This window comes from Thermobia domestica, chromosome 8 (genome assembly GCF_964235325.1).
Source record: "Thermobia domestica chromosome 8, izTheDome1.hap1.1, whole genome shotgun sequence".
Lineage (NCBI taxonomy): Eukaryota > Metazoa > Arthropoda > Insecta > Zygentoma > Lepismatidae > Thermobia > Thermobia domestica.
In genome coordinates this window covers 151,884,789-152,028,967 of record NC_137461.1, presented here as the reverse complement: position 1 = coordinate 152,028,967, position 144,179 = coordinate 151,884,789, and the positions used below count along the sequence as shown (strand labels likewise).

The following is a 144,179-nucleotide window of genomic DNA, read 5'->3' as shown; positions in this document are numbered from 1 at the left end:
GTTAACCCCATATTTATACATCAATTGTATGGAATCTGATATTTCTGACGTTGACTCCTAACCAAAAATCTTGAATAAATACCAAAATATTGTAGAACTGACATTAGTCCTTAATGCGTTTAAGTACACTAACGATTGCCGTTAACACTATGTTTCTACCTCTATTTGTATAGAATTTGATATTTCTGAAGTTGGCCCCTCCAACAAAAATCTTGAATAAATCTCAAAATATGGTAGCACTAACGTTAGTCCTTAGTGCGTTTAAGTGCACTAACGATGCACTAACGATGCGCTAAGTTTTGTGAAAATCTGTCTGCATAAAGATGGGTGGGGGGCTAACTTCATATGAAGTTGGTCCCCCACCAAAATCTTCAATATCTCGTAAACGCTGATAGCACTAACGTTAGATCTAAATGCACTAACGTGTACTAACGATGCATTAACGATGTGCAACGTTTGGTGTAATTTGGGAGAGGTGGCAGGCCAACTTCAGGCACGTAATTTTTTTTATTTTTATTTTATTTTATTTTATTTTATTTTATTTATTTATTTATTTTTTATTTATTTATTTTTTTTTTGCGGTACATTCCGGTAAAAACGTACCACAAACGATTGACATAGTCTTATCTCGAAATTCCAAGGTGGGGGGTTCTGGAAACGGCAGCCCCCTAGTTAAAACTGTCATACTTTTGTACTGGTTGTGATACATTCCGACACAAATGTTGTTAAACGATTTGCATAGGTCTCGTTTCGAAATTCCGAGGGGGTATACCCAGCATCTCCACCATGACAACAAATATTGGAGATATTGTGCTTGACCTGCGAGAGGTTATAAATTAATTATTATTAAAACATTTAAATTTTAATTAGATATTTATTATTTTTATTTTATAGAGATAGGTGTATTATGTTTGTGATGTTTAATTAAGTGAAATTGCTTGATTATATTTGTTAATTTGTTGGCGATTTAATTAGCTGAGAATAATTAGAGATGTATTATAATATATTTTTTCTGTTTATTGGATTTGAATTTTTGGACTTAGAGTTTGTAGTTGATGACAATTATAGTGGATGGGTTTTTACTGGAACTTGGTGTTGGTCTCCTAATCCTTGGCAACTCCTCAGACAATGGATTAACCGCACTGCTCAGAAATTGATTTATAGGATTGATTTTTGGCGACTGCCCCTTTTACAACTGATCCTCCGCAACTGACCCCTATTTAGTTTGACATAACTTTTTTATGTTAATTTTTTTATGATGATTTTTTTTTTTTTTACTAAATTTTGTAGTTGATACATTTTTGTGCTGAAACCGTAGTTTCTGCATTTTCTCTCAGTGACCAAATTTTTAGACAGTTTACGTTTGCGATTTTTACAATTTTATTTAATTTTTAGAATGTGTTGATGTGAATATTTATTATACAATGGTTTACATTTTTATTTTGCTTTAGTGTTTGTTTATACTGACACGTGCAGACTCGTGTTTGTTACTTTATTAAAACAATAATTATAAGCACTATGTAACATTATGTGATAATATGTTTGTTTGCAAGATTACTAATTTTTGACTGCAAGCCAATTTATAAGTACTATTTTAATTTTTATTTTTTAGCCAAATTAACAAAATAAATGAATTTTAATATTGAATTTTTATTTTTGAATTTGGCGTACCGTGACAAAACGAAAATTTTTGCAGTACATTCCGGCACAAACGTAGCACAAACGATTGGTATAGATTTTTTTTCGAAACTCCAAGGTGGGGGGGCTGGCGAAATGCACCTTTTAGAAAGATTAAGCCAATTAGAGGAAAGTAATTGCTTTTTCTGATAATTTGGCTGTAATAATCTCAGCAAACTCTAGAATAGAATTGGAAAGAAAATCAACACGAATTATAAACGAATTACTTGATTGCTGTGGAAAGTCTAAGCTAAAAATCTCTGAGAGGAAAACGAAATACATGATTTTTGAAAGTAAATTATTAAGAGAACCAACAATTAAAATAAGCAACAGTAAGATCGAGAGCTTATCAGTATTTAAATATTTAGGGATTATGATAGACGATAAACTGAATTTTGGAGAGCATATTAATTATGATACTCAAAAGGGTTACAAAGTAATTAATAAACTCATTTCATTGGCTCAAACAAATTATAGGCTACCGAGAAAATTAAGACTTATCAAGAGGTAACCCTAAGCGCCTCGATGAACTATGCTTCCAGCACATGGGAACATCGGTTATTAGAAAATAACTTCTTAAAAGCAAAAATAAATCGCCCACAAAGAAACCTTTTAATTCGGCTCGGTGGCGCTTTCAGCACGAACAGCGCACTGTGTATTTTGATGTGTTTCAAACCAATGTATTTAACAGTAATCCAGAGAGTGGTAAATTCTTTTGTCTCATTTAAATAAAAAAGGAAATTTAAGTAAGACAAAAGATTTTTTATGGACCAAAGCAGCGAAACTAGATGAAATAGAAAGACAAATCCAACAAAAATTGATACAGGAGTGGCAAGTAGACAATACATCAAGGAGATTATTCACATTTATTCCAGACGTTGAGACGCAACTCAAATGGAACTAATTCAATCCCAACAAAGAACTAGTTCACTTCCTAACAGGACATGGTCCCTACCCAGCCCATTTTTATAGAATCAATAAGAAAGAACATGATAGCTGTGAATGTGGAGAACAAGGGATACCTGAACACAGTGTTCTCTGGTACCCGTTGCTGCAGGAGAACTTGCGAATTCATGACCAAATTAGACAGAAAGATACTAAAGCTATCTTGGAAGGTGAAGAGGATTATGGAAACCTAACAGATGTAACAGAGGAATACTCAGAACTATGCAGAAAAGTATTTCATAGAGAAAACACAAACTAAATGGACATAAAATTTGGAAAATAGAATCAATGAGGATTCCTCCCTCCTGGACCGAAGGAAACTTCTGGAAGCGCTGGATCTCCGCGTCCCAGGAAGGAGGTTGAGTGACGGTATGTGAGTGCCTAGAGCATTTTCGGTCTTTTGACTGGCAAGGAACTCCGGATGCTCTGGGAGCGTGTGTGTGATGCGATGGTGATGGAATGAGTGTCAAATCTGGAGCCATGGGGAAAAATATGCACAAAAAATAATATCTCAAATTGTGACACGAAGACTCGGAAATAGAGCATCTCGAAACCGCTTCGCAATTCTGTTACGATAGCGTTCGATTTTCGGTCCGTGTGTACGCGGCGGTGGGACACAACTGACCAGGGCCCGCACTAAGTGCTCCCCGCTTCCGAGTGGGTCCTGGGCCTCATGCCGATACTCGCTGTCCGTTTCTGATGTGCAGGATGAACCGAGATCAATGAATAATACAGCTACATTAACAATTACAGCCATAATCATAATTAAAAATATCAGTGAACCAACTTTAACGATATGACACTCAAGTGCATTATAGAAAAGTGTAGTGTTTAGTGAACGTGATGTGTATATAGTGACTATTAACCGCACAGGGGAATCTGTGACACAGGAGAGGAACACACATACAGATGAAAATCACTTACGTGAGAAACCAAGACCAGGTAAGAGAATAGGCAGTAAGGAGACACCGAAACTATCAGGTAGTAGCTAGAAGTAATCAAATTTTGTTAAATAATATGATAATAAAATTAGGTAGGAATGAGATAGTAATTAAATTTTCTTAGTTAATATGTATGATTGATTAGGAAAACTTAGATAGCTCAAGTCTTTTTGTTTTTGTTTCCGTTTTCCTTTTTTGATTTGTTTTGTGGTTTGTGGTCTCGTCCTTCCCACCCTTTCCGTTGTTCCCTTTCTTCCTTCCAATTGTCGCAAATAAAGGATGATGAAAAAGGCTAAACAAAAATAAAATGCCATGATGATAGCCCGTTTCGGTTAAAGTCTTCAGATGCCGAAACTGAAGTGGCGAATCTGAGCATAAGTTGATTTACCTACTACAGTTTAGAATAAATCATAATTCACATCTTGACTAATACATTGAACTACCCATTTATCTGTTTATAAGAGAAACTGACATTCTACTTGGCGTTTTTGCGACAGAACGACTGAACCATTAGAAATATATTTTTTTAAATCGACACTTGTTTCAACAAGTGGCTATATAATTTCATTTTGACAGAATACTTATCTTAAAGGGAAAAAGAGAGAAATGGATTATAAATTGCGAAAAATACCAAAAATAGCGTGTATCAGGAGTACCTAAAGTTATAGCGATTGATTAATTAATCTGGGTGCTTAATTACAACGTGAGCGACAATTTGTTTTTGGTACGGAAGGTCAATACTAGGGATGGCCACATTTTCCTGAAAATCGGAAAATATTTTTTCCGGAAAACTGAAAACGGAAATTTTCTGTAAAAACGGAAAACTTTCTGGAAAAGCGGAAGGCGGAAAATTTTCCGGAAAAACGGAAAATTTTTCTGGAAAATTAAAATGTTCACTTGGAATAGTGACATTGGTCGTCTTACATTAAGAAAAATAACGAAAAATGCTACGCGAAAACAAGTAAATGAGACAATGCTCTTCACCATCTAGTGCTATAGATAGGCAACTCAAACTTAACAACGGATAGGAGAGGAAATGTCAAACAAATCAGCGACGAAACATTACTTCTTGCTACATCTATTTGTACACTTGCTTAATCATGTACTGTTTTTGTTTACGTGAGGGCTTGCGGATCATTCGTTTGCACCAGGAAATCCCGATCATGCGTGTGTTTCGGGAAATCACCAATTGTGCGTGTGCCTGAGGGCAGACACTTGGCAGTAAAGAGAGCTGGCAGTGTGTTATTAGTGCAACTGGTATGTTTATGTTCCAATCATTTCTTCATTGCTTATCATGATCACAGATCACCGATCCTGGAGGGCCAGGGGTAGCCCCCTCAAAGTTCATGTGGACCCCGCATTGTATTTATATATATACACTATTTTGCATAATTTGAATTCGATTTGTCTTAAAACCCTCATATATGCCTTCTGCATCTGAATGGATTCCCAAAGTTACAGAGAAATCGGCGCCCTAGATTCTATAGAATTCACACGCAATAGTCTTGTATCATTTCATGAGCGGGAGTACACAACGGATTCCAACTGAGCTCAGACGTTAGAACATCGGATTAACATTCAGAAGACCGATGTTCGATTCGAGTACCCTACTGCCCCGACTGCTTTTTTTTCTGTAAGCTTATTACTCAGTTACACCCGACCTGTGCCATAGACTTTTTAAACAATTAAGATATATTCAATTCTACTGATGTAATTCAATTTTACACTCTACCCTAGTATTACCTTCTTGCAACTATAAGCGTCACGAATTCCAAATACCGGTACTACTGACTATACATACCATAGTATGTAGAAGTACTTGAAACTAGCGCCAGAGTGATCTATTCCACATAATTCTCTTCATAACCTTTTCCTCCAATTTCTCTTAAACTGAAGGATGATTCCACCTAGTCATCGATACATCAATTCACTTCTCAATGCTGACTTATTATCTATGTTTTTGTATGCATTAGAAAGTTTTACTTATTATTCTACATTCATGTTTTGTTACTAAATTGTCAACTCCTAATGCAATCAAAGTGTTTATTTTTTTAATTTCAGAAATGTAGATGATAATCTAGGTGCTTCTGCCTCTATATCTCAGATTATCGCTTCACCTGGTGCAAGCTCAAATGCATCCGAAGTAACAGAAAGATTCCAGGAAAAATGTTTTACAAAGAAGGGAACATAGTAGTACGTAAGAAACAGAAAAGAATTCTGTCTTATCGCAGAGGCCCTAAACCTTATTCTCCCGCAAGAGCAGAGGTGCTTGAGTAAAATAAGTAATATGGTACCAAAGGATCTTCTTCCTTTGCCTTTAGTTGAAGCAGTTCGGTTTTTTGAATTTATGAATGAAATAGGACCAAGTTATCAGTCACCAAACAGGCAAACTGTTACTCTCCGTATTGAGGCCTTGTTTTCTAAGGAAAAGTGTGGCTGCAGAATCGATAATTTGACAACAGATAGCTGGACTTCTCGTGCTACGGAAAGTTATATTACAATCACAGCCCACTATATGCTTCCATCTAAGTTCAATAAGTTCAGTCCAAATATTGAAATAGAAGTAAGGCACACAAGGGTAAACCTAACTCAGCACTTAGCACATGTTGCAGAGTAGTGGAACATTTCAGATAAAATGCATGCAATTGTCTATGACAACGCTAGTAATATCACAAATGCGGTACGAGAACTTTCGTATGTTAGCATATGTTGGTTTGTTCAGTCTCTACAACTCTCTATAAATAAGGGTCTTGCAATAGAAAAAATCGAGATAATGTTAAGTGTTGCTAGTCGGATTGTTTCCCACTTTAAACATAGTACGTTGGCAACGTCAGAACTGGAAAAACAGTAAAGGTTATTAGGATTGGCGGTACATTCCCTTATACAGCAAGTTAAAACGCGGTGGAACAACATACATGGAATGCTTGAGAGATTGATAGAACAAAGAAGAGCTCTTAACAACGAATTATCAGATAGAAATGTAACAAAAGCGTCAGATTGCAAGAAGTTTAACCCTTTAAGAATTTCCACTTTCTGAAGTAAATTTTAGTATAGTAGAGCTACTGCTTTCTTACTATTTATCGTAGGATCATAGTTCATACCTCTTTTTTTTTTTTACCATAGACTATACTTACCAACGGTACCACGTATCCGTATCATAAACCTTAACCGGAAAAATCGGGGAAAAACGGAATTTTTCTGAAAAAATCACCCCTTCGTAACACTTGTGCCCCTCGGGCCTGGCCCCGGTTTCACGTAGGGATCTAAAAAAAAATTGATAAATACCCAAAGGAACACACAAATGTTATGCAAAGTTTCAATCTGATATCTTGAAAACTAAAAGCGAGAAAAAGTTTTGAAATTTGCCTTAAGAAAAAAAGTCACGCCCCTTCGCCTCACTTGGCGCCGCAAAGTTGACCATCCGGTTCCAAAACGCATCTGCGGTGTTCTTTGGTCCATCCTTGACTTGAAAATTAAAAAAATCCAGCTTAAATACTTGTTATAGAACCTAAATAAGCGCTCAAAGACGATACTACGCCATGGTATATAAATATACCAGAACTCTTAAAAAAGGTTAAACTTCCTACAGACTACGGATGACCACATTTTCAGGGAAAACGGAATATAATTCTTCCGGAAACTGGAAAATTTTCCGGAAAATGGAAGACGAAAATTTTCCGGAAAATCGAAAGCGGGAAAAGTTTCCGGAAAACGGAAAATGTGATGGCCATTTCCGAAAACCGGAAATGGCCATCCCTAGTCAATATTTCACATATTACTCTCATAAAAAAATCCTCAAAATAGGAAAAAAATCAACAATCTTCTAACCAGGGCCGTGCTGGGATACTAATGTGGGCGGTGGACAGGTGTACTAAAAGGGCGCCCATACAAACGGGAATATATATATATATATATATATATATATATATATATAGATAGATAGATAGATAGATAGATAGATAAATAGATAGATAGATAGATAGATAGATAGAGAGAGAGAGAGAGACTTTGAAAGAAAGTATGGATGCCATTTTATATCAAAATCACCACCAAATTTGTTTTAGTATTATCGTAAATAGCTAACCTCGAATCGAAATCCTCTCTACTACAGAAAAACTTTTTAGTTCCTACAATAACATTTCTGTCAAATAAAAAGAAGCTAAATGTATCAACAACTTAATATAGCACGCCTATTGATGCAGGAGGCTCATTGCCGCGTTTACAAAACCTCTCCATTGATTTCTCTCCTTAGAAAACTGAACCCAGTTTCTACTTTATATTTCAATCTCTGCGAGAACCATTTTAATATTGCCCTCCCATCTGCGCCTCGGTCTTCCTAACGGTCATTTTCCTATTTGGATTTCCAGTTACAACTTCGAAAGCGTTTCTAATTTCTTCCATTCTGACTACATAATCCGACCATTTGAGCCTCCTAGACTTGATGACCCTAACAATGGTTGGTAAACGGTATAAAATTATACAGTTTCTCCTTATGAAGTTTCCGCCTTTCCCCATTCCCGATCCTTTTGGAGTTCGAATATTGGTTTAAGAATCTTGTTTTCAAATACTTTCAGTCTGCGTTTTTCCCTCAGAATCAGTGACTATGTTTCGCAACCATACAACACAACAGGCACGATTATCGTTTTATATTTTGAGCTACAAATTCCTCAACAGAATTAGCGACAACAAAAGATTTTTAACTGAATAATAGCACAAAATCCCTCCTTTCAGTTGACATCAAATTTTTTAGTGGTTATGGTTTTGGTCTGTTAATAATGATCCTAGATATTTGAAAGTATTCACTTTGTCGAAAGAAAATATTATTTGGTATTTTAACGCATCCATAAAATGCAGTATTACGATTCCGACAAACTTCCATTTATTTAGTTTTCTCTTCATTTACTTTTAAGCCTATATCCCTGCAAGTGTTATAGAAGTGACTGCATTCCTTTCTATTATTCTATCATTACCTATTAAATTTACATCATCAGCATACACCATAACCTGGTAAATACAATTCAGCTCTAGGATCTGATTGCTGTCTTTGATTTTCCTTATAGTGTTCTCCAGAACAAACTTAAATAATAATGACGACAACGCATCTCCTTGTTTCAAGTCATTCTCAATCTGAAAACTCGTGAACAAGAATTTCTCTACTCGAACCTTACTTTGGAATTCATTTAAACATATCTTAATTAATCTACCTTTTTCGGTATTACAAATTCTGTAAGCATGTTGTACAATATTTTCCTCCCACCAGAGTCTAAAGTCAATAACAGATGTCCAGGATGTTGTATTCTCTCATTTCTTTTCAAGTATTAGTTGAATGGTAAATATCTGGTCGATAGTTGATCGATTTTACCTAAATCCGTTCTGATAATCTCCAATAATTTCATCTGCGTATGGAGTCAATCTTGCTAATACATTGTTCAAGAGGATTTATTGGATGTTGGCAGAAGAGAAATACCTCGATAATTGTTAAATCTGTTTTGTTGCTTTTCTTCTGAACTGGAACAATGTTTGATTCTCTTCATTCTTGTGGTAATTCCTCCTTGTTCCAGATAAGGAGAATGAGTTTGTGTATCTTGCTCTACAATTTTTCTCCTCCAGCTAAAATTAAGTCAACTAGAATTTCTTCTACACCCGGAGATGTGTGTTTAATTTTTTAAATAGCGATTTCTATTTCTGTCTGGTTAGGTTCTGGAATATACGGTTATGCTGCATGCATTTCACTTTCTCCACGCGCGTTTGTTTTTGGCTATGTGTTAAGCAAATCGTCAAAGAAATCTTTCCATCTATTTAAGATGCTATCTGTATCAGTGAGAGCTGTTCCTTTAGGTTTCTTTAATATATAAGCACGAAGTTGATAGCCTTTCTTAAGTTCGTTGATACATTTATACATGTCCTGAATGTTTTTGTTTTCACTATTATCTTCAAGTTAATTAATTTTAACTTTCAAAAGTCGCGTTTCTTTGTTATAAAAGTTTTAGCAGTTTTCTGCCAGATGACAATGAAATTTTATGTAGTTATTCCGTTCGGATTTTCTAGCCAACGCAGTTTCTTCTGTTTTCTCTTCTCTGCTACTTTAGTACATTCCTGGTTGAACCATGGTTTGTTCCTACTTGTTTCTGTGTGCTCCAATATTTCTTTTGCTGAAATTTGAAAGTTATCTATAATTTCAACCAAGTATATTGAACACTAGTGCGCTCCGAACCTTCTAAAACCGAGAATCTATTCTTATCTATTTTTTATTTATTTATTTATGTAGAAAACAACACAACAGGCTTAATGCCTAATTATAGGGTCGTATAATACATACATAGACATATATACGTTTACCCGTACAATTAATCAATTCACTTCGAGTGTCAGGTACTCGGTAATAATCCTGTTTGTAAATACATATTCTGACATACTGAATATATCTAATACATCAGTTTTATCACTTAATTCATTGTAGGAGTCACACATTCTCTACAGTGGAGATTTACTTAGAATATTTGTTCGTGCCCTTTCACAGAAAAATATACCAGTATTCCCTGATCTTTTTCTGCATGTTGGAACGCCCACAAGTAAACCTTACGTTTGGGTGAATCGAGTTGCTGACTGAGACCCATATGAAAAAGTAGTACTAAATGTGGTCAGTATTTCAGAGAAATTTTAGGTGCGAAGCTCCAGGGGTTTAGGAGATACAGCTACCAGAACATCACATGGAAGTACAGAATAGTCTTCATACAGTTGGAGGTAAAAGCTCTGTAAGACCTCTTATAACGACAAAAGTGAATAACAAATATATGGGTACATGTTAGGACTAGAGAGAAGTCATATAGTAAGGGTATACCTGACGGCGGCCGTCTTGAAATCCGCCATTTTGAATAAGGTTAAGTTTGCAAAATAGGAATAGGGTCATGTGATACATGATTTAAAGCGCAAATTTAATCAGAAGAACAATGGTGACGTTAATTTTGAATTGCGCGCAGTTGGTAAAAAGTTACAGGGAAATTAAATATTGTAGCAGCATATGTATTAATCCTTTACCCCACCTTGTAAATTTTGTGTTAATGATAACAACTAAATAAAAAGCAGGTGGATAAATATTAGGTCTATCGTAAGAGTTGCCTTGATGGCGGCCATGTTCAAATCCGACATTTTGAATCAGACAAAAGTTTTAAACAAAACACATAACATTGACATCTTATTAATAGCAAATTTTACCATAAATCCAACGGTATAACCGTTTTTGCTTTATCATTAACCAGCATTTGTTATCGCATAAACAAGTTGCTAATTTAAGGAAAAATGACCAAAGTGGAATTGAGTCATAATTGAACTTGGGTCTTTCTTCCAGAAAAGTCCTCAATTAGTACAATCAATATGTAGTTCAGAAAAGAGGGCATGACTTGCACAAATGCTCTGCTCACAGTGAGCACACCTGAAAAGGCAATCGATTTGAACATGGTCGCCATCAAGGCAAATCTTACCATACACCTAATACTTATCCACCTGCTTTTTATTTAATTATTATCATAAACGCAAAATTTACAAGGTGGGGTAAAGGATTAATACATATGCTGTTACAATATTTCATTTCCCTGTAACTTTTTACCAATTGCGCGTAAATCAAAATTAACGTCACCATTGTTCTTCTGAAAAATTTGCGCCTTAAATCATGTATCACATGACCCTATTCCTATTTTGCAAACTTAACCGTAATTCAAAATGGCGGATTTCAAAATGGCCGCCATCAGGTATACCATTACTATATGACTTCTCTCTAGTCCTAATATGTACCCATATATTTGTTATTCACTTTTGTCGTTACAAGAGGTCTTACAGAGCTTTTACCTCCAACTGTATGAAGACTATTCTGTACTTCCATGTGATGTTCTGGTAGCTGTATCTCCTAAACCCCTGGAGCTTCGCACCTACAACTTCACTGAAATACCGACCACATTTAGTACTACTTTCTCATATGTGTCTCAGTCAGCAACTCGATTCACCCAAACGTAAGGTTTACGTGTCAGATATATTTTCGTGAGTAGCTATGGACAGTCAATTTTATTATTTAATACTTTATATAAAAATAGTAAATCAAACATCTTTCGTCGATTCGTCAACGTTAGGAAATTCAAACTCCTTACTAAGTCCACGTAGGAAATCTGTGTGGGATAGAAAGCTGTTTTCTTGTACGTAAGTATTTTTAGAAATTTAAATTGTTTGTTTTCTATTGCTTGTAAGTATTTATTTACATTCGGTGTCCAAATAACGCACGCATATTCTAATCGGAATTTTACGTACAAATTATAAAGTTTAATGAATGTTGACTCGTTTCTAAACTCTTTACTCATTCTATAGATAAAACCCAGGTTTCTGAATGCAGCGTTAGAGATTCCATCGATGTGATGAGAGAAGGTCAATTTTGAATCAAAAATTACTCTTAAATCTTTAACTGAATTTGGTTTACAAAGAGATATGCCATTAATTATATACGGATAATTGATGGGAGTTTCTTTCCTTGAGAACGATAAAGACTTGCATTTAGAGATATTCAATGAAAGTTTTTGTCACACCATTGCCCAACACCCTGTAAATCCTGCTCGAGTTGTGTACAGAGATCTATTGTGCTTATTTTAGAATATAATTTGAGATCATCGGCAAACAACAGAAAGTGAGAGTTTTTAACATAGATTGAAATATCATTAATTACAAGAAGAAATAATAGCGGACCTAAATGGGATCCTTGAGGAACACCTGATAATGTGGTAAATTTCCTGGTAATATATTCCTTGTAAGAGACAGCTTGCTCTCGATTGCACAAATAGGAAGCGAAGTACTCTATTGCTCGTTTAGAAAAATTGAAAGATACCAATTTCTGTAGTAGCACGTCATGGTCAACTCTGTCGAAAGCCTTACTGAAATCCGTATAAATGACGTCCACTTGACCGCCTTTGTCTAGTTCTCTTGCTATGTAATCCGTTACTATTGCTAGATTGGTTGTTGTGGATTTATTCCTTAAAAATCCGTGTTAATGTTCAGATATGACAGGCTTTACATGGTTTAAAATTCTGTTGTTTAATATGGTTTCAAGAACTTTGCCAAAGGGAGATAGGATGGCTACGGGTCTGAAGTTTTCTATCTCATTCCTGTTTCCAGATTTAGGAATAGGACAAATGAGACCTTCTTTCCATTTATTCGGAAATATATTGGTTTTAATGGACATATTAAAGATAATATGGAGTGGATGCTTGAATATATCTAAACAGCCCTTCACCACATGTATCCGACACTTCAATCTGGCTCCCCTCTCACCTGACTCTCCTCTATTAAAAAAAATTAAACCGTTCCGTTTTCAAATATTGAATATTTCCTTTCAACGATAGTCTCTCTCTCTTACTATCACAATCAATTCCTCTGAACGACCGAACATCAGTTGTGCTAGACTGTTCTTTTCTGTCTACTAAAACATGATCAGTTTGAATATGTGTTTTTCCATCTGATGAAGTCCAAGTATAATTATGAATGTCGCGATGTTGGAATTTTTTAATCTTCACGATAAGGTTTCTGGATATTGCACAGTTTACGAGTCTAACGCCGTTGTCACAACCTTCCTTATGCAAACATTTATTCCCTATAATCGGTTTGAAAATACCCTCTGGTCCTACCTTCGCATTGAAACCGCCTAACACAATTTTCATATGGTATTGCAGGAGATGATCAAATACCCGTTCTATTCTTTCGTAAAAACTGTATTTTTTATAATCGCCATCCTTATTTTCTGTTGGAGCATGTGCATTTAAAACAATAATATTACACCACCGACCCTTAAGAGAAGTAAAAGTAAATCTATCATTAGCAAATTCAACCTATGTAATTGCTGATATTACGTATCGTTTGTGAACGGAAAGCCCTGTTTCTAGTTGGTAATTTTTAATTTGTTCCCCGTAAAAGAACGTAAAATTTCCCAACTTGACTCCTCCATTCCCTTCTCATCTAACTACCTGATATCCCACTAGGTCCAACCTCTATTTCTAAACTCATTTTTTTTTCAAATTTTAACGCGCCTGCCCTATAGAGACTTCTTATATTTCATGTTCCAAATCTCATGTCGATTTTACTTTGCGGAGTTCGTGCCAAGTTGTAAGTTTTGATCCGAGGATTCTGCGAACTTATCTGAACAATCCTTTTTTTTTTTTTTTTTACAGGATGAGGTTGTTAGCCTCACACCAAATTCTCAAGCTGGATTTATCACCCCTTGTCTGTCCGCAACTGCTTACTCAGTATATTCGCAGCTAACCTCTGTATCCCAGAGGCCTTCTTCTCGATCCCAACCTGAGGACGCGCCGTGCCGTGGTGACAGGAAGATCGCATTTTACGGAAATTAATATAGCTATATCTTGAAATACAATAGGTACTGATTATCCGAACACTGCTTTAAAACACACAGGAACAATCAATATGCTCGGATATATGGATGCATATTAAGACTATAGAAGCCGTATGCCGTAAAAATCATAAATTAGAGACTAGTGTCAGTGTAGTATTACATAAATGCATCGTACGTTTGACTATCCGAACTATTCTTGATGTATCACATTGTTTCGTTTTATAGCTATATAAATTTATAATATAACTTTGTAAGTGATTATACTCTTTACCTGTTCTCTGCCAATAGCATCTCTATGAATTTATAATTTAAAACTGAAATACAGAAGAATAAAATTTTTTAAAAAATGTGATATTTCGCAGAGCATCTTATGTAAAGGGCGTCTTGTATTCTTCACAGGTTCTGTACTACCAGTCAGTATTTGAATTTATTAAACAAAGCTGGTATACAGGATAACTAAAACCACTTATCTATAATGTGATGTTCGTAGGGCGCCTTATGTAAAGGGCGCACTGTACCTTTCACGGATTCTTCGCCAACAGTAACTGTGTGTATTTATTGTACAGGACTGTGCTGTACAGAAGATTAAATAAAATAGTTCATCTTTGATGTGGTCTCGGAAGGGCGCCTAATGTGAAGATCGCACTGCACCTTTCACGGGTTCTTTACCAATAAAACTGTAAGAATTTATCACTAAATCTTGTACCATTATTTATACTGTGATATTTCGGAGGGCGCACCGGGACACGTCCCGGTGTCCCGGTGGGCCAGCACGGGCCTGCTTCTAACTAAGACTTCTAAAAGGCTTGATCGTATATAACCAAACAGAAAATAGAATGAAAAGCCTATATAAATGTATAACATACGTTAGAAGGCTAAAAGAATAATATTAACAAAAATACATAACAAAGAAAGCCCTCATTGCTGGTCTTCGTGGCTAGCACACGACCCTTTGCTGCATAGAGTCCTGATTTTTTTCCTAATAGAAGAGACTTGAAAAATTTGAACGCATTACAATGGTTCGGATTCCATCTTAAAATGTATATACAGTACAAGTCTCATGTATCCTCGAAGCTGAAAGGGATACTTAATTTCAATTGAACCCAAAATAATAAGGCAAGTAACAATAATATTAATCATGATTATAATTATAACGTGAACAGGTGAATTTCACGTTATTTCCTACGGTCGATAGAGTTCGTTCCAGTTCGGGACGCTATTTTCTATTAAGTGCTTAGTGGTTACAGTCCGTTGTTCGGACGTTAATACTTAGGGTATCCGTGGTTAACATAAAGTATCAACCAGATTAAACAAACATTATACCTTGTACTACAAATACTTACCACTGATGGTCCACTCAAAGTAAATCTATACGTACTGCATATAGAGTTCAGGATTCGAACCACCAAGCTATTGGATGATTAATATCTTCAAATACGTGATTTCCAAAGAAACAATTTACAAGAGCACCAGTATATAAAAAAGAAATGTTTACTTATTATTTCAACACACATATATAGGCCTCACTCAAAATTTTACAAATTTTACTCAAAATGTATTTGTTCAACAGATATTGCGCTTTGATTTAATCAAATATCTAAACGTACAAGGAATTGAAATATATTTATTATATACAAGCTTCAAACACATATATATTGCTACACAATAAAATATTTACGCAGGGGTGTAGCCAAGGGAGGCCCATCGGGGCCGGGCTCCCCAAATAGTTTCCTGGCCCCACCAAATGACCAGCTTTTAAAACATCATAGTAAAGTTATCTCGCTTCATTCATTTAAAAGTAACAAAGTTTATTGGCAATTAATAATTTATGGTAAAATAGTAAGGAGAAATATTGTTTTTTTCCATACCGATCGAAAATAGTATAGTATCTCTTCCTTATACCGATCTAAAAATAGGATACTTTTTTGTGGCAGCAGATTACACAGTTTACTGCGATTTATATTTGACAGTTTGAAGACAAACGTTTTAACAAGGTACTACAAATACTACAAATACAGCCATAAAACAAAGGTATTAAACTGATTTATAAGTACAGTATATTTTTATATGCTTTAACAAGTGTTTTAAAATACATAGAGGATGTAAAATTTGGTGAGAAACAATGCTTTTACTCAATTTGGATTTCATTCGCTCTCTGTTTTATTTCTACTCAGTGTAATAAAATAATTATGTATTTTTAGTCACGAATAATAAATATTTTTGTCAGGAAACCGTAAAGAAATTAAGTGAAATTTCAAAGAAAATCAATCTTGTGTAGATAGGTTCTGTATACAAGGTCTTAAATTTAAATATAAAGATAACCAAGAAAAGTTTTGTTGCTTTTTCACCCACCACCTTCGAACACTAATATGTCACCTAACCTGGAAGATCAAAAATAGTCCCCATCAGCATCGACGATCTTCTGAAAACGTTCTGGAAGGCCATGGAATCCATCGCGGTAGAACTTGGTGGGCCGTGAAACGAAGAAAGTATCAGGTGCATTTTGGACTTTTACTAGGGATTTGAACTGGCGTCCTCTAAGGTGATTGTTCAAAGAATGGAACAGGTGATAAAGGGACGGTGCAATACCCGGGGAATATAGTGGTTGCAATATTGTTTCCCATCCAAGGCGGAAAATGGTGTCCTGAGTCATCTTCGCCACGTGGGATTTAGCGTTGTCCCGTAAACGAGGACCCATTTGCAATTCAGAAGTGATGGCTCCAGAGTTTTGAGTTTTTGTTGAGCACAGCTCAACTGCTAACACTACACAGCTGCATTGATACTGTGATCAGCTGGTAGCAGTTCCCGATGCACGATGCACCAAACACAGAGAAGGACCTCATTCTGGTACAGTGCTGGTTTCGGCTGTTTTGAAATCGGTTCATGGGATGCTATCCAATGATGACGGCGCCGTGGAGCTTCGTATAGGACCCACTTTTTATCACATGTCAACGCCCTGTCCAGAAATGGCTCCGAAACAGTAAATAAACACAGGCGACTGCCGCGTTTCCTTCTGGGCCGGAGTCAAAATATGTGAGATCCATTAACCCAACTTGTTGTGCTTCACAAGTTGATGGATGTGCTGCCGAATGGTTTCTCCACACACAGAATTGTAATCCCAGTTCCTCTTTGTACATGTGTTGGTCTTCTGGTACGTGGTGTTTTCGGGTGCTTCGTCATCGTCCTTAAACTTGTTAAACCATCGCTACAATGTCCGCGTTGTCACGACACCCTCACAAAAGGCCTGGCATATCTTCTGTCCCGCTACAGCGGCGTTTGACCTCCATTTGATCTCGTTCAGCATACATGCTCTTATGACGCTCTGTGGATGTCCCATGTTCCCTCTGTCTTTACGCAAGTTCACGGTGTTTCTGAATTGCCACAACCAGGTAGTATGTTGGATATACCCACACCAACAACTGACGTTCGCCTTACCCCCACTCGCATTCAACTCACGGTGTGAGGTCCAATTGAACACAGACCTCCACGAAAAGGGACAGAACTTTCTTGGTTACCTTTATAGTTATGCACAAAAGTATAGCGTTTGGTTCCGGACAGTAGTTCTTGATTACGCATAATAAAAACTATCTTGAATATAATTTATGGATAATAATAATAATAATAATAAGAAGAAGAAGAAGAAGAAGAAGGAGAAGAAGAAGCTAAGATAATGTTTTTAGTTTTCCAGAAGAAAACCAAAATTTTCCTTTCTTTCAGGCCGCAAAAACACTAGCGGCAACAGTTTTTTTTTTTTTTTTTTTTTGGCTTTGTACATTGTAGCTGGCCTCCAAAACGACAGGCCCCCCCTACACAAACCTGCTGGCTACACCCCTGTATTTACGTATCCATATTTCAATACAAAATAACGTTTACGAATATTGCAATTGTTATACCTTTAGTAGCCCATATTTCTGAATCATTACGATAAAAAATATTAATAGCAATAATGATACTTTATCAAAGTGCCGGCTATCTTTTCACTGACACGTATAGCACGACCACACAGATTATTCTATTTCGTATTCACTCATAACGCTTCACTGTTTCACACACGCAAATAAGCTATTGGGAAATGGGGGGATATTTGCCTCGTAGATGGATACTTGGATGCAGCATCTTTCAATTAATTATGATACGATGAAAGTTTTTTCTTTCCGTTTTTGATATTCTTATGACGGCGTGGTTCAATGTCCGTAAGCTGATGTTGCCGATATTAACTTTTTTTTATTATTCTAACATAATTATTCCATGGCTATGACTGCGATTTAGTCTTATAATATTTTTACGAAACACCTCATTAAATAAAACAGTAGATGGTCACTATTTATCAGTGTTTGTATCGATGCCTGCAGTACCACTATGAAGAGCGTCCATTACGCCATATTTTTGAGTAGTGCATTCAGCTTCCTCCCGCGGGCTAGTTACTGTCGCTTTTGGTATTCCTACGTCAGTGCATAATGCTGATTCACATTAAATTGTAAGAGAAAATTATCAACACCACACTATACAAGCATAATCCAGTTTCATTACAGTTTTCCGTTTATTTAATAAATTTTCATCACATAAAACCTTTCATTCAATTCAGATGACAATTGCCTCTTGGGAACTATATTTTATTCTTACTCACATCACCATATTATCTTCGTTTAGGGGTGCAAAACATCAACGCCTACCTCATTCTATCTGCTGGCTACTACGTAAAAGATTGCTTTTATGCTACCGAGAAGAGTGCTACTAAGGAAAATTTTGCGATGCAACTGAGGAGCCTCTTTCCAGACGAGATATGAATTTTGAGAATATAGAGCATGATAATGTGGGAGGAGAGCTATCCAGTTACATGATAATGATGAAATAACAAATAAGAACTAGGACGAAAAGCCTCAGAGAATTTACTTATTATTGTATGGTCTAGTTCTGTAATTTCTTGTGTCCTTAAAACCTGTCTCAGACGGGACTGAAGTGAGGCTGCGATTCACGATCTGAACCTGACGACCTTACATAACGATGGTGTGAGAAGTAACCTGCCCTTAGTCCAGGTTGAAATTTTCTGCTGTCCTTATTTGGATCCTGACTTGGATGAAATAGAAGCAGTTTCTATTTTCTTCTGGACTTGCATACAACTACCAATCAGAAAAGAGTAGCGTCTGACGACGTTCAACTTTATGTCTCGCTATAAGTTCAAAACAATGCTGCCTGGACAAGAGAAGCATTAATATTATCATTAATAGTCATACGAAAAATATGAATTTTTGTATAACATGAAACACGATTTATATTACTTTTTTAAAAAAATGCAGGAATAAAGACCTTAGAGAAGGTATGCAGTGAAGGTATCTGCCCGAACACTACAGGTGTGAACAAATTTAATTACATCCTTCAAAAGAATAAAAATAGGTGATTTAAGTATATTGCGCAATTTGTATACCAAAAAAATGTAACATGTTAAAAACAGCGTACAGATATACTTTTGGGGCACCACTCGAAATAATTGTACAAAAATTAGTTTTCTTTCACTAATTGCTTTTTTATTGTTTTCTAAATCCTTTATGCTGGGCGACATGAAAATATCCACATGGCATAGTTAAACTTCAAGGGGGTATGATAAGCAATTGTTGAAAAATTACAATTCTTTAATATTTGCGTATGAATACAGCGTTCGGATGCATGAATAAAAACTACAGCCCAAAAACACAAAACAACCTGCGCTAGGTTGCCACTAAAAAGCACGAATGATATCTAATCGAGTCACAGCAGGGCAAAGCTGTATGGTCCGAGCGTGAGCGAGGGGATGCGTCTGAAGGGAACAGGCACGTCAGCGAATGTGGGATACGTAGGAGCGAGAATAGTGAAAACGAGTGGGTTTTGTCAATGATACGAGTTTCAATAGCATTTGTCATGGTTTCATACTAGTAGCGTTCCACTTGTAAACAAAATACAACTTTTGTAAACTGTGCAAAAATTCACCACCGGTGGAAAATAGTTTCTATACAGACATCTACCATATCAACTCACTTATTTTATCCGTCGTAAAGCACTTGTTAATTTTACACTAGTAATCCTACACTTGTAAACATAAAATTCAGATGTGATGCGCCAAAAGTAAACTAGCGCATAAAACAGAAATCATGAGAGTTAATTGTTATCAGTGTTATATGACTTTCGTGAAATGTTAGGGAACAGTTGTACAATACAAAAATTCCGGGTGTAGCGCGGTATAATTTTACTTTATGGGTTATGTGGGCATATTTTGTGGGTAGTGAGCTGAGCGGATGCACTCAGTACCTATACAAGAAAATTGCTCTTTCTTTATTGCTCTTCTGAAATATTCACGCGCCTCACTTACATATTTGGACAAGTCATTTGATTTTCAGTTCTACAATCTGGTGGATCCAAGGATCTACAGACCATTTTTCAGCTGACACAATCTCCCCCATGTTCATATCTCGCTGCTGAATTTTCGGAGTTACTAATTTTAATAGCGGATGGAATTCTGAATAATCCATTCTGTAGATTTTTTTTTTTTTTTTTTTTTTTTTTTTTTTGTAGGAACGAGGATCTTCTGTAAGTAGTTCATTATTCACCATTGAAAATACGGTGCTTTTCTGTGTATTATTGCAGCGAAAAATTCACTCCCTGGTCCAGCAGCTCCTCATTACTCTTTTTCTCTCTTTCGATTTTTGGGGGGAAGGGGAGCCGAATTTTATGTCAGCAACAAAGTAGATATATTGTGTAATAGAAAAAGAATAATATTTACTATTACGACAGTTGATTGCCCTGTGCGTAAGACGTTTTTCGTCTGTTTAATACAGCGACCACAAGAGCCTCTGCTGGTAAAACCTACCTAGTTTTAAGGATCGTCTGAGACCCCTACAATTCTAAGGATAAAAGAAATTGCATGGAAGTTTTAGTTCAGCAACACTGTGTAGTCTCGATTGAGACCTTAATTCAGATCTGTGTGAGACACGCTTAAAGATCGTCATGAAACCCCAACATCACCTCAGGATAAAAGAAATTGCATGGAATTTTGAGTTAAGCAACACTGTCAAGTTGTAACCTGGGTTGAGGCCGTAGTTCAGGTCCGTGTGAGACAGGCTTAAGCCTCTGAAATACAGTAATATGCACTAACGTTTTTCACAGTTAAATTTTTAAGCAAATATCACTCTCTAGGAATCTTTTCTCTTTAATTATTATTTCTTTTTTAATTTGATGATTTCTCATTGCAATGTTAATTTTATGGTCCACTCTCATTTGGTTGTGATCTAATCCAGTATTTCTACAATTAAGTTGTTGTGAAGTAGCCATATTAATATGAGTGAATTCTTGCACAATTTATAATTTAAATATATGCATTTAAGATACTTCTTCTAAATTAAATAAATTCGGATTATTTTAGGAGAATTTATTTCTCAATATTTGGTTCAAAACAGTATAATTAGTATTATCATTAGTATTTAGTAGTAGTGTATTATTAGTAATAGGGCCATTCCACGCGAAAGTGAGCCTGAACCCAAATTTTCGAAAACTGTCAATACCAATGCATTTTTACATATATATGAACTAAATAGAACGAAATTTACTTTTCCATAAAGAAAAACTTATTTATACTTAGAATTCACGTAAAATTTTAAATCTAAGTTGTGAATTTGTAACATGTCAACTGCGAGGAAATTTTTTTATTCTTGTTATCGGCAACATTTTACGGTAATTTGTGCATGTTTGGCTGAAGTAACTTCGAGCTATTCAAGATGCTTCTTTTTGTTACAAGCTGCAGTTGAAAAAGTGTTTACAGAATAAAAATTGTTTATAATATCATTAAAGATATAAACGTCAACTTGAGTGTCCTGCCCGTGACAGAAAACTACTAAAAGTTATTATACTGAATTACTAAATTTGAGAATGTGGTTCGTACTTAGTAGAAGTAGCAATTTGCATGTGTACTTCACATTTACCAAATTTTGGACTAATGCTAATAATATATTTCGATTTACTTCAATTTGAAAACTTGTCCTGCCCGTGACAGTGGGCATGTCATTGGTGAGAAAGTTTGTGTACATTGGTTATTCATGATAGAAAATGATTGCATGTGTACTAAAATAAAGTTCTCTAAGCATGAACATTACTTATTTAAATAGAGGATTATCTATTGTTGTCAGTATGATGTTTTAACTTAAAATAAAGTGTCATATAAATATTATCATTAGCGTCACCTTTTCGTTCGTTTCAAGGGAGAAGTGGATGGGATTGGAGTACGTACGAAAACGCCAGTATGGAACTTTATGAAACAAAAGAAAGTAATTTTAGAATGTGCTGCTGATTTCGTAGCAGCTTTAAGCTCTTCGTTTCAAAATATATGTTTTACTACTATCATCAGCAGAAACTTAAAGAAAAGACGCTTTGAATAAAAGGCGGGAAAATGATTTTATCAATTGAATGTCTCCAATCAAAACACTTTTTTTCCCTGCAATTTGACAGCGAAAATTGAGTAGTTCGTCGAACTTTTAAATCAGAGCTTCATCCGTGTAAAATCTTTTAATTCCTAACAGACTTTTATTCAGATTCTGAAAATGATGATTCCGAAAGCCATGAAGCTATCCTGAGCGACGACTTAGGTTTACATGTTAACAAGGCTTGTGTTAGGCCAGTTGTTGAAGATATAACATAAGGAACATTTTTGTTGATGGAATTTTTCTCTAGTGGACAGAAAAAGAAAGCATAGACATGCAACTATCGCACATAGCCCAGTGGAAGAGGGCGAAGAAGTCAAGGAAATTCGTATGAAGACCGTAAGCAATTGCAGTAAAATTTTCAAGACTGTTGAAGATGTGTCTTACATGCATTTCAATCAAATAATACCTGTGATACCAGCAGTGCCGTGGCGTTGGGGGAAGGGGTGAGCGGGGTGACGGCCCTGGCGTCAAAATATGGGGGCGCAAAATTCAGGAGGAAAAAATAAAAGATATATAAAAATGGAAGGAATAAGTATTAAATAGTGCTCAAAATCAAGGAAAAGCAGGGTTTATTTTTGAACATTTTCTTACGCATGGCGCCAAGCATGTGACGCTTTGCGGCTGGTCTGTCGACCTCACTCAAATTTACGGGGGATCCGTCGTATACTCTCGCCTCGGGCGCTTGTTTTCCACGGCACGGTCACTGGATAGCAGCACCTATTTTATATACTGTTAGACAGTATTTTGTACGAAGTTCCCTACAAGGTGGGTGTAAATGGGCAAATAAAACCATTTCCTAAAGTGTAGGTGGTTAGAAATAAATGTATATATATATTTTTATTTTATGTGAAAAAAGCGAGCCCCAAGTAAAGTAAATAGGATTATTTGTGTACAATGATATAACAGAACAACAGAAATTGACTTATTTTCGATTTTATTTCAGTTTTCAAATCATTCTTATTGAGATTTTGTGTGTTGATTCACACGGTGTCCTGCCCGTGACAACGATGTGTCCCGCCCGTGACACAGTAAAGTTGAGTTTTTTATTAATATAAATATTTGGCAAATTTCTCTAATTTGTATAATAAGTTTGGTAAAATATTTCATCATTTATACATTTCCGTTTAAATAAAAACATTTTGAGCTAAGGATTCACAGAGTTTTGTAACATTCACTTGGTGTGTCGAAAGTCACTTTTCTTTTTTGTCCCCGCCCGTGACAGACGTTTAGGAATTAATATTTTCTACTCTAAACAGAAAAAAATACTGAAAACATCAGCTACATATACTTCTAAGTCTGTACTGCTCATATATCATACAATTAGCAGAATTTATGTTGTATTTTTAGAAATATACAACTTTAAAGCATCAAAAATGTAGTGTAAATGTCCTGCCCGTGACGATGGAATGGCCCAATAGTAGTATAATTTACTTGCAATATAATTAGTATTTAGTAGTAGTGTATCATTAGAAATAGTAGTATAATTTACTTACAATATAATTAGTATAATTAGTAGTATAATCAGTAGTAGTGTATCATTAGTAATAATAGTATAATTTACTTGCAATATAATTAGTATAATTAGTATTTAGTAGTAGTGTATCATTAATAATAGTAGTATAATTATTTACACAATAAAAGCACTTACTACTACACACTACGTTTTCCTGTGGTGCAATTTGTAACATTAACACATTAAACTGACTAATGAATTGCGAAGTTACTGCTAAGAATACTTTCGTTCGTCATTTTATAGTCGAGTAAACCTTAATTTAACACCTATTATTGTATAATAAGAAATCTTGTCTTAGTTTCTGTAGTTTGTCCTTAGATAAACTAGAGTTTTTGCAACTACTTTTTCAAGTATCTGACGTAATAGTAATTTTAGTTTATGATATTTTTTGTAATACATATTTAATATATATTAAACTTTCATATTGTTACGATACTATACGTCGGAGGTCCCTGGTTCGATTCCAACGACAGACTTTTGGATTTACGTCATCTACTTCGCTGGATTATTTTTAATTTTTTTTCTTTCCTCGGAAAGTTCAATTATATAGTCTCAAGCTTTCTAGAGGCATATTTGTATACCTTTGTGTTTTATTAAAAGATAAGTGCAATAGCAGATTCCTTTAACCTCATATAAAGTCAATATCCTTGTTTGTTTTCTTACCTTTCTGCAACTGATCAACTTTCTACCTGTGTCTGGCTACGTTTCCATTTCTTGGCAGTGTCACTGGTCTGCGTTTGAGGACATTGCTCACATTCAACTTATTTGTAAATATTTCGAGTGCCCAGTTAGCTCTTCTCTAGCTGACTCATTGGGTTGCCTCAACTAAAAGTTATTGTCTGGTAAGTACGTCAACGATTATTAAGTGTGTATTTTGTATTTTCTACTTTTCGCTGAGGTTTAGCTTTGCACTTGAAATTCCTCAGAAAGTACAATTCAGGATCAGGAGGTGAAGTCCCCAGCGTGTGAGGTCTTCGACTCTCAAACGTTTTGACTCATGTGACGTCACGAACACGGTGTTAGGAGAAGGTGAGTTATGGAGTGACCATATTGGTATTGAGGAAATCAGGAGGTGTGGTTTGAGGCCTCAGTCCGGGAAACAAAACTGGATGGTGAGTGTTTCTCGGGGTACTTCGTTTGGAGTTGTAAGAACAGCAACGAGCCAGCGAGAGGGAGAGGAGAAGAATGGAGTTACTATCTTTGAAGAAGGTACAGTTTATTTCGTCGAAACAATAAGTGACTACGCCAGACTAATTACTCTTATACTTAATTTTTCTTTCCTTACTCTTATACTTAATTTTTCTTTCCTTATCTGCTGCACTTTTAAAAGCAAATTTGAGTATGAGTTATGATTTCTAAATACCATGAGCTACATTTCCCACATGCTTTAGATGTAGAATTATTTTTCAGATGAGATTTACTTTTATATTCCAGCGTACGTTGCTGGTGGTGGAGAAGATACCCCAAAATCTAGTCATCTATCGGTCTCATAGTGACCAAAGGGATAGATGTAATGAGGCTAAACGTAACTGCTATTTAGTCATGTTTCAAAATTTTAGGTTGTGTGGTGTATACGGTGTACTGAAATTTGAGCTAGCTATAAATGTAGCATTTGGTACAAGTTTGTCCCAATTTGACTTTTAGAAACAAGATTACTTGTTCTGTTAAAAGCGACAGGATCAGTTTTATGTAGTTAGTATGCTAATGGAGAGGACCAGCTATTAATTTCTGTATTTGCAGTAATCTGGGTATTTTTACCCATAAGATTCTGAATAACATTTTCATACTGATTTGAAAGTAAAATTTGTAGAGTATCGTAAACTAATGTGACTTATTTGACTAAGGCTTTTGTTGGTTTATCTCTGTCTTGCTGTGTAATATGAATTGGAACTAAGTAAATGTATAGACTTTGTGTTTTCAAACGTTCAAGTTTGATTATTATAATTTGTGTTTTAGTTAAAATCTCTACTACATGTACACTTTTAAGACTACTATTGGCGTCTTAGTTGAAGTTCCTTGGGAAAGTTTTTTTATATACATGAATTCCAATGTTTAATGTAGTCTTCAAAAATGAAGTGATCATAGTTAAGTAAATCAGCCAAGCAAAAACTCTTAGCAAGTATGAGTTGACGTACGTACAACACGTATGATAGTATTTAAAATAGAAAATATCACATATATATGCTACATTCATATATGATACGAAGGCTACACCAGCAAAGTGTATAACTCATTAAAATTGTTTTTACTACAACTAATGTTACAATGAAAAATCTCGAGCAGGTTGCGCATAAAGCATTTTTATTGATACAGTAAGCTGCAGTAATGTCGGACTTAGGATAGAGTGAAGAAAAGTATTTAAATAAATTTCATACTTTAAAATTTCTTTTAAAAAATATATTTCACATATTTATTATGAGAAACATTTTTTCGAAATACATTTTAATGCGTTTCTTTATTTCTGCAACCTGAAATCAATTATTGCATGTGTTATATCCAAGACCAATTTTCTTCGATTTTATTGAAAACTAATAAAAACTCTGTTATTCGTACGTAATGAATAAGATAACGAAAAATATGAAAAGTACATATGATTTTCTCTGGTTTTAAGTGTATTTGATAATCAAAATTTGATTATTAGGATTACGTAAACTCCTTAACTTTTTATAACGTTAAATTAAGTAAAATTATTTCTTCCCACATCAAACACAATTCCGAACTTCTATAAATTGCTTGGTACAATCCCTATGAAGGTAAAATCGCGAACTATTATAATATAGGAAGTGTCCCTTACCATTTTTATAAGCAGGATGTTCAGAAACACTGAAGCATGTTCACTTGCTTTTAATTAGAAGTCCATATCACGTGCACAATTCTCATAACTTCAGGGGCTCATGAGATAATTTACTGTATTAACAAACAATTTGATCTCTTAAACAGAATAGTACAACAGATTCAAAAATGGCTGCGAGTTAATACATAGGGTCTAGGACTGTGAACCTGGCAAGTTTCAATGCGCAAATTATGCGGAAATAGTGTCAATGATAAAACGAAAATATTGATTTGTCCATAATAAAGATTATTGAGATATTAATATTTTCAAAGATTCTACACATTTAACTTTAACGGAGACTTAGAGTGTACAAAATTAAATTTGACCGTGCGACCGGAAAGAGTTCATACCAAAAGTAAGAACTCCGAATCGAAGTTCCACATCAAATGCTGGAACCGGTCGTTAGTATACTGGAATGATTCATCAACGCAATGAAAGCATCCAGTCTTGCGAAAATCTCAAAAACACTACACGTACGGATTAAAACAAATTTTTTCCCTAATGTTATACTTCCATTGAAAGACACCTAGTTTGCCATCACAGAGGATATTATGTGCAATATAACAGTAGAACTGAGTCATTTTAAGAAAGATATTTCAGACATGCTTTTGGCTGTCGAATGATTGTAGAGTTGCTGTATAAAAACCCAAGTTGAGACGAATAAGATTTGATCCTCCATCTAAGATCGAATACTTTGTACAAATACCTCTCACTTAAATGTTTACTGAAATAATATTTCCATATCTTGCGCCCTTCTATTTCAGGAAACGAAGCTTGACTTTCGAAAATGCCTTCTATTCCTCATTTCCTGCCTTACTCGCTGAGCTATCATCAGTTTATATAGTTTCCGTAGACTTCTTATATCTTTTCGTCGTAGTAAGATTTATTTGATTTCTAAATATCCATAGTTATTCATCTCTGGAACAATAAAATTTAACAAACTATTAGAAGATTGCAGTAATGTAATAATACATTTTGGTGGTATGTGATCAGCAACTGTAAAAAGTAAAGCTATAGTCACTCAAAAAGAAACTAGTGCAAATTTTTGTGCTACTCATATTTAATTATCAACCACCAGCTTTTCTTCATAAAGTTGTCAATACTCGTAATTTTACAAAATATATTTGTTTAAATACGTTAAATAAATTTCTAACACGTTGATAGGACAAACATACAATAAACACAAAAAGGATTTAAAATAAACTTAACTAAATATTTAGAGAAAATAAACCTACTTCAAAAAAGAAAACAAATAATAAATGCTCTAAAAAGGAGTAGAAAATAATAATAGTAATAAACCGCTTAAAAGCTGGAAATAATTTATTACTATTATTTAAGAAATTGAAGTAGTGCGAAGTCGAACAAATTATACCCTAATATAAAGATATTACTATGATAATTTTATGAGTTATTAACCCTACAGTGCATGATTTTTTGTATTTAAGTGAAACAATATACAGACATATGATAAGACACTTCTAATTAATATCCGGATAGAAAAATATACTAAAATAATTTTTCGTGCTAAAATATAAAAATACTTTGTATCACTTATGGTACATTATGCATCAGCAGTTCATGTTCCTCTCTCGTGCAAAATCAAATTATACCCAAAACAATTAGGAAACTTACTTCATGAACTTTGAATTTTTGCAACTTCGAAACTATTCTTTGTCCTTCAGAGTAGAGGACCCATAAACTCTTCTATTCTCACCTTCGCTAAGCACGTGCACGACTTCTTTCTCTCTGTACTGAAGCAACATTTTCCTGACATCTACCGGATATATGGTGAACTATGTGGTCAGGAGAAATATCAGATATGATACAATGCGTATTTGTGATACAGCTCACGATCTGAACACTAATACTACTAGCCATAATTTATTTTGTATCAAGTATGATACAATATGCATTGTAGGGTTAATATGTTTACCTTTGCATGACTTCAAACATTGTTTACATAACGTTTCGTTTATAGAACTTCAAAAAACATTTTTGTTAATAGGCGACAATCTATACACGCCATATTTGCAAGGCTTGAACATCGTTTACATAAAATAGGTCGTTTGTGCTGCTTACCAAGAGCGTGGACTTCTCAGAAGAGTTCGCACCGTTAATTATATACACATTCATCCTTATCGGCTCCAGACGGTTCAGAAGTTGGAACCACAAGATTTCGCTGCACCCAAATAATTTTGTCGATGCTTTCTTGACAGATAGCTGAAGATCCACAGTTAGCACGCTTCTTCTTATTTAGTGATGAAACTCTCTTCACATGACCAGGATACTTCGACTCAAGAAACAGACACATATGGGCAACTGAAAATCCTCACGCTGTGCATTCCAGAAGTTCCCAATATCGTTCCTTTGGTTAAAGTTTGGGTTGAAATTGTAAAAGTCCAGCTCATAGGTCCATATATTTACCTCCACGTGTTAAATGGACATTATTATCTGACATTCCTGAACGAAGTGCTCGCTGAACTCCTGGATGATGTACCTTGGTAATACGTACACAAATGCGGTTCTAGAATAATGGTGCAGATACACACTTCATAGTAGAAGTTCGTGAATACTGTATCTTCATAGTGAGAAATATATCGGTCGCAGTGATCCAGTAGCTTGGCCTGGGCGCTCGCCAGACTTGTCGCATCTGGACTTTTCTTTGCGGTTCCATGAAGGAGTTTGTTCATTAGACTTTGGAAATTCTTGTAGACGGTGGAGACTTTGGAAATTCTTGTAGAAAGAAGTGTGGTAGCTGGAGGACAAATACGGGCATCCTTAGCGAATTTTTCAGTATCTGCAGAGAAGATAACAAGGTGTTCTAATGTCGGTGGAAACCATTTCTAGCAAATACTTTAATGTGTCAACAGAGATTTTGTTATAGTACAAAATGATTATACTTCATGTTCAACGTTGTGGTTTTCTCTACTATTTTGGCCTCAGGATAGTTAGAAATAGATGTCATTGTTACTTTTTCTACAGTTTTGGCCTCAGAACAATTAAAAAAGATGTGTTTCATCCTATGTTGCATCACCTGGACATGATGAATGGGCGTCCTACTAAGAATGCCACAATTACTAACTAACGTGGACGTGAGCGAATACATAAAGTGAACTAGAAGCTATTAAATGCAAAAAGATGGACAGCGAGATGCTTATTAATGAAATGTTTGCAAGAAAGCGATGATGCAATAAAAACACAAGCTGCATAGGAGCAGAGTTGTCTCTGAGCAGACGTGGAAAGCATTTTCAAAATACAGTATACAGCGTATTGCACCTAGATTGGGAAAACCGAATGTATCGCAAAAATGTCAGTTTCATTATCATGTGGTCAGAAAGGTAATGGCATCCATTTATTTTGTGTTTTATTCTACGTTTTTTATACCTAGGGTAAATATACCTCAAAAAATTACAGTTTAATGCTGAGAATTGGAAACTGTGCAGCTTTGATGTACGTACTGTCTGTTCGTCTAGCTCTCAACATTCAGTTCCAATTTTCTCTCGCCGCTTCACTTCGCGTTCTGTGTCCCTACCCTCAATTTCTGCACAACGTACAGCTCACGTTCTTCATATTAGTTTGCCTCAATTTCTATACATGTCAATAATGTATATACTAACGATTTTTATTGTAATATTTCTTTAGCTCCCGAACGAGTGCATATTTTGATCTTCAATACATGTATTTCGTCCTTGATGTTCAAACGGTTATGTTTCGAGCCTGGCGATAGGGTACAAAGCTGTGATGTCCTTGTTTCTGATGGTTAACCACATACAATCATTCTCTTCCCGTATTTTTCACAAGTACCAAAGAACACTAAACATGCAATAACCTGATAGTGTTATGTTTTTTACAGTATAGTGTTCACGTTTTACAACACTGTCACCTTCGTGTCACTGACCTTCCATGTATTCGTTGCATTAATTGTATACACAGCACCTTGCTCCAATATATTATTACTAATATGACCCGGTTTTGAATTGTATTTTCCATGTTCGAAAGCCAATAGTGCGTTGCGACGAGTAACTCTGTATCTCGAAAACAACGCTACAATCACGCAAATAGTATTGAGAAAACTCAGTTAGTTTGGTCCAATGAATCTACCCACTAGTATCTATTCAAATTAAATAGAATCTTGAACCTGTCATCTTTGAGAAGTAACAGTTCACAGGAAGTCACATTTTTAAAATAGTATGACGGAAGAAATAGAGAAAGATCTTACATTTATAATAGATTACTTTCGTTCACTTACTAATGTTTCTAGCCCTTCATTAACTGTATTAGCAAGACAATGAACTACAGATTTTGTAAATACTAATTCGTATTACAAGTTGAAGATAGAAATTGGGTCAATAGATATATTGAGAAATACCTGTATTGACAACTAGTAAATAATAAATATCTTCACCTAAATTATTCTTAATTTTCAAAGTGCTACTAATATATTTTCGTAAATTTCTTGTTTTGTCTTTGCTGAACGCACTTTCCAAAAGACTTATTCTAGTCTATTATGTAACATAGCTAGGCGAAGTTGGAAAGCTAAAAGAACAAGGAAAGAATAGTTAGTTTCTTCCTCTGCGTGATCTTGTAGTTAGGATTGTCGGTGAAATTCGCTTACCTCTAAATATAGATTCGTATTCTATCAAAGATTCAACCCAAGAAGAATTATCAAATTTTGGTTTGGTCCCACCATACTCTTCAGGAAGAATTTCACGAGGAATATGAGCATGAAGGGAATCAAAGCTGTGCCCATGGAAGTGAATCTAGATAAACATAATAAATGGAAATACATAAGCTTCTAAGTTTATGCATAACAATAGAAATTTTAAATATATGTATAATTGCAACATACACTACGCCATTGCGTTCTAAAGAAATAAGAAATGAAGTGTTGACTTCAATACGAATACAGTGAGGGTGACCAAAATAAATGATGCAGTTATCTGCACTATTAGTAGAGGCAATATACGATTTGACCCGGAAATAATTGCAACACAAATGTTTTTTTCGTCTATCACTTCCAAATAGCGTTGCTAATAATATATTCAAAATCCATGATCATTCATTTTAATGATTAGATAGCTACACTGTTTTAATTGTTATCCATTATATATACACATACATGAAAACAATAGAGACATGAAGTATTCATGCCAGAAACGTGATCTATTACTAATATAAATTAGTGAAAATTGCCTGGAAGAAACTTGTGATAATGTGGAAAACGGTGTAAACTTTGTAAAGACGAGGACAATTTTTTCAGTGAAGAGGTTGCTACACTGTTTTAATTTTTGCCTTTCAAATAGACATGTAGCGTTAACCATAACAAGGACTGAAGAAATATCGTAATTTTGAACAATTTTTCACATCTTCTTTCATTTCAATGATGGATTATCGCAATCTGTAGCGACATCTGAACGAAATCTCAGAAGTCATATTTCAACGAAATTTCGGAGGACTTTCCCCAAGGAGGTGAGTAGAAGATTTTTAATATGTAGCTAAATACACCTTGTTACACATCCTCGTTCAAAAATTATTTGTGTTGCAATTATTTACTGGTCAATCCGTATACTGCGTCTACTTAGCTTCTAGCAGGAACCTGAGGAAAAAGTCATATTATCGAAAATCGCACACCCAGTGCCACATAAATTCGACTAGCTCCGTTACTTTGTAAGATAAACGAAAATAAGTACCCTCGTTGGAAAGCTAAGATCATGAGCTTTTACGTTTATTTCAAGAAATTTCTGCATATGTCTGTTAGTTTCTGAGTTATCTGCCAATAAAACATTATTGCCAATTGAAAAGAAAACTATATTTTTAATAATCGTCGCCATTTTTCAATATGGCGGTGGTACATAGAGGCATGCAAACTTGCATCCCTTAAGGTATGCTATTATCTTGAAAATGGCGCAGGAACGAAGTTTTCAGCTTAAATCTGTGAGTAGATATTGTCATTTAAGTGTGAGTCGATGTCTCGGTGTGGTCGCCATATTGAATCCAAGATGGCGGACTTTCCCCAAGCATTACGAAAGCGGATTTTGAATATATTATTAGCAACGCTATTTGGAAGTGATAGACGAAAAAAACATTTGTGTTGCAATTATTTCCGGGTTAGGCCATTTTTTCTCATTTGTTTCTTCTACTATATCACTAAGAATATAGTTGAGTGTTTATACCCGAAATGGAGCTTTGACTACTATTGACATATATTCTTGCTCACCATTATGCACTCATACACTAAGAACATGACATAGTGTCATTTGAAAATAAATGGGTATATAGCAAGTTGTTAACACTCTATCAGTTACAACATTGATGATAATATCTTTGGATAACTTTTATGGTATGTAGAATAGGCCTATTACTAAATTTTTTTTTTTTTTTTTTTTAGATATTGCTTAAATACATTTGAAGTTATTTGAATATATCCATTGTCTAGGTTCACATTTTTCCATTGTCTGAGTTGACGTTTCTCAAATCTTGCTATAACTTCATTATAATTTATGCCCGTTGGCACCTACTACTTTGGAATATGTTACATCTTCGGAGGGATTATTTAAATCTGTTTTCTGATTATTAAAACTCATTTTACAGTTAGGCAGCATTGCTGGTACAAAGGTGTGAAAAAAACTGAAATAATTATATCTAATTAAAATAGTCTGAATAGTGAGAAAATGAAACTTACTTACAGAAGTCTGCAGATTTTAAATACGTCGCATGTTTCTTGACACCAGTTTCATGCTTTGAGATACTCATAAGATAGAGTATTTAACTGTTTTCAGTTATCACAGCTCATTCACACATACGTAAAAGTATCTCTGGCAGACTGACAGACTAAGAGAATCTGTCGTCCCAATCTTATGTGGCCCAGACATTAAATCTCGTATGGTACTGTCAGCCACGATGTTCATGGGCTCACAATCCTCTTCCGCGACACATTGCTGAAGGTAATACAAACTGTACGAACGACACTTGGGGGAAAATCAAAATGGGAGACACTAGACCAGACCTACATTTATTTCACGCGAATGGTAACATTTGGTCAATTACTACCGTGACATCTCTGGAAGGAAACATACTGAATTTTACTGCAGGCGCAAACAGAATTGTGATTGTCGCCGTACATGGTTATGAGGAGAAGTTGCAGACACGTTCGGTGAAGAGAAAAAGTTAATGCTGTCTTATTTTTAGGAATCCATTATGACCGAAATCTATCGGAAACACACCCCTAATTTGTACGGAGCTAACAAAAACTAGGTGTGGTGAACAAAGCAACCACTCATACCCAGTGGCGTCGCCTTGTGCAGTTCGCACGAGCACGTGAACCACCAAGTATTTTGGGCTGTTTGTTGCTCCTTAAGATATTTAATCATATTTAGAATATTATTATATTGTCGTTTCGTTTCTATTCTTCGCTTGCTTCCCTTGCATACATTCCATCATCACACCACGTTCACAATAGAGCAGCGAGCGTGATAGGCTGCTCTATTTGTAGTACCGAAGGGAAATGCGGACAGGAACAAACAAAATTACGGCTTTCCGAGGTCGTACCAAGGGGAATCGGAGATTTTGAAACCCTTCCACAGAGATTTTTAAGTTAATGCAAATACAATTAAATTTTAATTTCTTTTGAAGACTTTTTTAAATACGTATAATCTCTGATTTTTCTTTGGGTTACGGTTTTTTCTACCTAAATAAACTAAATGTTTGTAAGAAAAGTGAATAGCTTATCAAAACATGTTGTACTTGGTAATATTGCTACAATGGTAAAATCTTACCTTCTGTATTGTGGAAACCTGAAGGAAATTTTGGAATTGATTTGTATCAATATACATCTTTAAGACATGCAAAATAGAAAAAGGCGAGTATTAAGATTGTAGTAACGTACGTTCAGCTGTAACTCGAAAGGTTTTCTCTTTGGAGGGGGGATCAGTAATGAAGTATCTTGAGATAACAATGCAAAAGTACATGGACAAAGCGTTCCTAATTTAAGCTTTCTCTGCAAGTATCATAATAATTTGATACATTACATGTTTCGTGTATACTGTTAACAGTTCACTAAAGAGCATACATGACAATTCAAATATACGAGTTGAGTTGATTTTGGGTTTAACGTCCCAAATTACTGATTAACGTGGAATTCGAACCACATGAGCTACCGTCGAGAATCGAATCCGGGTCTCCCACGCCAAAGGCATGAACGCTAACCGCTTAGCCACGAAGGAGCTCTTAAAATATACGAGACAGCAGACGTTTGCAGTTTTGATACTAATGGAGATTACATTTAGTATATTGTGAAATTGACGGTAAGTCTGTAGAAAGAAAATGGCATACAACAAAACTCGTGAAAATCATAGCAAATAATCCGAAGTTGGCTTCAGAAACTGAAAGTTGTGTTACCATATTAAAGAATATGGAAGCATTTAAAGTAGTACCGTTGCTCAAAATAACAGAGAAAAAATGAAAAATCTAAACTTCAGAAGAGTTATTGACAAGTTGATTGCCCAGAAGAACATGAGAAGTACTTTCATATACGAATGAAATGGAACATTTGTTTATAAATTGATACTTGTCATTATGTGTAAATATATATATGGTTACTTTCATTGATTAGTTTTTCTTATTTAGAATACTGAAAGAATTCTAGAATAGAATTTTCTAACGAGTATGAACTACCGAAAAATTATGTCACGAGACACCAATGCTCATACCATCCGGTTTTATCATGACTGTAGCAAGAAACAACAATCCGGGTTATTCTCTTTCATGACAATTCCGGCAAAAGTATAGACTCCAATTTCATGGATTTATGCGCATTTGGACTTCTAAATCATTGTCTACAATATCCTCGCTCCACTATGAATAGTAGATTTCAGGGCGGAATGAGATGAAATTCTTCTGCATGTGCTCCAACGTAGATTTGTTGAAGTGGAAATTGCGATGTTGGCCGATAATCTACATAACTATTAAGCTCAATGTCATGGAGAAAGCTAAATTAATAATATTTGTTCTAAATACTGTATGCAAAACTGTGTAGCCTGTTCGACATCTTAACCATGTGTGTAGCCAGTGAATATAACAGTACTGTGATTTCGGTTGCGAAAGTTATGAAATCCATAGGTAAATCAAACAGGGTTAAAATCTAGTGTGGAGTTCTCAAGCGCATGTTTTAACTTATCAAGGAATAGCTGTCTAACCTTATCATACCATGTTTTTTAAGTGACAAATGAAAAGTATGACATGCATATCCTCCACGATTTTTCTGTGTTCATTTTTCAGAGTAAGACTTATAAACGCAAAAACAAAAATATCGTTAAGTAGTTAGATTTTAAAAATAGGAATAACTGATCTGGAGTCCTCCGAGGATCCCTCAAGGTATTTCGTTCTTTCTCAATATGCTGATAATTAAAATGTATTCGCTAGATGACACCACGTTCTATTTGTCCTATGTGATTTTGGACAACAAAATATATTTTATATACACACCTAAATAATTCAAAGATTTTTCTGTTAATTTATTAACAAGCAAGACTGGTAATTTGCATAAAATGTGTTGGTTATGGCATAAGTTTTACTGCGCGTTCTTACAAACTTGCAGGCTCTCGGAAGGACAACCAGTCTAAATTTGATATATCATTTTATTACTCCCTTCTCGAACTGCACAACCCTTACCGATTCGGTGTGAGAGGTGTCAAACATATAACGACCATACTACAGCTAATTGTAAGAGAGCTTCGAAATGTGGTTATTGCTCTGGTCCCCATGCTACTAATCAGTGTACAAATTTGAAAATGCCACCTGTTTGTTCTGCCTATCCTGAGAGTCACCCGACATACGGCTTTAAATGTAAATCACGCCCAGCACCTGACACCACAAAACTAAGTCTAGTTGTTCCAGTTCGGCTTCATACAACACAGCAAACTCAAATGCCTCCTACACAAACGCAACAAACTGTAACTGTAGCTCAGCTACTCTCCTTCATAACCATCGCTCTTCAAAACATACATCCATTTGGTAGGCCACATGTTCTTCAACAAATCCAATATGCTGCCCGAAATGTTTTTCATATTAACCTCAATGCTACATACTCCGGGCAATCTGTCTATTTCCACGCTGCCCCCCTCGAAACAGCAGTCTAAGCATAAAGTGGTTATGGAACTTGTGTTTATATTTCTTAATATCCGATCGCTACTAACACACAAGCTTTTGTTCGAGCATCTTCTTCTTGAAGAAAAAGCTAACGCATTTCTATTGAATGAAACATATCTTACGTCCAAGCAAAGCTGTAAAATACCACAGTATCAACTTCTATGTCACGACAACACTGCTCCAACACATCGCGCAAATGGCGGCGTAGCTATTCGCTATCCTGTTACTCTAGCCATCCGACAACATTTCCTCACATTTCGACTCCCGGAATACCTTATAGTCACGACCTATTTTCGCCAACTGTATGTCACTCTTGCAACCATCTATATACGTCCAGGTCACCATATCCCACTTAACTTCTTTCATTATATATCCAATAACTTTCGTAACTATATCATTATTGCAGATATTAACGTTCATAGTCGGTCAGATCGAGAGAAACACCAGTTCATTAACTTCATTGAAACAAACACGACAGGCATCATACATCAACTTCCAGCGCACACACGGCCCATCTCACAAACCACCCCAGACATTGTGATTACCTCCGCCTCCCTTTATAATCGCTGTAATGTTACAGTTTTGGGGAATCTGGGTAGCGATCATTTACCAATTAAGTTAACAATCACATGTTTAAAATCTTCTCAAAATCTATCCAGTCATACTGCTCGACGTATCCTGCGATTCGATAAAGCAAACTGGGAAGCTTATAGAACTGATATAGCTACTGCGTTGGCGGAAACTCCTAGTCCCGAAACCGAGGAAGCACTTTATACTACACTAGATACTATCAACACAGCACTTCAAAATGCCGGGAATAAACACATCCCTACTACCAAGCTTACTTATCTATGCCGTCCTCCGTTACCTCCGCAATACTTACCTCTCATACGACGTTCCAGAGCCCTTTACAACGAATATATCCATACCAGAAACGAAGAAGCTCTTCGTCATCATCGTCAACTTTAACGCACCGTCTCCAATTACCTTAAAGCTTATAAATTACGCAACTGGATAAAAGCCTGTAATTCCTTAGCCGAAACAGCTCATCTAACACAATACTGGAAGCGCTTCCATCAGCTCACAGGACAATCCACTCGTACTTCATATCCGTTAATAGATAAAGATTCCCCACTACAAGGTGACAAGGATAACGCCGACGCTTTTGCAACATATCTCCGGGGAATCTTTACTCCGTTACCACCTGTATACTCTCGGCGTCTTCATCCGGTTGAGAAAGTTAATTTCGACACCTTTCGTCTTCAACCTAACATCTATCACACTCTCTCGCACAAGACTGCTCTTACTCAACCAATTACAGTACCAGATATAACTCGAACTGTCCACAACAAGAAAAGTACTGCACCTGGTTTCGATGGGATTATGTATTGCAAAATTCTTGAAAGAATCCTTGTTCGACGCCTTCATTCTTATCTAACAGAACGTCATATAATCCCTCTGCATCAGGCTGGTTTCCGCCCCGGTTTTAGTATCAATGATCAGTTGCTTCGTCTGTCTAATATTATTACCAATCAGTTTAATACACAATTTAGATCTTGTCTAGTGCTCTTCGAACTGGAAAAGGCATTCGATAAGGTATGGCATGCAGCTCTCATATATAAACTTATCCGTCTGACACTTCCCATATCATATATCAGGTTTATCTATAATTTTCTTCAAAACCGTATTGTTTATGTTGCTCTTAATGACACTCTCTCGCACACGATATTTATTCTCTCTGGAGTACCACAAGGGTCTGCCTTATCACCTTTGCTGTATCTTCTATATGTAGCAGATATGCCACCATTGCCGCCAAACACACATATTTTTCAGTATGCAGACGACACTGCATTTCTTATATTAGGCCGGACTATTCACCGTATAAGTACTGAAATTAATGCAGCAATTCAAACTTTTCTCACCTGGTGTACGAAGTGGTGTCTGAAACTCAACCCAGATTAAACACAAGCAATAGTCTTTCTCCCGCCAAAACGCAGATCACGGATACATCGAAATCCTTCACTTCTGAATATCCAAGTAGATAACATGCGGGTTCATCCAGCTAAACATGTAACGTATCTGGGAATTATTTTTGACCACCACCTCACTTGGCGCCCTCACCTTCAGAATGTAATACAGAAAGCATATAACAGGATTAAAATCCTCAAACGCCTCACGGGTACTACTTGGGGACCACGAGCAAATACCGTTCTTAATACCTACAAAGTATTCTTACGACTAGCCCTGACCTACGGATTCACTGCATGGATAGCCGCACTTCAGCGTCATTATTAAAAACTGAAAATACTAGAACGACATGCCATACGAATAGGCTACAGAATAAAACTTCCTAGTCCTACTCAAGATGTTTACAACATTATGCCTTTTCCACATCTTCTGTTCCATCTTGAAGCTTTACGGACGAAGTATATTACTAACCGATTCGAGTCCCGGCATCCCTTACTCCTCACCACAATGCAAGCAAACATCCCGTGCAATCCACCTCGCAAATTACTGGATACACCTTTGTCGCTACTCTTTGCACTTTACCGCTATACCCTACCTCCTGATCATCCGGATTTAGACGCAGTTGCAGCTTTTTCATCATCCGTCGTTCCTCATTATATAGCCCCTTCATCCTCTGCAGAATAATCACCTCATGTCTTACCAGGGCACCGTTTGTCTTTATCACGTCCAAAGTTGGACAGAACATAACATTCATCTGTTACACTATCACGTCTGTGTTGTGTTGAGACAGTGCACTTCATGTTCCTCTTTTCATTTACTTCTAATTTTCTTTTTTTACCATGATCAAATAAAATAGAACCTGAATAAAATGATGATTAACTCCCCGTGTAACCAAATTGCACTTAGACCATCTATTGTACTTGTATTAGCAACACCAATACGTATTGTAACCTATGCCAAAGAGAGGGCGTAACCCTCTAATGGCTGGGAGTAGGAACTTATTTTATAAGGATAAAACAATTGGATGAATAAAGATTTCAATGTTATCCTATTCCCGTACCCGAAAAAAAATTATTACTCCAATGTCTCTTTGCCCAACAGAAATTCCTTTTTATCGCCATAATAATGTTAAATCTCTTTCCCAAATAGAGGGTGTAGCCCTCGCAATGGGTGCTAACTATACCATAGCTAGCTAACTTAAAAAAATATTACTCCAACAACACAATTTCAGACGTAGTAATAACTTCGTCTTCTCTATCTCTTCTTCTCAACATTACTGTACTGGACTCAATCGGCAGCGATCATGTTTCTATTAAACTGGAACTGCATTGTACAGTGAAGCCAACAAATCCCTTACCAGTTAGGAAAATCTATCTCTATCATAAGGCTAATTGGGATCTATACCGATCTACTATCGATGACGCAATTAGTGCACTCACGGTACCTACCTCGCAACATAGCCTTGATCACGTCATCACGGACCTTGCTGCTGCAGTTCAAGATGCAGCGGATCCTTCAATTCCTTCTACTCATTTTCACCCGCATAAACCTATCTTGCCGCCAAGGTATATTGCATTAATTTCTGCTTCACGTCAAGTTTATCGCGAATGCCGAACAAGCGGCAAGTGGGAGGCACTTCGCTTACGTCGTCAATATCTCCGTATAACACACAGAGAAAAATCCATTCTCTGGACAGCGGTATATTGTAGAAATATACGGTATCCTCTTGCTTACTATAGAAATCATTACGGAGCATACGTTATCCCTATGCTTCATAGGCACTGCTCTTGTATGTTACATCATGCCGTTGCAGGACGTCTGACATCTAACAGTTTTCCGTATATTACATGCATATACTTATGTTAATGCGTCCATTTGTATGTGAGATCCTGACCGCCTACATTGTTTCATGCCGAAAGTACGTATAGATGGAACACTTATACAGAAAGTATTATAAAACATGCGTTTTCAGTTATACGTCTGCTGTACGTTAAGTCCAGAAACTACAGTAATTACACATGTGACCTATCTTTCTAAGTACGCCACCTACAATTTTTTTTCTCAGTGCACATAACTACATAATAGCTTACAAGAAAAGACAGTGTATTCAAACGTTTAAGACTCTTACCACAGAAACTCATCCCAGGAAATATTGGCGTAAATTCCATCAACTCACTGGCCAAACGTCTCGCACATCCTATTCTCTTATTCACAACAATCAAGCTCTGAATACTGATATAGAGAAGGCGAATATTTTTGCTGCGTTTTCCCCAGATATCTTCACTCCGTTTCCTGGAGGGCACACACCGCAACGCCTTCAACCTTCAATCAACCGTCATGCTGATCCAACCTCCGCTCATTTACAACAATCTGACCACCGTGTTCTGGAACCTAATAATCTCATTACTCAGGCTATAGACCCAGATGACATCAGAGCTACTTTAGCAACTAAACGCAGTACGGCACCTGGATTCGACTCCATTACATATGCTCTCATCAAATATGCACCTTCTTTCATCTCTGATTCTCATTTATATTTATACGTCCATTCGTAGTGGCTTCTTTCCGCTCGATTGGAAGTACTCCAAAGTTCTTTTATTTCCTAAACCAAATAAACCATCATCTGATGTCCAGTCTTATCGCCCAATCCATTTAACAAGTTGTCTCTGTGAACATATACAGGTTCGAGGGCTTCACGGACACCTCCTAATGCACGATCTTCTGCCGATCCATCAAGCTGGTTTCTAACCGCATTTCAGTACACTAGATCAATTGTTACGATTTACCATTGTCATTTATGACCAATACAACAAGGGTTTCCTTTTCTGCTTAGTTACATTTGATTTGGAAAAGTCATTCGATAAAGTCTGGCATCCTGGCTTGCTTTACAAATTACATAATTATCTGCTGCCCTATCTTGTATACGCTTAATCAATACCTTCTTAAGCGGACGGATCGCATATATTTCTATTAACAACGCTCTATCTCACCCCATTTTCTTACACTCTGGCACACCTCAAGGTTCTTCTTTGTTTCCATTGCTGTAACTTACTTTACATTGCCGATCTCCGACTCACTTCTCATGTCCAAGTCTATTAATTCGCTGACAACACAGCACTTCTAGCAACAGCTCGCATTATCCAGCGTATCAACAGACTAGTGCAGCCAGCTATCGATACATTTGTTTGTTGGTGTCACGTGTGGAGACTCAGTATTAACTCTGTGAAATCACAATCTATCTATTTCTACTACCTCGTAGACGATTCAGAGTATTTCGCAATCCGAATTATTAAACATCCACGTGGATCACACACCAGTTCCTCTTTCATCATCTCTTACCTACCTTGGAGTAATATTTGACACGAAGCTCACATGGACTCCGCACCTTAAGAAAATTGTTACTCAAGACAAGAACAGTCTAAATCTACTTAAACGCTTAGCTGGTACAAGCTAGAGTTTACGACTACCTACTCTCCTCCAAACTTACAAAGCCTTTATGAAGACCACTCTAACTTATGGCCATACAGCTTGGGCCGCAGCTCCCGACAAGTTTTATAAACAATTATCTATAATGGAGCGACATGCTTCCAGATCGGCCTATCGAATTGAATTTCCAAGTCCAACCAGGCTCCCCTATGACCTCATAGATTTTCCACCATTCCTCATTCATCTAGAAAGCTTCGTATCCGCTACATTATGAAACGTGTTGGCTTACAACACCCCATGCTTCAGGATGTAATACGCTATGACCGAGACAATGATACACCGCCACGATACGTCGATACTCCGCTTCAACATTACCTCACATTCTACCACTTGCAAATGGATCCTGCCGACCGAGACCCAGAAGTATTCGCCATATATCATCCACGCCATCTTCCATATATCTAATATATGCACAGTAATCACCAACTATCCTGGGCCTCTCCTGTCTATATCAGTTCCTAAATAGCCCCATGAACAGAGGATAACGGAACCTAGTGTTGTGGCGTCCAGTACAATTCATTCTCATTTTATAATATTATTCTTTGAATTGTTATTTCTGTTATTGTTTCTCTTATTTGTTATTGTATTCACCACTTAGCTTTCATGCACTGACAATTTTGTTATTTTCTTGTTTCATATTTCTAATAACCTCATTGCACATATTACCTATATGTTGTTATTATTATTATTATTTATGCGTTACCTGTTCCAATTTATCTCTATTGTGTATATATATATATATATATATATATATATATATATATATATATTAATTACTTAAAATAATGAATGAATAAAAGAAAGCCCCTTAGATCAACCACGTTTTTGTAGACTCTGCAATCCTAATGGAACACTTTCCTGAAGAAAGGGCGCAACCCTTTAAACGGGTAGACGACGACAAAAAATATTACTCCAGTTTGTGGATAAACGTTTGACAACTGTGCAAGGGCAACATGGCAAGGAGAACATTTGTGAAAGATGACGCAATTTCTGACTTGTTAAAAAAACCTGGAAATTAGTGGTGCAGAGGATATTTTGAGTGATTCAAGTGATGAGTTTATACTTGATGGACAGAATGACTCAGAACCTGAGGACAATCTAGAAGTAAATACAGAAGAAGATAGTGATGTGGGTGATGGCGAGACAATTCCAGATAATGATGAGAAATTTGTAGCGAAATCTGGGAGAGTTTGGAAAACTTCAGCTCCAGCTGTCACCCGTCGTCGAAGATGTAATATTGTTAAAGGGATCCCAGGGCCTACAAGAGTTACTTGGAATACAAATAACATTCTTGATGTGTTCAATCTCTTCGTTCACAATGAAATCATAGATATCATTTGCAAATACACGAATGAGGAAGCCGTCCAAACAATCAACGAATTTAACAAAACGTGTGTTCCAGAAAAAGTTAAAATTGGGGAAAATGTAGATCCAGTTGAGCTACGAGCTTTCTTTGATGTTTCAGTGACAGCAGGAGCTCTTCGCTGCAGAAAAGAAAACATTTCCCAAATGTAGAGCACAAACGAAAGCATTCGACGTGCAGTTTACACAGCGACCATGTCAAGGACTAGATTTGCTCATATCAGTCAATTTATACGATTTGATGATAAAACTATACGTGATCATCGAAAAATGAGTGACAAGCTTGCAGCTATCAGGAAGGTCTGGGACCAATTCGTTGAAAATTGCAAGAAATCCTATGAACCATTCGATAGGTTGACAGTAGATGAACATCTTGTGGCATTTCGTAAACGTTTTCCCTTCAAACAGTACAAGAAGTCAAAGCCAGCGAAGTATGGCATCAAAATCTGGGCTGCAGCTGATGTAAAGACATCATATCTATACAATTAACAAGTGTATACAGGCAAACTTCCAGGAAATATTCCAGAGAAAAATTTGGCACATCGCGTTGTATGCGACATGATTGAACCTTTGTACGGAACAGAAAGAGGTATCACAACAGACAATTTTTTACGTCTGTACTAATTGCAGAATATCTGTTAACAAAGGATATTACTATTACTGGGACACTCAGGACAAAGAAACCAGACACACATCCAAACATGGACACTCCAAAGGACAAGGAGATTTTATCATCAATATTTATCTTCTTTGATGATATGACAATGGTCAACTACGTCCCCAAGAAAAATAAAGTTGTTCATGTGCTATCAACACAAATCATTGATGATTCTTCGTTCGATGACGAAAATCGAAAGCAAATGATGAATTTTCATTACAATCACAATAAAGGAAGAGTCGACAACGCTGACGGATAGATTTGAGAATAATTGACATTACAGCACTAAATTCATTCCTCATTTGGTTCCTGAAAAATCCAGACCGGCAGAAGAAAGAGCATAGTAAAAGATACCACTTCTTGTCACAGTTGGGAAAAGAACTAATAAATCCAAACATTGCACGAAGAGCTGCTGATCCCATTGGGTTACATACTCATGTGTTGAAGGCCATAGAAGCAACAGAAGTACAAGCATGCCAAAGTCGCGTCGCAACTAACCCAGAAGTACAGAAGCAGAAGAAGAGAGGACGATGCTGCCTGTGTCCATGAAATTCGGATCGGAAGGTAAATACAAAGTGTGATAATTGCAATCGATTTATGTGCAAAAATCACAGGAAAGTTCAAACTTGCAGTGTTTGCTCGGAATGTTGTTCCAACACGTAAAATGCCAACTTCATGTTTGTATAGGATAATGAACAGTTTTTTTCCCCTGTAGAGTGGAAATTACTAAATATGTCCCATTATTGTAAAATGTAGTGATGAATAGTATTTGATTTACAAACCATGTAACAATCTATTGTGTATATATAGAACAGTAAAACATACAATATATAAGAATGTAGCACAGATTGTCATTCTTTGTATAAGAAACGCTAATATGTACAATAAAGAAACCATGAAAAATTATCAAAATTTATATAGTAAGTTTTAAGCTGCAGGTGTGTTCCTTGAGATACGTTTTGACACACCCCGTATATATGTACTTAGCCACTATTTATGTATCTTAAAAGTAACAGGGTAAACTAAGTGTTGAGGTAAAACTATTTACAAACGATGATCGATATTAATGCAGTAGTATTGACGTTCGCGTTTAATTATTAGGGGTACACTTTTTTGATACACACACACACACTATATATATATATATATATATATATATATATATATATATATATATATATATATATATATATATTGTTTCTAGAATTATAAAACTGAAGATCTTACGAAGCCTAATATTAAAAATGGGAAAAAAGCATCAAAATGACACTGATGAAACAAATGTAGAGTGAAAAAATCATGGGACCCCCTTGGTTAGGAACGTTGATCAACTTACCTTGGTATGATAAGGGTAAATCAAACAGGGTTAATATCTAGTGCAGAGCGCATGTTTTAACTTATCAAGGAATAGCAGTCTAGAGTAAAGTGCCTAGATATTTAATCAGATAAAAAGTAATTGTGTCTCTACATTAATTCGACACTTATTTATCTTCGTAAGTGATTTTCAATTTTGATAAAACCAATAAAATATTAAAAATGTATCTTTCCTTTATAAGTGATCAATACAAGAAGCTAAAAATAAAGGAAATATGGGCATTGATTCATATCATATTGTATCTCTTCTAACCACAAAGAACTTCCCGGAATTTTAGGAACAAAGCCACATATACATAGTGACACGTAGCTAATCAAGGATTGTTTCAACGGTGAAAGGTGTGAAAACTTATGTAAAAGTTTATTAAGCATGATCATCCGAGCTTAGAGTCCAGCCCTCTATTATTTCTGAAGGTGGCCATTAAGAACGATTTATTCACAACCTAGATAGTCAAAAACAAAGCGGTAAATAAGTGTCTTTGTAACGAAGTACTAACTCACTCGTCTCTGGTAATTATCGTCAGAAACCGGTCTTTGTTTCTTGTATTTAACTAAGCGCGTAATTCTAAGCTTACGCCTCCTAAACTGTAAACTTATTAGGAAAATTAAATAGAATAATCCTGCTACAATTAGACACTGACATAGCTGGGTCATTGAGGGCTTTCTCGAGAGCAAAAGTCTTTACTTTTATAGAATCATCTAAAAGAAATGTACAATAAATAGCTTTTTTCTTAATATGATAAAAGTGCTTATGGTGGAAGTAATCACTAGTGTAACGACATTTAAAAATACTCAATAGTAATTCTAGTATCTGGACCAAAGTTAATATACAGGAAGATGGTGTTAATAGGTATAGATTCCAGCACGTCATCTGCACGACATTCTGAAAATATTCTACAGAACGTTCACAAACATGTACTACTTACCTCAATAGCACCTGTAACTACGCAGAACTGCCACACTAGCAGCTGTTCACATATAGAGCCCATCCGCTATGGTCAGACGTTCCAACTTTTCCCACACGTTGAATAGAGGTTACGTTCGGAGACCTAACAGGCTAAAGTAGAAGCCATGTACCGAATATCTGAATAGCTCTAAATGTATGGAAAGGAATGTTAGCAGCCAGAAGATACGGTTACACAAAATGAAACAAATGGAGGAACGCAAGAGCATAGGCCTGTCCCAAAGAATTCACTATGTAGTATTTGGGAACTCATGTGAAATGCCACGCTGGCTCTGATTACACTAGTTATTATCATCGTGTCAGTTTGAATAATTCGAACAATCCTTCTATTAAGGTACTCGTTGGTGCGTCGTGGGAGCAATGCATTTAGCAAATGCTGTGGTAACATCGTGTATATCATTTTTTGGCCACAGCACAGCCAAACACAATTAAAAACTAGTTTGAAAGGAAAAACAGAAAGAATATTATGTGATGTGTCTCTAGGATTTCGGGAACTTGTTTAGAATACAATGAATGAGCAGACGAGTGTCATTGAGCCAGGATGATGCCAACGGAGGTTGACTGAAATTGTATTTTTATATTCTTGTACAAAGGGCGTTCAATACGTTTTGCATAGATAAATGCAGTATTTGTATTAGTTGCAATAGGATAATAAAATTTTACGTAAACATTATTTGTTTCTTTGGCTTCAAAATGGTAATAATTAGTGTTTCCGATTGTTCATAGGTGAACCACAATAGACACCGAAGTAGACACCAGGACCCGGCAACGGTCAGTAAGGAATTTCTGTGCAAAACCTGTGATGAATCAGCTATATCGATTCATAGGAAGTTGCTTCTGCTTTATGGAGATCATACATTGGACGGCGCCAGTATCCAATGTTGGTTGCAACGGTTTAAAAATCTTGACTTTCGAGATCATACGGAGAAATTATGGCCTCCTTTCTCTGAGATCAATGCGGTGTCATTTTCATAGACTTCTTGGAACATTAATAAGAAATGTTATGTTCATCACTGGATAAGGAGAAAGCAGTTGCAAGGTAAGGTCATCAAACTCCATAATGACTATGTCAAGCCTGACACAGCCATGATGACAGAGCAAAAATCATGAAAATGAGATGAGATGTCGTCCCTCAGCCTCCCTATAGTCTGGACTTGGCTTCTTCGGATTCTTTCCTGTTTGTCGTCTGAAGCCCCATCTGCGAGAGAAAACATTCGACAGTGACAAGGTCCTCATTTGTTGCGTGAAACAATGGCGTAAAAATCAATCACCTGAATTTTACCAAATTTCATTCAAGGAACGGAAAGAACGTGGTACGAGATGCGTAACAGCACATGGAAGCTAAATTAAGTGACATGGTCTTGCAGCCAAGAAATCAAAATCTGTTCACCTAAAACTTCTTTATTACTTTGCAACTAATTACAATAGTATAATTATCTGTGGAAAACTTAACGAACGCCCCTTTGCAACCCAACCTGCTCCTCTCCAACGACAAAATAATGGTGCGGGTATTTAAAATAGGCACCAAAACTGCAAGAAAGGTGACATATATAATTATATAGACTGTGATTTACACACAATTATACTCTTCTCTTGTCCGACAAGCTTTAAACCATTAGAACTATGCTTCCTAGTGATAATGGGCCTTATGCAGAGTCGTTCTTACGCGTGATTAGTGCCATACTAAATGGTTCGACTAACATATGTTTCCTGCAGTAGTCACTCCTCTAGTATGATGCTAATCATACGTCAAATCGTTTCTGTATAAGGTCCAATACGATTAGCTACCGTTTACGGTGGCAGGAATGTTATCTATTGAACTTTTCTACGATGTTCTACGTTATTAAGTACGATGAACCTTTCTAATATGTCTTCTGTAGACACACATTCCAGGTTGAGGTTTCATTCTAATCATTGTGTGTACGGGGTATTCTTAAATGCTATTCCGCCATCGTATTTAACAGACCACTTACTCTTTCTCCTAGCTTCTTTGGCAAAAGGGCTGAAAAGGCTTTGAACAAGTAGTGTGCAATGGCTGTTTCTCTGACCACATGAAATGCTTTAAATCGCAACGGAAAATTATCCTGTACGAGAAAATAAAATAATTAGTATTTATTAGAAATTGTATTACACACGAAGAAATGTTAAAAATTTGACTTGTTGAAAAATAAAGACTAGGAAGATACTCCAAAGTTATATCACAGTACTCATGAGTACTCTTAGATTTTCTTTTTTTCATGTATGTGTATGTTGTGCAAGGGTAAAAGGTGATTAGATCTTAATTAAGATTAAAAGTTCCGATTAAAGCTGATATTTTACAGTGAAAGCTGGGATATAAAATCCTCATTTTACAAACATTGCCAATTAAAAGCTGTTGTTGACCATACATAATTTTATGGATTATTCATTTCTTACTGGATGTTTGGGCTCGAGCGGATGAATACGCACAAAAAGGAAAGCATGTGTAATGTGAGCACCCCGGAAGTAAACGGTGATGTCCGTTTTTCTGCAAGATCGTGTAAACGTCCGCAAGAGCAGGGCAAAGTAGAGAGCGGCCATACCTACAGGGCGTTTGTAAAGCCGATCCCGGGCCACTTTGCGGAAAAGGGTTGGGTGGATGGAAAAATCGGCGAACATGTATCCCACTATTTTTAGGGGCACACATTGTGAATTAAAAAGTTGTGCCCCAGAGACCCTCACAGGGCCCCAGATAGGGTCTAACCAAGATTTTCAAATGTAAGGGTGGTCAAGTAGTAGATCGTTGAAAAGTGTTGTGAAAAGAAACAAGCTGCAAAAAGTCCCGAGTCCGAATGCTTACCCTATGCAAAATGGTGGTCACAGACTCTTTCATGACAACTTTGTTGACATTTTGACCGCCCACCATTTTGTACAGGTTAAGCATTGAGACTCGGGACTTGATACATCTTGTTTCTTTTCACTATAATTTTCCAACGATGTACTACTTGACTCCCCCATACAATTTGAAAAAAATGGATGGACCCTGCCTGGGATTCTCCGGAGGACTCCGGGACACAACATTTTTCATTGAAAATGTATGCCAGTTAATGTAATGAGATGTGTGTCCGCCGATTTTTCAATCCGCTCAACCCTTTTCCTCAAAAACGGCTCGGGGTCCGATTTATAACGCCCCGTAGTTAGGGCATGTGCCCTATTTTTGCCCTGCTCTTACAGACGTTTACATGATCTTGCAGAAAAACGGACTTCACTGTTTGCTTCCTGGTTGCTCACATTAGACATGCTTTCCTTTTTGTGGGTATTCATCCGTTCGAGTCCAAATAGTTTCTTGTTAGTATGTATTATTTTCGCATAGCGTAAAATCTTGTATATAATATTTTAAACAAGACCAAGTGGTTAAGTCACCTCTCAGGGTTAATCTATAAGATTGTATCAATCAGAAAAATGATCAGAAAAAATCTAGCGAAATCATATTCACCAAATTTTGAGAGTTATGCCTGAACCACTTACATACGGAAAACAAAAAAATTCACACTCAAAACTCATAGGCCTATATATTCACTTCTCGCAAAGTACCATAAAACATGTTACTTTTACACAATGCTAGGACGTTCTTTATACTTACACGAAAGCGTATTGAAAGAAGTAAAAAAGTTTGAAGTATATGTTACTATATATTATTTCTACATAGTACCCTTACGAGGTTAAGTCTTATTAAAATTCCTAAGACGATTTCAAACTCAAATTCACTAATTTGATTTGGAGAGAAATTTTAAACCATTTGACCAATAACTTTCAATCTTAAATTTCGAGAGAAATACATTGAAGCCATTGACACTTGCCTTCCTGAGAGGTACGTACATTAGGGTAGTTGGCACTTACACATTTTGATAGAAGTACCTTGCACCAGTTCACACATACTTTTCATCCCCAAATTTTGAGAGAAGTATGTTCGAGAAATTGATACTTGTATTTCAAATTCAGTACAGCCAAGTATCAAACAGCTAGTATACCAGAAGCTATAGTATAGGTCAGTTGATCATAACATCCCGTTTTGAAAACATTATTTCTTTACATTTCTTTCTTACTGATCCAAGAAAACGAGATGGTTCACTAGTTCTCGATCCAAGGAAACGAGATGTTGAAGTGCGCATGTATCGTGTCGCCGCAAAATTTGTGCCAACAGTCAAAATTCGTTGGCATGTCCCGTAACCAATTCCCACTTCATCAGCAAGGTCGTGAATTGTTCGACGTCGATCCTCACAAACCAATTTTTGAAGTTTGGCAACAATGTCTGGCGTTGTGCGGCTAACAGGCCTTCCAGTGTGGGCATCGTCTTCGATGTCTGTAAGGCCAGCCCTGAACCGAGCATTGTTCTCCAAACACTTGTTGAATCATTGCAAAGGTCTCTTAGCACTTTTCCCGAGATTCGCACAGAATTTGATACACGCGCTGTTCTATTCTCGGATCCATCGTCAAATCGCCACACACCACACACAGAGTATCATGAAAAGCACTGTGGAAACTAAACACATCAACCCAGCTGCATGAAACTGTGCACTCTTACTCATCAGATATGCTAGTCATGCCACTTATCGGTGCAGAGCTCTATGACTACCACTTTCCAGGGCAGCACCAATCCCGAAAATTCTGGATAGCACCTCATATTTCTCGAGTATATCTTATAGGCATGCAACATAATATAAATAGTTCTCTTTCCTGTATCGGTGCTTCTCGAAATGACAATTTACCCGTATTGTGAGGAGCAAAGCAATGTTGGAATATAGAGAAAAATTTTGATTAGGTACATAACCCTTTTGAACAATCTAACCTTCTAAATTAAGCCTGTGAAACTGCGTTTTGGGAAGCCAGAAACACTATAAATATAGGCCTTTAATAACAGTATAATATGGCGAGCAATCAACAAGCATTTAATCGTGGGATTTTTAATCCTAATCATTCTATGTTATCTACTTACGGTCGTGTGGCGGTGGAAAATACCGGCCATTTGATAGACTTTAGTCCGTGTGATATAATGTAAGGGGGCGAAATCAACCAAATAAAATCTGTAGAAGATTTGATTGATTTTGCTGCCGTCACAATTCCACAAAATTCATAGCCGTGCGAGTGGTCCAGGAAGAGTCTTGCGGTTCTTTTCTTGAGAAACACATATCACAGTGTAGTTAAAGCAATAGAAACCCAGGTAAATACAATATCTATGTTAATTTCTGAAGATGGTTTTGCTGTGTGTGATTTGTTAATAAGAGCGAATACCATTACAAAACGGAATATAGCACCTTTAGACGTCATCCTAGCCCTTTTATTAAACTGTGTACCGGTAAAATTTTCATATATTTACAAAAATTGATCGACAACAGTAAAACATGGATAAATATACTCTTCATTTTAGTTAACAAATATCTCAGTAATGTGGAAAGGACGCAAATTATAATAATTGTATCTAAGTGATGAACGTTAAACAATCATTTACGGAATTTACACGTGAAAGGAACAGTGTTGCCACCTTATTTGGTACGGGAAAGACTGAACATGAATTTTGGTAGTTCATACAGAGGCACGGAGCCAGTTTTGGAAATTGTTATGATACAGAGGTGGTTCAGAATCCAGTGTATGCAGATTCATTTGAAGATCAAGAAAAAAATCTCTATATGATCTAAAAGGAACAGTAGATTCACAGTAATATCTATGATAAAAATTTAATAATTATTTGATTCAATAATGACTATTCAGATATGACTACCGGTAGTAATGGGTTAGGAAGTATTAAGAATTATGAATATGAGATTCAATTAACAGATGAAACCTTTGCCTTCATTAGTCACCTCCGCTTCCGAAATATAAATTGAAGAAATTAAATTTTGGATGAATTGGTGGATAAGGGAGTTATAAATCAAATAGATTTTTCGCCTTATGTATTCCGATGTTCCTTAATTGTTAACAAAGATAAATCTAATTATTTAGTAGCAAACTATTCTCATCTCAATAAAAGTGTTAAAAAGGGGTTTTCCAGCTCCTAATGGAAAACCTATAATTAAAAACGTAGGAAAAGATAATATTTATACGGTTTACGACGTGCACCAGGCATTTTTCAAACCACACTTAAGGAACCTTGTAAGAAACCAGGCTTTTGCTACTTCCACGCAAACTCTTTGTTTTGTAATAGATTGCTTATGGGGTATTGTAAGAGCAGATTTGTATTAGCTAACTTGTTTAGCAGAACATTCCATGACTTAATTGACGAACATGTTGACATCTTTTGGGACGATTACATCTTACATAGCCCAGATGTTGAATCACACAAGATATTATTGGAAAAGTTATTACAACGAATGAGAAACTGAGAGATAACAGTGTCATCTAAAAAGGCCCAAATATTTAAGCATAAAATACATCTTTTAGGCTACGAATTTTGTGAGGGCAGTGCGAAAACAGATGAAGATAGAGTACGAGATACGGTACAGATCTTCCGAAACCTAAAAATAGGCCCGGTGTAAATTATTTGTTGAGTTTTCTGGGATACTCCTTAAAATATGTAGATTCTTGTGCGGAATTACTAGCATATTTACAAAGGTTATGTAGTAATAAGATACCTTTTAGACGGACTAGTATAGAAGATAAAGCTTTGAATAAAATTAAAAAGGCACTAATATATCATATAATACTAGCAGCGTTCACCCCGCTTCGCTGCGGTCACCCCGGAACGCAATAAACTTTGTTACTTAGATAATTTTTACTTTTTCGCTTTCAAGTGATATGATAAAAACCATAGAAGATTGCAGTAAATCTTAACATTATATCGCCTGTCATTTATGTTAACCCGCCCCGCTTCGCTGCGGTCATCCCGGTGCTGGCATATTGTAAAAGTGTCTGTAAAAATAAGCAAATCAATTAAAAAATTTTAAACAGAAGATTCAAGCTATTTTCCGCTGTATATCGCCTGTCATTTATGTTAACCCGCCGAGTGACACGGTCATGCGGGTTGCATATAAATACGTTTATTTTTACCTATGATGAACTAATAACAAAGGATTTGTACGTTATGGACACTTGAATGGTCAATTATCTCAAGACACTGGTAATTAAAAATTAAAGTGATATGATAAAAACCATCTAGGGTCCAAATCCTAATAACCCCCCAAAAATGAAAGAAATTGGTTCAGCCGTATTAGCGTGATGAGCGGACAAAGGATTTTGTACGTTCTCTTTTATATATATAGATTGAAAGTACCAGACTTAAATGCTCCCTTCGTAATTCATACAGATGCTTCAATAAAAATCTACAATTCGATCTTAAGCCAATACGATGAAAATTGGATTTTGAGACCAGTCTATTTCTATTCTAAAATTGTACCTGAATCTGACTGGAGTAAAAACATATGAACTCGAACTCAGGTTTCTCTATCTTCGTATTTCAAAAGTTGAGCCTTATTTACATAATAAATTTACCGTCTATAGGGATTCTAGAAGCCTTAGCTGGATATTACGTTTCCACAAACGTCAAAGGAAATACGGTACAATGATTGGGAAAATTTGTCGTTTCAATTTAATATATTCCATTTGAGAATATCAGTTAATCCACAGGCAGACGTTATTAGTGGGACGTTAGATAGCTCTTCTTTTCATCCAGCTAACCAAAATATACAAGAAGTTAAGAATATAAAGGGTAATTCTACCGAATTAATTTTTCTTAATTTATAGAAAAAACTGTTTTGATTGAATCTTTACAGGAACATTAACGTAAAGATTCAGAATTAAAACCTATAATAGAAGCTTTAGAAGGAAATCAATCTATTCCTAATTATAAGCTGAAAGATGACGTTATTAAAAGTAACCAAAGGTAAATTAAACGGAGGTATTCGTATAGTAGTTCCTAACGATCTAAGGAAAAAATATGCAATTCCGTCATGATAAAATAGAATCAGGATCTCACCAAGGTATTCGAAGAACTAGTTCACCGTTAGCTTTAAAATTTACATGGCCAGGTGTGTTTGATGAAATTAAAGATTACGTTGGGAGTTCTTTAATATACCAACAAAGCAAAAGTAGAAAAACACCAAACTGCATAGAAGGTATTATTCTGAAAAAAATGCAAGGCTAATCTAAACCTAACACCCAGATGTTTAATCGCCTTTGCCCTCTAGTAATGAATATGAGTATATATTAATAGTTACTGACAATGCCAGTCGCAATTATATACTATATTAGAACCTCTGAAACAGTCGGATTCTCGCATAATTATTAATAAGCTTGAGAGAATGTTGTATACGTATGGTTGGATAAATACATTACTGACAGATCGCGCGTCCTATTTTGTAAGACAAACGTTGGAAAGTATTTTCTATAATCAAGGTATCAAACTCCAAAAACTTCTCCTTATAACCCTAGTCGGAACCTTACGGAAGGAAAAATTAACTCATAAAAACTATTCTTAAATGTTATGTTTCAGAAAATCAAAACAAATGATCTTATTTGTTGCCTAAAATCCAGTATAACTTAAGTTCAGATGTTATACCTGAAGTTCAGATGTTGAAACCAGCTGAGAGATTAATGGGATGCAAATTCTATTTTCTATTAGATTGTAAATGGAAAATCAATTTATCTATTTTCGAAGAAGAGAGGAAAAAGAAGAACGAGTTAAAATAGCAGCTGATAATATCTATAAGCAGTGGCGTATTTACAATTTTGTTTCGGGTGGGGCTTTGCTAACTTTCGGGGGGGGGCTTTGCCTGAAAATATGAAAATTCTGCAAGATATTTCATATACTTTACTATAGTAAGTAAGATTTCGGGGGGCCCCCTAAATACGCCACTGTCTATAAGGCTTGGATGATAAAAGAGCAAGCATATACAATTAAAAGAATAGAACTATAGTTCAAAGCTCACAACAAAGTTATGGTAAAAAAAATAGTTAAAGCTTTTTTTTGTTCAAGAAAGTAAATCGTAAAATTTATAGAGCTTATTCAGGTAAATTTGAAATTAGTAGTTTCTCGACACCTACTCAATTTGGATACAGCTAACAGAAGATATCAATATTAAATTAAAACGCCATGTAATGTATCTGAAAAACTACTAGGAGCGTTGCAAAGAGCTTAGCTAAATAGAGCACCTAAAAGTAAATGTATATATTTATTTCATTGTAAATACCATTATCAGGTGTCAAGAAAGGAAGTTACTGTATTATATGTGTCTCATTGTAATACTCGATACTGATTGTTGTTCTTTATATTTCACAGTAACCACTTAATCTCATCTTGCCGTAAGTGATGGGCCACTTACAACCTGTAATGGCTTTATAGTGGAGAGAGAGAGAACTTAGCCAGCCACGTTTGTTTAGTATTCATAGCCAGTAATTGATTGTAAGAGCAGTTCAACTTCGTACTTCTGGGCACACGAAGCGAGTAAAGGTTCTAAATACTATTGCGGATGTATGGTGAGTTTAGAATTTTTTTCTTTAATTGGACTTATAATCAAATTATATTTTCAGAAGATGGGAACATACGAACAATCAATGAAAACTGTGGAAGTAATAAGTGTTACTATGGACATATTAAATAAGATGCTTAATATTGAATTCGATATATAAAATAGTCAGTCCCTCCCAAAAATGTATATGTTGCGCGATTTTATTTAATTGTCCACATATAAAAAATCATGCAATTGTAGAGTTTTGAGATCACTGTATATAGTTATAGTCTTGGTTGTCAAAATAACGTCACTTACCTTGATCTTCAAGCAGTCAGATAGCAGTTGTATGTATGTAGACCGATAGGTGATGGTCGTTATATAGTTTACGTAGTAAGAAAAATGTGTAACGGATCTTCATACAGAAAAGGGGACTGGCAACCATCACACGTCTTGAAGAATATAGGAAAGAAATTGAATTGGTAACATGAATCTTACAAAATTATACTTTCGAACTCTTAAAGACGTAGTGACCAAAAACAAATATATCGGTGAAATGTGACGTTATAAGTGAGTAATATTTTGTTGATAATTATATGCATTAAAACTGTGGAAAGTTATGAAAATTAGTGAAGTGACATTTCGATTGGTTCGAACTGGAAAGTGCAAAGTGTTCATTATTAATATTATGCATTATACATTATAATTAATAATATGTGGAACACGGTAATTACAAACATTATTTCAAGTGGGTTTTATATTACCAATAAGATATGTTTGTTATTTTCTACAAAATTGCCACATAATCGTTCCGTTTGCGGAATCAAAATTTCAAATATCACAGAAGTATTGTTTTGTTATTACAGTTAGGTTCATTAAAGAATATTTTTATTTTAATTAGCCATTTGCATATACATAGCACCAAGAAGCAATTCCGCAGCTGCCTGATATATTTCTCGAGTATATCTTATAGACATGCAACAACAAAGCTCCGTTCTATACACTTCTACCAGATTTCTATTTTCGGCAATTTTCAAAATTTAATAGAGTGGTTCTATCCACCCCGAAAAAAAATTAAGGATGATCCAACGTACCTGGTCCCTAGCTCCTGGATCCAGATCTACGCGCCCTGGGCCAGGAGCCAGTTTATTGAAATGATTGGCATAGTATTACAACTGACGTGGACGCGCATTTCATACCAGTAAAGTAATTTCTTGTGGGTCGTTAAATGGTACATTTTTCGTATTTCAGCTGAGGAGCTGAAACATCCCTAGATTATATTATTCTCAGGGAGACCTCTGCATTTTAATTTATATTTTTATTTCAAACGTGAGAACAGAATTTGAAACAAATATTTGCATTATGTTTTTACAGTTTAGAACAAGCTATTTATTTAATTATCACGCTTTTAGTGAATTGCCTAGGTGAAATTAGTTTTTAAGTAAAGTTATCCAGAATTAGGAATGTTATGTATAATCTGTTTAACTTATCTTAAATAATTTGAAAAGCTTAAAATTAGGGAAATGTGAACATGAGTACTGAGTGATCCTTAAACGTTGTTCAACGTCAATGGAAACTAGAGGTGCATAAGCAGATGGACAGGAAGTTCAGTTGAGGTTGCAAAGGTTTCTATGTCCGGATTGTTTCGCAAATTTAGTTCAAACTTGTCCCTAGCAAATCCGTCAAGATTGTCTAAATTTATGGAATATTATGTGCAAACCAGATTGTAAATAAAACATTGTTCTGTGCCTTTGAAAAAAATAGAAAAAAGGGACAATAAAGGTGCTGAAGGCTAAAAAAGTTAAAGGGGGGAATTTTATTAATTTAGCAAAAAAGAATGCAACATTCACGAAAAAGGTGGAATGAAGTGTCTTCATTTAAGTTCGTTTCATGTCCGAAAGTTGTTAAAGAACTTTAGTTGATTAACAACTACATTTTTAGAAAAGGTGCTGCACCTTAAAATCCGCCCTCTAGTTATTATTATTATTACTCAACAAATATTTACGTGAGGAAAACACGCAATAGGTATTAATAGATTATCCCCATTTAGCTCCACTACAAATATTTTGAAGTGCAGTTCATACTTTCTTCTGTCTGGGATTTGCAGGGGGTGTGAGATGAATCTCCTCGTCAGTTGCTATTTTCATTTCCTGCATATTTGAAAATGGAGGGGAGAAAAAGAAAGTACTTCTTACACTCAGCTATTATATTTCTTGGATAAGCGTTTGTTACTTACATCTCTCACTTTAAAGTAAGTAAAATACTGCATTTAATTAATGCTAGGGTCGGATCCAAGGGGAGAGATCAGGGCGATCGCTTCCTCAGAAGAGGAAACTTTCTTATTTTATATATAAACAAAACCCATCCCAGAGTTTGGAGCTCTTAAAAGTAACTCTAAGTAGCAGTATTACAACCCACTGCCCCCCAGAAGTCCGTCCTGGATTCGCCCCTGGTTAATGCGTCACGTGTCAATGACTTCACTAGAAATGTTATTGAATCAACGCAAAATAGTTAATATTGTATTCTATGGAGTAAGGGGGTGGCTTCCGAGTTTAAGCATTCAACGAAATTTTATCGCTTATTATTTATTGTTTTATATATATTACTCGAAAAGAAGTGGGAATACAATACCCCGGTACAACAACTATTTATTGATTTTAGAAAGGCTTACGACTCGGTTAGGAGAGAAACATTATACAACGTTCTCACAGAACTTGGAATACCGAGAAAGCTAATTAGATTAATTAAGATATGTTTAAGTGAATCCCAAAGTAAAGTCCGGGTAGGAAAATTTTTGTCCACGAGCTTCCACGTCGAAAATGGCCTGAAACAAGGAGATGCGTTGTCGCCATTATTATTTAACTTTGTGCTGGAATACGCCATAAGGAAAATCAAAGATAGCAACCAGGGCCTAGAGTTGAACGGCATTCACCAGGTTATGGCATATGCTGATGATGTAAATTTAATAGGGGATGATAGGAGAACAGTAGAAATAAATGCAGAGATCTTATTAAACGCTTGCAGGGACATGGGTTTAGAAGTAAATGCAGAGAAAACTAAATACATGGAAGTGCGTCGGGACCGTAATACGGCAAATTGTGGAGGCGTTAAAATATTAAATAATGCTTTTGATAAAGTGGATACTTTCAAATATTTAGGATCAATATTAACAGACGAAAATCATATTCACGAAGAAATTAAACGTCGACTAAAAGCAGGGAATTCTTGTTACTATTCGGTTCAAAATCTCTTGTCGTCGCGAATTCTGTCGAGGAATTTGAAGCTTAGAATATATAAAACGATAATCATGCCTGTTGTTCTGTATGGTTGTGAAACATGGTCGCTTACTCTGAGGGAAGAACATAGACTGAAAGTATTTGAGAACAGGATCCTGAGAAGAATATTCGGACCCAAGAGGAACGAGAATGGGGAATGGCGGAAGCTTCATAACGAGGAACTACATAGTTTATACGGTTTACCCAACATTGTTAGGGTCGTCAAGTCTAGGAGGCTTAGGTGGGCAGGTCATGTAGCTAGAATGGAAGAAAGTAGAAACGCTTTCAAAGTCTTGACTGGTAGACCCATAGGAAAACGACCATTAGGAAAACCTAGGCGCAGATGGGAGGACAATATTAAGATGGATCTCGCAGAAATAGGAATACAAAGTAGAAACTGGATGCAATTAGCTAAGGATAGAAGTCAGTGGAGAGCTTTTGTGAACGCGGCACTGAACCTCCGGGTTCCATAGGCCATAGAGTTAGTTTAGTTAGTTTTTTATATATATTACAGAATTTTCACATTTCCAGGCATAAAATTAGCAAAACTCGTCCCAAAACAAGCAAAGCCCCCGAAACAAAATTGTTAATACCCCACTGATTCTATGTAATGGAAAACTCAACTAATATTTTATTATTATAATTATCTTATTTTTACGGTAGCGTTTGATAAATTTATACATATGTTTAATTCATCAGATTTATATTCTAGAAGCTTTCATGGACCACGCTCGATGTAGGGGAAAATACAGCTACTCTGAATAACTCCTAAGAATATATACCTAAATTAAGCAAATTATCACTAATAGAAATACATAATTCTACACAGAAACTTCTAGCTCTGTGCTGAGGAAATCATTTCATAACATATTAACTTTGAAAGAAGCCTTCAATGCCAAAACTCAATTCCCAGAGGCGAACCTTCGCACCTTCCCAACAATGCGTGCAATCCCAAGCGATAATAGCTTCGCTCCCTGAGCAGCAAAGCCCATAAACCTGTCTAGCGAGCTGGTGAGGCTCAGACGGAAGGGACTCCCAGTGTTTCCAACCTACTATTTTGTTACCGAAAAAAAAACGAAATCTTGAAGTATTGACTTTGTTTTATAAGAAAGCAAGGATAAAGAAAATATACGATATAAAACAGGGTAGGCCCGGCCTCGGAGCCTCATAGTATGCTTCGCCACGGTATAAGAGTAACTGTGTAATCGCCCTGAGTTCGGGTCACTGTTCGGGCGAACATTTATTTGTAACCACTCCGTATTCTCTTCGCTGTCCGTGGCTCGTGGTACTACCAATAAGTATACTCCTGATACTTTAACTTACCTGGACAGGACGATGAAGGACTTCTCCAAGAAAGGTTACAAACTGTTTCCAAAAAGCTCGTCGGTCTCAATAATGAGATGAGCATTAGGCGCCGAGAGGTTCGGGTGTCTCGTCTCGAAAACCTCACGGACGATCAGACGGTCATCCAGACCATAACACACACAAACATCACTCATACAAGCAACGAAAACACACTGGATTAAATAACACTATACTTATTTATTAGAGCACTAGTATATATAAAAAAATATAAAAAATAACGAAGAGAAATGAACACAACACTGAACACTGAGGATGTATAACAATTTTAGTCGCTGAAATCACGCTTTGCCCTTTTCGGGCAATATAGCCCTTTATATATATATGATTACGATTCAGATATCACTACAAATTCTTCTCTCACACCATTGACACACTTGGGGGATTAGCACTGGGGAAAAGTTGTCTGGATCGTCCCACGATGAATCCAGTTGTTACGCTGAACAGTCCTTCTCTTCAGTAAATAAACGAAAAGAAGGTCTCCACAGTTGAATACTGATATTGGAGGGCGCGTGTATAACTTTTTAAACGCACAAGGTCTGCGGACCTGGGATTTCACTAGTTGGGGCTAGCCGTAAGAAATCGTCCTTCACCGGCTAAATAGCTTGTGCTCCTTCACAAAACTTAACCAACGCAAGGTGCGTGGTGGCTGCGTACAACACCGGAGTCGAACTCCTCGAGCATCCAAGCTCAAGCTACGGGTTGCAATGATCAACTGAAAAGTGTTGGCATTCATTTCAAAAATCGCTCAGTTAACTCACCTGTATGCACATACAAACAGAATATGGAAAACAATTTATGTTAATTTTAGTCAACTGCCTATAATGCACTAGACACGGCGATAACACTGGCGTGAGAAAGTACAGATAAGGGACTGCAAAAACTGTGAGGCTGGTGCCACTTTGGCTACTGGGACATCTGGTCAGCCCGTATTTCTCTAATCTATTGTAATGTTTCCATAAGTGATTAAAGAAACCACTTAATTCAGTTCCCAATAACTGCAGAATATATACTGTGTATATAATGAGTCAGGGAGAAACACTGAAATGGTTAGTCACTTACTGAAATGTTCTCAGCAAAACCAATGTTTTAAATATATATATGAGAAAACGATGAAAGACCTCTTTGTCCAATTGTGTGGGAAAGAAGCAATTCCCACCAAAGAAAGAACTTATGTGCGTTGCAGAATAAAGTATAAATCGAAAATAATAATCACTGTCTCCACGAAATATACAGGGTGTCCACAAAAAATCCTTCTATAACCTGGTAGCGGTTATAACTGCTCAATGTAAGTGACAATAAAGCGCATTAGTAAACAAATTACAGTACTCGAACGTTTTTGCATGTCATATTTTGTACACAAATTACTAACATTTAACTTTTTTTTTAAAAAAAAAAAAACTTTTATAGCAAACTTTTAAAGTATATACTATCTCAGAAACACAGCATTACTCTTTCAGTTGTAACACATTGAACGCGTGGGTTTTCTCGGGGTTCTCCCGTTTCCTCCCACTTTCTTCATTCCACCATTTCATTCATTATTCATCATCACCGTCTCCTTTAGCCTAACCGGCATAACCGTGGGACGTAAAATTCAAAGATTTCATTTCATTTTTTATTTCTGAAGTTTTGATTCCGTGAATTGACGAAAATAATCTCCTATTCTAGATATCAAAATACACTTGTAAAAATTCAACTTTCCAATTCGGTGGTCATGGTTTTATACTTGGTAACCTGTTCATTGAGAAAATTTAAAAGCAATGAGATACGAGTTCCAAAGATTAGTCTATATCATGTGGTTTTGGTTTTGATTTTCTGTGGATGCAATTAAGTTAATTATTTATTTCGCTCCGCAAAATTGCTTCTCCAATTCAACCCAGCAAACCAAGACGTCATAACCCAGCAAACCAAGACGTCATGTTTTAGAAACTAAATACACACTAAACAAAGAACTCTGGAACAAGATACATACGCTCGAGTCTTGCTTACGCCAAAAATATTCAGAGGCAATGAAAAATATTCTGTACCAAGAAGTTCACATCTGCATGTTAAACTTTCAAGCACGCTCGTAGAATGTAACATAAATATGGGTAATATAAGTAGAGCGTTAACCTCTGGTGCATGGGGTCTTTGGTTCAATTCCAGCTCACGCCAAGTGAACTTTGTGGTGGACAAGCACCGTGTGCGTGGGATTTCTCGAAGCTTTCCCGTTTCCTCCCACTATTTTTATTTCACCATTTAAATCATTTCTAATCATCACCATCTCCTTTAGCCCAGCTGGCATAATCGTGGGACGTAAACTTAAATACTCCACTACTTCATAAATATGGAAATGGTTTCATGTAGATTCGAACAGTTCTCCAATCTGTCAATTAGTGCATTATTCAATATGCTATGCATTATCATATAGCGTGAGTCACGGTGGCTTAATGGTAATGCACTCACCTTTGGTGCCGGGGGTCTCCGGTTCGTTCTCAAGCTATGTCAGTTTGTGATGGACAAAATCGTGTCCGTTGTTTTACTCAGGGTTCTCTCGTTTTCTGCTAGTTTCTCATTCAACTAATTCTTTCATTTGTTCTCCTTGAGCCTACAGAACAAAAACAGGGGGAGTAAAACTATAAAAGATTTCACTTTGTTATCATTTAACATTACTGAAATTAAACATGTAGAAATTGTAAGTATGGAAGAAATATAAAATCTGCGATTTAAGGTTGCATAACAAACGTAAATACATTAGTTAGTAAAATGGTACAAGGTTAATATAATATACTTGTAGTTTTCTTTCAGGATAATAGTTGAACTTTGTAACATAAAATAATTGTAAAATTTTATCAATTCAACTTTCAATTGGAAAATTTAATCTTTTCGCAGGGACAATAAACTTCAGTAACTAAATCGCAGCTAAATACAGAAACGATGTATTCGTTTTAAATGCATACTATATTAACTTCTTTCTATCCGTTGTTTGCGTCATTTTTTTCTTACTCGGTATGTTTTAACAAAAGAGACACTGACCAAAGCTTAAAACCCACTTTATTTTAAATTATAATTTGTTTTATTTTTTTTATTTTAAATTTTAAATTATAATGAATAGTCTTACTATTGGTATGTTTATAGCACCATTCTTTGCTTATCAACATTGTTTTGTTTAGATAATCAACCGATACTTATGTAGTATTGTTTTTTTTATAGTTTTTAAAGGAAACCAAGAATAATTTATCTTTCTTTCTTGTTCATTACCGAAAGCTAGTCTGTTTCTTGAAATTATGATAACATTATTCTTTTTACTGACTAAATCATAATTATCAAATTGGTATTAATTAAATTGTGTGTATGAAAGTTAGTACAAAATATTTCATAACTAGCAAGAAATAATTAATTCATTTACCTTTATGATTGGTATGAAAGACTGAAGTACAATTCGAGAGAAATACTTAACGTGACGCAAACCAATGTTCATACAATCACAAACAATAACTACACCAGATATTTGCGTCTTCTGTCGTTGAGCACTGCACTCTAACATGGTATATCCTGAGCGAACTAGCAATTCAGAATCAACTATGCTCGTATCCAAGAAACCTAAAGAAACACATTGCAAAGCATAATTTATTATAGGAATAGCTTTAGCAGGTTAAAAATGAGCTACAATAATGTAATTTTATGTTACCTTCAAATAACATGATACTAATATGACAATAAGTTCGTTGAGACAATATTCTTGACTTATTCTAATACTATAGGCCTCATAGGACATATAAAATGACATTAGGCATCTTTGTAACCAACGTTGCGATCAAACCCAGCACCCCCATACACCAGTTACTACATGTGTGATTGTGGGGTGGAATCTTTTTAAGAAAAGTTAGAAATCTTCAAGGAACGAGTACACCCGTGCATGGATTTAACCAATGAAATCCTCAGAGAATAAATCACATTCTCTCATCTCAGCACACCTGGATCAAGTTCGCTGTTTCATCCGAAAGTAAAGAAGTCAAGAACAGGCTTATCGCGCCGACTGAAGGTAATAACTCACGTCAAAGGTCAATTTTGTGTGGTAGGGTATATAAAATGCATCAAATATGTAGCTCAGTAGTTATCCAGACCGAGAAACTGGTATCGATGAACCTGTGGCTAGAGATAATTTTATCATTTGCACTATGAAAAGAACGTCGTTGACCTAGTGCTAACAGCGCAGACAGCCACAATACACACATGTTCATTGTTACTTAATCACAAAATAATCAGTATATAGTTAGTCCCATTATTTTTATAACTATATGCACATTATATTCTGTCAATTACCGTGGTAATGTTGTGTGTCAACAATATTTCATATAATATATGATAAAAATACGATAGAAACGTTTGTATAGTGGCGAAAAGTATTTTCATGGAAATCAGAGAAATACTCTCACAATTTATTCCAAGACAAATGTACAAAATTAATGGATTTTAAAGAAACAAGTATTTTGAAAAAACTTATTCTTGACTTAAATATTTTGTCTAATAGACTATCACTGAATAATCTTACTGCTCTTGTTCTTTGAATACTGTAGCTCTCAAAATCATTTAATTAAAGACGAAGTAATTCACATCCTTATAAGGGAAGTTTTAAATTATAGTTTTATAAAGCAAAATACATTTTAAAGCTTTATGTTTTATTTATTTATTTAGTTAGTTAGTTATTTAACAAATTCCGAGATACAGCGCAATTTTACCATTTTACACAGGGAAATGTTAACAAGCAAGAAAAAAAATAAGAAAAATAAAAATAAATATCAATAACAATAACACTCATAATGTCAACAAAAATAACTTGAAAAAATGTCCATATAAGTTGCTAGATGATTAGGGTCTATAATATTTCGGTAATCTGTGAAAAAAAAAAAAAAAAGATCTCTCTACCAACCTAAGGCAGACAAGATGGAATAGGTGAGTATTCCGCGTTTTACTAATAGGGATACGTAAGGATACTTCTTGAAGTAGGTTTCCGGATCTTAAGTTCCCATTAACTATCTTCTGAAGAAATTCCAGATCAGAGTTATTTCTGCGTACTTCCGAAGTCTGGATATTAAGATGTCGCAAGAGTTTCACGTTAGGTAATAATGAGAGTGTGGGGACACGAAAGCGTACTATTGCAATAAAGAAATTAAGAATAGAATCAAGTCTAGAGAGATGTGTAGGTGTGGCCCTGGTCCATATGGGAGAGCAGTATTCGATCTTGAGTACTATTAGGGTTTTATAGAATGATGCTAATGATGCCACAGTACGTACTTCAGTGAATCGGTAAAGAATGAAGTAAGATATGCATTGATTTCTTACCTATTGAGGAGATATGGTCAGAGAATATGAGTTTCGAATCAAAGATGACACCAAGATTATTATGACTAGTAGAATGTGTTATAGGGGAATCGTTAATATGGCATTTGGAGGGAGCAGTAGACTTTTTCAGAGTAATTGTAATACTGTCACATTTTCTGCTCTTATGTTTCGATTGCCATATTTCACACCAGACTACAAGATAATTTATGTGTTCCTGTAAGGCAATCGTGTCATGAAAGCAGGAGATTTTCTATATAATTTACAATCGTTAGCAAGAAGTAAAAGGCCACTAGGATTAGCTGATAAGTATGAGCGAAGGTCGTCTATATACAGGACAAATAGCAGAGGTCATCCATATATAGCCCGTTTTTCTACTTCTCCCAAGCAACTAAGTTTCTATAAAATGATACATAACTATATGAATATTTAAAAGAGAATCGAGTTTATAAGAGAGGCCGCGGTGGCTCAGTGGTTGAGCGTTCACCTCTGGTGCTTGGGGTCCCGGGTTCGATCCCAGCCCCCGCCAAGTGAACTTTGTGGTGAACAAACACCGTGTGCGTGGGTTTTCTTGGGGTTCTCCTGTTTCCTCCCACTCTTCATTCCACCATTTCATTCATTATTCATCATCACCGTCTCCTTTAGCCTCATTGGCATAACCGTGGAACGTAAAACTCAAAGATTTCATTTCATTTCATTTTTCGAATTTATAAGAGACAGTAAGTAATACCAATGAATTAGCCCTATGACTAATCGCACAATTATTATAGCAAAAATAAATAAATAAATAAATAAACAGGAAAGAATACTATCATTTTCTGCATTGCTATCACGTTAAATATCAAAATACTCTATATTTATCTTACCTGCACAATAAATTGCATACTATAGTTTAAAAGTTATATGCTCCATACAGAGAATATCTTTTGCTAATAATCCAATACAAATAAACATTTTACTCGATATTTCAATAAACCAATCAATCAATAAAAGCACAAAACTAGATGAAGGTATGCTAATTTCAAAAATAGCTCTGGCATATATTAAACGAGTTAGTGGATATTAGAAAAGCACCATGGAATTTGTCAGCTGTATGGGCGAAACGTGGCAAGAATATTAAAAAGACGGTAAGTGAAGTGATCGGTTCCAAATCACAAAGACTGGTAATAAAGAGGAAAGAAAAGAGATTCTACGAAATATTCATTACTAAAAACCAGTAATACTAACAATTTCCATGAACCTTATGCCGTTTTTGACAAACGTTTTGACAATTTGAACACTCAAAGTGTCAAATTCACATGAAAACTGAAAGTTAGTAAGTAAAAAGAAAATAAATTAATATTGAAATGTTTAAGGAATTATTTTCTTCATCACTCATTACAACGATTGTGGTGCTCTAATATATATATATATATATATATATATATATATATATATATATATATATATATATATATATATATAGATAGATAGATAGATAGATAGATAGATAGATAGATAGATAGATAGATAGATGAAACGAAGATAAAGAATAGCTAACCAACAATTAGATTCAACAGAGTTTTACTGAAAATTCAAATTTGTTCATTGGCATTGCCGCCCACAGGGGGGATGTATGGCGCAAGCTGCGCCATTGAGAAAAAGTTTGGGGGGGATTCTACTCTACTTTCGAACTAGCAATTTTACTGTCGGAATAGCATTAAAACACGATTTTGAGAAGCTAATTTTCAAAAATTTTCCGGGGTGAACCCCCGTACCCCCTGCTTCAACACTCGATGAATGAAGTACCGCGCAAGTAGCCGTATGAGAGGAAAGGTTGGTTCGTTTTAAGAGAGAAGAGCCGCCCACAGGAGGGATGAATGGTGCAAGTTGTGCCATCGAGAAAAAAATTGGGGGGGAATAAAAAAAATTGGGGAAGAATTTTACTCTAATGTCAAATAAGTAATTTTGCTGTCGTCAGAATAACATTGGAACACGATGCGATTTTTTTTTAAATCTCGAGAATGAATCCCCCTGCCCCCTGCTTAGAAACTCTATGAATGAAGTACCGCGCAAGTTGCTATATGAAAGGATGGGCTGGTCGGTTTATCGCTTTGTGGATATATCTGGATCAGTCTGGATCAGTGAGTGAAGAAAGGATTCATTAGGCCTTACAGGTGTTTGTTGAATATGTCTGGTTTTCCATACCTAACAATATTATACCAGATACTTCTGTCATTACCAGCAACGAGTTGCTCAGCTGAGAGGATTATGAGTAAAGTAAAGATTGTAAAAAATAGACTAAGAAGCAGCATGGGAGATGTATGGCTCTCCGACATGCTTGTCCTTTCTTCCGAAAAAGACATTTTAGAACGCATTCCCAGCGATATTATAGACAAATTTGCTTTGTCGAGTGAGCAAAGAAAAACATTATTACTCTATAAAGGACATCAAGGGTAGGTTAATGTCACCACCACGACCAGTAATAATTTAATCCAACAAAATCATTCCTGTAAAAAAAAACAAGTATGAGCGGCCTTAAAAAGAAGTGAAATCACAAAAATGAGCGCCAAGTTCTGGTGAATAACAGTTACAAACACTCAAGGAATCACTTTCAAATTTAGATTTGAAACTTGCCTATGTTGTCTGTTGAAAATTATAAAGTAGTTTGACATAATTGTGAGCTAGTGGTAACCATACAGACAACAGCCAAGTTTCAAATCTAAATTTGAAGTGAGCCAGTGAGTGTTTGGTAACTGTTGTCTACCAGAACTTGGCGCCTATTTTTGTGATTTTAATTCTTTTTAAGGCCACTCGTACTTGGCTCTTTTACAGGAATGTTTTTTGTTGGATATCACTTCTCTTTGTAGGCTAATTTCGAGGATAACATTTTCTTTTGGTATCAAACTCAATAACTTGTAACTTGCGTCTTACTTTTCATGTACAAGGGAATTATATCAATATTTTGTAAAGAAAAAAATAATACTACTAATTGTAAAAAAAGAATACCTGTGCCATACACAGTGTGTAGAAGTTTTTATACCTTTCAATATCCTTATAGAACATATTTAGTATTGTACACTACCAAGACTACTAATAAAAGTAATGCCATTTTTATAATTACTACTGCCCCTACTACTACTACAAGCATTCTATAATACTACTACAGGAAATAAAAACAATAACAAAAATACTAGTACTATAAAAATACTAGTACTATAAAAACTACAGCTACATTGGGCAATTGTTTTTAGAGGACTTGAGTTTTGAGGAGGGAAGAGATTATTAGTTTTGGGGGGGAGTGCGCCATCAGCTTTGGGGGGAATGGGCACCCCTGTTCATTGGCATTGTCAAAATGTAAAACCTTTGTTTCCTTCAAATCTAAATATGTACTAGAAGCACAAGACAGCAATATAGTTTAAGAATCTTTCAGTTGTTGTCATAACTTAGTATGTAATCTATATATATAAAAGAGAACGTACAATTCTTTGTCCGCTCATCACGCTAATACGGCTGAACCAATTTCTTTCATTTTTGGGGGGTTATTAGGATTTGGACCCTAGATGGTTTTTATCATATCACTTTAATTTTTAATTACCAGTGTCTTGAGATAATTGACCATTCAAGTGTCCATAACGTACAAATCCTTTGTTATTAGTTCATCATAGGTAAAAATAAACGTATTTATATGCAACCCGCATGACCGTGTCACTCGGCGGGTTAACATAAATGACAGGCGATATACAGCGGAAAATAGCTTGAATCTTCTGTTTAAAATTTTTTAATTGATTTGCTTATTTTTACAGACACTTTTACAATATGCCAGCACCGGGATGACCGCAGCGAAGCGGGGCGGGTTAACATAAATGACAGGCGATATACAGCGGAAAATAGCTTGAATCTTCTGTTTAAAATTTTTTAATTGATTTGCTTATTTTTACAGACACTTTTACAATATGCCAGCACCAGGATGACCGCAGCGAAGCGGGGCGGGTTAACATAAATGACAGGCGATATAATGTTAAGATTTACTGCAATCTTCTATGGTTTTTATCATATCACTTGAAAGCGAAAAAGTAAAAATTATCTAAGTAACAAAGTTTATTGCGTTCCGGGGTGACCGCAGCGAAGCGGGGTGAACGCTGCTAGTATTGTAATAAATAATGAAGAAAATATTGTAATGTGTGATGTTGGTGTTAAAGAAACAAATAATGAAATTATTATTTTAAAAAAAAAATGGGAAACATACATACCTATTAGTAAGATTCAAATTTTATGATCTGTTGTCAGTGAATGTAATGTTATATAGATCGAATATCACATAGAAACCGCTCCATCTTACTTTAAACTCGTCGTCATAGTGCAAAAAATTCCATTGTATGTTTTATAATACTCATTAAGCAAACTGCACAAAATTCGACATGTTCCGTTGAACTTACCCAATACCGTGTTACACCTCCGCAGATATCAATAACTATCTACATTGTGAATTGATTGTGTTTAAAAATAACTCCAAAAGGTGTTGCAGATTGACAACGTCAATCCATTCAACTGTCAATCAGTTAATTGTCGGTTTTGTAACCTCACTGGAGCTCCTTCTCCTGCTTCTAAACCATTAGATTAATAAGGTTGAAAATTCCTTTTTATAACTTGTATTTTCTTATAGGACTAGCTATATCAGTATTTGTCTAAAAATACTTTCCGTAATTGCCGGTGTTTTTCTAGCTTATGTTTGAAACATTATATTTCTGCCATATTGAAACATTATATTCTGCCATACGGCATGGCGTGACGAGTTAGAACAACATAGTTGCTTACGGACAGAATAGTAAATACATTTGACTGGTTTATAATTTGATAGGGATGGTATCGAGACGAAACTTTGTACAGTCTCGGTCTCGGTCTCGTCTCGAGTAAAAACTCACCGTCTCGGTCTCGGTCAACAGATGCTTGTCTCGATCTCGGTCTCGGTCTCGAGTACCAAATCTCGGTCTCGTCTCGAAAGTCTCGAAATAAATAGTGTGAAATTAAAATAGTGAAACTATTATTCTCGTACAGTCTGTCGTTTCCGCTTATTTTTTCCTTTCATTTTGACTTAGAATTATGGTATCGTGTACCTCTTCGTAGCTAATTTGCTAGTGCTAATGCTTTCCATGCGCGTATTCCAGATTCAATGCTCAGTGGATATATCATGCCAAAACCCTTATAGAACCCATATTTCACTTTCAGCAATAGACTTTGTCTCATATAGCCTCAGAACTGCGTATACAATTAAACTCTATTAAATTAACTCCAGTACTCTACAGTAGTTTATTTCCTTCCTTTGAATCAGAATTGTTCAATACCTCCTGACGAATAACGCAACACATAGCAGCACGAATGTATTTAATCGTACTGAAATAGAAACTTTACAATTTCTCAATTATTATTCAATACATTCTGCTTTGACTGTCATTTTAAAAACAAAATATAACGTTCTTTATCGTAACAAATAGGGTAAATTATTACTACAATATACGTATTTTGTTTGAAATTGATGAAATGCTATATTACCGTTTCACATCTCCGTGTTTAATTGACACTTTTTAACACGAACGTTCTGAACCTTGTGGTGGGAGCTACTACACTCATCTTTGCTATGTGAGTTCTCGAGTTGGATCACAATACAAGTTAGATTCAAAGTCCGATGTTTCGCATAGTTCGCGTCTCATTTTATGTGCATTCTGTTTCTTATACAAGTTCATAAGATCGTAATGCATTACGTAAGCACATATCCAGTGCCGTAACATATATTAATCTTATTCTTGACTCTCAACGGTGCATGCAATCTTTATTCGAGAAAACTAAACTTGCTTAATTATGTTGAAATTTTATATTGATTAAAAATTATTTGCGCAACATGGACATACATATTATATAAGTATATAGGTAATTCGAGTTATCTGTATCTATTTTTTCTCACTCGCCAAAACAAGTCATTCATAACTTTCTAGTTTTCTTTTGTATTAATTTTCGTAGTTTTTCTGCAACATGATGGATTGAATAGTCAATTTTTTTTTCGCGCTATGATTTTCATTAAATTTTGGATCCATTTTTACCCTACCTTACCTAGTAAAAGTAATATATTTAGTCTTAGTTGAGGAACCGGTTTTTCGCATCTGTAAAATTAAGATATTATGACTTGGTTTAGTTTACCTCCGAGGTCCAGATATAATAAAATCATCACCATTATCATAATCAACCATTATCAATCCATTGCTAGATGAAGGTCTTTCCAATTCTTCTCCACAACTATCTAACTTGGGCAATTCTTTTCCAGGTTACTCCTCAGTGGCTCTTGATTTCGTCACACCTTCTTGTATGGAGAGGTTTCCTAGGCTGGTTTTGTCTCGTGGTATCCAGTCTAGAATTGTTTTCGTCCGTCGATCATAATTTCTTCTTGCAATACGTCCAGCACACTTTCCAGCTCATATTAAATTATTTCATTAGCACCATCAGTATTCATCTCTATATATTTGGGCTACAAATAGTTCGAATTCGCTACTTTCGGAGTACAGACACGCTACTTTTTAATCTTCAGATCTAGCAACACTGACTGAATGATTTAAATCAACAAAATGTGAGAACCCCCATTTGGTCTAGCGGCTAGCACTCTTGATTTCGGTTCGCGTGATCTGGAGTTCGATTTCCGGTAGGGGTAAAGTTGAACGACCGAAGTGGTTCGGATTCCACTATAATCATTAGCTCCACGTCTCCTTTAGCCGCCAGAGCATAACTGTGGGACGTTAAACTAAAACAAAACAAAAGTGAACATTGTGTATTACTAACTGTAAGTCCTTGAATAATTGCATATAGTAGTTATATGGTACAGACCGAGTTTGAGGTGGTTGGTAGTCAAACTAAAGCAAGTGAAATGTAATTAGAGTGCAATTAGAACTTTTAATTAAGCACGCCCTTAATCTAAAGTGTACACCTGGCCTAAGGCTTAGGGGGAACAACTAGTGTTACTGAAAATATATCAGTTACATTTCATTTCAATTACAATTTGCATTTACATGTATTGCTGGAACGAAGGCTTAAACATTAACATTATAAGTAGCCCAAAGACAATGAAAAACTTCGTCTCTTGAAAGCATTCTTGCACCATGAAACAAATTACGAGTAATTTTAAAATATTTTGCAGTTTATCTATTTGCACATATTTAGAATAATATTTAGCAATTTATTTAAGTGAGCAACACTGCTTAAAATAATGTAACTGCGACTTGTAATTAAAACCACCAGAAACTATTGTTTAATGTTATAGAAGCAAAGGAAAGCAATAATCATTATAAAAATTTAATACAAATACGTCATTTTAAGCAGTATAACAATCATTAACAATGTGTTTGGTATTTCTAAAACGATTTGAAATAACAATTGTTGTAAATGGCGTTATAAGCATTTAAGTCTTTTGGAAGCATCTGCATGATGAGACGTGATGTGCCAGCGCGTTTTCGAAGTAAGGTCTTTAGAAACATTTACATTTTCCATTTCTTGTAGCTTTGTTCTTTCATTCATTCGAAATATATTATACCATACTCATGATCACAGTATTTGACGCTAAGGTACAGTTGATGCGCATTGCACCGTCCATGCCATTTGAGTTATTAGAAATTTCCAAGCTGCACTAAATAATGTGTGGGCTATTGTGGTTTTGTTAAATAAATAAATTAGGAATATGTACTCTACGTAGCGCAATTTGAGAAAATACAACTTTATTTTGCTTTAGCAACATTGCTTCTTTATCTAGTGATATTGAAGAGTATCAAGAAAAATTTCCCGACTTGGTACAAAATTTCAGCATTTTTAATATATATATATATATATATATATATATATATATATATATATATATATATATATATATATATATATATATATATATATATATCGCAGATCCTAGGGGAGGACTATAGGGACTATAGCCTCTTTTAACGCTCAGGTATGCACTGGATAAAATGGGCTTCAATCGTACTTTCTTTACACTGGATAAAGCGGCAAACCATGGTTTAGCCCCTCCCTTGATCATATACTGGGTCCGTGGCTATATATATCCAGGATGGCCCATTTTAATCTTTCCACGGAGATATCTCGAAAACGGTTGAACATAAATGAACCAAACAAAAACTCAAATAGGAAATGCCATGAACACACTGAATGGTGTTGTCGCGGCGCCTCCCGGGGCCGCCTTTTATGGGGTACCAGGGCCAAACTTTAAAATTTTAAATGAAAACATGGAACGAGTAATACCTCGTTCCATAGATCTTTAAAAAGTAATAAGCGTTGTGGCAAAAGATTTTTCATTTATCTGATAAAACGTCCAGTACCATTAATATGAAAACAGTTGGAGATAAACGAACAGTCAGAAAGTGAAACAGGAAACGCATGGGGCGCGTCGAATAATGTTCTCGCAGTGCTCCCAGGGCTGCCTTTGAAGGGGGCCAAACTTAGAAATTTTAAACCGAAATATGGGTCAAGTGATACGTCGTTGGATAAATCTTGAAACACTAAACAGTGTTGTGGCAAAAGATTTTTCATATGGGTCACCGTTTTCAAAATGGCCGCCAAGACATGGTGCCTGTATCAGATAAAACGTCCAGTACCACTAGACCCCTAATATGAAAATAGTTGGAGATAAGTGAACAGAATAAAACTCGTATAGGAAAGCACAGAGGGTATTTATCATTCGAGTATAATGCAACGGAGAAAAGATTATTAAAATATAATTGACATGATGCAAAAGAGCAAATGATAGAAAATTATCTTTCCGATCTCTGTCCGTAAGTAGGTGAAGAGGGAATGAATGGTAAAATCTCAAATGAGAACCTCACTTTTATTTGCAATAGATATGATTTGTCTGCAACACTTGTGTGTACAATGGACTGGTACTATAATGAATAAAAATAAAGTGAAATAAGGTGAATAAAAATAAGGTGAAATTCAAGTTTAACAACATGTTACCCGCCTCTTCGCCCCTGATAATTTAACGCAATGCATGCAAGATTTTTGGGACATATCTGCATCAGTATGTACCGTTTCGTTACTAAGAATCACAACTGAAATTACCGTTGAAAGTTATTCGGAATGTAGCTGTGGACATCTCAGTGAAACTCATCACATGCAAAAAGATAGAAGGAAAAGAAGCGAACCAATATCATGCAGAGGACTGTTGAACAAAAGCAACGTTCGTAAAGCTTGTTCTAAAATTGCATTGTTCGACAAATTTGTTTCGCATTTCAGTTGATTCATTTTTGCATCAAACCATTGCGCGCAATCAAAATGGAAGTACCATTTAACAAGAATTTTACATACTTTATTCCATTACAGAGACATTTTCTCTTATGAAAACACATTTCAAATAACTTTGTTTCGTAGATACAATTTGCAAAAACTAAGGCTCTCATTTACAATTTCACCGATCCTTCCCGCTTCACTCACTAACGGAGTGAGGAGGGAGCGATAATTTTCTAAAGTTAGATTTCTTCCTTTCCATTATGGCACTTTCACTCTAATCACCTTTTCGACTGTTGCAACATTCTCGAGCTATAGAATGATAAATACCCTCTGTGATTTCCCATTCGAATATTTGTTCTGGTGTTTTCATATTAGTTATACTGGACGTTTTATCTGATGCAGATACCATGTCTTGATGGTCATTTTGAAAACGGTGACCTAATATTTTATGCTTTGTTTGAGTGATTGATTTATTTGGTTTGGTTTATTTAACACCCCTTTCATGAGCCAATTTGTTATCTATACCTTAACGTGGGAATCGAATTTCGGACCTTGCACTTAAGCCGCTCTGCCACAAGAGGCACAACCGGGAGTTTTTCTTTCGAGTTACTTAGGAATATTGCAAATGATATGACTTTTCAAACTATGTTTAAAAGAGAATATACATCGACACACAAGATGATAATCTGAAAGCTAGGAAATATATTGAATTGTTTTTAATATGTTATCACGCTACCAAAACAGTATTTATGCTTTTTTATTCCAGCCTTTTAATATAAGCATTGTATAATACTAGGATTTCACAAGCATTTCACAATATATGTTTTAGGATTAAACAATTCTAGTTCACGTATATGCTATCTTGGGAAATACAGTAGAGTTTCGCTTATCCGACATAAACAGGCAGGCAGAACGCTGGATAATATGAATGTGTTAAGAAAAGACCTATTAAAAGTCAAACTATAATATAAATTTACACATTACGCAGCTAATAATCATATTTTGTAACAAATAATTGCACTGTATTGAATCTGGACGTATCCAGCGTGAGGTCCTGGGGCCGTCACCTTTCGAAACTTAAGCATATTTTAATAAACCTGCTTTTACCCTTTTGAGGCTCTTTTATATCAGATTACTTTGAGTCAGTGTCCGAACTTTGGGCAATGTGTTGTCTTGTTATAATTCTAAGAATATACTGTAATGCCATTGATCCCAGGTGGAATTAAAGAACACTTTTAAATAGGATTAACATTTCGTTTCCGTTCTTTTTAAAACTTTAATTATTAGAACGATTAGCCCATTGCCTTCTTGCTATTTTTGTTATGTGATATACGTAGCAGACAGTTTTCCTTTGTTACATGTCTCTTGTAAATATTTTTTATTTTGTTTATGCTACAATGCAGTTTGTTCAAAGTAAACTCGTTCATAAATGAAATGTAAGAAAAAGTTTAAGAGAAATACAGAACTGTTCCATTATTATTATTATTATTATTATTATTATTATTATTATTATTATTATTATTATTATTATTATTATTATTATTATTATTATATTGATATTGATATTGATATTTTTAAAACATTAGGATTGTGTGCTTACGAGGATTCGTGTTGGGCCCCCTCCGAAAAGAAAACATGGATACGTGCCTGCTCTGGATGTTAGACATATGAGTCATGGTGTAGACGGGCGTGCTAGGCGATAGAGTCCAGAACATCAAGAAACAGTCTAAGAAGACAACTTGCAGTTCTTCTTGCCGATTGATGCTATTTTTACTAGCAATGATATGTCGGGTGGAATAAACGAAGGCAGGATAAGCAAGACTATGGTGAATTGGTGATTCACGCACCTAAACCTGTAAAATATTTGTGTAAAAAATCATCTTTCACTCCCTAGCTAAATTTGTGGGTATGATCGCACATCTTGCCTTATAAAGAAAATTTATTTTTAACATGCTGAAAAACTAAAGAAAAACCAACTTCCAATAATTTGCTATAGCTTTCCTTTTTAATAACGGCAAACTTGTCCATTTCATCACTATAAATCAAGTTTGGTACTAAGATGTCTGTGTCTGTATATATCTTTCACACATTATTGGAGACAAAATTGCTCTTTTTACAAGAAAAGAGAATGAGAGAAGAAGCTATATAACAGCACAGACTGAAAACAATCGCTATTACCAATAGTACTATATGTTCGCTTTTATTCAGTGTCTTTGTTCTTAAGAGCATTGAAGTCATGAAGCTCGAGCATCATGCTGAAAATATGTTTCTTTCATGACATCATTCAATGAAATCATATTTTCTATGTTCTAAGTGGACGTGTATTTGCTGCAGCAATTTCTATTGAGCTTAAAAATTATTTTTCTTGACCACACGTGAAAGTTGTCCGTGGTTACCCTGGGTTACAATTTATGAAGACTCCAGCTCCAACATAGTTATGAATTCCTTCTAGACAAGTCTTCTAGTTCATTTTGATACAACAAATTGGTCAAGTTACTTTACTGTAAATAAGCATGCTCAAAAGAAAATACCAGTTCAAGATTATTATAATGTCTTTCATTTATCCATTTTGAGCTGCTGTGCAACGATATCGAAGTCACGTGTTATCAGTTTAACACTATATTTAGCGATGGAATCGAATCATCTATAGGGGAAGGCTAATTCTTTGTCCGATGTACTCACGTACTTTCGCAAATAATAGCTGTAGTATGTGACATGATGGAGACTTCAGTGCTCAATGATTTGAAGATCATTTATGTCAAAATTCAGCAACAAAAATAACCATGGTGCAACAGGAGCAATTAATACATAATGTATGACCTGCAAGTTTAGTATGTGACACGAATAATTCTCTGGAAACTGAAAATAAAATGATAATTCTTATTGTTATGCGACTAGTGGTTTGAAATTGTCTATAAGTGAAGAAATGCTCTTTAAGTAAAGAATGAGGGTAAAGAGTGAATGAAGTTGAAGGTCCACTTCACTGAAGGCCAATGAAATCCATTAGATATGAATGTAGAAAATATAGTTGCATCAATGAATAGAAAATCGTAATTAACAACTCAAATACTACTCGAAACTACTGTATTTATTGACGCAATACTATTTTTGTCATATATTGCTTAACAATGCATTTTAAAATTTTTATGAGCGTTATTTATAATCATAAAATGAATTTTATATATGAAGCAGTCATTTCCTTGTATCACATTGTGGTTTGTAATCATACGAAATCATAAAAGGTTCTATAATAAGTCTAACAGCAATATATAACTTTACCTAATTACATAAATATTACCAAGAATGAATATAAATAAATCATGATTAATTATTGTGACAATTTGTACTGTATGTGGAAATACTAACATTTGTATATATACTTATCTTGAAACTTCCTTTTATCTTTTTAACTAATACATAAATAACGCTGAAATTTTGTACGATGTAAATATCGGCTGGGCGAGGTTATTTGATATATAGACAATAACACTACACTCATGATTTTGCCAAGTTGACGCAAACATGTATTTCTTCAATTGGTACTGCGTCAGATTATTCATATTTCAAATAAGCACGCTAAAAAGTTACAATATCTAATTTATTATTGAATGTTAACTACTAACAAACTTCACTATCACAAATATCAGAAACGTGGACGTCTATACTAAAGCAATAATGAAAATGGGCGGCCAGTGCAAGGACATCCACAGTACATTAGTGTGAAGTACTACGGTTATAATTTGACATAATTCAAATGAATACAAACTAAATTACAAGGAATTAAAAGAAATTGGCTTTATTTCGAAAAAGTGCTTAGATAAGTATGACATTTAATCACGAAAATGGTTTTCAGAATAGTAAGGATTATCATTTCGTTTAATATTCAAACATTGAAATACTGTACTAGATGTTATCCTTTCAGAATTGGATGCTAGGGTATTTTATGGTTCTTTGACCATTCCTGTTGTAATTAGACAGACTAGAAGCCAAGTGGCCCAACTCTAAAATTGACATTTTCAAGGAATTTCACATTTTCATGAACAATTCATATTTCTGTTATGTTTATGATACGAGATAAATCTCATATACCATGTTAGAGTGATACTCATAAGCTGAAGCGCACAAGGAGTTCGTTTATTGTCAAATCCAAAAGCAATGAACGATTATTTTCACGAATCAAAGACCTTCAAACATAAATTGCCAAAACTATCAGAAGAATTATTGCTCGATGCAGGCTGAGGAAGCGACCCACTTCCTGCAATCATTTGGTACTCATGAAAATAAAGAGATTCTGAAAAAAAGAGAAAAAGCCTCTCCCTGCTTGATTGATAATATTAGAATCGTAGGTTGAAGAGCGATCTTCTTATCAAAGACTTACAAATCGAGTCCAGTCTGGAGTAACAGTCAACGAGACTAGACGTTGTATGAGTGTGATGCCAAGATATGACATTCTTTTGCTGAACAAAATGGAAACAATAATTTCTGCCTGATACGCCTGGTGTATAGGAAATTGCCTGAAGGGATCCCGGCCTTGGTCTAACAGATTAGTAAAATCTTTCTTGTGTCCTCAACCTGGGAGAGGGAAAAATCATTCAGAAAGCCCTATAGTCAGAAGAAGTTAGTACAATGAACAATCTATTACTCTCTTGAATTTGCGAGATGAAATATATTTCAGAAATAACTCTTTTGTGACTTACTTTGGACACATAAGCGCCAATTGAAATATTTTAATTATGGCAAAAGGCAAAAATATGCATTAGTAGTGGAAAATTTTATATTTTATTTTAAAGCAAAAGTCTATTCTTCCAATTCTTATATCTCAAGGAAAATCGTTTCCACAAACAGCTAAGAATGGTGATTCATTCCCACATTAACCCCCCCCCCTATCTTTCTACTTCTCCCGAAGTATCTATAATATAAAATTATTTACTTTAGCCACATTAATTGAATTTCGCATGCAACTTCAATGGGGTTATATCTACCTTCTTGGAAGCATTGCCTAAATTCAACAAATATGCATCATTTTGCAATGATGTAGTAATTAGGGCAGAATAGGTTGGAAATGTGTTTGGAAACTTAAAATAATCGACGACAGCTAGGTCCGTCGTGGGAAGCTAGGGACCATCGAACAGTCCAGCTCACCGGTGTTGGTTTGACCGATGTTAATAATCGGCTCCCAGCTCGGAAGGTCGGTAGGGTTTCTCCTGCTTAAGGTGATGAACACATCCTATGAGGAGACTCGCTTCTTTTCCCCCTTAGCTCTAACTGAATTATCATTCTTGGCCTTTTACATCAATTTGATTCATTTTTGGCAAAGTAATTTTTATTAAATTTTGTCAACTTTCAGCAAACGGCGAACTTGCCGATGGATTTATGTCTTGGGTGTATGATGAATAACTTAACCATGCGAGATCAGTTATGTGCTTGGATGATCATTGAAATGTTAGTATATATAGAATCAATGCAAACTCAAAGCAGAAATACTATCCAATTATCTATTGTACTATTTTTTAATTTTATTCCATATCTTTATATTCTAATAAATATTGATTGGATTTGAATTCTTGGAATCCTGTCATTTCAGATATTGGACTATTATTCCAGTATAACGTAATTATTTTCGGATCACGTTACGGTTGATTGTTCAGAGATCTCGAGGATGCTCAGCGGTACGAAGTCGTGCCTCTGCTGTCAAGTATATATAAATTAAAAGCAAGCAACTTGCTAATATCTACATCTTAGTGAGCAGGATAATCAAACCTCCAGACTGCGTAGTGTGGGATTGTTGAATCCCGATAAAAGCTGCGTTAGCTCCGACAATTATTCTAGAGTGCTTAACCCACACCCTTGTTAGCTTCAACTAGCGGTAGGAAGACGAGATTCCAAAGTCTGCACCTTTTAGAATGGCGCTATAGCACCTAAGGGTTTGGGTCCCCGGCCAGAAATATCTTCTATCTAGTGGGTAAATAATGGCGAAGCTCCCGAAATGCTCAGTTCGGTTGATGATGAGCCAATCTGGTTAAGTGTACTAAAATGTTTGTTGTACCTATTGGTGAACCTACCCGTAGCGCACCACACGAGAAACGACGTATCATCATCATATTGGTAGCCAAAACAATAACTATGTAATTTATGACTTCATAATTTACAGCTTGCGAAAAATCTTTTAAAAAGGTATTCATCTATGAATCTCAAAATTGAATGAAAACATTAGTCTATTTTTCATTTTTTTGGAGTTAGGTCAGTATCGAAGAGGCCCAATTGTGTGAACACTCTGATACGAACTGGCATTAGAGAATACAAACTGTTTCCGAATTTCGAACAGCTTCAGATAAAGAATAGACTTCACGTTCCACAATAGATTGCGGTAACTGGGTCTGACACCTCAATAAATTCAAATGTACCATTGTCGCTATTGCGTAAATTACGGACCACGATACAATTTCCGGTACTGCAATTTATTTTAAGAACATAATATGGCGAACTAGGAGACTAGTACAAGGCGTAGATGACACAAAACTCTAGAGCTGAAGACTCTCCGTTTGGAATCCAGCAACTTTAACTTCCAGTAGAATATTTCAATATCTTTTGACTGATGAAAATTTCAGTATGTTGTATTTTGCTGTACTAAAGAGGCCTATAATAATTTTAGTAATTAGAAAATCTTGAGAAATGCATTTGCATAGTGTTCTACACATACGTTATTTGATATTCAGTTACAAATTTAGATATTCAAACTGGCTTTAAGTAATGACAACTAGTCGTTAGAAAATACAAAAGTATTATATTTCAACGATAATATAGTATTTATTCCAGACGACAGAGAATAAAGGAGTTACATACACAAAATTAACCTAAAAGGACCACACTTTGTACTGAGAAATAATCCAAAGCAGTTGTCGAAGAAATTATAACATGCTATCAATAAAAGTCATATACCCCCAAACCAATACAATGCAGAAAATGTTTTCAAGTGTGACCATAAGGCTTATGTTTTAAGGTATATTTGAAGATAGCATTTTGACACTTACGCGAAATAACACAGAAATGTCATTATTATTGATGCTTCTGATTTAGGTATAGTCCACTATAAAAGATTAGTCGTTATTTCATGATGTAACAAATGAGAGCAACTAAAATCTTACTTTAATTAGGTTCGAGAAGAAAAAAATTGACTTTAGACTGTTTGTTTCCATGTTATTATGAGGAAATTATTAAAAAAAATCAAAACTTTTTCTCACTCAACCAATAAATTAATGCATTACAAGGACATGGTACAACCATAAACTAGAAAGATGCTTCTCTTTTTACTACACGGTGTCTAATATACAATGCAACCCGAAGTTTGGGATAGTAGAACTTTTGAACCTGAAGTGGTACACAAATAGTGTTTATACCAAAATGAAGCTTTGTTCATGCATATATTTTTAAACTAGGAGGCAACGATTGGAGTGCACTAGGAACCACACAGTGTTGCCAGATGTAACCAAAGGTGTATTTTTTTTTCAAAACACGTAAATTGACTCATAATTCATACGTATGGATGTTCTGTCCTTAATTTTCAGTTTGTTTAGTTGGAGTAGCTTAGAAACTGTAGAGCAGAAGAAACAAATTTTCATTTCCAGCGATAACTAATCGGATGAAGCCTCTGTAAGGGGCAACTAGGTAACTCGTACTTTTCATAAATTAACTCTGAATTGACAACAGTGCTGATGTTTCGGTGCATCGAAAGCTGTGTTAAGGATCTGTGTACGTTATGCAATCCCTGAAAACAATGAAAAAGAAACTTTGAAATTATTATGATAAAACTTTTACTTACATGAACCCGGCAACACTGGTATTATCACGAAATGAGTTACCAGCTCTACAGCAGATGATGGAAGTGCCCCTTCAAACACCGGCTCACACGTTTCATCATGTTGGCAGCAACTTTACGAAGAGGACAAGTGTTAATGTTCTCAATGGCACTGCGAATGTTCGTTTCCAGGTCTTGTATAGTTCGAGAATTGTTCTTATATACTTTTTGCTCTAAGCAGCTCCATAGAAATGAATAGCAGTGTTGCCGGGTGCATGTAAGTAAGATTTTTATCATGATAATTTCAAACTTTGTTTTTCATTGTTTTCAGGAATTGCATAATGTATACAGTTCCTTAACACACCTTTCGATGCACTGAAACATTAGCAGTATTGCCAATTTAGAGTGTTAATTTATGGAAACTACGATTTATCAAGTTATTATCCCTTACAAAGGCCTCATCCGATTAGTTATCGTTGGAATTGAAAATTTATTTTTTCTGCTCCATAGTGTCTAAGCTACTCCAACTAAATAAATTGAAAATTAAGGACAGAACATTCATACGTATGAGTTATGAGTCAATTTACATGTTTTTGCAAAAAAAAAAAAAAGATTTTTTACCTTCGGTTACATCTAGCAATATTGTGTGGTTCCTATTGCACTTCAATCGTTGCTTCCTAGTTTAAAAAATATATGCATGAACAAAGCTTCATTTTGGTATAATCATTATTTGTGTATCGCTTCAGGTTCAAAAGCTTTACTATTCCAAACTTCAGGTTGCATTGTATATTGGACACTCTGTAGATTAACATACTCTTCAGTAAGATTCTCAAATACAGAAAAAAATCATATTTAAAAACAATTAAAACTCTCGTGATTAGTCTTTCACAACCTCGCAGCAGTATGCCAAAATAGGTAAGAAAAACTTTTGAAAGACCTTTACATTGTCGCTTCAACAATAAAATTCAATACAAAGATGGCGAAAGAAGGTATAGTGGTTCAGTGTAGAACGCTTAACTAGTGCGCGGGGCCCCTAGTTCGATCACCGGCTAAGTAAATTTGCGGTGGACAACATCGAGTCCGTGGGTTTTCTCGGGGTATTTCCACTTTATCATTCCACCAATTCTTCCATCATTACTCAATTATCTTAATCATCATCTCCCATAGTTTAAGGTATATAGACATGAAACGTTAAACTAAAAAAATCATTTCATTTCATTTACAAGGATAGCAAAAATCCTGTAAATCTAGTCTGTACAGTCAAGCAAGTCATAACTTTATGAAATAAATTGAAAATATTTTTATTGCACTGGTGAAAACGAAGTGGGTATACTGTGGAGTAGTACTAAGCCATTATTTCCAGTGTGAGATTTTAGTGAACCAAGTACTGGAGAAAAATCATCAAAAGTTCAAAAAGTGGCATATAATATTATGCAATTTTCGGATAGAAATATGGGTATGATCAAGTAAATACGTACATTGAAAAAGTATGTAGAGGAAATAGCGTAATAATGTTAGAGAAATTGCCTTAGCTTACCTGTTCTAAATACTGCAATTTCTCTCCCTTTTGGGTCTCGATCTGGAAGAATCATGTACGCGTTCATCATATACACATGACGTAATTCTTCAAGGAGAGCAGCACGAAGGGCATTTGGAAACTTTCTCCTCAATTCGTAATACCGCTTCACCTAGAGTCATACTCATCATGAATAACAAGGAAAATAAATTACATATTTTAAAATAGTACAAAAAAAAATAGTACGTTTATTGAAAAGAGAAATCACTGAATTAAACATTACAGTACAAATTTTGCATTGTGCGTAAATATTTCAATATTATTTATTGAAGATTTTAAACTTATGACTCAATAAATGAGTAATTAATAATACCTGTATAATGACAGTTATACTGTTCATGTATAAAAGCAACCTATATGTATGTAAACAGGTAAGAATTTAAACAATTCAATTTTGTATATTATATACTCAATCCGTTTCAAATGGTAATAATAAAATCGTGGTGTTTTTCGTTATAGCTATATTTTTCCTTAATTGCATCAAATTACAAAGAATCTCTGAAATAATATCAAGATCATAATAGTTAAGATATTAAATACTACAACATAATAAATACATTTACGATGGCTTATAGTTTTATATGAATAAGTTTAAACATATTCCTATTCCTCTTCTTCAGCATGTACATAGAAAAATATTTATAATCAAAATTAAGTATTTTTATGTTTTTATTATTTATTTATGGAGTTATAATTTTATTATGGTTTCCAGATTAAGAGAATCATATAACTGGAAATGGAGATGTTTGAGATACAACTTATTTCACATTTTAATTGTCACCATGATTAGTATAGACAAATTTATACAGGATATGTTTCTAAGAGCAAGGTCAAGGGAAGTTGTTCGGATGTATTTTTCTTTTTGTAATTAACAATTCCTTTGATAATATTGACAGAACAAACGCATATATATGGAAAGATACACTTGACACCTAAAAATCGCATTACTTTTTCCGTAATGGTTATGATGGTTTTGGAAACTTCTCTTATGCCTTTAATTTTTCTAATATAACTGGCATTTTGAAATTCAGTTGTAAGTCCATTGAGTGGAATATGGTTGATTCACCGCTATGATTATTATTTCATATTTTTGGAGAAAAGTAAAATATTACTTTCCAAATTTTAAGACAAACAACGTTGTTAGCACACAGTGATACAAATATTATTTGCGGGTTTAAATTAAATGCAACAAGTGTTAAACAAAAAAAATACAATATGAAGGTCAACAAGTGCAAAATACATCGATATAGAACTTAAGACTGATGAGAGCGTATATGTAGAGTGCGACCTTGTATGGACGTGAGGCATGGATTTTAGAGTAGAAGGAAAAATTATAATTTGAAACCGTTAAAATGTAGTGTTATAGGAAGGTATTAAATCTTAACTCGGGTGAGTATGGAAATCAAATTAAAGATTATTGAAAAAGAAGAAAAGAGTATAGTGCAGAATATTTCTTATAGTGCAGAAAGAAGAAATAGGATGATTGGACACATTATGAGATATGTGGAATAATCACACTAAACGTTATGAGGGAAATAACAGGAGAAATCTCCAAAGGAAAGTCTGAGTTGAAATATAGAAACCAAATAGTACAAGGTGTAGGAACAAAAGTACAGATAAATGAATAGTCTGGCTTAGGATAGGAAGATTGGGAAGTTACGTTTAGCTAATCGAAAGATAGTTAATCTGAGAATAGGAATATTCCCGTAAATTCTATTGGTAAATTTAGGAATATAATACTAACCATATTCACCATAGTTCACCATGATCGGAATTAGTATTTCATTTTCACACATACATTAACCTTTATATTATTTTACAATAGGCAATTATCATTATATATTAATGCAAGAACATGGAAACACATTCATGTATCATATATGCATTTCTGTTATTTATATTGTTTCTTCTTCTCATTACGCATTTATATTATTATTGTTATTGATTATATCTATAATTGAATCATAGAAAGAAGCATAAAGTAAAATGAGGACCGCGTAATGAGTACAATGCACGAAAATTGGTAACAACAACAACAATAAAAGAGAATTATAAACTAAAGAAAATATCTTACGTATTGTTTACAAATTAAGCACTGGCAAAAAGGAAAAGATTTTGCTGGTAAAATATATATATCGCACAGGGAAAAGACAAAGGTTTAGCATATCAGGTGTTACCATCTCAAGTCGCTGATAACCCTGATAACCGGGTTTCGATTCTGTGGTGTGGAGTGGGAGCTAGGGGCGGTGACATAGTGACAGGAGACAGGGGAGAAAAATATTCTTCCGGGAATGATTTATTTAAAACTCTGCCTGGCTAAGCTGTGTTCCTGGCCCCTGTTGGCTGTAAGACCGCAGAGCAGCGAACAGAAATATAAAAGACAAAGCAAAGAGGGTCTTGTGCCATTCATGATGGCAGAACGAAATCCAGTTGTAAAGAAAGAACAAGGAAACTCTAAATATATAGATAGTAAAATAATAAATCTCAACAGAAATATAGTTTCGCCGCGAGGTGTATAGCCTAGCATGGGCTAGTACCATAGTTGGCCGCTAGGGCAACGGCAATGTTAGTTGTACCCTGTTTCCTGCCACGTGTCGACTTCTGCCCACGCGCTCCTCGAAAGGTGCTGGATTGACCTTGGCTATCGGCCCACACACTCCTTCAAGGTGAGATAGAGGTCGTAAAGACAATAGAAAGAAGCTAGATTGGCCTTGACTATCCGCCCACATGTGGTGCAATATGGTGCAATAAGGTGAAATACGGGAAGTGGTGCAATCGGATGAAACACGGTGAAATCTGATGCAATAACCACCGCCCCGAGAGTATAAAAGAGGTGAGTTCGACCTTGCCGAGATCCTGTTTTGGGCCGGCACTCGACCTGCGCTGGTCTCGTCTCCAATTTGCAGCAGTTGCGCTACTACTTCAGACTCAGGTATGCTGCCGAACCTAGAAATTATTTCTAAGTTCGCCATCAATATGATTTAACTTGAAATTTCTTAAAGAAGCGATAACATGCCAAGAAAAGCTAAAGGGTTACGCGAGTATTAACACCTTACTTGCTGCCCGAGTCCTGGTATTTCTTAAATCTCTTTTCTTTTTTTTTCTTCTCTTCACATTTTTACAATATGTGGAAATTTCGCGAACCGAGGAGCAGTCTATAGGCTAGTAACATATATGTAAGACGGAGTAAGGTCAGTTAAACTATAAATAGTCTGGTCACGCTGTATGTAACTCGATTGTACTTCTTTTCTTTTTGATTTCTTTTGTAATAAATACTTTATTATGGAATTCTTATTTATTTATTTATTGGACTCATTAAATGATTTAGGTGCAAGCCAAGAATCCTCACATTTGTACTGGGCGATTCAGGTAGTCTTAAAATTAAGCCTCTGAGCTACGAACTTCGATGTTACTTCTCTTCCATTAAGGTACCAGTTACTTGATTCCAGACTAGCGACCGAAGAAACCGCTCAGTTCGAGGTTAATCGCGGATTAATACAAAATCCGTCAGCTAGGAGGAAGAATATGAGAGAGAGAAGTATAGGTTCATTCCATCGAACCTGTCCTGTGCGTATGTTGCACAGGTGGTGGAGCCCCCAAACCAAACTCACACACCAACTTACTAACAATAAATGTAACAGATTTTGGTGGAGGCGCCGGGTACAATATTTTTGGTTTGTATAGTATTTACATTTACCTTGGCTTGCTTGGTTATGTTATCGCAGGAAATGTAGTTTATCTTTCTTTTCGTAAATTACTTAGTATTAATATTATAAGTTGTGCTTCGGAAACTATAGAAATAGACAGTGTTGTTGCGCTAGTTAAAAAAAACTAGCCTCGGCAGGATATATATTACTGGGACTTTCAACCTTCAAGTGGCATACAAACGTGGTACCATTGCGAGTTCCCAAAATTAACAGTTACAAATCCTACCAGACAAATTAGCTTATCGCTAGTAAGCATAGGTTCAAAGGATACCGGTCAATTTTTACCAGCAGGCCTAGTGATTGGCCGACTGACTCCGTCCCCTGGAGAGGATCCCGCTACGGACGATTACAGGAACGAGCAAGACGTCCCCATTCCCTCGGGATCCTCAACGTCAGACTCCGTTCGTGGATACCCACATCAAACGGAAAAGAAACGCCCTAATTTACTATTGCCAGGGGTTAATAACACAGTCGTAAAAGATCCATCAATCGAACCAGAATCGTTCGACTCGCCTGATATACCGAGTCCCGTTACTCCTCCTTCCCTTTCAGAATTTGTAAATAGTTCTGATGAATGGGATACCCTATCAGAATACTCTGAATCCGAAATAGATTGCCTGATGGATGATTCGGATGTAAAGCAAGAATTTACGGGTTGTGTAAATGTACGACCCGTGGAAACTGCGCCGATGGCCCAGTTATCATCTAAGAAATTGTTTGACAAATATTTTGAGTCATTATTAGCTCAACACTTTCCAGAGATGAGGGACGAACAGCAGCAGGCACGGACAGGTAAGGAAACGAACTCTCTTTATATTAATGCAGTTAAGAACAGTGTTAAGTCAAGCACTAAGCCGTGTGGGTTATACCATCAATAATAATACTTCAGTACAGTGCTTCAATTGTGATATAAGTATGTTACATTTTCCTTAGAAACAATAATAGATATAAAACAAAATAAAGAAAGAAAAAGAGGAAAATTATTCAGTTACTTTGTACGTCAGTACCACTGAAATTTTGTTTCTTCTTTCCTCCTATTTATACCTATATAGGAACAGGAAGCCACAGGCTATCCTCTTTGTAAAAATATGCAGGGCATAGAACCATACACTGACGTTGGTGAAAACTGACAGAAAATGTTGTCATGAACGTTCTAATGAATTCCTGCTTATCTTACTTATTGATACAAAACTATTTAACCCAATTATGTTAGAACACACGAGATTATACTTTAGAGACATAACAAACCCACTGCGATGAGTAGCGCTATGTAGTTGATGGCTAGGGAAAATACTATAATAAACTCGTCACTGCGATATGCATGAGTAATAACCTACATAACATATAAAGAAAAAAATAAAATAAAACGAAGCAAACGTGATAAAGGAGAACCTACATGCGGTATATTTACCACACACATCTATAACATGTCACAATCGATATCGTTAGTTTTAGAACGGAGAACTTCGAAAAGGGTCCGAACCACAGCGGGGGTGGCCAACCTGTTGGGGTTAAGTGACTAACGGATTTTAAGACGAGCCCAGACACCACGAGAAGTTGTAAGCGCGCGAAATCGTTCATGGTGTGAAGGGACTTTCTTTCGAATGAATGTGGGCGCCCATGAATGTGTTCTTTCTCCTTTCTCTTTTCCCTTCCCATTGCACTATAAGTACGATAATCCCGCATAATAAAGTAAAAGTTAGTCCGGACTGTTAATAAGGAACTGCTCGTTTGTTACATACAAGTTCTCTCCTTCTTTTTTCCAACTGAATTGTGGTCACATTCATTCATCTGGTGACCCGGTGGATTAGACGATTAAGCTTTAAACCCATTGCATGGGACATGCGTAAAATTACTCGAAGGTTCTCTCACACACGTACAGTAATTACAGCAGACTATTACTTCATGCACACCCTGCTGAAATCCAAGTGTCGCAGTGCTTAGGGGTACTATACATCCTACAGAATTTCGCCACGCCACGCGTGCAAATACATAATAAGTACAATATTTATTATTCACTTACCTTTAGTAATTGAGGTACCAAACACCCCCATCCATGATTAGTTGCACTGTGGAAGAGGGGCAACCAGAACGTTCCACCGTGATGAACTCCCTCAGAATCCTCGAACTGAATACGCATCTCCCGTGTTACCGCTAGGAATCCGTCACTAATGAGGAACGTTCCGCGGCACTACGCTAGAAAACGGTCCCGAGTTCCGGGAGCAAGGAAACACCCGTAATTTTCCGGTGAAAACACTAGACGGCAGATCTGCCTCCAGAGGTGGCTAAATATTTTCAGTTGCATACGACGGATCTCTACAACCGTAGGCATCTTGTCGTTCTACTAAGTATAATACCACTGGATTGTACCAACTTAAAAAGCATATACACTTGATAGATTGTAACTTCCGGTGGCACAGGAAGCAGAGCCCTCAAATAGTTATTTTTTTTCTCGTCCGCCGTCTTGCTCCCTCTCTGATTTGCGACCGGATGAAATTTCTCTTCGCGGCTGACGATTCCAACGATAACGCTGAAACTACTTGTCTCATTAAGTTTTGTATCATAATGGTAAAATTCCAATATAATAGTGAGTTTATAGTCTAAATAAAGTACTCACGTCTATGTCGAAGTTATACTGGACTCTTAAACTCACATTCTGCATAGTGATACAGTAATTACTCGTAGTTATTTTTGTGTGTCAAATCATCAATTTACATAAACAAAGTTGTTAATGTGGTTACTTTGCACCCTTCATATTTATGGGGTAAAGCACATGACGTACGGTTTCTTTTCAGACTTAACGTACACCCTATTATTTGGATGTTGAAGCCGTCACTGTTTTAATGATGGAACACAGCACCAGTATTTCGAAAAGTGCAGGGACGCATATGCCAGTGAGTCCATATGAATCACTTTCTGATGCATATTTTGTAGTGGTCACAGGGATCACTCTGGATCCTGTCCTTTTTATTGCGAAAGAAATTAGCTTTCTTTGCATTAATGAAACGCCGCTTGGAGAGCCTGTTATACATGACGAAGATCATTTTCTTCTTCGACCTGCATTTCCTTCAGCGGGACTTTCTATCACCCACCGTATTAAAATTGCACAATATGAGGCGGAATCACGCATTTCATTTGAGTCGGGCCATTATACCTTAGCTATGGCTCTGGATCGCATATCCTCCCATGTACCACACGGTGCAGTTGTCTTTTCCTTTGGATCTACATGTACAACGCTGTTGTGTGCCGCTTGGCCGACGCGCTACGTACTTAACTTACAGAAATACCGCTCATCGGATTGGCATACGTGGATCTTTCGGTCAGAACTTGATCTTTCCTTGACGTGCCCGTTAACATGCCACCAGGAAATTGATCCTATGGCCTGCAGCCATGCTACCTTATGTTATATGTATAAATTATACGTTAACCGGGCGTGCCCACCAAGTACCTCGACTTCGTGGGACTCATCAACTTCCGATCCGGATGAAGCCGCGCTTTCCCTCCACTCGCTAAGAGAGCTATCATTAAATACTATTCCAGAGGAGGATAAAATTGTTTTTCCGCCAGATGTACGCTCAGAACAGCCTAGTATTGGTGACGTTCTGTCACCCGATTCGGAATGATACTTGCTAGGCATAAACTGAGGATAGTGTGGGCGCTAATTTTGAGCCCCACTCCCTCCCTGAGACAGTATCTGTGTCGGGATAACACTCATCGGTCACTAACGCCAATTCTACTGAACACAATGCCGAAGTCACCATTTTATTCACTAGTCGACACAATGACATAGGTCGCATAATACTGACAAGAGTCTAAGAGCTTGAGTTGCTCCTAGAAATGGGCCCATCCAGATTTACATGTTTCATGCTTGACGAACGTTTTCTCTGCCATCTCAAGAACTCCCATGTTGGAGTCTTGGCCGAGAAACGGAATGCCTACGAGGCTATGGCTCTGTTAAAGCTACGCTACGCTCAACACGATTTATACAGAACTCCTATTTTGTTTAGGGGCTCACACTATTTTTGTGGTCACCCTGTGTAATCACGCAACAATCCAAAAGTTATACCTACATGTACCTATTTTTATTTTTTTAGGGTGTCCCTTTCGTCCACTTCTAAAGTGAGTATTCTTATTACATTCCTTATCTTCTTGCTATAGAACTGCCCCAAAATGGCTTGTTGTCTTGCGCTTTCGTCACGTACTGAAACCATCTCTCCCCACTTTCAGGACAAAAATGCTATGCCGCGACAAGTGCTGAAAACTGGTTTTACCCTTAGCCCCCGAGATTGGAATTTTCTCACAGATATTGAAACGCGTCTTTGGGTCCAACTCACCGGCTTTGTACCCTCTCATCAATTATGTTTCATTTTTCCGCACAATTTCCGTTCCTTAATACGGCATTTTCTGGCTCTAAAACTTCGTGAACTACGTTCCCGCTTGGTTTTTCGATATTGGGTGCAGATTTTTAGATCTCGCCTAGCTAATTTTGTACAAGATACCTACTTACAATTTGGTTATAATTTTTGGTTTTCGGTGTCTATCTTACCTAACATTACTTTGTGTCTCCGCATGTTTTCCCGCCGTTCGTTAAGTTGCGTCCCTGTCATTCGTAAGACTTTGCGCTACTGATATCACAGGGATATTGCCTTTGTGTGTGTGCAGGTGCACGTTTATTCTTTTAGCGGTCACGTTAAAATTGGGCTCTCCCTGCTTATGTTAGTACTATGCCTGCCTTGCACAATTAACACTACTTGCTACATCATAATTTTATTGACTATCTTACTTTTTCCGTTTTGTGCTATTACTAACAAGACCGGGTCTTATCTGTGGACAAACTATACATTAAACTAATAAATAATATATATTATGCAATTATCCTTATGGAATTGCGTCTTCCTTTAAAGGAATAAGTATAACACGTGCTGAACACTGGGAAAAATTAAAGGAGCGTCTAATTAAATTTTTTTGTTGTTGTTTTGATAAAGTTTTAGACCCCTTGTTTCTTTTCCAGTCATTTCCTGCGCTGTCTCTCTCTCTCTCCAGTCGCTAATATTGCCTATTGATACGATTGCTTATTTGCTACTTTTATAATTGTCATTATGAATATTTTGTTTCGTATGTAATATATATATTGGACATGTTTATATTTTATATTCTTATATATATTGTAGGCCTATGTATATTGTATATATTTATAAAAATCTATTATAATAATATAGCCACTGCTATGTAACCATCTAGCTGATAAATAGTTGTAGAACGAGATATACTTCCTATGCACTAGTAAGAAACAATGGACCATTAAGATGAAAAATACAATGAACAAATGATATAATAGCCACATCGGGAAAGCTAATGACTCTGACGTGTTCTTTTAGTCTACTTATAGAATAATTTCAAAATAGGGCAACTCACTCATCATCATACTCTCCAGTCGGCACATATCCACCCAAAGATGTTAAAACATACCGTACGAAGCAGGAATCCTATTAATATTCGGTATATAATAAGAAATTTCCTAGTTGGTAAGTGTCTTTATAGGGAAATAGCATATGGTTGCTGAGAAGAACCACCCGCAACTTAAGAAGAAGAGCGATCTACGCTGAGAAGCCAAAGCCGTACAGTAAAGCGAAAGAATCCAGGAAAGCACGCTTAAGTATAATGTATCAAACTCTTTTCTTTATTTGTTTTTTTTTTTGGGTTAAAGTAAGTGGTAAAAAGTTCTTTAACATACTTCATATAGAGTAAAAATGGCGGAATCATTCAATTGCAAAGAAGTAAGTGTATTGGGAAGATTACATTTGGATAGTTAATCAACACCCTCTTATTGTGTTTCATCTTAATTATAGAGCGTTGAGCAAGAAGATTGATTGGAAACTGATAGTACGATTATTTGGAATTGGTATTATAAAATAAATTACTATGAAAATTTCTGGTAGATGCTAGCATATATTTTTCTAAGTTGGCAATTTGAGATGCAAATTACTTGAATAAACAAAATAACCAAAGTCTTAATTAGCAACATAAATCATAAAAAGAAGGAAGAATACAGAACAGTTTATCGTTGCCTTTCCCTCCTCCTTATTAGGAATGACTAATTTAACCTCATAAGAATAACGAAGAGATTTAAAACCCAGAACAATAGCAACTTATATGAGCCAAAGATAATGCTTATTTAACGGATGACGGATCTCCCCCCGCTCACCGCGGAGGATCGCTCGCGAAGCCACAGTGAAGAGAAAAGCATCAGCTGAAATGAGAAGAATTCATCGCCCCCTAATTCCGTAACGAGGAAAGTACACTCGCGTAGTGACAAATGCTAAACCTGAAGCAGTTATCGCTTCTTACCGGAAGTGTTGTGTCGCGCTCCTATCTCCTCGCCAGGGATTGCAGTTATGTATCTCAGTTGAAATTCTCCCGGCAACTATAAATCACTAGTCGGAGTGTTTCTCAACCTGAAGCCCGTGACCCATATAGCCAAACCCTTCAATAAGAAATTAGTCTATCTACAACTCCTCACCTACCGTAATTTTTACTTCAATATGTGCCTGCTTATTGGATTACGAATGCCCCTGTGTTCAATAAAAGCTCCATTGCCCCTTTTGTCCCTTCAATGAGTTCAGAAGAACGCGTATATTTGTCTAGTAGAATAACCAAGTGCCGAGTCGTTTTACATCACTAATCACCCATTATTTTCTGATTCGGGAGCTAAAGCAAAGACTCTCCTCCTACGTGATCATTCCACTAAAACCCATATCGCTTCAAAATCCCTTCAGTTTGTACTCATATTTCCGTACAGCAAACCTTCTTGTTGCCCTCTAGCGTTGTTCAATTAAGCAGAACCAAAACAACACCCGGTTCTGATTCTCTTGATGTGTGGTCAGCGCACCGTTCAACACCGTCGGCGAACATTCCGTTAGTTAACATACACAGTGGAAAACAGCCCGAATGTGTACTAAACGTTAAAATTTTTATGCTTCTTCTTACCAATGGTTTGAATACAGTACAGACGAGAATGTGTGGTCAGCCACACTAGTCGTCCCCCGTAAAAAAAAATACCTAATTGCTCTCATATTGACCAAGTATAGTGTTACAAAATTGGTAGTTATATAACACTGAGTAAATTTTGAACTCGTACAATATTGAAGTCTCGGAAGCAGTCCTCGATTATATTTCCATTGACCAAACATACTACACCTTCGATTACACATAATACTTCGATACTCGAAAAGCACAGGCCTGCGGTGATACTATTCACACCGATGATGGTTAACTAAACCAAAACTTTTACACTGGGTATACTTCTACCCTAATAACCCTATAAGTTTTCACACAAAGAAAACCAAGAATCATCCGATATAATATTGGTGGTAATAACCACAGTCATTAAAAAAATCAACCTAGTGAAAAAAAACACAATTGTGACCATCCCACGGGTCTTTTCATCTCTTCCCTACTGTACTCATTGTTGGTGTCATATTAAAGCCCAATGACAGTACGCATGTTACAAGTTGCCTCGTTTCAGGAGACCATTTCATTCAGAGACCATTTCATTGAGCTGTCCTGATTACTGCCGTGTGACCCAGAAGGTACCAGGACCGAGATGACCCGTCGAGCCTAGAGTCAAAGTCTAAGAAGCCGAGTGAGTTTCTACAACTGTTCCAGTATAGCAGAGAAGAAAGGTTTGTCACCGTCCAGCCTAGTCACATACCTGATTGGTGCACGCCAAATGCCTAACCATGGATGCAGATCCTTATTCATAAGAGACTATGACCATTCAACATGACGCTCCCACACTCAAACGTTAAACGGCATGAAATGTTAAGAAGTTTACCAGACGTTAGCTGAATCAGCGGCGATGAACTTTCATAAAGTTTACACAACTAATGACCCGTGACCCTAATCACTGTGTATCTTCGGTTAATAACTAAGGAACTCATAATAATGGCCACAAGTAGCAGTGTCAACTCATCCCCGTGAAAAGTGAATAACATAATAAGACCCATAGTAACCAATCTCTGGAAGTGAACATTTTCATTATCTTCAATCGTATCATCTCTTTAAGAACTAGACAAGGACTATTTCTCTTCATCAGTGTTCTGTCATACGTAAAGGACTGATCTTTAGGAACTTTCAATAAAAACGTCCAATGCCCAAGTTGTTTGACAAAATATCACAGTTATCTTTACTCCTACGGACTGTCAAACCCAGGAGAGGAACCCATCAGTGGAATCCGAAATGGTTGGAATGCAACTTAGAACCACCTTCCCGCATCTTGTATAGCCTCGATGCTGAAGCAGAAGAACAATGAACTAAACCGAATATACATCAATATATTGTACGCGCTTCATTAATCATGTAACTAAGCGAATTGTATATGTGTCATTACGTTTATATTGATTCGTTATCTACTGGTATTATCTTATTTCTTTATAACCGTAAAACCATGTTACACTATGAGGCTAACGTTTTAGAAATATTATAAGGTATTTGTCTTTTTGTTTACATCACTGAGGGCCTCATGCTATGTTCGTCGGGATTGAACCCGAAACTTCCTATATATGCATCACTAACCACTATATCACTATGCATAGACATCAGGGATGATAACCGATGATTGTAGGTATCCGGTTTTTCAAGCTAGTATTCTAAGATATAAAAGAAGTAAATTTTAAATTATGATGTATATTGTAATTTTTAATATTACAATGTTAAAAAATAAGTATCTTAAAAAGGGCTATTTTGTCCACTTGTTGTGTAGCAGTCAGACAATGAAGCGGAAATCCTGTTTGTAACCACAATAACTTGTGTGCTAAAAACTGTTTCCGCACAATAAAGATTTGTATTCCTTTAATAAAGCAACTTTCCTGCTAGCTTGATTAAGCCACAAGAACAGAAATCTAATCTTGTTTTAGATTCTTTTTCTTTTTTTTTCTTTTGATATACGAGAGAATCACCTTGGAACCGAACCCCGGACTTACAGGCGAACCCCTTCCCACAGTGCTGACTGATGAAAAACATAGTATATCAGTAATAATAGACACTAATCATAGACTGTGGCCGCCTAGTTATCAACAGTCTCGGGCACGGGTTCGAAGCTGATTCACTCGTATGCACCATTTATTATTACTTAGCTTTCATAAAAATAACAATACAGTGAGAACCTAATCATGCAGGTTGCTAAATATCCTCATCCTATTGGGTTCATTATTACAATTGCGTGTATACCTAAACTTTAAAAAAAATATCCATGTTGAGACTAGGACTTCCATTGTTAGAGGAGGAATCCATTAACTCGTTAATCGATTCCATCTCACTACACCTATAAAGTGTTGATATAGAAATTATTCCACATGAAAATAACTAGTAGATCAATGTAACTTTTAACCAGTCCTCTCAAACATCGAACTCTTGTACAGCAACTTGAACTCAGTGTCGTTCAGGGTACTAACGGGGTTCGAAGTCGAACAATAAGATAAGTAAGGTTATATGATTATCTATGCGACCAGTGATTCAAAGCATGGAAATTTCCTGTGCGGCCACTGATCGCATGACTCACATAGCCTTGCTTTCGAAGGGCGTATCATAATATGGTACTTAGTCCTATTTAACCTAGGTAATACTTCAAAGTTAACTGTAAAGCGGATCACCCGCCTACTAGTATCATTCCTACCAAGCCATGATTCATATATAACTCAGTTCCACAAGGTAGTATTGTGAAGTAAGATTATACCGCCCTTCACCAGTATGATGTATTGTAATTATCTTAAAATGCTTAACTAACTGTAAGCAGGTAATCCATAATCAAGCAGTGGCATTTCGATCCTTTAGGTTTGGTTCTTACGTATTACAACCTAATTATTAGCATGTAAGATTTTGTAAGTACAGAACCAAAAGAGGGTACATAAGTGCAAAGTCTATTATAACGATACTGATCATTAGGTATCCTTGATGTGGAATTTGATCATACCTTCAATTGAGTACTTAAGTTTTATTTAAAAAAAATGGACATAAGGGTATTGACATGTCAACTGCTTGACTGGTTCTAATGGTGATGAAAGGTCAACTAAAGGTAATTATAAGATAGAATCATGAGCAAGGAAATACCTATCGCTGTAGCTAGTTTCAAGCTATCCTCTCATGTTCAATTCCTATCACAAGGGTCATAGTATCACTTATTGTCTCAGCCTAAATTATTGTACCACAAAGGTAATTAACCTCTTCTAATTGTCATTCTAAAGCCTTTGATTGTAACTAACGATGATGCACTTGGTTATGTTTCCAAGGTTTTATATAGGCTGGTTCAAATAATAGTGGCCACAATTTGGGTCAAACAAAATTATAATGCAATAATGTAAGAGTTTCAATACATGACCTACAGGTAATAAGTTTGTGTGTCTCGTTACAAAGTACATATTGTGTTTGATCTTTCATCGCCACGACTGCTCCGAGGTAGGAAACAAACGTGTACAAACCTCATAAGACAAACTGAAGTTGATATGTTCTAGTCTGGTGTCAAGTATAATTGCTTACCAAGTATTGATGTACTACATCAAAGAATTATGTAATTTCCTGAAGTAACACCAATTGTTCATTATTAATAACAATCCTTCTCTTTGTAAAAGGTTTGGCACGTCGCTAATGAGAAATCCCGTCCATTTTCACTCATTCATTACTTTTCACTAAGTTGTTTAAGGAATTTTTATTTTGTTTGAAGCTTGCCAACTAATTTAACCCTTTGACGCCGGATGGGCATGTTTAAAAAAAAACACACAAAAAAATCTTTTAAACATACAACGTTAGACTTTTTTCTTTTTCTTCTTTTTTTTTGGAAGGCTGGGGCAGATGTTACCATCTCAAGTCGCTGATAACCCTGATAGCCGGGTTTCGATTCTGTGGTGTGGAGTGGGAGCTAGGGGCGGTGACATAGTGACAGGAGACAGGGGAGAAAAATATTCTTCCGGGAATGATTTATTTAAAACTCTGCCTGGCTAAGCTGTGTTCCTGGCCCCTGTTGGCTGTAAGACCGCAAAGCAGCGAACAGAAATATAAAAGACAAAGCAAAGGGGGTCTTGTGCCATTCATGATGGCAGAACGAAATCCAGTTGTAAAGAAAGAACAAGGAAACTCTAAATATATAGATAGTAAAATAATAAATCTCAACAGAAATATAGTTTCGCCGCGAGGTGTATAGCCTAGCATGGGTTAGTACCATAGTTGGCCGCTAGGGCAACGGCAATGTTAGTTGTACCCTGCTTCCTGCCACGTGTCGACTTCTGCCCACGCGCTCCTCGAAAGGTGCTGGATTGACCTTGGCTATCGGCCCACACACTCCTTCAAGGTGAGATAGAGGTCGTAAAGACAATAGAAAGAAGCTAGATTGGCCTTGATTATCCGCCCACATGTGGTGCAATATGGTGCAATAAGGTGAAATACGGGAAGTGGTGCAATCGGATGAAACACGGTGAAATCTGATGCAATAGCCACCGCCCCGAGAGTATAAAAGAGGTGAGTTCGACCTTGCCGAGATCCTGTTTTGGGCCGGCACTCGACCTGCGCTGGTCTCGTCTCCAATTTGCAGCAGTTGCGCTACTACTTCAGACTCAGGTATGCTGCCGAACCTAGAAATTATTTCTAAGTTCGCCATCAATATGATTTAACTTGAAATTTCTTAAAGAAGCGATAACATGCCAAGAAAAGCTAAAGGGTTACGCGAGTATTAACACCTTACTTGCTGCCCGAGTCCTGGTATTTCTTAAATCTCTTTTCTTTTTTTTTCTTCTCTTCACATTTTTACAATATGTGGAAATTTCGCGAACCGAGGAGCAGTCTATAGGCTAGTAACATATATGTAAGACGGAGTAAGGTCAGTTAAACTATAAATAGTCTGGTCACGCTGTATGTAACTCGATTGTACTTCTTTTCTTTTTGATTTCTTTTGTAATAAATACTTTATTATGGAATTCTTATTTATTTATTTATTGGACTCATTAAATGATTTAGGTGCAAGCCAAGAATCCTCACATTTGTACTGGGCGATTCAGGTACAGTCTTAAAATTAAGCCTCTGAGCTACGAACTTCGATGTTACTTCTCTTCCATTAAGGTACCAGTTACTTGATTCCAGACTAGCGACCGAAGAAACCGCTCAGTTCGAGGTTAATCGCGGATTAATACAAAATCCGTCAGCTAGGAGGAAGAATATGAGAGAGAGAAGTATAGGTTCATTCCATCGAACCTGTCCTGTGCGTATGTTGCACAGGTGGTGGAGCCCCCAAACCAAACTCACACACCAACTTACTAACAATAAATGTAACACAGGATTATATAAATAACATTAATTTATGAAAAGAAATATAGTACATATATGCCGAACCGCAAATAAGTACGAGGGCGAAAAAGTCGATGTGTTCTTTACAAAACAAAAATGATTTAAAACAGTGACTAGAACATAATAATTTAGAAGGATAAATAATTAGGATAAACAAAAGCAAGAATCTAATATTTAAAGGTAAGTAATTTTTACAATTTTCCAGATCCACATTGAATGTTTTGTGTCTGAGCAGTGAAAAAATGTGTTCCGAAGGTACATACAATAAACACTAGGCTACGCAGAACGATATTTTGTAGTATTTTCAAAAACGAATGCGTATTGGCAACTTACCATATACTATTCGTATAGGGCCTATATGAATATTGGTTAAATGATTTTCAAGTCACAGTCAGTTATTTGATGTAAGACTTTGGACCTAACTTGACACCTGAAGATAAGTACTTACGCACCCCACCGAACAACGATACATTTGATTTCTTGGATTATTTTGAGTTATCACTGGAATTATGCTCTACAGAATATGTCGAACATATATTGAAAATTTAGTGATCCCCTGGCAATGTGCTTGCATCTGGTTTTATTTTTTCCTATTGTACTCCTGAAATATTGTATACGTTTTTCTCGAAATTACTAAAATGTAATATATATATATATCGTTGTTCGGCGGGCTGCTTCAATTGGAGGCTGTGTTTTCTACGTTCTAAGTAGACCATTTTGAAAAGCAACACATCCTATTTGTTTTCTAGGATGTAAACAAATATTGGATTGCAGTATCATTACGTTGTATTAATGACATTTTATCTTATGTTGCAAATTTCAAACTGGTCACTACTAGGCTCCAAGATCAAAAGATGTCAGCATGTGACAACACTATGTTGGTGCGACTGATGCAACGTGTCGTGATCGAATTTCTTCAGTGTGGTAAGACGTCCGTTGTCGTACAGAAGAAACCCATGTGAGAGAACTTGGTGTACTTCATCCTGACTATGCAGTGAAGTAGAATGTCAAGCTGTGGTTCCGTCTTTAAGATGAATGGTCACACATGGACAGGAATGTGTTTATCCCCAGGTTGATAGTTAGGAAAAATAATTATTGTGCTATGTAGATTAAAGTTCTAGTAATGTAAATGGATTTGATATATACCGATAACGTCAGTTGTTTTCACATAAAAATATGGCCCAATTATTTCCAGTATGTCATCGTATGCATAAACATCACAAATTGAAGTATTTGTTAATTACTAGTACTAATTAACAAATAAAATTCTAAGATGATTTAGGTGCTAGTAAATTATTCTAATTTTGTCCGCCTATTTTTCTTTTTCTTTAAAAAAGTTTAAATTTAGTTTCAATTACTATTTCTAGAATAACTTCGTTCAATTATCTATTTATTTGTGCAAAGTGAATTTGCTCAATTGTATACAATACTTTACAGAATAAAAATATTGTTTTAAGAGAAAATAAAATGTGTTCCTTACCGTTTCCAAGGCTTTTTGCAGATCATATTTTCTTACTCGAAGAAAAGCGAGGAGAAAAGAGTCGTCTGTTCGAGAACGAAGATTTTGAATTGCTGGAACAAGATCATAACGTTTTGTTCTGTTATGAAATTAAAATTAATTACATCAATCGCAAATTGTTAGGCTTAAGAAATTAGTTATTGAGTTGTTTATGCTTTTTATACACATAGAATCACCATTAATTCCTCATTAGAGACAATGATATAAAATAAAAAAATGAGCTAGTTGCTTTAACTACATATACTATAAGTACCGACGCATTGTCATCTAGCAAAAAAGAATCACTGATCCGAAACATTTCCACTCTAACGCGGGAATGAAGTAACTCAGAGGTGGAAATCTAAAACACAATATATGATGTTGGGGAGGGTTCAGCAAGCTATATACAGAATGGAATGGAATTTGCACAGTATGAATGCGAATTGCGAGAAAAAGGCAAAATGTCTACGAGTAGACAAGTAGACGAAAGCAAGAGAAACGATTGCTGGATTGACCGTGTGGGGTCGAAGGTGCAAATCTCATCATCGACTATCACTTTCTCTGTATGGTGATATGGCACCGTATATCCATCGTACTGAAAATCGGTGATTATTGTGAGAACCGTGAAAATGCGTTGATACACACCGGCGTGCAAATAAGGATACAAAACGTACTATGTCTAAGTTAAATGTAACTACATAGGGATCGTGCAAGACGTGAAACTACAGAAACAAATAGAGAAAAGAATATATTTAATAATAGACATGTCGAAGGACAACAAAATGTTGGAATCAAAAGTATGCATTACACAGAACACTAGCGTCTGTCGATCGAACTCCCTTGCATGTAATCAGTTAGCTGTTTGACGACAGAACCAAACTAGTTTTCCAAACATGCTATTCGCTTCGTTGATTAACGGCTATCACCTTGTATATAAAACTGTTTCAATTAACACAAAAATGGAAGCAAATGGTTGGATTTTAATTCGTGACTCCACGCTATGGAGTTCAATACTTTTACCACTCGGCCACACGGTCAATGCAGCAACCGTTCCTCTTGTTTTCGTCTACTTTTTCACGAATAGATATTTTGCCTTCTTTCTCGCAATCTGTGTGTGCGTACCAATGATGATTTCGTATCACATATTTTGATTGATTTAAATGTACGAAATATCTTACCTTCTTTAGGGGCTACCCTTACGCCGCCCTTCTAATTCATTCCGAAATTGAATGTGCTTGTTAACTAGTAAATCATGTATTACCACTACCAGTTGTGTTCGGTCTGCAGACCACCTCTACTGACAGTTGCCTGGCAAAGAAATTTCCATTGTAGGAAACTGCGTTGCAGCTGGATCATGGGTATTGCATCCCTCTTCTCTTTGCAGACTATCCACAGGCTGGAAATGGTGCAGACTCGACAATGACACAGACGTCGCATCAGGAGTCCGAAAGTACAATAGTCCACTAGGCTGGTATCTGAACTCTTGCGAGGAATATCAGGAAACAGAATTGTCGTAATTCCGGTTTTTTGTTCCATACGACGATAGAGTTCCAGCAATCTTTATGCTGTGTGGCTGTGTGTCTTGTCTTGAAGCAGTTTAACCTGATTCACGTCTTCTACGTGCATTTCAGTCAGGACGTAAGTCTAGTAAGTAAGCAACATTGATGTTTACGTTTTGCTCCACCTTTCGGAGATGCAGTTTACCCCTGAGCCAGAAATCGGGCTCAATTATGAACCCTTTGGGGGAACTCTGCGCGTACTGGCGGCAGAACGTGCTTCGGTCCTTGGGGTCAACAGGTATGTGTTCAATGGAACGAACTTTAATACAGTCTGTGGGGTAAATAAACGCCTCATCAAGGATAACGACAAACTTCCAGCGATTTCCCGCACCATGACATTTATACAGCTTTCTGGAGTTCATTTTTCGCCCAGCTACATGACACGGTTTCAGAGGGTGCACACTACTGATCCCTGTGAATGATGTTGTTGATTGTCGCCTGTGATGTGCGACATTTTGCTGGCCGTCGCATGCTGCATACAAGGATCTTCGGAGGTAACCATACGTCGAACCACACGCAATGGTGGCAGAGCCCTCTTCACGGGAGGCCGGTATTATCCAGCTACCCGTACGATGAGGTGTGTTCCCATATTTCCCTATAATACGATTCACAGTGGCACGCCCTATAGTTTATAGATTTCTACAATGCACGACTACGTGAACTTAGCGTTGCAAAAAGTCACAATGAACTCCTCCCAGAATCTGTTTAGTGTCAACAGCATCAGACTACCTTCCACCACTGGTCTACTGCGTGACAAACGAGATACTGTTGCTTGCTTCGTGGCAATCTTACGCTTGCACATGCACTGTACAGTTGCACATTGAATTCGCCTCAATATAACTGAACCAACCCATGTAATTCATATTGTCTTTGACTGAACCATATTCCGACATTTCGTTTCAAGTTATGGACATTTTTGTCCCGTTGTGACAAATATTTGTTGGGCTCTATCTGTGAAACGACTCACTCCGAAACACTTGTTCCTATTTTGAAATGTCTTCTTTTGTCATCGCCTATCATCAATCCAAGTTTGTTCCCAGGTCACGAAAACACTCTGTATATAATATTCTACATGGGTGTAAGAACGTAGATTTAAGTGTACTTTGCATTTTAGGAGAGCTCGCTCTGGCTGTACGGTTAGCCTAGCGTACTAAGTACAGGAGATCCGGGTTCAATTCTCGGTGGGAGCTAATGTGGTTTGGATCGCACGTTAAGCTGTAGATTATTTTATGTAATCTCGCAACTGGAAGAGACGCTATACTAAAATCAAGTCAAAATGACACATTTTAACAAAAAAACATATTTTGTGTTTTTACATTTTTTTTCATTGTATACGTAATGTATTGTTATAACATTTGTAATGTTTTGGCTCATGCTTCGAACAATAGATATACGAAATTTAACATAAGCATACGGAATAGCCAGCATCGAAGATCTCGAGATTCGTTTTTAGTTGGTGTTGTATCCAAGATATCTGTTAGTATTTTTGAGTCACAGAGATTTTGTAAAATTAAAGACCGAAAAGGATATACATGACCACCTCGGAATACATTCACGTTTACTCGAGTCAAGTTTCGCCTCACCCTTGCCAACACATGTACGGTGAAACATTGTTTAATTATTGTGAATGAAAGGTCTAAATCCCAAAGGAAGTGGGTAAAGATCGACTTTTTCCGGCTAGATAGTCATAAAAAGTAATGGTACTCATAAAAGCCAGTATAACGTAAGAATGTGAAGTTCAGATATTAAACCTTACATCTATGTAAGATGTTTATAAACTATATTGTAGTTAGTTCCATAAAGAACCCCGCAAAAAATTGTGGTTGTAGATACTCTTCCGGTGGAGACATTTTTTCGAACTTGCAACAACAATTTTAGTATGAGGCACTACATTAACCAGTATACTTCTTGTTTTCCTGAAGTCTAGAGTTAGTAAGCTTATCAATAAGCGTTCATGTAGTGTAAGAAACGTTTTAACACGTATCTAAATACTTTAAATGATGCTTATTACCAAATGTCGTGTCTCTAAATGAAAGTCTGAAGAAGTACAAACAGATCCGTAGCTAGACATTTCGGCGCCCGGGGCGAAGTAGAATTCGGCGCCCCCATACACTCACCACACCTAGCTTTTCCTTCCATTTTTAACTTATAAGAAAAGCAGCAGCTAGTGTTATACCACACTAAATTTTTATTAAGCTGCTTGGGGAGACCATTGCAACAGCCAAAAGCGATCATTATGTATTCTTTTACAAATGAGGGCTGTTTTCAACCGGCGTATTTTGGACTTTGTTAAACTTGACAAAACTACCTTTGGTTGTACACAAATCCACTTGAAGAACAGTTACGGAAATTTACAATACATCTATTTGTAACGCTTCATACTATCGATAAAAAATGAAATTTCAATACTCTAGAAAATATATGCTTTTAAAATGTTCAAAATGGGTGACAGCATTAATTTCTAATAATAATTGTAAATTTTGTAATTTTATTCTGTATGTGACCACACAAATATCATTTTAATTTCCATTCTTTTAATATCAGCAATTAAACGGGTTGAACTTGCTAATGATAGACTTTCTTTTATTACTCTTAGGAATCGGTGGTGTGATACTATTATTTTAAATGTATGTGCCCCAATAGAAGATAAGGATGACAATATAAAGATATTTTTTAAGAAGTATCACGGGTATTCGACCAAGTCCCGCGATGCCATATGAAAATTCTATTAGAGGATTTCAATGCGAAGGTAGAGCGGAGGATGTTTTCAAACCGGTTATAGTGAAAGAAAGTCTGCATAAGGAAAGTAATGACAGCGGGGTTACTTTCGTGAATTTTGGAACATCCAAAAACCTTATCGTGAAGAGTACAAAAATTCTTACATAGCGACATTCATAAATACACATCAGTCTCGCCAGATGGAAGAACACATAACCAAATTGATCACGTTTTAGTAGATAGAAGACAGTCTAGCACAGCGCTTCCCAACCGGTGTGCCGCGAATGGGCCGCTGGTGTGAAGCGAGGAAATCGAAACAAATTATTAATTCTGTAGGAACCAAATTGCAAGACATAATGGAAAATGTATACTTGTATTTCACATTACTATGAACCTCTACTATAAATCTACAATTTTAAGTTTCATAATGTGTTACTTTTCTGTACATTTTTAATGCTGAAAAACGTATTTATCATTGTCATGACCATTATTGCTTCTTTATTGTTGTAGACTATTTCGTAACTTGAAATTTTAATATATCATTCAATAAATTCACAAAGCAAACATGTATACAAATTACCTACATTTGTGTTTTAAAAGTAAAGGAGATTTGTTTATTGTTCGTTATTTAGTGATCTTCCCTTTTAGTTAAAGGTTAGATACAGTTTCCGAAACAGAAAGTGGATTTTTAAAAATCCGAATCCTCCATTTCATTGCGATTATTTCTATTTTAAAATTAGAATAAAAAATAAGCCTAATGATTTACCACGGGGGGAAATCAGTGATCGAACTTTCTTCTCTGTAAGAAGGAGATCAGTAATCACATAAAAATACCACGGTATTTTATATTTACAAATAATAATAGTAATTATATATATATATATATATATATATATATATATATATATATATATATATATATATATAAAATATGGGTGTGCCGCGAGAATTCAAGTTACACCTGCAGTGTGCCGCAAGTTGAAAAAGGTTGGAAAACGCTGGTCTAGCATAATTGATGTTCGCTCGTTCAAAGGACCCGACTGTGACACTGATCACTATCTAGTAGCAGCGATAACAAGAGAAAGACATTATCATTGAATAAAAAGAATACTCAACATCTGAAAAAGGAGAGGTTTAGTTTAAAGAAATTAGAGGAGAACCAGGCGAGAGAGAAATACCAGATTCAAGTGTAATAGATTCTAGTTTTCAGAAGGTTTTGAGAGCACTAATGTTGAGGATACTTAGGTTCAAATTAGGGATAACATTAAAATTTCAGCAAGAGAAAAATTGGGACACGCGGAAACACGTAGGAACAAATCATTGTTCGACCAGGAATACACCAAACTAACGCAGAAGGGAAAGTAGGCGAAACTGCGTTGGCTACAAGATCTGAACGATATAACTACACTAAATTTCATTGACATCAGACGGGAAACTTCCAAAACGTTTAGAAGAGAGAAACGTGATTTTTTGAGAGCTTAAATTAATGAACTTGAAGATAATAGTAAAAGAAAAATCGAGACATGTTCAAGGGAATCAATGTATATATTGAAGAGAGTGGTCGGAACAATTCTTACTGATACAGATAGCATCTTGAATAGATGGAAAGATTTCTTTGACGATATGCTTAACACACAGCCAAAAGCAATGTTCGTGGGAAAAGGGAAATTCACAGCAGAACCATAAATTTCAGAACCTAGCCGAACATAAGTAGAAATCGATATAAAGAAATTAAAGGAACACAAATCTCCGGGTGTAGACGAAATTCTGGATGAGTTAATTTTAGCTAGAGGGGCAAATTGTGGAACAAGATACACGAACTCATTTCTCTTATCTGGAACAAGGAGGAATTACCCAAGAATTGAAAGAATAAATCAGTGTTCCTTCACAAGAAAGGCGACAACGCGGATTGTAATAATTTTCGAGGCATTTTTCTTGTTAACATCCGATAAAATCTTCTCAAACATTTTATTAGCGAGATTGATCACAAAAAATTACTGGAGATTATCAGTGTGGATTTAGATTAAATCAATCAACTATGAACCAGATATTTACCATTCGGCAAATACCCGAAAAGAAATGAAAATACAATAACCCGGTACATCAATTATTTATTAATTTTAGAAATGCTTACTATTCTATTAGGAGATTAAATATTATACAACATTCTTGCAGAATTTGGAATACCGAAAAAAGCTAGTTGGATTAAGATATCTTTAAACGAATCCCAAAGCAATGTACGCGTAAGAAAATTTTTGTCCACGAGCTTCCTCGTCAAGTATGGCCTGAAACAAGGAGATGCATTGTTGACATTATTATTCAACTTTATTCTGGAATACGCTATAAGGAAAATCAAAGAATGCAACCAGAGCCTAGAGTGGAATGGTATTCATCGGGTTGTGGCGTATGCTGATGATGTAAATCTTATAGAAGAAGATAGGAGAACAATAGAAGGAAATGTAGAGGCATTATTAAATGCTTGCAGATTTAGAAGTAAATGCAGAAAAAATCAAATACATGAAAGTTCACTGGGATTATAATAGGCCTACTGCAAATTATGGATAAGTCAATGTATCAAATAATATTTTCGAAAAAGTGGATACTTTCAAGTATCTAAGATCAATATTAACAAACCAAAATCATATTCACGAAGAAATTAAATGTCAACTAAAAGCAGGGAATTCGTGTTAATATTCAGTTCAAAATCTTTTGTTGTCGTGAATTTTGTCCACGAATTTGAAGATCAAAATATATAGAACGGTAATCATGCCTGTTGTTCTGTATTGTTGCGAAACATAGTCGCTAATTATACTGGAAGAACGCAAACTGTAAGTATTTGAGAATAAAATCCTGAGACAAATATTCGGATCCAAGGGAACGGCAATCGGGAATGGCGGAAACTTCATAACGAGGAACTGCATAATTCACACCCTTTACCAAACATTGTTAGGATCATCAAGTCTAGGAGGCTCAGGCGCAAGTCGTATAGCGAGAATGAAAGCAGGAGCGGTTTCAAAGTTTTGACTGGAAATCCAATCGGAAAATATGTATTAGGAAGACACAGACGCAAATGGAGAAACAATATTAAGATGATTCTCGCAGAAATGGGAATCCAAAGTAGAAACTGGATTCAGTTGGGTAATGACAGAAGTCATTGGAGACGTTTTATGAAAGCGGCATTGAACCTCTGAGTTCTACGGTTAAAAAAAAAAAAAAAAAAAAAAATATGTGAATATAACTGAAATTTAGAAAGTTCATGTTTTGTCTGTATGTAGATAGATAAAACACAGCACAACTGATACGTATGCACAGAAAACATGCATGGCGATGCAAGTAATTGATGGAGACATGATCCCAAAAATTCCTTCAAATTGGAAGCATTTTATATATCAATGGAATAAAAAAAATCACGGGTAGTGGTTAGTCTTTGAAAAAGGGGAAATTCGTTGCGTTTAGTTCTGACCCTTTTAGTCCCTACTCTACGATTTCGAATATGTTATTAATTCCCTTGTTTACTTTCATTTTTAATATTCCCGCGCAAACAGCAGCTTGCGTGTGTCTTTACACTCCTCTCATTTTCATACTTTCATTCTCACCATCGTGATTAATCCGATTGGGTAGAAAAGCGTGATTAACGAAGCAAACACATCACCATCACAACGCTAAACACGTATTTCAGACTTTGACCGTTTCTAATTTTGAAAACGCTCCTACGTACACCATAAGTCATTACTCAACACCTTCTATATCACATTGTCATTAACAAATCGTAAATAATAACTTTCTTTAAGTAATAAATAAAAACTTGTTGTTATTCTTATTGAAACGTTTGGGTTGCGAGCAGAGCGAGCAAGAAAATATTTAACAAGTGTATTTCTTTGCAAACCGATAACAATATTGATTTAATAGGGCGCCAATTCTTTTAGGGGCGCCCTGTCGTTTACTCTTTTGTGATCATTTCTTTTTTCTTGCCCGTTCGGCGCCCCTTTGCTATCAGCGCCCGGGGCAATCGCCCCGCTCGCTTCCCCCCCCTTTCCTTCGGCTCTGAGTACAAAGCAATACTGGTAATATTTTATATCTATAACTCGCCTTCACACTTCTCAACGGTCTTCGGTCTCCTTTATCTATGCTTCTTAGAGGTACATACATTAAGAGATTCTGAGATATAAACATCTTATTATAATTATAACCTCCACTGCTTTTAGATGAAATACCAAAAAACACCGAAAACACGTGTCTACTCATTTTAAATGTTAAATCCATATACCATTTTTCATGTATCTAACATTCAGAGATGTGAACATTTTATTATAGTAATTACCACCCGTATTCTCTCTCTTCCTCGTGGTATTTCCAAAAATATTTCTTTAGTGGTACCTCACGTCACAAATCCTATGCATTGTTCAAATTTCAAGTTTCTAGCATTTCTAGCTTAAGTGGTTTGGTTTTGGCGTTAACCAGTGTTACCAAGGACTTATTTATATAGAGAGATTATATTTGTTTTCATTTTACGTTTTGTTCGGAAGCTTTTTTTGTGTGCAAAAATAGATAAAACTCAGAAGCAGGTTAGGATGGTGTACGCTCAGATCAAGCAGAAAACATACACTGATCATCCTCTCTTCCATAATTCTCACTACCCACTTCTCAGCCTGAGAGTGGTATTTGCAATTGAAAGGGCAGGTAAAGAACATGCACGTGAAGGATAATCAAAAGAATGATAAAGCTCCCTCTCAGCCCATCTTACCCACGTTTAGGATCTGCTCTATCAGATGCAATAATCAATATACAGGGTGATTAAGGAGGAACGTCACATAATTTGTGAGGTGATTCTACTTGAAAATGAACCGAAGAAGTCGTATAAACATGTGTCCAATCTTCGATCGTTACGAAACTGGAGCAGGTTGAAGGCTACACATATTCATAAATGACAAGTGTGAATATTACCGAAATGCTGTGTAGGCGCTGCGGTGGACAGAACAGTGGTGGGATAGATGACTGATCCATCCTAAAAGAGGTGTGGGGTTCTCCAACATATGTCAGCACTATAACGTTGCACCAAGGCAACAGCTGTAAGGGTACCCAGTGTGCAATCGTGGGTTGGATCAGTGAGCAATCGTGAGGTCATGTGCGTGTCGTGTTTGAATGTTATTTAATTGACCATCGATTGACTGTACCAGACAAGTATCTCAGTATCTGAATGACATATTTCTTCAGCAGTGCGTTGGCGTGGCGGACCCATTAACTGGCCTCCCAGATCACCCGATCCAGCCCCATTAGACTTCTGTTTAAAGAGCTAGTTAAAAGAAATGTGTACGATACGAAGGTGGATACACATGAAGAACTTGTTCCTCGCATCACGGACGCTGTTGCCCGCATTAAAGCCTGCCGAGATGAAGTTCGATGTGCAACACAACACCCCCCAACGCGTTGACAAGTACATTGATATGGGTGGGGGACTTTTTGAACATTTCTTGTAGGATGGATCAATCATCTGTTTCACCGTTATTCTGTCTACGACTGCGCCTACACAGCATTTCGGTAAGTAATATTCACACTTGTCTTCATAAATTATTCATGGATGTGCATAATCTTCAACCCGCTCCAGTTCCTTAACGATCGAAAATGGTATACATGTTCATAGGACTTTTTCGGTTTATTTTCACATGTAAAGTTACCTCTCAAATTATGCATTGTACAAAAGTAATTGTAGAACAGAATTTTGGATGAGTCGAATGGTAGAAGCTCGCTTTGCTTGCTTCAATAAATGGCGATACAAGAAGCGTTGATTCGTTGTGTGTGTTTTCCAGAATTGCAATATTTAGTATTAGTTAATTAATCTACTTAAGTGGGAAATTACCGGAATGATATTCACAATGTAATTTTATGTATTAATATTTTTGAATACACAGCTCCCAATCCACCCCTATTACGAGTAATTCTTCTATTATTCAGAAATAAGCTACAGGAGTGCAGAGAGGATTATTTATAGATCGAGTTAATACCAATTAAACATAACTTTTCTTTCAACTTACAAAGAAATATTGCCATGTATCTTCTCGTACTTATTCTGTTTCACTTTATCTATATATATAAAAGAGAACGTACAATTCTTTGTCCGCTCATCACGCTAATACGGCTGAACCAATTTCTTTCATTTTTGGGGGGTTATTAGGATTTGGACCCTAGATGGTTTTTATCATATCACTTTAATTTTTAATTACCAGTGTCTTGAGATAATTGACCATTCAAGTGTCCATAACGTACAAATCCTTTGTTATTAGTTCATCATAGGTAAAAATAAACGTATTTATATGCAACCCGCATGACCGTGTCACTCGGCGGGAGTAGTAGTGGTCCGCGTATATCTCGCCGAGTCAGCAAAAATTTTAGTGACGTCATAGGTCAAAGGTCAATGACCTTGGCCCGGGGTCAATGACCTAGGGGTACATAGGACCACCCCCTCTAAATTTTGGCAAGGGTACCATGGCCCACCCCTAAATTTTGGCAAGGGTACATAGGACCACCCCCCTTAAATTTTGGAAAATGCCAAATCTAAAAATTGGGTATGGTAGCCTAGGACCATAGTATGTACCTCTATCAGTATTGAGTGTCTATGTCGTTCCCTTTCATGGGTAAAAAATTGCCAAAAATTCAAATTTCGGGGGTTTTTGACCTAATTTATCCCCTTTGATGAGGTATTATTACCCTATATAGTTATATGGGCGTATACAGGGGTCCATTACCTTTCATAACATATGGGTATATTAATGCACCCCTTGAAAAATTTGGGAGGGGTACCTTGGCCCACCCCTTAAATTTTGGAAATTGACCAATTTAAACATTAGGTATTATAGTACAGGACCCTAATATGTATCATGATAAATTTGGGCGGTCCACCTTGTTTCCTTCTAGGGGTAAAAAATTGCCAAAAATATAAACGTAAGCAATACGTTGTACCACGTGTTTGGTTTTCGACCTAATTTATCTCCTTGGATGAGGTCCTATTACCTTATATAGTTATATGGTCATGTATAGTGGTCCATTATCTATCATAAGACATGGGTACATTGGTGCACCCCTTTAAATTTTTGGGAAGGGTACCTTGGCCCACCCCTTAAATTTTGGAAATTGCCCAATTTAAACATTGGGTATTATAGTACAGGACCCTAATATGTATTATGATAAATTTGGGTTGTCCACCTCGTTCCCTTCTAGGGGTACAAAATTGTCAAAATATAAACGTAAGCAATACGTAGTACCACGTGTTTGGTTTTTGGTCGATTTTATCCCCTTTGATGAGGTGTTCTTATCCTATATAGTTATATGGTCATGTATAGGGGTCCATTACCTTTCATAAGATATGGGTATATTTGTGCACTCCTTTAAAAATTGGGGAGGGGTACTTTGGCCCACCCCTTAAATTTGGAAATTGCCCAATTTAAACATTTGGTATTATAGTACCGGACCCTAACATGTATTATGATAAATTTGGGTGGTCCACCTCGTTCCCTTCTATGGGTACAAAATTGTCAAAATATAAACGTAAGCAATACGTTGTACCACGTGTTTGGTCTTTTGGCCCAATTTATCCTCTTGGATGAGGTTTTATTACCTTATATGGTTATGTATAGGGGTCTATTCCCTATCATAAGACATAGGTACATTTGTGCACTCCTTTAAAAATTTGGGAGGGGTACCTTGGCCCACCCCTTAAATTTTAGAAATTGCTCATTTTATATATTTGGTATTATAGTACTGGACCCTAACATGTATTATGATAAATTTGGGTGGTCCACCTCGTTCCCTTTTAGGGGTACAAAATTGCCAAAAATATAAACGTAAGCAATACGTTGTACCACGTGTTTGGTTTTGACCTAAGTTATCCCCTTGGATGAGGTCCTATTACCTTATATGGTTATATGTATAGGGTTTATTCCCTATCATAAGACATTGGTACATTTGTGCACTCCTTTTAAAATTTGTGAGGGGTACCTTGGCCCACCCCTTAAATTTTAGAAATTGCTCATTTTATATATTTGGTATTATAGTACTGGACCCTAACATGTATTATGATAAATTTGGGTGGTCCACCTCGTTCCCTTTTAGGGGTACAAAATTGCCAAAAATATAAACGTAAGCAATACGTTGTACCACGTGTTTGGTTTTGACCTAAGTTATCCCCTTGGATGAGGTCCTATTACCTTATATGGTTATATGTATAGGGTTTATTCCCTATCATAAGACATTGGTACATTTGTGCACTCCTTTTAAAATTTGTGAGGGGTACCTTGGCCCACCCCTTAAATTTTAGAAATTGCTCATTTTACATATTTGGTATTATAGTACTGGACCCTAACATGTATTATGATAAATTTGGGTGGTTCACCTCGTTCCCTTTCATGGGTACACAATTGCCAAATTTTAGTACAACCACGTGTTTGGTTTTGGCTCAATTTATCCCCTTGGATGAGGTCCTATTACCTTATATGGTTATATGTATAGGGTTTATTCCCTATCATAAGACATTGGTACATTTGTGCACTCCTTTTAAAATTTGTGAGGGGTACCTTGGCCCACCCCTTAAATTTTAGAAATTGCTCATTTTACATATTTGGTATTATAGTACTGGACCCTAACATGTATTATGATAAATTTGGGTGGTTCACCTCGTTCCCTTTTAGGGGTACGAAATTGCCAAATTTTAGTACAACCACGTGTTTCGTTTTTGACCTAATTTATTCCCTTGGATGAGGTCCTATTACCTAATATGATTATATAGTCTTGTATAGGGTCCATTTTCTATCATAAGACATAGGTACATTGATGCACCCGGGAGGTGTACCATAGCCAATCCCTTAAATTTTGGAAATTTTTCAATTTAAGCATTCGCTATCATAGTACATGACCTCAATATGTATCATGATAAATTTGGGTGGTCCACCTTGTTCCCTTTCATGAGTAAAAAAAAATGCCAAAATATAAACATAAGCAATATGTTGTATCACGTGTTTGGTTTTTGGCCCAATTTATCCCGTTTGATGCGGTTTTATTACCTTATATGGTTATATGGTCATGTATATAGGTTCATTTCATATCATAAGACATGAGTACATTGATGCACCCTTTAAAAATTTGGGAGGGGTATCTTGACTCATCCACTCAGTTTTAGAAATTGTTTTAATATCAGCATTTGGTATCTTCGTACAGGTCTTCAATATGTAGCACTATAAATTTGGATGGTCCACATCGTTCCCTTTCATGGGTAAAGAACTACCAAAAATCAAATTTCGGAGGTTATTGACCCCTTTGATAAGTATTTAGCACGTTATATGGTTTTTGGGAATTATCAAATAACATAATTCGGTAAACATTTTCTAGGACCCATTGGTGTTCCTCTTATGGCCAAATATTCAAAATTTAAAGGTTATTGAATAACTACAGGATTTATTACTTTTTCATAAGATACAGGTGTATTTGTGTACCAATCTTAAATTTTGGGAGGGGTACATTTTTTATTGTCATATCAATAATTGGTAATTGTTCTTAAAATTGGATAGTATCTCATTCATTGGGTAAATCATTATGATCACGTGATCAGTTATTGACCTATGATGGGATTAGGAGTCCAGGACATTGGTACATTTAAACTTTGTAGGATAATTTGAGAATGCGTCATTGGTATTGATTATTACAGCCAAATATAAACGTAAGCAATACGATGTACCACGTGATAGACCTTGATGAGGTAGTATACAGGGATACATAGCTAACCTTATTGAATCTTATGACTCATAGTCTTAAGGGAATACATGCTACAACACTGACAAAGTTATTGTTGATGCAATTTGATTGGTTGATCACTATCTTTCGTGCAATCTGATTGGCTGATCACTATATTTCATGCAATCTGATTGGTTGCTGATTTTCAAATCTTTGCTGCATTCAGTTTTAAGTTTTGTTTAACATTTAAAAATCTTGGTTTCGTTCAACGTTTTGCACTCACTGATAAATATGATCAAAACCGTTCATTTGTTAATCGAATAGTTAAAAACCGGATAAAGTTTGACGGTTAACCGTGAAACGTGAAATTTTTTTTAGTTTGAAAATTTTTGTTTCGACATTTTTGTTTCAAAATTTTTTGTTTGAAACTTTGGTTTGAAATTTTTTCGTTTGAAATTTTTATTTGAAAATTTTGTTTCTAGTTTTGTTTAAAAAATTTTTGTTTGAAATTTTTGTTTCAAAATTTTTTGTTTGAAATTTTTTGTTTTGACATTTTTGTTTCAAAATTTTGTTTGAATTTTTTTTCGTTTCAAAACTAAGAAACTTTTTGTTTGAAATTTAAGTTTAAAAAATGTTCGAATTTTTTTTTCAAAATTTTGTTTGAAATTTTTTTTCGTTTCAAAATTTTGTTTGAATTTTTCGTTTCCAAATTTTTTCGTTTCAAAAATTTTGTTTCAAAGTTTGGTTTGACATTTTTTAAAGTTTGTGCACTTATTAGTAAAGAACCGGAACTGTTTAGAACTAAAACCTCTGGCAACATTGTGGTGCAATACTACACGTCAGAACATGATAATGCAACGTCATCAGTTTTGCATCATCGTTCGAGTTAGTATTCATAATAACATCATCATGGCTACTTGTCTGCAGTTTCTAAACACACGTGATGTGATGAAATCATTTACCAAGATTACTGATTTACAACAAAATATACCTTATAGAATCTTAGCTAGCCAAATGATCCCTACAAAGTTTGGATTAAGAATCGTAGTGAAGCTTGAAAATAAGAACATAATTTTACCAGCAAGATATTTACCCATGGAAGCATCAAAACAAGAACTGCTGAGTTTCTTAAATTCTGGATCTGTATCTTTATGTTACAAAGGATTCTTGGGTCGAAGTCATCAATTTGAATTTAGTACACAGCCAGATTCGTCAGCAATTGTAATTCAAACGTCAGCACATTAGACATAATTGTATGAATTTGGTTGGTCAGCATGACGGCAGTAACTGTGATGAAACCATGAATTCAAACGTCAGCACATTTCTTTTCAATGACGTCAGCCGTAGTTCTATAAATCAACCAATACACTGTCATCCCACGAAATCATTTGAGCAAGTGCATTTCAGGAGGAAAGATGTGTACTTCTAACGATAAAGAATTCCTCTTCGCAAGCTATTATCCAATAAATATATTTCAAACAAAACATGTGATGATTGGTATCAGTGCTAGAACATTTGAACCTGTGATTCGATTGGGCAAAGCAGAACAATTTGGTGTACAACTGACCTGTGAAGAATGGCACGAATCGACCAAATGAACGATTATTTTCATGATAAGCTAAATGTGACCATAGTCAAATCATCAGGCTGAAATCATGAAGTGGTGATGCGTACAGTCCTCGAACAGAAGATGGTGCTGTTACGTAAAAAGAGTACATTTCATGTCCCTCGCAATATGGTGTATCTAACACAAACGGAATGGAACAAATTCATCAGCGTATTCCAATGTGTAAAACATGCAGTGGAAGTGTGCAACAAAACAAGTATATTCCTGAAAAAGTACTATTTTGAAAAATGTATCATGCATATTGCACAACATGTATCTAGATATTGTGATGGTTGTCAACATCGTTCGTGGGTGCATACCTGTATTGATAAACAGTTTATTTGTGATCAAATGGACATTGAGTTTCCACCAATTGATATTGCAATAGACCTTAATAGACTTCAACTGGAATTAAAAGTATACGCTAAAGACAAACTAGTGCAAGAAGTTCAAAATACATTGTATCAACAATATCCAGATAATTTATCTGGTATGGATGTATGTGGAGTGTAATAAAATGATCCATTTCAATGAATTGTGTTTTTTCATTTCAAGTACAACCCCATATTCTGACGTGTACTATTGCACCACAATGTTGCCAGAGGTTTTTGTTCTAAACAGTTCCGGTTCTTTACTAATGAGTGCACAAACTTTTAAAAATGTCAAACAAAATTTCAAACAAAAAATTTTCAAAAAAAATTTCAAACAAAAAAATTTGAAACAAAATTTTCCAAACAAAAAAATTTTCAAAAAAAATTTTGGAAACGAAAAATCTCAAACAAAAAATTTCAAACGAAAAAATTTTAAACAAAAGATTGAAACAAAAATTTACAAACAAAAATTTTTCAAACAAAAATTTCGAAACAAAAATGTCGAAACAAAAATTTTCAAAGTAAAAAAATTTCACGTTTCACGGTTAACCGTCAAACTTTATCCGGTTTTTAACTATTCGATTAACAAATAAACGGTTTTGATCATATTTATCAGTGAGTGCAAAACGTTGAACGAAACCAAGATTTTTAAATGTTAAACAAAACTTAAAACTGAATGCAGCAAAGATTTGAAAATCAGCAACCAATCAGATTGCATGAAATATAGTGATCAGCCAATCAGATTGCACGAAAGATAGTGATCAACCAATCAAATTGCATCAACAATAACTTTGTCAGTGTTGTAGCATGTATTCCCTTAAGACTATGAGTCATAAGATTCAATAAGGTTAGCTATGTATCCCTGTATACTACCTCATCAAGGTCTATCACGTGGTACATCGTATTGCTTACGTTTATATTTGGCTGTAATAATCAATACCAATGACGCATTCTCAAATTATCCTACAAAGTTTAAATGTACCAATGTCCTGGACTCCTAATCCCATCATAGGTCAATAACTGATCACGTGATCATAATGATTTACCCAATGAATGAGATACTATCCAATTTTAAGAACAATTACCAATTATTGATATGACAATAAAAAATGTACCCCTCCCAAAATTTAAGATTGGTACACAAATACACCTGTATCTTATGAAAAAGTAATAAATCCTGTAGTTATTCAATAACCTTTAAATTTTGAATATTTGGCCATAAGAGGAACACCAATGGGTCCTAGAAAATGTTTACCGAATTATGTTATTTGATAATTCCCAAAAACCATATAACGTGCTAAATACTTATCAAAGGGGTCAATAACCTCCGAAATTTGATTTTTGGTAGTTCTTTACCCATGAAAGGGAACGATGTGGACCATCCAAATTTATAGTGCTACATATTGAAGACCTGTACGAAGATACCAAATGCTGATATTAAAACAATTTCTAAAACTGAGTGGATGAGTCAAGATACCCCTCCCAAATTTTTAAAGGGTGCATCAATGTACTCATGTCTTATGATATGAAATGAACCTATATACATGACCATATAACCATATAAGGTAATAAAACCGCATCAAACGGGATAAATTGGGCCAAAAACCAAACACGTGATACAACATATTGCTTATGTTTATATTTTGGCATTTTTTTTTACTCATGAAAGGGAACAAGGTGGACCACCCAAATTTATCATGATACATATTGATGTCATGTACTATGATAGCGAATGCTTAAATTGAAAAATTTCCAAAATTTAAGGGATTGGCTATGGTACACCTCCCGGGTGCATCAATGTACCTATGTCTTATGATAGAAAATGGACCCTATACAAGACTATATAATCATATTAGGTAATAGGACCTCATCCAAGGGAATAAATTAGGTCAAAAACGAAACACGTGGTTGTACTAAAATTTGGCAATTTCGTACCCATGAAAGGGAACGAGATGGACCACCCAAATTTATCATAATACATATTAGGGTCTTATACTATTATACCAAATGTTTAAATTGGGCAATTTCCAAAATAAAGAGGTGGGCCAAGGTACCCCTCCCGGGGTGCATCAATATACCCATGTCTTATAATAGGGAATGGACCAATATACATAACCATATAATCATATAAGGTAATAGGACCTCATCCAAGGGGATAAATTGAGCCAAAACAAACACGTGGTTGTACTAAAATTTGGCAATTTCGTACCCCTAAAAGGGAACGAGGTGAACCACCCAAATTTATCATAATACATGTTAGGGTCCAGTACTATAATACCAAATATGTAAAATGAGCAATTTCTAAAATTTAAGGGGTGGGCCAAGGTACCCCTCACAAATTTTAAAAGGAGTGCACAAATGTACCAATGTCTTATGATAGGGAATAAACCCTATACATATAACCATATAAGGTAATAGGACCTCATCCAAGGGGATAAATTGAGCCAAAACCAAACACGTGGTTGTACTAAAATTTGGCAATTGTGTACCCATGAAAGGGAACGAGGTGAACCACCCAAATTTATCATAATACATGTTAGGGTCCAGTACTATAATACCAAATATGTAAAATGAGCAATTTCTAAAATTTAAGGGGTGGGCCAAGGTACCCCTCACAAATTTTAAAAGGAGTGCACAAATGTACCAATGTCTTATGATAGGGAATAAACCCTATACATATAACCATATAAGGTAATAGGACCTCATCCAAGGGGATAACTTAGGTCAAAACCAAACACGTGGTACAACGTATTGCTTACGTTTATATTTTTGGCAATTTTGTACCCCTAAAAGGGAACGAGGTGGACCACCCAAATTTATCATAATACATGTTAGGGTCCAGTACTATAATACCAAATATATAAAATGAGCAATTTCTAAAATTTAAGGGGTGGGCCAAGGTACCCCTCACAAATTTTAAAAGGAGTGCACAAATGTACCAATGTCTTATGATAGGGAATAAACCCTATACATATAACCATATAAGGTAATAGGACCTCATCCAAGGGGATAACTTAGGTCAAAACCAAACACGTGGTACAACGTATTGCTTACGTTTATATTTTTGGCAATTTTGTACCCCTAAAAGGGAACGAGGTGGACCACCCAAATTTATCATAATACATGTTAGGGTCCAGTACTATAATACCAAATATATAAAATGAGCAATTTCTAAAATTTAAGGGGTGGGCCAAGGTACCCCTCCCAAATTTTTAAAGGAGTGCACAAATGTACCTATGTCTTATGATAGGGAATAGACCCCTATACATAACCATATAAGGTAATAAAACCTCATCCAAGAGGATAAATTGGGCCAAAAGACCAAACACGTGGTACAACGTATTGCTTACGTTTATATTTTGACAATTTTGTACCCCTAGAAGGGAACGAGGTGGACCACCCAAATTTATCATAATACATGTTAGGGTCCGGTACTATAATACCAAATGTTTAAATTGGGCAATTTCCAAAATTTAAGGGGTGGGCCAAAGTACCCCTCCCCAATTTTTAAAGGAGTGCACAAATATACCCATATCTTATGAAAGGTAATGGACCCCTATACATGACCATATAACTATATAGGATAAGAACACCTCATCAAAGGGGATAAAATCGACCAAAAACCAAACACGTGGTACTACGTATTGCTTACGTTTATATTTTGACAATTTTGTACCTTTAGAAGGGAACGAGGTGGACCACCCAAATTTATCATAATACATATTAGGGTCCTGTACTATAATACCCAATGTTTAAATTGGGCAATTTCCAAAATTTAAGGGGTGGGCCAAGGTACCCTTCGCAAAAATTTAAAGGGGTGCACCAATGTACCCATGTCTTATGATAGATAATGGACCACTATACATGACCATATAACTATATAAGGTAATAGGACCTCATCCAAGGAGATAAATTAGGTCGAAAACCAAACACGTGGTACAACGTATTGCTTACGTTTATATTTTTGGCAATTTTTTACCCCTAGAAGGAAACAAGGTGGACCGCCCAAATTTATCATGATACATATTAGGGTCCTGTACTATAATACCTAATGTTTAAATTGGTCAATTTCCAAAATTTAAGGGGTGGGCCAAGATACCCCTCCCAAATTTTTCAAGGGGTGCATTAATATACCCATATGTTATGAAAGGTAATGGACCCCTGTATACGCCCATATAACTATATAGGGTAATAATACCTCATCAAAGGGGATAAATTAGGTCAAAAACCCCCGAAATTTGAATTTTTGGCAATTTTTTACCCATGAAAGGGAACGACATAGACCCCCAATACTGATAGAGGTACATACTGTGGTCCTAGGCTACCATACCAAATTTTTAGATTTGGCAATTTCCAAAATTTAAGGGGGGTGGTCCTATGTACCCCTGCCAAAATTTAGGGGGTGGGCCATGGTACCCCTGCCAAAATTTAGAGGGGGTGGTCCTAGGTACCCCTAGGTCATTGACCCCGGGCCAAGGTCATTGACCTTTGACCTTTGAGCCATTAAGCCATACGCGGGGGCCTACTACTGCGGGTTAACATAAATGACAGGCGATATACAGCGGAAAATAGCTTGAATCTTCTGTTTAAAATTTTTTAATTGATTTGCTTATTTTTACAGACACTTTTACAATATGCCAGCACCGGGATGACCGCAGCGAAGCGGGGCGGGTTAACATAAATGACAGGCGATATAATGTTAAGATTTACTGCAATCTTCTATGGTTTTTATCATATCACTTGAAAGCGAAAAAGTAAAAATTATCTAAGTAACAAAGTTTATTGCGTTCCGGGGTGACCGCAGCGAAGCGGGGTGAACGCTGCTAGTTTTTTATAATTATATTATCACTATTATCAATGCACTATGGATCAACACCTCGCAACATCATTCCGTCAAACATGAAACATCTTCACGTGTATGGCACAAAAGGGTAGGATTTCCTACGAAATATGTAGTAACATTTGTCCTAAAATAAATCGTAAGATATTTATCTCATAGTGTTTAGCAGGCCTAACGTAGCTTCCTGAACAACATATAGTCTAAAGTAAGATTTGAATATAGTGCGATCGATGCTATCTGAGCAGATCTCTTCACCGAGGAGATTTAATATATCCATTTTCAGATTTGGAATCCACTCAGATTCCACTTTCGCCACACTGCTACTGATATACTTAAATACCTATTTGATTGGTTGATTGACTAAAGTCAACGTTCATTCTAAGCATCAAGGCATAAAGAGAATAGACACATTGTTTAAAGACAGATCCCTAGTACAACTCGGGGTTGTATCCAAGAAAAGGATTCCCACTGGGAATGGAACGCGGGACTACGCATGTTACCCAACTGGCAAGAAAAGAGAACAATTAAATATCTGAGTTGTTACATATGATAACTTCACTTCTAAGAATGAAATAAATCGTATTAAAGAAAAGGAAGAAAGATAGATAGAAACTGCATCGGGAAAAACTACTTTTTCTGTGTTGTAGTTATTCAATTAAATTGATTCAAAGTCTTACCTAACACTGCACTCCTCAGATCCTGTAGCTGCTCTTTTACTTTCTCTGGATCCTCGTTCAACTCTTCTTTGGCATATGCCATCAGATCCTCTGAAGTATCGTATTTAAATCTATCTTGAGAGAAGTAATCCGTAGCCATTTTTCAAAGATTGTTTCTTCTTTCAAAGGATCACTAAATTATACAATAAATATTAAACAATTAATATATGATCTGTGACAACTTTATTTCATTCTATAATCCCACAGCTCAGTAAAAATAATTATTGCGCACTTTCTGTCTAATAGTAAGTTACATTTGAAACTATCCAAGCTTAAAGTAATGATACTTGACCTTACTCCCTTTTTTCATGACTCCTTGTACATTGCACTATGTAACTTATATTTTAAAAAATACAATAAGTCGCTGTATTAGATAATGTCTTCTGATTCAATAGCTTCTCAATTCCATCTCAGGTCATACTATGAATTTGTGGTGAACCAGAGGGTGCTCGTATGGGCTTGTGTATAGCCCGCTCCCCCCAGTTCTTTGTCACCGGAACTGGAAGAGTCTACTACTACTACATTCCTACTACTACTACTACTATTCCTACTACTGCTACTACTACTATTCCTACTACTGCTACTACCACTACTACTATTCCTACTACTACTACTACTACTACTTATATCGATAACAGAACCCAACCAACCCCTGCGGGTCTTCTAACCCGTTCCTACTACTACTACTACTATTGTTACTAATTACCACTACTACTACTATTGCTACTAACTACTACTACTACTACTGCTACTACTACTACTTATACTAAAGCTTCCTTACCGCAAGATTTACATCTTAAATCTTTATAACATGCGATTCCGATTCATTATGAACTAGTATGAATCGTTAGAATCACTATGATTCGTTAAAAATCACTGGGGGGAGCGGGCTATACTCAATCCCTCGTATGGTTTACTCACCTAACATCCGTATGATCTTAGCTAAAGATCTAATTTAATTTCGATAATAGATAATAGAAAGGATGTTTATTCTATTTGCAATGCAAATGGAGAAACTGATGTGATACAAACTCAATCGTATTTGTTGAAGTTCATTAATTGATCTATATTTACGTTCTTTATCAGTAAGGCCCGCTATATACTATGCGATAAACCCTAGGAAACATCTTACGATATTTCCTAGAGTCAAAATCTTAACGTGCATGGTATCAGATCACATGTCATTTTTACGTTCATTTTTATTTCCTTACCATATAGACGTGTCAAGGATCATGTCAGATGGACTGACCCAGTGACTTCAATGTTAAGTTATTGTTTCTATGTAAGTGCTACTTTCGTTCTTCTAATTACGTGTTTATTCCTGTTGTTTCCTCTATTACACTGCAGTATTATTTTTATATATAGTTCAAGTTTCATCGATGTATGCTACTTGAGAGTGACACAGCATGCAAAACGTACTTTCGTCTTTGAATTCCAGGCCAGTGCATTATGCATTTTGATGCTTACATAAAATTTTAAAGCCTATATTAGAATAATAGCATATATCCTGTCTTATGAAAAAATAACTGTCCGGGTGTGTAGTTAAGGGGAGCAGCAGTTAGGGGTCTCCTCTTAAATGGAGTTAATCTGTTAATGAGTTACCACATGACAAGCTTAAAAAAAGAAGATCTTTCTCTACATCACTGATTGTTCACTTTATATATATTACATACCCCGATTATGCTTTTCCACTTAAACATGTACCCCAAATTTAAGCTATCCTTAATATAAATTACAATTAACTATCTGAAAACTGTCAAAGTAGACCCTATGTATCGGTTATTAATTAAATCAACCAGTCTTACTGTGTATGAACAGGAAAATCATACTATAAATTTATTAGAATTATGTTACAGTTAGCATGAAATAAATATTATGAAATGTCTCTCACCTGTTACAGGACCGTAGCTAGCCCAAAAATGGGTGCCCGATCCAATCACATTATAGTTCATCACCATATTATAGTTCATTTGCAAGCCTACTGTAAAAAGTTTAGGGGGGTATTAAAAATTGAAGGGGTGCCCGCCCCCTATGGATACGGATTTACTTGTTAATAGATGATTTAGCTTGTTTCCTGCACATTACCTCCTCGATTCGTGGCTGAACTTAATTTTTCTTTCAATTTTACATAATCCATAAAAAATCTCTCCCATGCTACAACTGTTCAACAGAGTACTACTCTTCTTCAGACCGCAATACTCTCCTTTACAACCTGGTGTACTCGATAGAAACTTACAAATAACTCTGCAAAACCCCATGCCATAGTATCTCTACTACGTCGACGCAACTATATTGTAAAGTTCGTCGTAACCACCGACAGATCTTTGTTAACATCGACAACATTCGTATCTAACAACGTAATATCGTCATCTATCTAACTTGTAAGTATAACGTATGACGAACACCTAATATGTACGAAACACTTCCAACATGCCACCTTTAAAGCTTTTAATCGCCTCAATTTGTTAAATCGTGTGGCTGATACTACCTCGGAACTTAAGCCGCACATTATCCTAAATACGTATCAAGTGTTCCTACGTCCAATATTAACATTTGGCTCTAGCAAATGAATAGCCGCCCCAGTTATATTCTATAATAAGCTTCTAATCCTCGAGCGCCACGCTTTCCGAATCAGTTTGCCTATACCTAGTCAGGATTTATACCGTCTTTTTCCTTTCTCTACCTTGCACTACCATATCCAGAAACTTCGACTTACCTATATCAGTAAATGCAAATGGTACGTTTCCATTTTACATGAATCTTGTAGCTGTCATAAAAAAAAAAAAAAAAAAAAAAAAAAAAAAAAGACCTTGCTATCCGATCTTTCTATCTACTGTTTAGATTTTACAACTTCTTGTAAGCAAGAAAGATATCACCACCCATGCAGCACTGCACTCTAGTGGACAAACAGTGAACCTCCTCATTAAAAATGTGTATTTTGGAGCACTTCCCCTCCCTGTGCAAAAGAATCCGTTGTTTCGGAAGCGGCGAAACTGTTTTTTCTTTTATGTCAGCGGGAGGGCGATAGCAGGTAGCAAGCAAGACGTCCCAGAAAGTTGCGCATCGTTCAACTCCTTGCAAGATGGAAAAAAATGTCTTATGACCCTTTCAAGACTATGTGTACGCGGTGAAATATGGTAGGGTTTCGAGATTTTTTTGTGACAGCTACAAGTTCTTCTAACGTGACAATGTGGCTTTAGACTCAACCCCATTCCTGAAGGGCGCAATGTGACATCTCGCACTCCATCCTACACCTCACTGATATCTCAATCTCATCTCAATATTATCACTACTTTTCACACTGAATCATTACATTTTACCACCCAGAGGCCCCATATTATTAGTCATTGGCGATTACGCTCATCATGAACATTCCTTCATCCATCCATTTCGCCATGGATAGTAATTACCTTTGTCTTTAACAAGAGTTCTCTACGTATCTCATCATCGCCTAGAGCTACCCCTAGGAATAAAATAGTAGAGATGCAAAAAAGCCGGCTTTTTTGAATCGATGGTTTTTTTCACATAAAAAGCCGGCTTTTTTGGGAAAAAAACGAGAATTTTGGAAATTTTGGCTTTTTTCAACTTCATCATTTTTCTATCTAAATAGCTTTCTTATAGTATATTCTATACTTAGATAAAAATTCCATGACCTGAATGTGATATTTCGCTCTGAAATTCACCATCAAGATGGACGGAGCACATGTTTTACGAATTAAAGCTAACATGAAGAATGTAGTATTTGAGGGTAATTTTAGAGGCTATTTAACTTTATTTTAACTTTTGAGTTATCGACATTTTTTTTCTTCTCTAGTTTGTCATCCGTGTTTCATTTCTAAGAGCTTTTAGTACTCTAGCTTCTAGCGCAAAAGTTAAACTTGCCCGTTTTTCTATTTATCCGTCAAAGTGTACGTTTTTCAATATATCCGTCAAACCGTACTTCCACATTTCTGTTATACTGTAGCTGTGAAGTGATTTAGCAATAATTTTCCGGACACAACCTTGAATACCAACTTATACAAATAATCAGTAGCGGATTTAGAAAAGTACTTTAGGAGGGTTTTTTTCTGATTGTTTCGTTTCCTAAAAAGTCCTAATTTTATTTGGGAAGTGCTTGAAGTTTATGAGTACAGGCATAACTAATATTTCGTTTCGTTTATATGTTTAGCAATAATCTTCCGGATACAACTTTAAAAATCATTTTATACTGAGAATCAGTGGCGGATTTAGAAAAGTATTTTGGGAAGGGTTTCTTACTAATGTTTAGTTTTTTTAAACATTCGTAATTTTTATTTGACGGGAGCTTAAAGTTTATGAGTAAAGGCATAAATAATAGATATTTCGTTTGTTGCAGACATTCCGTAACTTTGGGGAACGGGCTTCAGTCCGAAAGACCGCCCCCCTACCCTTCGCAAAACCGTCACTGCTGGTAATTAGTAATAATAACGATTTAAAAACAATAAAAAAGGAAGTCGCCCAACTCACAATACACGCACTATTTCTACATTCACGGATGGAATGAAGAAAAGCTTTGTCAGAACGGTCGAATGCTGGTTGAATCCCGGACTTCCCGATAGAAGCGCAAAAGCTAATCACTCAGTCATGTTTGTTGTGCAGTTGTATTTAGCTTAACTTAAATATATTCCGTAGTCTTTTTGGGGGGGGGGGAGTTCCGTAATGATATGTTCAATCCCTCTTGTTAAAAATTCAGAAAACTTGAGGATTGGGTAAACTGTGATGGTGGTTCTATAAAACTTAACTGTAGAATTTCAAGAATATACAGAACCAAAAGCTCTAGATGTGGAGCCTTTAAGTGTATCATATAAATCTAAGTATTTCTCTTATGTTTTATTTTAATTTTATTTTGTTTCAAAAAGAGGGTATGGAATATTTTGAAGTAAAAATACTACATACTATTTTGCTAGTTATTTGTGTATTCTTTAAAAAGAAGTGTTTACTTTTAGGGTTGGCTGATTTACACCAACTTTTTTTTTAATAACTGGTTTAAACCACAAAAATAAAAAGAATGAAAAATGCGAATCGTGTGAACTTCATGGTAACGTTTCCAGATATCAAACCACCTGCAATAGTTTTATTTCCCTTTCACCTTTTAATCAAGGTGTCCCATGTTCAATTCTCGGTCGAACTACAATCCTTCTTTCATGCGTAACCCAAGTAGCGGTTCGGATGTCAGTTTAAGCGAAAGTCTTCTCCTTGATAACCTCGGTATTTCGTAAGGATGTTAAGCCTAAATATACGAAACAAACCAAATTGTATATTTCTACGTGCCTAAATGCGTGTTGTTTTATAAAGAAGCCAATATTGCTTAAATATATTGATAGAAATTGGCAAAATTTATCGATTGCCTACGTAGCTTCCAACATTAGCTTGGATTGGACTTTCAATGATATCTACGTACCGGTACTAAATTTGTAATTTAATACCTCAGTTTTAGCGTACTGATTATGGTACGTTGACCTTTAAATTTTACATGCAAAGCAATAACAGGATTTTCCCGTTATTGTCTTACATTTCAAGTAATGACGGGATTTTCCCAATGGCTAGGGCGGGAGATTCTCAACTTAAGAAATTTACTGACCGCACTTCTTTAAGCTTATGGGAGTTCTTCCGGCATAACCCCGCTGTTGCATAATAACATCAAGGCGAAACAAACTTAGGCTATTTCTGTGAATATGTAATATAAATATATAAAACAAAAAATCTAAGTCAAAAAAGCCTGGTTTAAACCAAAAAAGCCTGGTTTAAACATCCCCCCAAAAACGGGTTTTTGGCATATTCAAAAACAACCACGGTTCTTGCCAACTCTGCTTACTTTTGTATATAGGAGGTTAAAAAATTCTTATTATATACATTGGTTAATCCTGTGGAATTCATAATGTAAATATGTTGAAGAAAAATTGTTTGAAATATTTTTTCGAAATTCATAGTTTATTTTCGATGTTTTATATTATTATCAGCATCAACCACTAATTAAATGATTTTTTGTGTTATAGAGAAGCGATACAAAGTCTGTTTTATCAATTTAAAGCAGTATTTTGAAAAAAGCCCAAAATTTCCGAAGCAAAAAAGCAAAGCAGAAAAAACCGAGTTTTTTTCCAAAAAAGCCGGTTTTTTTCCGAGCCCTTGCATCTCTATAAAATAGCCTCATTGGATTCTGTAACAAAACCTAGGTGTCATCTTGTCTAGCGCACCTCGCTTCATATCTCATCTCCACCATACATGTTATCAATTTTTAATAATCTTTCCTCCAGTCTCTCACCAAACTGGCTTTCCATATTCTCCGTACTACAGGATCATCAGTACTATTAATATGTTTAAATTAAGCAATGCTTTATTTTGCATCCACACCACAGGTTAATTAACTTTCTTGAATCTGATGTCTCGAAAGATTGTCAAATAATATGATAATAATAATAGAATATAATTAAAACTCTTATTTCACCAATTCCTTTCCTCTCTCCCTCCTTTCTTCCAGATAAGTAGCTACCAAGGCTAGCAAGTTTAATATATATGAATCTTGAAGTTGAAGCAGTAGTGGTCCTTCCAAAAATATAAAAAGGATATTTCGCCATTTTCTTTTAAAAATCCGGATAATTTTAGGACAGAGAAGGAAGACACTTCCAAATAAAAAAAAGAATGTCTTATACTCCTATCTGTAATATTTCGTCGCTCTTCAGTTAAACATACTAAATGTTTGTGTTGTGTATCATTATCAAACCCATAATGTTTTAATTCTTAAACTAAGCGTAGATAGAAGATTTGGTAAGGGTTCGGCTCTTGGATCTAGCCTAGAAAGGCTGAAACGATTGGACCCTTTCTGACTTATATTAGAATCACATTAAAATGTTTTCTGTTATTTTTAGCTGTGAAACTTCTAAATAAAGTTGTCCAAGTTCAATATTAGTACGGAAGCAAGCCACATTAAACAAACAAAAACAAAATGAAATCAGAAATCACGTTGATCTGCATTATTAAGCTAAGATGATACTGAAGCTGAAGTAGTTGTCTGTAATCCGCAAAAAGAGGGCATTTGCTTATTATTCTGAAAACGAGGTCCATCTTTAAGGTCCGAAAAAGAAGACGCATCTGGGTAAAAGAGAACACCTGATAATCCTATTTGTTAACTGTTTGTTAAACTTGTTTAATTCTTACAAAAAATACAGTGTTTATGTCAACACTTTATAATACTTAAAAAAGTAACTTTTATCTTCCATATTGTTACTATCATTAGTCTATTTGGATAGACACATTGCAAGTTTATAACTATGTTAATGTATGACAGTGCCAAAGTTTAAGCTTTTCATTAATTGTTTTTTAAGCATTTAAGCATATATAAAAACAGAAAGATCATACGCGAAGACGAAGAAGTTAGCGGAGGGCCGTGGAGCATGGAAGCTTCTCAGCTGCGGCAAGTGACCTGCCAATAAAGGCAGAATACCTATGATGATGATGACCTTATCTACATAAATTAAAGCTTTTATGAACAATTTTTATTTCAACGATCTTTTGGAACATTTTCTACATCCAGTAATGAATTCGCACGATTTCTCTCAGGGGGAATTTCTATACACAGGGAGTTAAAATAATGGACTGGTAACTCGCGAAAATACTGGTAACTCTTTTTGAGTACGATCGAAGGTTTATCCCGGAGGAAATTTCATAGCTGCAAGGGGAGGAATTCCCTCTGGGGTAGCCCCTAAAATCATCACTGCCTACAACCTATAACTAACTCGGAACTGCAAAAACCCATGCCTCAATAATCAAGCATACTAAAAGTATAGAAATAATATGCTTTGTGGGAGACCCGGGTTCGATTCCCACCGGCAGCACAAGCGTTTAGGATCCCACGTTAAGATGTATGTCTACGTCTCATATAGTCTCGACGCTGAAAGGAATGCTAAACTCAAATCGAACATACCAACCAAATATTGTGTAATATGTACAGTGTTCGTTCTGAAAGTACCCGAACTTACTTATTTGCAAACAATTTAGTGACGATAATTATAACTGTCGTCAGTATTCTCCACTGTAGGCACCTTGACCCTCAATACAGCGAGTAAAGCGACTTTTCCACTGTTCGTAGCAATCCTGGTAGTCTTTGACTGACATTCTCTTTAAAGATACGGTCATGGCGGCTTGAACCTCTTTAATTGACGCAAAACGCTTTCCCTTGAGCATCCATTTTACCTTGGCAAATAAGAAGTCAGCCGGTGCCAATTACGGACTGTAAGGAGGATGAGGCAGCGTTACTACGCGTACCTTGGCCAGAAACTCACCTACCAACACCAGTGTGTGAGCTGGCACGTTCTCGTAGTGAAGCACCAACCTAGCGGCGATATCAGAACAGACGCGCTGAACACTCTGTCAGATACGCTCAAGAACTGTTCTGTAGTAAGCTGCATTCATGGTGGCCCCAGCAGATACAAACTCTTTGTGCACAACACCCTTCGTGTCGAAAAACACAATGAGCATTGTCTTCACCTTTGGTTTGGGCATCGAGACATTCTTTTGACAAAGGGGCGCGGGAGTATGCCACTTTTAGTTTTGTCTCTTGCTTTCGGGGTAGTACTCGAACAATCAGGTTTCATCCCAAGTTATCACTCGGCCGAGAAAAGTTTCGTTACCGTCCACACGTACCATAATTTCGTGGGAAATTCACACACGACACAGCATTCGATCGTTCGTCAAAATCTTCGGAACCATTTTTGCACAGATTTTTTTGCATCTTCAAATTTTCGATAACAATTTTAAAAACTTCCGTTTTCGCCAGTCCCACCTCCTCTGTAATCATCTGGAGACTTAAACGTATGTCTTTGTCTAAAAGACCTTTCACACGAGCCACATTTCCTCCGTTTTTGATGCGGGCGGTGTCCCTAATCGTTGTTTGTCCTCGACCATCTCCCGTTCTTCCTTGAGCGCCGTGTACCAAGTGTATGTTTACATGAGTAATCTCACTTCCTCGCTTTAAGCCTGCCGTAGCAAGGTTAAAGTCTCCGTAAAGTTTTATAACACAAAATTTTACAGCGTAGCACTGTTTCAAATTGCGCTCCATTGTCACCAAAGCTATCAAGTATTTCAGTGTACACAACACGAGCGATAGCACCCTTGATCGCTTACCTGCACCCTTCATCGATTCTCGCACCGCGCTGCGGAGAGTTGGGTTACTTTCAGAACGGACTCACATTCTGCAAGAAGACTGGTTTGTTTGTAGTACCTATGTAAAAAAAATATATAAATAAATAAAAAAAGGCTCAACCCTGCTGGAAAAGTAATCGTCCTGTAGAAGAACTTGCTGCCTATACCGCTGTCATATTCCTCTCTAGAGAGACTTTTTTATTATATTATTATAAAGGTAAACAAGAAAGTTCTCTCGCTTTTTGTGGAGGTCTATGTTCAATTGGCCCACACATTGTCAGTTGAATGCGAATGGAGATAAGACGAAGGTCAGTTGTTGGTGTGGGTATATCCAACATACTAGCTGGTTGTGCCGTTTTAATTACACCGTGAACTTGCGTAAGGACACAGTGAACATGGGACTTCCACAGAACGCCATAAGGGCGTGTATGCTGTACCAGTTTAAGCTGGGGCAAACGCTGCTGCCCCGGGGCAAAAGATATGCCAGGCGTTTCGTGAGGGTGTCATGACTATGCGGACAGTGCAGTGGTGGTTTTACAAGTTTAACGACGGTGACGAAATACTCGAAGTGCACCACACGCCGGAACACCCAACACATGTATAATATGAAGATCTCCAGGCAGCAAATGAAGCGAACAGTGGCCAGACATGTGAGGAACTAGGAGTACAATTCATTCGGCAGCACTTCCATCAATTTGGGAAGCACTGCAACTTAGATTGATGGGTACCACATGATTTGACTCCGGGCCAAAGGCAACACGAGCAGACAGCTGTGTTTCTTAGCTGTCTCGTCTGGGGAAGGAGCCATTTGTGGACAGGCTGTTGACATGTGATGAGAAATTGGTCCTGTACGAAGCTCCACGGTGTCATCATTGGTTAGCATACAATGAACCAGTTCCAAAACAGCCGAAACCGGCACTGCACTAGAAGAAGCTCCTCCTGTGTCTTTGGTGGACTCCTCGCGGCGTGCATCAGGAACTACTACCAGCCGGCCAGAGCATCAATGTAACTTGTGTACTGTCAGCAGTTGAGCCGTGTTAAAGGAAAACTCAAAACTCTGGAGCCAGCACTTCTGAATCCCAAAATGGTCCTCCTGTTACAGGACAACGCTAACTCCACGTGGCTAGGATGACCCGGGACATCATTCTACGCCTTGGATGGGAAACACTATTGTATCTGCCGTATTCCCGGACATTGCACTGTCCGATTATCACCTGTTCCATTCCGTGGACAATCACCTTAGAGGACGCCAGTTCAAATCCCTAGTAGAGGTGTAAAATGCTTCACTTCCTTCGCTTCGCTTCACTCCCTTCGCTTCCTTCGCTTCACGGCATACCAATGTCTACCGCGATGGGATTCATGGCCTTCCAGAACATTGGCAAAAGGTCATCGATGGTGATGGGGACTATTTTTGATCTTCCAGGTACGTCCTAGGTGACATATCGATGTTCCATGGTGGTGGATGAAAAAGCGATAGAGCTTTCTTGGTTACCTTTACATTATTATATCTATCTGAAGGAAGAGTTCTTTTTAATATTTTCGGCCTACTGTTGCGAGAAAATCTTAAAAAAAAAAAAAACAAATCTTTACTTTGTAAATATAGCCGTTATCACGTAATACACGCCTACGTATAAAGGATAAAAATCACAAAATAATACAATAAATTATATTTAAAGAAAAGCAATTATAGATTTTGCAACTAACCTAGTCTATACTTTACAGCTAATATTCTACCTTATTCAGTCGTCACCGTATTGATGATAAAGACTATGGTGTCAGTTCTAAGTTAAAATAATATCAACATAAGAAAGATAGTATTGCCAGATACCATAAAATAAAACTACTTAGTGCTGAGACTTTTATATAACCAGGGTTGTAATACACCTGGGGTTTCTTTGTTTGTTACCGGTTTTAAATTCATTGTCCTTATGTTCCGACATATTCGCTCGTGAAGGACTGATGTCCCGATTTTAAGAAAAAAATTCCTTTTATTTTAGTATGTACCTATTTTGAGTTTATTACATATTGTTAGTAAATATCTATTTTAGTTTGATCCAGCTTCAAGATTTTAGTTCATAGGGCGTTTTTATCACTGTCGGGAATTTCTAGTTCAAACTGTGTGAGGATTACATGAAATCTTTCAGTTTAACGTCCCACAGTTATGTCTTTTAGGCAGGGCCGGCGCTAGCAATTTTGCCGCCTTGGGCGGTGCTTTCACATGCCGCCCCTTTAATCCACAAACCTTATTTTGACAGATAACGTTCAAGTGCCATTTAAAAACATGTATAAAATGGAAAAGTAAACAAAAAAAAAAAAAAAATGAACTACCTTTCTGGAGTGCTCACGTAATATTTAAACGACTCTATACTGACACAATATTCAGTATGCTCGATTTCGCTGTATATCTGTAATATAGAGCAGCGCATACAGAAAAATAAAATTTTAAAAATATACTTTAGTCATGACTAAGAATTTTAATTTTTAGGCTTATTTTATATCAAAAGGCGTTTTCAATAGAGTATGGAGCAAGAAGATAATACAGTAAATCAGATATTATGGTAAATGTAAGTGATTAGCCTAAGCCTTATAATGTACTAAAACACAATAGACATACATAAATTTAACATACCTTAATTGAAAGAAACTTTTCTTGCTTTGATATGAGCAAATTCCTTTATCACATCGCGTAGTCCAATGTTTTAGCCAATTTGTGTTCTATTGATATCGTAGCTAGACCACTCAAGCGTGTTTCAGACATAGAAGAGTGTAGATAGTTTCTAATAAACTTGTTTCCAAAAACTCCTTTCTCCACTTGCCACTGTTACAGGCAAGATTAACAAAATTCTACGTGCAATACTAACATTGAGAGCAAAGTCATGTTCCTTAATTTTTTTTTTTTTTTTTTTTGGTGAACTTTCACAGGCTTAATTATAGTGGATAACGCTTTCAGTTTGTCTTTCAAATCACTGGGGTTAATATCTTTCAATTCTTCGTGTGTTAAAATGGTGGTAAGTTTAGTACACTTTTCAGACAAAAAGTTCAGGTGGTAGGCTATATCTTTACGATTACTTATATCGCAAAGAAAATTGAAATACTCGCTGTGATGTTTAAGTTGCTCAAATCTTTCTCTTAAAAGCTTACACAATCACTTCCAGAACTTTGTTATAAAAATCGCTTGTTTGTAGATGTTTTCAGTAGCTTCATCCTCTGCCTCGTACTGAAACTGTCTCTTTTTTCGACTTTGAGCTTGCACTGTATTACGTATCAGTGGATCGCCCGTATCTAATGCTGATGCCAAGTCCATCGCATCAACTAAGTAAGATTTAAACTTTGCATAATTTCTGCTCCTCTTAAAGTACCCAGATATATTTTCAAGAAATCCTACTGCATCCAACACATGAGAATCAATGCTTTAAAGTCATATCAGACAACGAGTGAGTAAAGGAAAGAAAAGTAACTCAGCTGGTTTGCTATACACAGAGCATCGTGGACGACCATTCTATCGGTTCTATTGTCATTACTTATTTTAAGTAAGGCATCATAAACTTCCTATATTTGATAACTGAGTCAGAGCATCAATTCGGCTCTCCCACCTTGTGGTGGATAATGATTTTAAAGTGAGACTACTAATATGTTCCTTTAGTATGGCCTAACGTTGAACTGACGCAGAAAAAAAAGTCATAAACTTTTTTTAGCTATACAAAAAATGAAACATTTCTCAAGAAATAATAGGCTGTACGATTTACTATATTCGGAATGAACAATTTGTAAATTGGTCAAAAACTCGCTATTAGAACCTAAATGTCTCTAGATGCTACAGGCTAGAACGGCCTGTCTCAAGTGGGAGTGTACCTTTTGCATACTTGGAGCGGAGCGTTAGAACATTATTGAATAGAAAAAAAATATAAAAAGACACCGTGATAATCTTATGCAATCTAGCTCAAAATCCTATCTACACCGCTGCAAGGGAAATATTGAACGAGATACCTGTGGCTAGTAGTTTGATAATTGAAAACGTGGAGGAATGCTCTGAATTTCCTGAGAGAGTATTTTCTTGAATGTGAGTAAAGTAAGTTCAATTACATTCTCAGGTTAACACAATTTTATATTTCCATGTAAGCCTATTACGAAGCATCATATTTTGATAATATACTTTTCTTTTTCAAATTTTGCCGCCCATTAGACTTGCCGCTCTGGGCGGTGGCACGGCTCGACCCCCCCTCGCGCCGGCCCTGCTTTTAGGTTATGGGAGACCATGATTAAGGCAACTCAATGATGCTGGAAAAATTGATGGAGTGAGAAAGTGGACGGAAATGGGGGTACATCAAGAAGACCCATTTGCACGATGTTGTCCACCACAAACTTACTTGGCCGGAAATCGAGCCAAGGACAGCACACATCAGAGGTAAGCACTCTACCAATGAGCCATCGTGCCCCAAACACGTGAGGATTATAATATTGCCAATCACGGCGAAATCTTTGGCAAAAATGGTCAGTATCAATGACTTTTGAGAATCGATTCTGCAGCAAGAGAATCTATTCTGGACTCGGATCGGAATCAGCATTCTTATTTTCAAAATAGCTCATGCACACATCCTTAATTACAAATTTATTATTATTACTATTATGTTGAGACCAAGTGGCACTGCAAATTTCAAAACCGAATATTTTCAGCTTCTAAGTTTACGGTAACCCTGTATATAACACATTTCAGGAAATCAAGCTATTTTTTATGCTTTAAAATATGTAACAAATAAAATCACAGAAAACCAAAACAGTGCATCACTAAAAGCAAAAAATAACTCCATTAATTAAGCAACAATTGACTACAAACCATTTCATTACAATTAATTGATGCTTTTCTGCTTTTCTGCAATAACTTCTTTATGAATATGTGCATGTCACATATTTTGTCTGTAACTACAATTACGAAAGCAATCTTCATAAAAGAAAGTACCTTAGTTTAGTAGTGTTCTGGCAACTCCGTAAATCGTCATCTTGGCCTTGCAATCTTCAGTTACGTAATCTTAGTTCTCGATGACAAACAACTCTTGCATAGACCGAAGATAAATAAAGAACTGAAATGTCTGCATTAGTTGATTGTTTCTCTCTCTCTCTCTCTCTCTCTGTCTCCGATCAATTTGTTTTGCATCTTCTGTCACTGCGTATTTGCACGATATTTTCGTCATTTCCACATGGTTCGTCCACAGAAGGCAAATAATGAAAGGCAAATAATGATATGTGATTGGCTGAGCTTACGGTAAAGATAACAAGCTCAAGGGCGAAGCAGTGTGTAAGCTGTGAACGATGTTAACATGAGTTTTGACGTTGCAGAAAGACGATACATTCAGTTTCATGATTAAAATCAGAAGTGACAACGCCAGAAGGAACAAGAGTGGGTGCCCTCCCGGAGACTAGTCCTGTCCCCTGACTCCTCCTAATATGATGTATTCTAATGTAAGTCAAGTCATAGGCGCCGACTTGAAGAAAATATTGGGGGGGGGGGGGCACTGGCGCAAATCCTGGGAGGATGAGGGGGACATGTCCCATAATAGCCTGACGTGAAAAGTGCTTTTTGGGATAAGTGTTATGATTAGTGTCCAACTGCCATAAAGGAATGTGAGATGTAATTGATTTCTCTTTGCTTTTACCGATACATTTATTTATTTTATTTTATTTTATTTATTTATTTATTTATTTTTTAGAAAGAATTGTGTTCTGCAGTAGTTCAAACTGAACTTCATGCTGTAGTGTGGGGATGCGCACGAGACAAAATTTGGGGCTGTCTCGACTCGAAAATGTGCTGTAAAACTGATGTCTTGACTCGAAAAATGTATATTTTTCTATTAGAAGGGCTTTGACTCGACTCGAAAAATGTATATTTTTCTATTAGAAAGGCTTTGTCTCGACTCGAATTTTGTCAGGAAAATTCTGCCTCGTCTCGTCTCGTCTCGTACGCATCCCTAGTGCGTTTAGTAGTCTCATCAATATGTATTAATTCCACATCCGCTACTTGGGCACAAATTGCAATAAATGCCAGAGGAGAATATGCCCGTCTCCTCATTCTGAAAAATTGTCTCAGCTGTAGGTACGGGCACAAATCCCGGGGAAATTGGGAGACATGTCCCCCTAACATTGGAACTGGAGGCTTCCCCAATAATCCGATTTGAAAAGTGCTTTTTTCATATAAGTGTGATGATTTGTGTCCGACTGCCTCAAAAGAAAGTGAGATAAAATTGATTTCTCTTGGCTTTTCCATTTTTAATGAAAATGAAGGTGTGCGACTGTGCGGGACGTAACCTGATGTGAAATCTTATCTCCTCCTCTCTCCTAGGCCCTAGCATACGAAGAGTATATAGACTACCCTATGTCAGTAGAACCCATCTTTTCAGCAAACGCGCATTTCATCTATTTGTAGTATCAGCCTAGGCATCTACTCATGCTTCGTAAGCAAAGAAAAGAATTTAATTGCTGGAATATTTTTCTCCGTAAACTTAACGTTACATCTGTAACCCTTAAGTACTCGCGTGGGGTGTTCACAGACCCCCAACCAGGTAACTCTCGTGTTGCTAGCCAGAAGTCCTGATGAAAAATCTTAAAAAATGTCTCATAACGAGTTCAAAATATGTGATTGCAGCAAATACTGTACTTTTAAAAACATGCCTAGAGTTACGCAAGAGTATATGACATGCGTCAGATTTCTGTAACGATTCCTGTAATGCTGAGATTATCATCAATTTGCTCAAATAAGAGTATAGTTGCGTCATACATAATTTTCTTTCTTCGTAGTTTTGGGGAAGTCATTATTTATATTATTATAAAACAAGTGTTCAAAATTTTAACGTGGATCATTGTTGATGCCTAATTGGAAACAAACCAATTATAAATATGCATGTATTCAGGTTTCAGAATGTATTCACGGCAGTGATTTGTAATACGGATATGTACTACTACTACTTTATCTACATCGCCTAATACATAATATACAACATGTTCACCTCAGAAATTAGATTAATCTACCGTAATATGAAAATCTTTCAGTTTTATATCCCACGGTTATGCTGGCTGGGCTAAAGGAGACTGTGATAATGAGAAATGAATGAAATGGTGGAACGAAGAAAGTGGGAGGAAACGGGAGAACCCCGAATAAACCCACGCACATGGTGTTTGTCCACTACAAAGTTCACTTCGCGGGAGCAGGGTTTTAACCTGAGACCCCACGCACCAGAGGTGAACGCTCTACCATTGAGCCACTGCGGCCCCTTACCGTAATATAGGTTTCATCTCCCTTCCCTAGAGTAAGTCTCAAATCTGCCCACCTCGCAATGTTGAAGACGACCAGTGGCACCTTTAGGATTTTGTTTCGAGGGACTATGCCCAACACAGGGAAGGAAGTGGGCAATTGCCCACCTGAGTTTGAGAATTAAATGTATTTTAATTTATGCATAAATTGAAATTTTAATGGCAAGAATTGCAGACCGATAAATCCTATATGGTATAATACAAAAATTTAGGAGTGAATCTCACCTTTTATTCTATCCATAGAAGAAAAAGGAAGTATACTCTTGGCCTACCTAATTTTCCGGGCTAATTATTCCCCCGTTTTGATTTTTTTTTTTTAAATAATTTCAAACCTTTCCTTGTTTGTAAAATAACAAAACGATATAATTTTTCCTTTACTATAATAATTAAAGCCACGTTATGTTGATATCCGCGCAAGTTGGTGTGGAACATCAGTTTCGCTTATCAACTCCTCTTAGTTTTGGTGTTACTGATGACGGCCGACTTGAATTACAACTGACAACGGTCGAAAGTATGATAGGCGAAACGAAAGAAAGAACATCAAGAAAAAGAAACAGAAAAGTAGAAAGGACGAAAGAAAGAAAAAGAGAACGCAATTCTTACATTATATGAAATTTGGCAAATACAGTATTATTTCTGAACAAAGAGCATAAAAAATGGGAAGTCAATGAAATTCTTAGAAATGCTAAGAAGGATTATTGATTATTGTTCTAAGTGGAATGCGAAAACTAATAAATTTATTACGGGGCGAGCTTGACCCCGATAACACCCTATACGCCACTGAAGACAACTCTGTTCCCCTGATCCTCCACAGCATTCTTTTTGAAATTCATAAATATTTTGAACATCGGTTTTATATATATATATATATATAAAATTACCCATCCTCCCAATGTTGAAGACAGATTTGCACCGATGGGGGGGGGAACAATGAATAAATATATCATCATATTCAGACGTTTTTTTTTTTTTTTTTTTTTTATTTATTTTATCAACTGCTTGATGAAAACCTATCCCCAACAGGATCTCGGTCCGCTCCATGCTCTCCGCTGCGAAATTCACGACCTAAAGCAAATTCAAGATCAAAATTTGAGAACTTCACTGCAAAATTTGCGCACTACATTGATCTTCCCTTGTCATATCAGTGCTGCGATAGTGTTGGTTGAAGCTTCAGTGTTCTATTAAAGTCCATTTTGAAAGTGGCGTTTTCTATCGAATAAGAAGGCTGTTCCTAATATTGAATTCAAGGCACGACGAAGTTTACAACAGAAATTCTTACTCCTCTTTGTTAATTTTTCCTAAACTGGATTATATTGGGGGGGGCGAGGACCCCACCTTTAAATATTGGGGGGGCCAAAAGTGTCCTGCCCCCCCAAAGTCGGCGCCTATGAGTCAAGTCATATAAAACTCTCATCTTCCATACACAGAAAATAGCTGTTCCTCTTGAAATGTTTGCCCCTCTGCTTACCCCCCAAAGTGAAACTCGTCACTAATAACCATGGATGTAATGGGTCGTTTACGGGAGTATGCGGCGTATACCACCTAATATCTTTATAGCTCAGCGTATATTCACCTTACATTTATGAAAAAAGGAGCGTACATGGAACAGATTTTTTTTTCTGGTGGGCAAGCATTAATACGCGTATTTGGGTCCCCTAGAAAAGTTGTTTTTTTCTAATTCTTGCCCCCCCCCCTTTTCCATCTTTCTCTTATCCTTTATGGGCCCCCCGGAGCCTGTGGATTCCCGGCACGGCAAGGTCTGCAGGGCCGTTAGTTACCTCCTGGGTCCGTTCCATACATGACAAATTAACTAAGGAGACAATATTGATAAATTTCAAAGCCATACGAGTAAATATTATTTGTAGGGCCGCTAATAGTAGACCTTTTTTACTGAAAGGATCCCACGACTCATTTTTGTTTTATTGAACTTTTGTGTGCTATTTTGGTTATGTAATGTAGTGAACCTGTTTGATGTTTCATTTATAATTTCATATTCGTATCGATATGAAGTAAGAAAATTTTGTCTTAAAATGGGCCCCCCTTGAACGACGAGAGCTTCTCTTGGGGGCAGTTACGGCCCTGACATGGAACTATATAGGTAGGCCTATACGCTATATTTTTGGAAACAATCGAGCGTATATGGGGTTAGGTATACTCTATACTTTTTAAAACAATCGAACGTATATTGGACTAAGTATACGCTAGATTTTTCGGAAACAATTGAATGTATGTTATACTAGGTATACACTTTTTTTTTTTTTTTTTTTTTTTTTTGGAAACAGTCGAGCGTATAATGGACTAGGTATAGCTGCTCTATATGTTTTGGAAACAATCGAGCGTATATTGGTTTAGGTATACGCTATATTTTTTGGAAACAATCGAGCGTATACTCATCGAAGTTTCTAGCATTATTTCACTAATTATCTATAATTCTGAATCCGAGTAATAAATTTGGTAATTTTTGGAAACCTTTATGTATGAAACGGAGATGTTGCAATGGATATACATATTTTTATTATCTGATTCTGTATATTACATGAAATGAAATCTTTCCGTTTTACGTCAAACGTTTATGGGTGGGTTAAAGGAGACGATAAGAATAAGAATGAATAAAACGTTAGAATGAAGAAGGTGGAAGGAAACGAGATAACCCTGAGAAAAATCACGCACACTGTGTTTGTCCACTGAAAAGCCTACTTGGCGCGAGCTGGAATCGAACGGAGGACACAACAGATGTGGACGCTCTAGTACTGAGCCACCGCAGCCCTCCTTCTGTATGTTATAAAAGAACGACCAGACATTTTCATATTTATTTATTCATTATAAAGTTCAAGCAGTTTTCGGCTTCCGGTTCGATTTCAATTGATTTAAAGTTAGATACTAGAAACAATGGCTGATCACAATCTGTTGCATCACTGTTCTTTCTATGATGTACAAATGATATTGAAAGAATGTGTCTTATATTGAGATATACATATATAAATTACTAAATCAACATCACCATCACTATGTAAATTTAAATTCAAAATTTTGCTTGATTAAGCCCATTGGTCTAACTTGTCGCCCTTTACCCTGATCTACTGGATTTTGGATTTAGATTTCTGGGCTTCCGGCATCTAAGGCCATTTAACCCTTCACGTTTTGAGGGATGACGTCCCTCGGCGAGGACACAATCCGGGGAAAGGAAAGGAAGAAAGAATGGGGGAAAGAAGGAAGCGGCCTGGGACTTATAAGTTTGATACCACCCCGGTATTTGCCTGGTGTGAATGAGGAAAACCCAGGAAAACCTCATTCAGGGTTCCTGACCTGAAAAAGCGTTTTTACACTTTTTCGACTGAGTGCCCCCACCGGGTATCGAACCCAGGACCGCTCGCACCGTTGGTCTAGTGGCTAGTGTATGTAGACGTGTGCTGTGTGTTCTCTCCGATTACCTCACTTCCTAGTCTTAAAAGTCAAATACTTCGCCTAATGATGTCTTCCTGTTCTGCCTAATGACCATCCTGCACTTTGTAACACATTTTTTATCTAATCTTATCTTTAGGCTGAATAGAAATTTCTGTTCTGCATAATTCCCTTTCTGCCTCATCTTCGCAAAAAGGGATATTTAGATTTAAGGGAAATTTAATACTATACTATATTTATTTTCTTGACAATTGCAGTTGCTTTCAAGACTTCTTAACTTTCTTGTAATATTTCAGCTTCTCTGAAAGTAAATTAACAACGATACACTACCATTATTTTACACATGTTTGTTCACCGTTCATTATAACATTGCAGTGACAAAACAGAAACTCTGCAGCATATATAACTTGATATATACGTTCCTGACAATCTCAGGCAGTGAATCTCAATCTTTCGGAGCCTAGCTTCCCTTTGGCTAAATGTGATTGCCCTGAGCTCGTACCCTCATCTTAATCCAATCCATTAATGGACAAAGCTGAATGTAAGATTTGGACCAACCAGTCTAAGAAGCAG

The 144,179-nt window shown here is 36.1% G+C and overlaps 1 protein-coding gene across 3 annotated transcripts; it reads right to left on the bottom strand.

The window, feature by feature from the left end:
- Positions 1–26,198: 26,198 nt before the first annotated feature.
- Positions 26,199–138,043, bottom strand: LOC145693293 (alpha-tocopherol transfer protein-like). 3 transcript variants are annotated; one of them, XM_081769148.1, is made up of 8 exons: positions 137,860–138,043; positions 123,708–123,879; positions 102,199–102,290; positions 84,643–84,793; positions 64,122–64,315; positions 48,672–48,782; positions 31,356–31,500; positions 26,199–27,658 (listed from the first exon to the last, which is right to left on the bottom strand). In XM_081769148.1, exons 2-8 carry the CDS (start codon positions 123,844–123,846, stop codon positions 27,624–27,626), a joined length of 867 nt encoding a protein of 288 aa, XP_081625274.1. In that variant the 5' UTR covers positions 123,847–123,879; positions 137,860–138,043; the 3' UTR covers positions 26,199–27,623. The 3 variants fall into 3 exon arrangements, with proteins under 3 accessions (XP_081625274.1, XP_081625275.1, XP_081625276.1); XM_081769149.1 differs by lacking the exon at positions 137,860–138,043 and adding an exon at positions 137,737–137,857; XM_081769150.1 differs by lacking the exon at positions 48,672–48,782.
- Positions 138,044–144,179: the final 6,136 nt, after the last annotated feature.

Bases quoted from the DNA above. Each gene is read 5' to 3' on its own strand.
- LOC145693293 (XM_081769148.1), bottom strand. From the start codon at position 123,846: ATGGCTACGGATTACTTCTCTCAAGATAGATTTAAATACGATACTTCA. The intron at 48,783-64,121 runs GTAAATGAATTA...TTTCTCGTACAG, and splicing joins CTTTCATACCAATCATAAAG to GATAATTTTCCGTTGCGATT. The intron at 27,659-31,355 runs GTAAGCGAATTT...TTATTGTTCCAG, and splicing joins ATACGAATCTATATTTAGAG to AGATGAATAACTATGGATAT.